General features: G+C 35.2%; 14 protein-coding genes, 3 long non-coding RNA genes and 2 pseudogenes across 24 annotated transcripts in view; 8 read left to right on the top strand and 11 right to left on the bottom strand.

Moving 5' to 3' along the window:
- Nucleotides 1-12,331: 12,331 nt before the first annotated feature.
- Nucleotides 12,332-14,126, top strand: LOC111209511. The gene is made up of 2 exons (XM_022709450.2): nucleotides 12,332-13,252; nucleotides 13,323-14,126. The coding sequence occupies exons 1-2, from the start codon at nucleotides 12,332-12,334 to the stop codon at nucleotides 14,124-14,126; spliced, it is 1,725 nt and encodes a 574-aa protein (XP_022565171.1).
- A 3,349-nt stretch (nucleotides 14,127-17,475) lies between these two features.
- LOC106355408 lies at nucleotides 17,476-20,693 on the bottom strand. The gene is made up of 6 exons (XM_048768018.1): nucleotides 19,944-20,693; nucleotides 19,066-19,770; nucleotides 18,703-18,796; nucleotides 18,411-18,624; nucleotides 18,236-18,332; nucleotides 17,476-18,168 (listed from the first exon to the last, which is right to left on the bottom strand). The coding sequence occupies exons 1-6, from the start codon at nucleotides 20,691-20,693 to the stop codon at nucleotides 17,476-17,478; spliced, it is 2,553 nt and encodes an 850-aa protein (XP_048623975.1).
- A 1,365-nt stretch (nucleotides 20,694-22,058) lies between these two features.
- LOC111209758 lies at nucleotides 22,059-23,577 on the top strand (annotated as a pseudogene).
- Nucleotides 23,578-24,924: 1,347 nt separating this feature from the next.
- On the bottom strand, nucleotides 24,925-25,716 carry LOC111209510. Its single transcript, XM_022709448.1, has one exon. The coding sequence runs from the start codon at nucleotides 25,714-25,716 to the stop codon at nucleotides 24,925-24,927; it is 792 nt and encodes a 263-aa protein (XP_022565169.1).
- Nucleotides 25,717-33,465: 7,749 nt separating this feature from the next.
- LOC106353615 lies at nucleotides 33,466-35,280 on the bottom strand. 3 transcript variants are annotated; one of them, XR_001271855.3, is made up of 4 exons: nucleotides 34,610-35,280; nucleotides 34,453-34,533; nucleotides 34,146-34,313; nucleotides 33,466-34,074 (listed from the first exon to the last, which is right to left on the bottom strand). It is a non-coding gene; the product is annotated as an uncharacterized LOC106353615 (long non-coding RNA). The 3 variants fall into 3 exon arrangements; XR_001271854.3 differs by having other exon boundaries at nucleotides 34,146-34,201; nucleotides 34,610-35,277; XR_002661032.2 differs by having other exon boundaries at nucleotides 34,146-34,201; nucleotides 34,453-34,530; nucleotides 34,610-35,277.
- Nucleotides 35,281-41,339: 6,059 nt separating this feature from the next.
- On the bottom strand, nucleotides 41,340-43,480 carry LOC111197802 (vesicle-associated protein 4-1-like). Of its 2 annotated transcripts, none has more exons than XM_048768747.1 (8): nucleotides 43,112-43,480; nucleotides 42,954-43,024; nucleotides 42,765-42,846; nucleotides 42,561-42,682; nucleotides 42,349-42,426; nucleotides 42,156-42,281; nucleotides 41,991-42,081; nucleotides 41,340-41,644 (listed from the first exon to the last, which is right to left on the bottom strand). In XM_048768747.1, exons 1-7 carry the CDS (start codon nucleotides 43,293-43,295, stop codon nucleotides 42,019-42,021), a joined length of 726 nt encoding a protein of 241 aa, XP_048624704.1. In that variant the 5' UTR covers nucleotides 43,296-43,480; the 3' UTR covers nucleotides 41,340-41,644; nucleotides 41,991-42,018. The 2 variants fall into 2 exon arrangements, with proteins under 2 accessions (XP_048624704.1, XP_022565508.1); XM_022709787.2 differs by having other exon boundaries at nucleotides 41,340-41,659; nucleotides 43,112-43,479.
- A 15,765-nt stretch (nucleotides 43,481-59,245) lies between these two features.
- LOC106353612 (stomatin-like protein 2, mitochondrial) lies at nucleotides 59,246-61,817 on the top strand. Its single transcript, XM_013793366.3, has 9 exons — nucleotides 59,246-59,560; nucleotides 59,663-59,906; nucleotides 59,979-60,128; nucleotides 60,361-60,418; nucleotides 60,495-60,587; nucleotides 60,694-60,792; nucleotides 60,902-60,993; nucleotides 61,274-61,333; nucleotides 61,451-61,817. Exons 1-9 carry the CDS (start codon nucleotides 59,406-59,408, stop codon nucleotides 61,589-61,591), a joined length of 1,092 nt encoding a protein of 363 aa, XP_013648820.1. The 5' UTR covers nucleotides 59,246-59,405; the 3' UTR covers nucleotides 61,592-61,817.
- Nucleotides 61,818-62,069: 252 nt separating this feature from the next.
- On the top strand, nucleotides 62,070-62,855 carry LOC106356995 (thioredoxin domain-containing protein 3 homolog). Its single transcript, XM_013796690.3, has 2 exons — nucleotides 62,070-62,325; nucleotides 62,447-62,855. Exons 1-2 carry the CDS (start codon nucleotides 62,215-62,217, stop codon nucleotides 62,723-62,725), a joined length of 390 nt encoding a protein of 129 aa, XP_013652144.1. The 5' UTR covers nucleotides 62,070-62,214; the 3' UTR covers nucleotides 62,726-62,855.
- Nucleotides 62,856-63,036: 181 nt separating this feature from the next.
- LOC106355767 (homogentisate 1,2-dioxygenase-like) lies at nucleotides 63,037-64,929 on the bottom strand. Of its 3 annotated transcripts, XR_007328827.1 has the most exons (6): nucleotides 64,475-64,929; nucleotides 64,108-64,396; nucleotides 63,846-64,025; nucleotides 63,694-63,763; nucleotides 63,452-63,611; nucleotides 63,037-63,367 (listed from the first exon to the last, which is right to left on the bottom strand). XR_007328827.1 is itself a non-coding variant. In XM_048768746.1 (4 exons), exons 1-3 carry the CDS (start codon nucleotides 64,017-64,019, stop codon nucleotides 63,493-63,495), a joined length of 363 nt encoding a protein of 120 aa, XP_048624703.1. In that variant the 5' UTR covers nucleotides 64,020-64,467; the 3' UTR covers nucleotides 63,037-63,367; nucleotides 63,452-63,492. The 3 variants fall into 3 exon arrangements, 1 of the variants encoding a protein (XP_048624703.1); XR_007328826.1 differs by having other exon boundaries at nucleotides 63,846-64,396; XM_048768746.1 differs by lacking the exon at nucleotides 64,475-64,929 and having other exon boundaries at nucleotides 63,846-64,467.
- Nucleotides 64,930-66,335: 1,406 nt separating this feature from the next.
- On the top strand, nucleotides 66,336-66,465 carry LOC125593732 (annotated as a pseudogene).
- A 6,808-nt stretch (nucleotides 66,466-73,273) lies between these two features.
- On the bottom strand, nucleotides 73,274-75,394 carry LOC111209509. The gene is made up of 3 exons (XM_022709447.1): nucleotides 74,745-75,394; nucleotides 74,004-74,533; nucleotides 73,274-73,845 (listed from the first exon to the last, which is right to left on the bottom strand). Exons 1-3 carry the CDS (start codon nucleotides 75,392-75,394, stop codon nucleotides 73,274-73,276), a joined length of 1,752 nt encoding a protein of 583 aa, XP_022565168.1.
- A 3,673-nt stretch (nucleotides 75,395-79,067) lies between these two features.
- LOC106355766 lies at nucleotides 79,068-81,328 on the bottom strand. The gene is made up of 9 exons (XM_013795656.1): nucleotides 81,179-81,328; nucleotides 80,831-81,092; nucleotides 80,696-80,749; nucleotides 80,266-80,350; nucleotides 80,050-80,182; nucleotides 79,792-79,976; nucleotides 79,596-79,719; nucleotides 79,302-79,517; nucleotides 79,068-79,208 (listed from the first exon to the last, which is right to left on the bottom strand). Exons 1-9 carry the CDS (start codon nucleotides 81,326-81,328, stop codon nucleotides 79,068-79,070), a joined length of 1,350 nt encoding a protein of 449 aa, XP_013651110.1.
- A 3,409-nt stretch (nucleotides 81,329-84,737) lies between these two features.
- Nucleotides 84,738-86,910, top strand: LOC106353610 (cytochrome P450 71B14). Its single transcript, XM_013793364.3, has 3 exons — nucleotides 84,738-84,867; nucleotides 85,232-86,115; nucleotides 86,207-86,910. Exons 2-3 carry the CDS (start codon nucleotides 85,240-85,242, stop codon nucleotides 86,819-86,821), a joined length of 1,491 nt encoding a protein of 496 aa, XP_013648818.2. The 5' UTR covers nucleotides 84,738-84,867; nucleotides 85,232-85,239; the 3' UTR covers nucleotides 86,822-86,910.
- Nucleotides 86,911-91,091: 4,181 nt separating this feature from the next.
- On the bottom strand, nucleotides 91,092-98,718 carry LOC125592977. Its single transcript, XR_007328829.1, has 2 exons — nucleotides 95,131-98,718; nucleotides 91,092-94,894 (listed from the first exon to the last, which is right to left on the bottom strand). It is a non-coding gene; the product is annotated as an uncharacterized LOC125592977 (long non-coding RNA).
- A 3,020-nt stretch (nucleotides 98,719-101,738) lies between these two features.
- LOC106355765 lies at nucleotides 101,739-103,193 on the bottom strand. Its single transcript, XM_013795655.1, has one exon. The coding sequence runs from the start codon at nucleotides 103,191-103,193 to the stop codon at nucleotides 101,739-101,741; it is 1,455 nt and encodes a 484-aa protein (XP_013651109.1).
- A 5,781-nt stretch (nucleotides 103,194-108,974) lies between these two features.
- On the bottom strand, nucleotides 108,975-111,812 carry LOC106356994. Its single transcript, XR_001272208.3, has 2 exons — nucleotides 109,307-111,812; nucleotides 108,975-109,234 (listed from the first exon to the last, which is right to left on the bottom strand). It is a non-coding gene; the product is annotated as an uncharacterized LOC106356994 (long non-coding RNA).
- A 14,367-nt stretch (nucleotides 111,813-126,179) lies between these two features.
- Nucleotides 126,180-127,880, top strand: LOC106353609 (anthocyanidin 3-O-glucoside 2'''-O-xylosyltransferase-like). Its single transcript, XM_013793363.3, has one exon. It carries the CDS (start codon nucleotides 126,267-126,269, stop codon nucleotides 127,671-127,673), a length of 1,407 nt encoding a protein of 468 aa, XP_013648817.2. The 5' UTR covers nucleotides 126,180-126,266; the 3' UTR covers nucleotides 127,674-127,880.
- A 3,595-nt stretch (nucleotides 127,881-131,475) lies between these two features.
- Nucleotides 131,476-134,624, bottom strand: LOC106355764 (retrovirus-related Pol polyprotein from transposon RE1). 2 transcript variants are annotated; one of them, XM_013795653.3, is made up of 2 exons: nucleotides 133,281-134,624; nucleotides 131,476-132,990 (listed from the first exon to the last, which is right to left on the bottom strand). In XM_013795653.3, exons 1-2 carry the CDS (start codon nucleotides 134,382-134,384, stop codon nucleotides 132,583-132,585), a joined length of 1,512 nt encoding a protein of 503 aa, XP_013651107.1. In that variant the 5' UTR covers nucleotides 134,385-134,624; the 3' UTR covers nucleotides 131,476-132,582. The 2 variants fall into 2 exon arrangements, with proteins under 2 accessions (XP_013651107.1, XP_022566142.1); XM_022710421.2 differs by having other exon boundaries at nucleotides 132,707-132,990; nucleotides 133,304-134,624.
- A 90-nt stretch (nucleotides 134,625-134,714) lies between these two features.
- LOC106356993 overlaps nucleotides 134,715-136,664 on the top strand; it is a 16,080-nt gene continuing 14,130 nt past the window's right edge. For both annotated transcript variants that reach the window (XR_007328824.1, XM_048768745.1), the window contains exon 1: nucleotides 134,715-134,851. The gene's annotated coding sequence lies outside the window, so the exon portion shown is untranslated. The remainder of the gene's footprint in view (nucleotides 134,852-136,664) is intronic.

The following is a 136,664-nucleotide window of genomic DNA, read 5'->3' as shown; positions in this document are numbered from 1 at the left end:
ATCAAACACCTTTTGGGTGGGAAATGCCTATTGATCAACTTTTGAGTGGCCAACTCAGAAGATGCATTATGAATACTCTACTAGCAAGGAACAAGAGTGATCTACACTAAAACATCCTAGAACTAACCTAATCACCCTTGATCTCCCTAACCCATGAATTCAAAAAGGTGATTACTCACTAATCTCTATGATTCCTCTTAAACCCATATTGGATTTCAGATTAATCATGTAGAGAAATAGATAAGAAATCAACAATAACACAAGAACATAACAATCAAAATCCAAGAGATGAATTTCTCAAGAGAGTTTTTGTGTATTTCTCAATAGATCAAAAGATAATCTCCTCCTCGTGGCTTACAGAGTATTAAAACATAGCTTTAGAAAATAAAAACGTGCATCATGAAATGACCAAAAGGCCCTTAAGTAAAATAGAAAATCGACCCAATAATAGACGCGGAGCGACCTCGGCATGTCGCTCCGAGAGGTCGCTCTGGCCTTTGGGAGCGACCTCAGTGGGTCGCTCTGAGAGGTCGCTCCGGGCTTTGCTTCGTGTCGTCTCGCCATAGAGACGCGAGCGACCTTGGGGTGTCGCTTTGGGAGGTCGCTCCGAGAGGGGTGTGAGATGCGAGTGACCTCGGCGCGTCGCTCTGGACTGGTCGCTGTGGTGAGGTCGCTCTAGGAGCTGGAGCGACTTCGCCTTATCGCTCTGAACTGGTCGCTCTAGGAGCTGTAGCGACTTCGCCTTGTCGCTCTAGGAGGTCGCTCTGAAGCGTATAGGGCGAGCGAGTTCATGGCGTCGCTCCGGTAGGTCGCTCTGGCTGGAGTGACTTGAGATAGTCGCTCTGGGCTGGTCGCTTCAGGCAGTGCTCGTCCAAAGATCACTCTAATCACCTCCTTTGAGCTCCAAATGCACCCAAGTGTCTCCAGGAACTCCATGTGGTACTCCAATACCTGATAGAGACATATGTATGCAAAATGCAACCTAGATATGGCTTAATCCTAATCTATATGATGAAAATGCACATGAATAAATGGATAAAACAATGTGAATATGCAAGATATCAATGCTCCATAACATCAAAAAATGAGGGAGGAAATATCTTCTCAAGGTTACACTAAATCACGGCTATGTTAGTCTTCAAATTTTCAATACCTTCAAGAGTCACTGATCTCGTGCATAAATCGCGAAAGAAACCACTTATCCCTGCAATTGCATCATGAACATTTCGTGCTAATAGTTCCTTGAAGGCGAACGGAAGGAGGCGCTGCATCATTACATGGCAATCGTGGCTTTTCAAGCCAGTAAACTTTCCTTCCTTTCTGTCGATACAGTTACGCAAATTTGATGCGTAACCGTCTGGAAATTCCACATCGTTTGAAATCCAATCAAAGAACGCATCTTTTCCCTCTGCATCAAGTCGGTATATGGGAAAAGGAGCCCTACCATTCTCATCAACATGAAGTTCTGAACGAGCACATATATCGACTAAATCCAGTCTTGACTTCAAATTATCCTTTGTTTTACCTTGAACATTAAGGATCGTGTTCATGAGATTGTCAAAAAAGTTCTTCTCAATATGCATGACATCTAAATTATGCCTTAGCAGATGATCCTCCCAGTATGGCAGATCCCAGAAAATACTTTTTTTTGTGCCAGTTATGTAGTTCTCCAACAGCATCTACCGGAAAACGCTCATGTCCACCGACGTCTGGCGTCTTTTCTGCACCAAAATCTCTTAGTTGTATCTTCAAATCTTTCCCACAAATTTCCGGAGGTGGACTGTCAAACACCCTCTTGTTCTTCGTAAACAAATTCCTACTCCTACGATATGGATGATCAGGTGGTAGGAATCTCCTGTGACAGTCAAACCAACACGTTTTCCTTCCGTTTTTTTAGTTGGAAAGCATCAGTGTTATCTTGACAATATGGACATGATAGCCTTCCATACGTTTTCCATCCAGACAACATACCATATGCTGAAAAATCACTTATTGTCCACATTAGTACTGCCCGCATTTGAAAGTTTTCTTTGCACGAAACATCGTATGTTTCAGCACCTTGAGCCATATTTGTTGCAACTCATATATTAGTGGCTGAAGAAACACATCAAGTGATCTCTTAGGATGCTCTGGTCCGGGAACGAGAATCGAGAGAAACAAAACCTCTCGTCGCAAGCACAAGTTTGGGGGTAGGTTGTATGGTGTAAGAATGATGGGCCATAGAGAATAATGTCTTCCACTCTTGCCAAACGGACTGAAACCATCAGTACATAATCCAAGGTAGACATTTCTTCTCTCATACGCAAAGTCGGGATACTTTGATTGGAAATGCTTCCACGCTTTTGCATCTGAAGGATGTCTGATCTCACCATCTGTTGAGTGCTCCGCATGCCATCTCATTGGTTGCGCTGTGCGTTCAGACAGATACAACCTCTGCAACCTTTTCGTCAAAGGTAAATACCACATCCTTTTATATGGCACTGGAACTCTTCCACTCGTATCTTTATAACGAGGCTTTCCACAAAATTTGCATGTAACCCGCTGTTCATCCGCCCTCCAATAAATCATGCAGTTGTCGCTGCATACATCTATTACCTGATACGATAAACCAAGACCAGCTACGAGTTTCTGAACCTCGTAGTATGAACCAGGAGCTACATTATCCTCGGGTAGAATACCTTTTACAAAATCAGCAATCGCATCCACACAGTCTTCAGCCAAATTATAATCTGTTTTAATGCCCATCAATCTTATAGCAGATGATAAAGCTGAATGACCATCTCTGCAACCTTCGTACAATGGTTGCTTTCCAGCATCCAACATATCATAAAATCTACTAGCTTGTGCATTGGGTAAATCTTCCCCTATAAAATGATCATTTACCATCTCCTCAGTACCTACACCATAATCTACATCCGTTCTAATTGGTTCTTCTAATCTAACCGCTGGCTGAGGTTCGCTAGTACTACCATGTTCATAATCAGTTTCCCCATGATGATACCAAATTTTGTAACTTCGTGTAAACCCATTCAAATATAGATGAGTCCAAACATCCCACTCTTTAATAACCTTTCTATTTTTACAATTAGAGCAAGGACATCTTAACATACATGTTTTTTCTTCCGGTTGTCGGTGAACTAACCCCATGAATTCGGTTATACCTCGTTGGTATTCTTCCGTAAGCAATCTCGTGTTCGGATCCAAATGAGGTCGATCGATCCAAGAACGAAAATAATTTGAAGAACACATATTTTTTATGAATCAAATTCGTGTGTAAATAGAGTAAGAGGGAGGATGAAGATATGGAGTGAATGAAGAGGAAGAGGACTGCTTGTATTTATAGTTTAAATCCTGCCGACAGACCGAGGAAATTCCAACGGAATTCCGACGCCAACGGCTAGTTCGTCGGAATTTCCTCGAAATTTTTTAAAATCCCCCAACGGCTCTCTAACGGTTATAATATTTCCTCGGAATTCATCGGTTTTTTCCGAGGAACACATTTTTCCTCGGAATATTCCGACGGATTGATATTTCCTCGGAATTCCGTCGGTATATTCCGAGACCTCGGGATATTCTGAGAATTTCATTTTCCGTCGAAATGTCCGTTAGAATACCGCTGTTTTCTTGTAGTGTATTGCTAAGGAGATTGATAACTCTACACATTTATACCTTGTTCAATCTAAATGGGGAAAGATGTATTTAAAATTTATTATACTAAAGATTTACTTACAATTTTGTTTCTATTATTTTTACATTTTTTTGTTGTTTCTAAAATACACTAGATTTTCTATAAAGATCCTAAACATACTCTATATATAGTTTTTGCTATAAATACAGACATCTTCACCACCTATGCCAATAAAAAAAAGACCATATCTCATTCATCTCTTATTTATCGAAATTTATAGTGCCTATCAAGTAAAAAAAAATTCCATCTTAAAATCAGTTTAATGTTCAATATAGTGAAACTCTATTATTTTCCGTAGATAAGAATGTTTTAGTAAATCTAATAACAGGGCTTTATGGAAAGTTGCAAATCTGGCCCAGCTATTTGGAAAAATCTTAAACCCATCTCTATTTATAACTAGGAGGGTGTCCGCGTTATTGTCGTTAAATATGATTTTTGGAAGATGTGATTATGTGGTCAGTATTTATTGTGAACATCATTATTTGATTTTTTTATGTTATGTAGTAGTAGCTAATAAGTTAATATATTATGTGTTCGTCTTTTTAATAAAGTGTTGTTGTATGTATAATACTACTTGTTAGTGGTGAAATGAGTTTCTTATGTAAAATATATTGAATTTCAATAACTTTGTCTTTAAGAATTTGTTGATTCTAAGATTAACAGCGTCAAAATTGTATTTTAGTTTTTCACATTTTTGAACATTACTCTTTTAGATGTTTTTTGCACTTTCCCCCATATTTTGACCTTGAGCCGTCACCATCTATGTATTTCGTTTACCTCTCCGTTGTGCAGTGCTTCTCACCATCACTGGGAAAATACTCACCTTTGTGCTCTTGTTTTGCTCACCTTCTTTTTCTTTGAGATTATATGTTATTTGTTATAGATCAGACATATTAGTTCCATGTTGTGTGGTTGTTTCTTACGGCGTTGTATGTTATTTCGGTCAATATTTGTCGTTTTTTTCTTTCGATTTTAGCTAAGGTTAGAAACTACTTCTCATTGGGTTTGGTCAGAGTTTAGTTGTCATTGATGTTGTTTTCCTTGTTGCTGGTTTGCCATCGATAGTCTCTGCTCGTCTTGGTTCTCAAGATCTGGTTTTTGGTGATCTGACTTTTATGTTCTTTTTTCATAACTCGAGGATGGATCCACGGTTCGTTGATTTCATTTTGTCTCATTTTGTCTCTTTTTATCTCTTTGTTCTCTCATCTCGTTGCACCTTTCATTGCTGATCACGTCTATGGTGGCTCTCCCTTTCGCCATATTTGCTACTCTAGGTTTGGATAGTGTTTTTATCTGTGTATGCTTTGTGCACTTGAAAGGTTTTTTATGGTCTCAAACTTAAGTTTTGGTTTCTCGGTGGTTGGCTTTCATTCTCCCACACTCAAGTTGTTTATATTCTTCTCATGCATCCCTTGGTGTAGGTATGCGGAGCTACTCTTTTGGAGCTTTGGTTTCTTCTATTCAGAATTTTGTGGTTCTTCGCTGTCATGGGCGTCTTCTATGTACTTATTTAGTTTGTGAGGTGCTTCTTATCTATTAACTGGTGGTTGTGCTTCTGGTGCTTTAGACATGCGTCTTTTTGTTTTGTGGTGATTTTGTTCTTCCGATGATTATTCTTTCTCTGGCCCGCTTTTTTGGTTTTTTGCTCTGGTGCTTGATCACGATCCTTTGTGTTCTGGGGATTGATTTATCTCATATTTTATCTTTTTACTTTTTTTCTGACATCTGCTTGTTCTAACCAAGACATTCTATGGTAAGATGAGAGAGATTAGTCTTCTTTGCTGGTCTTTTTTCAGCTCCAAACTTTTATTGAGTTAGTATTACTATGGTATTTTGCTTTTTCTTCGTGATTGCGGAAGTTTTATGTTTAGATTATGTATTACACTCTAATTTCTTTTTATTAGTTTGGTCATTTTATATTTTTAATAGTTAAATAAATATATAATTTGTAAATTAAATAATAGAAAATGGTAAAAAATAGTAAAATAACAAAAATTATGTTATTTTTAGTTATGAATAAATTAAATATGCAAAATTATTTCTATTATTTTATTTATTTATTTATTCATATTGAATTTTAGTAAACAATAAAATAGATTGTCAAACTTCAGACGATAGTTAGTGCGAAAATGATTAGATATTGCATAATTAGAAAAGATTTGGCCAAATTACACTAATCTAAAAGAATAAGGACCTAAAACGTATGAAAAAATACATGGATGACATGTGTCGCAAAAGCCCCGTGCCACTTGTCAGAATAAGGGAAAAAGCCAACTTTATATATATAGATTTGATCCAAGTCCAAGTATCTTCTATATATTAATTGAGGATTTTTTAAAAAGTTGTAAATTCAAATTTGTACTAATTAAATTTTAGACTTGCTTAGGTGTCAATTTTTTAAATCTTCTTATTACTGATGTAGCAACCTTACATTGAGTTTACACAACTTTACAGGGGTGGGCAAAAAACTCAAACCGAACCGAACCGAACCGAACCAAACCAACCGAAGTTAAACCGACCCAAACCAAACCGTCCTCTTTACATAACTCAATTGGTTCATGTTTTACTCAATCCGAATGGTTTGGTTTGGTTTGGATTTAAACCGAACCAAACCGAACCAAACCGATAATCCAATATATTTTTATCTATAAATATATATATATATATATATATATATATATATATATATATATATATTTATATGTATATTAACATATTGTAAATTTTAGTTAAAGTTTCGTTTTCCATTTTTTCTTAACTTCCATATATTTTCTAAAAATTCCAAATATGATTCAAATAAAACTATTATATATATATATCTAATCCTAATACCTAAAGAATAGATTGTACTGAAAACAAAACCTAAAAACTATAAGTATCTACGTAGCCGTCTCGTCTCGTTCATCTTCTCCGGCTTCCATTGCCTAAAGGTAAAATTACGTAACAAAGTGATTATAGGATCAATAAAAAAAAAGGTAGATGCAAATAGTCTTTTAGTTAATAGGTTTTGGAATGCTTACAAGTCTTTGTTACGCTAATTAGATTACAAATAGTCTACTCTTTGTCTATTATGTATTTCTTCCTTTGACGTGGTTAAGACCTGAGAGTTTTATCACCGAGGTTTAAATTTTTTTTCATTGACTTTTAAGTTTTAATAGTAAATACACGTTACAACTCACTGTTTCTAATGAAAAGAGAGAAGTAACTGAACGTTCTTTCTATTTAAATAATTTAATTAACAACTTCTATGTTTTCTGTGTAGATGAATAACAAAAACAAGGCCAGCGGTAAAAGAAAGGAATCTGATTCTCCACCAGTACCGCCAAAGCCAAAAAGAAAACTACCAACACGATCACCGGCGTGGGAAGTTTTTACGAAACTTGAAGATGATGAATCAAAGTGCTCATGCAATTACTGTGGTAAGACCTATTCATGTCCTTCCACAAGTGGAACTAGCACTATGATGTCACACATGAAGAAGTGCAAAGATTATTTAGATTGGCTCGAATCTGATTCTCAGCAACACTTGTCTAGTGGTGGAAATAATGTTCATGGTGGTAAAAGTGTTGGTATGACTAAACCTTTTGATCATGTGGTGTGCAAGCGAGCAACAGTGAAAATGATTATCATGGATGAGTTGCCATTTTCTTTTGTTGAGAATGAAGGGTTTAGACAGTTTTGTGAGACTGTTATTCCTTGGTTTAGTATTCCATCACGAAGGACTATTACAAGGGAGGTTGTTGGTATGTATAATGCTGAGAAAACTGCATTGAGGACTACTTTTAGCCTAAATAAGCAAGCGATTTCTTTTACCACCGATAGATGGACTGCTATTACAACTTTGAGTTATATGGTTATAACTGCTCAAGTGCTCATTTCATTGATATGGATTGGCAACTGCATAGAAGGATTATTAGTTTTAGTCCTATTCCTGATCATAAAGGAGAGACCATTGCAAATCAATTTATAAGATCTTTGGATGATTGGGGTATTGAGAAAGTGTTTTCTGAGACACTTGATAATGCAAGTAGCAATGATAAAGCAATCAGCATTTTGAAAGATCGGCTGCTCCAAAAGAACAATGATGCTTTGATGATGAATGGTGAATTTATGCACATACGCTGTTGTGCACACATACTGAATCTGATTGCCAATGAAGGGTTGGATGATATAAGTAAGAGCATAATAAGTGTTCGTAATGCTGTCAAATATGTGAGGTCTTCTACTTCAAGACTAGAATCTTTTAAGCGTTGGGTGGAGGTTGAGAAGATAACAAGTGGAAGTGTGGTATTGGATTGTCTTACTATGTGGAACTCAACTTACTTGATGCTGAGAAGTGCACTTAAATATCAAACTGCATTTGAAAGGATGGCTGATATGGATAAGCCGTATGATGCATGGTTCAAAGAACTTGATTCTAACGGGAAGGTGAGGAAAGGACCTCCAACAGCTGTTGATTGGGACAAAGCGCGGCATATGGTAAAGTTCTTGAAGTCTTTCTATGACTCAACTTTAGCCTTCTCTTCTTCTATAAAAATAACATCCAATGGTTGTTATAATGAGATATGCAAAATTCAGTCAAGTGTCGAGAATATGGCTTATAGTCAAGACGTTGATTTAAGGGATATGGCTTCTGCAATGACAACTAAGTTTGCTAAATATTGGGAAGGTACTGAGAAGATCAATAAGATATTAATAGTGGCTGGTATACTTGATCCTCCTCGCAAAATGGTTTTCAGAGTACAGCTTTGAAATTATCTATGGAAAAGGTAATTCAAAGTGCAAAGAAATGTCTAAGTTGGTGATGGATGTTTTGGGGAGCATATTCAAGGTATACAGTGACCGGTACAACACTTTGAATCTACAAGATTCTGCTGCTCGTGATGGTGAGAATGTAACCGAGTCAAGCCAAGATTGCAAGGATATGGAAGATGACAACATTGATGATCCCTTTTTAAAGTTTATGGTTGCTAAAAGAACAACTTCAGAAGTTGTAAACGAGCTGGACAAGTATCTCAAAGACGAGCTGTACGTACAAGTTGAAAATGACTTGGGGCTTCCATTTAATCTTTTAGACTGGTGGAAGACAAACAGCTCAAAATACCCAATTATGTCTCTAATGGCCAGAGAAATTCTTGCTATACCAGTATCTTCTGCTGCATCTGAGTGTGCTTTTAGCACTGGAAGTCGTATTTTAGATCAGTATCGAAGTTGTTTGACTCCTGATATGGTTGAAGCGTTGGTTTTGACCCAAGACTGGTTACGTGCATCACTTCGTTCAGAAGCAATAAAGACTCTTGAAAATCTAGAAGAAGAAAACCAATTCATGGATTCAGGTATTTTAGTTTTTTTTTTTTAAGAATCCTAAGTGAGTAATGTCTCACTGTCTCCCGTATATGAACTAATATCTAATTTTTTTTTTAATTTGAATTTGTTAGAGTTTCATCCTCAGTCTCAGAATGAAAGTGAGCTTCACCCGTCTCTGTTAGCGTAAAACGGTAAGCTTTGCTAAGGTTATATTAGTTTTATATAATGCTATATAATGGCTCTATATAAGATATGAATATTGGTTTGAACGATTATTATTATTGTCTTGTTGCAGATTATTGTTGGTGGCATGAGAGAGACGCTTGGATTTTTCTTCTTTCTCTTTATAGTTAAATTGGGTTTTTGATTTTTGTTCGGCTTTATAATTTAGTGAAGATCTGTTTTCAGTTGGACCATATTTGGTATTTAGTTTTTGGATACATTGTTTTTGACTTTTAGTAATGGATTTTTTAGCTAACAAAGTTTATATTCCCTCTTTATCTTTTATAAGTTGATGATTTTTAAGTAAAACTAATGCCATCATATTTTATAACCGACCCAAACTACACCGAACCAAACTACACCATAATAAAGCAAACCGAACTAAATCAAAACCCAACCAAACTTAATATAAACCAAACCGAAATAAACCGAACCAAACTAAACCCAAACCGAATCCAAACCAAAACTACTATGGTTTTAATTGGGTTGAGTTTTACAAAACCCAAATTACCCAAACCAAACCGAACCCAAACCGAACCAGAAACTAAACCGATATGCCCACTCCTACAACTTTAGACTAATATTTTATGCCACTGACAATATTTTTTATACACGTTATCAGTTACAACGTCTTTGTATTTGAATTGATTACAGCTTAGCTTCTTCCATTTAAAAACTTTTTTTTTGTGAACTTTATGAACAAAATAAAATTCTGGTTATTTGTGAGAAATATGCGTTGTAAAGGTGTGCCTAACTCGGTCTTTATATGTTTGCAATTGTATTATTTAATCGTTGTTAAACCGGACCAGGTCATTAAAAACTTTGGCCGGTTTATTGGTACCAACTCAATTAGTAGTTAGCTTCGTATGGAAGTTTATGTGAAGTAACAAAATAATATATGTGATATACAAGTTCTTACAAATATATATTTGACAATATTCAATTCATTTATATTCAATAACAAATATCTTACTTTGATACTTCATCCCCAAGTATATATGATTTGTTTTATATATGATTTGTTCTATATATGGTCATAAATCCATCCTAAAATTTAGGGGATGTCGATATCCTTTTACCAAATATGCAAAAGATTTGTTAGTGGATATTATTGTTTGAAGAAACAATATTTTGTATTTAATGTGGCATGCTAATATGTGTAATTTACCCAAAAAGTAATCACATTAAGTCACATACAAATTTCTTTTATGGTTTATACAATTTATATTACTAATTTTTTTTTGTGTATAAATACTTTATATAAGGCTACTACATGCACCCTATGCATGAAAACAAAGAATACAAAGCAGATCCCGGAGACTTTTTTTTTTTTTTTTGATAACTCTGGTATCTGGACAGCCACATTCCCAACTATCCCCCCGTAGGGGGTCCAGCGCTCCAACGGAAGGGATGTTAAATCCGCTGTGGCCGGGGCTCGAAGTCGTGATGGCGGGCACCTCAGCCGAGGTTCCTTTACCACCAGACCACGAGGCCCGGTTATAACTGTATAGGTTGAACTTTTTATAGTGACTGGGCTCACCCCGAAGGGCCACCTCGCCAGAAATCCCCGTAGGGATTTTTTAGCTAACCCAGTACCACCCCGCTTTCTCCGAGTATCGAACTGGCGACCTCGGGTAGTCGTGTGTGAGAAACGTTCAGTACTGCCGCTAGGCCACCTGACGTTCTCAAAGATCCCGGAGACTTTATTTCTCTTTCGTAGATATTAGCTCAAATATGGCGAAATATCAATGGATCTTCGGTTTCACAAACATATTTTCGGTAGAGACAAAAGTAGAGATAAATTTATAAGGGAAAACTGTTTTTTAGAGCAAAAAAATAGTAACTATGTCCCTTTACACTAATCTATATTTTGTGTCATATTTTCCTATAATACCCTTTAATATTTATGAAAATAATTTTAATAAATAGTTTTAGAAACAAAAAAAATTTGGAAAAATAGTAACATTTGTTAAAATACCTATATGAACTTAATGGTATATTTTCCAGTTATAAAAAAGTTAAAATTATAGATTTCAGATTATGTTCTAAAAAAAGTAGAAATGACATTCTACGAAGTAGAAAACGAAATCTACTTTTTTCATTGAATCTACAATGTTTAGAATACGTGATCTACGAAAATAGGAGTATTCTACAAATATGTAGAATACACATTCCGCGCTTAACCTACCATTCTAAAATTCTTAGAAATCAAAATCTACACATTAATCTAATTCTAAAACATGTAGAAACCGACTTCTACAGATTTACTAAAAAATCTAAAACATGTAGAAATCAAATTCTAAACATTACTATAATTCTAAAAAACTGTAGAAACTGATTTCTACATATTAGTTGTATTCTACGGATAAGAAATCAGTTCCTAAAAATATGGAAACAAAATATTTGAGAATATTCACTTTTCTATTTTTTTTTTAAAATCGATTTTTTTTAAAAAAAAACGAAAAAGGAAAAAAAAAATCGACAAAAAAACCTTGGCAACCTTCTTCGCCGTCTTCTATATTCCATTGATTGTTCACAAAATTTTCACAAAATTTTCACATTATTTCTACCATGATTCATGTCTATGCTTCATGTGGTGTTTGGGAATTGGTTGTATCTTCAGGTTGGAGTTTTAATGTTGATAAAAAGAAAGGGGGAAGGTTACTTGCTTTGGAATTGAAGTCTTCTCTGGAAGAGTTACAGAAAAACGTTATAGAGGATTTTGGTTTTGAAGAAACAGATGCTGATTTGGAGTTGAGTTACCTTCCTATTGGATTGATCAATTCATCAAAATGTCCACCAGTGATCATTGGAAACTCAAGGCAAGTTCAAAATTTTCTAGGGTTTTGTAAGAAGCATCAGTCAACTCAATTGTGTGTCAGCTATAAAGCAAAGCAAGAAAATCCAAATAAGATCGATATTGATCTTAATAAGATGCCAACTGATGCAAGTACTAGTGAAGAGAACGAGCAAAATCCTTGTGACATTGGGACCGCTTCAAATATTGTTAAGGGGGCTAAGCATAACGAGAAGAGGAAAGGGAAGATGAAGCAAAGTGAAGTTGATGGAGATGATTATGATGCTGACAAGCATAACGAGAAGAAGAAAGGAGAGATGAAGCAAGACGAGGTTGAAGGAGATGATTATGATGCTGACAAAATCAATTCTGAAAAAGAAAACAGAGAAAAATTGGCAAAGAGTCAGGTGGTGGAATTGGTTAAGACGGGAGATCTTTTCCTCAACAAAACAGTTTTGAAAGCGAGGTTTGAGTTATGTGCAATGAAGCATAACTTTCACTACACAGTTACCAACTCCAATAAATCAGTTTGGTGTATTAGATGCGCTGATAAGGTGTGCTTTTGGGGTGCTCGAGCTGAGTGTTTGAAGGGCTCCACATATTTTATTATTAAGAAGTATATCGGTGTACATTCCTGCGCACCTTCAAACAAAACCAGTGCCGGAAAGACAGCTTCAGCGAAAACGATAGGCAGTCTGCTAATGCATAAATATGAAGGTATCAAGGAAGGGCCTAAAGCGAAAGATATTGTTCAGATTATGCGTAATGATTATGGATGTGAGATCTCTGATTCTTTAGCATGGGATTCCCGTGAATATGCAGTCAACGCTGTTAGAGGTATTCCAGAGGAAAGTTATGGGAAAATACCAAAATACTTGCACATGCTGCGAGAGGCCAATCCGGGTACACATTCCTCTTACAAGACTGACGTCGATGGTAGATTTCGATATCTGTTTATAGCGTTTGGTCAATCGATCAGAGGCTTTAACACAGTCATGAGGCGTGTCATTGTTGTCGATGGAACATTCTTGAAGAGTAAATTCAAAGGGGTGCTACTGGTTGCAACTGCTATAGATGGAAATTCAAATTTATATCCTATTGCATTTGGGATAGTAGACTCTGAGAATGAACAGTCTTGGGAATGGTTTATGAGACAATTCAAAGTTGTTGTTGCTGATGATAATGGTTTGGCTTTTATTTCGGATAGACAAGTGTCAATAGGGAAGGCACTGGAGAAAGTGTATCCGCTAGCGAGACATGGTATTTGTATTCATCATTTGTTGAATAATGTGATATCGTATTTCTAAGGCTTCAAAGGCTTATAGAGTGGTTGATTTCAAGAAGACGTTTGCTCATGTTTGCAATATCAGTCCAGCAATTGGAAATTATCTAATGGAAGCAGATGTCAAAAAGTGGGCTAGATGTCAATTTCATGGATACAGGTATGACATTAGGACAAACAATCCTGCAGAGTCGATAAATTCTGCGTTGCGTTCGCCGAGAGAGTTTCCCGTAATTCCTTTGTTGGACAGTATTAGAGAAATGCTGACACGCTGGTTTTTTAAGCGTAAGCAATCGATTTCAAAGCACACCCACCGTTTGACCATAAATGTGGAGGAAAAGATTGATAGGAGAATTGGAAAGGGGGAAACTTTCAGAGTTTACCCTGTAACCGATAGCCAGCTGCTTGTTAAAGGCGATACAATTGACTGCTTTGTTGATTTGGACAAACGGACTTGTTCTTGTGGGAAGTACGACCTCTTGAAAATCCCTTGTAGACACGCAATAAAAGCTGGTTTCTTTGTTGGTAGAGAACCATATACATTGACTGATTTTTTGTATACCACGGGAGCTTGGAGAGAAGCTTATCAAGAAAGCATAAATCCCATTTCAGTTCCTGAAGATGGTTGGTCTGTTCCACAAGTAGTGGAAAATTCTGAAGTGCTACCGCCTGAGACAAGAAGATCTCTTGGAAGAAATAGAAAACGCAGATATGAAACTGTTGAAGACAAAATCCGATCATCACAAGGATCACAGGGGGATCAGCTTCGTAAGTGCAGTAGATGTGGTCTTGGTGGTCATAATAGAGCAACTTGCAAGATTCCAATATAGTGGATTTGTTTGTTGTGTTCTTCACAATTTAGTGAAAGTTTTCCAGACTTCATTTGCTTGATTTCTAGTAACTTTGTTTCTGTTTGTGATAATTTTGTTTCAGTTTTTCATATTATATTTGCTTGAATTTTAGTAACTTTGATTCAGTTTGTGAGAACTTTGTTTAATTTTCATAACTTATTCTTAAACAAACTGTGATGTCCGCTACGTTTGGATCGATCGATCTATATATTGAATGGTCGATCCGTCGGTCGATCCTGATCAATATGCAAAACAGAAAAAAACACGGACAATCTTTTGATCGACCTGGTACAGTTCTCTCGATCGGCAAAGCTCGATCTCATACCGACCGATCGATCGACTATTTGGATCGATCGATCTATAATTTAGATCGATCGATCGGCCGGATGAAACGATCGATCCCGTACTCTGATAAATCTTATTTGAACCGAATTTAACTCAGCAAAATAGAGAGAATAGGATAAAAACCTCCATTTATCTTCTCCTTCATGACTATACTTAATAGAATGGTAACTTACTATAGGTTATATAATTAATAAAAGTTATAATCTAAACTGGATATATAAAACATGCAAACAACCCAGATCCGAATTCGAAATGCGCAGAAAATTTTAAAAAACCGGTGGAACACAATGGAAAGATATAACTGATACTAATCATTGGTGGTCGTCAGGACTGCAGCTCCTACTCTGTCCTGGTGCTCGTCTGCTCCTATGGAGGCGTGAACCTCGCTCTGCATCGGTTGCTTCATCAGATGGTTCATTTTCTGCGTCGTCTCTAGTCATACCAGCTGCCTCTGTAGTCTGTGGAGCGCGGCAGCAGGAAGGAGTAGGTGGATATCTAATCTTTGCGAGTGCACCCCACACAGTCTGCATCATCGTCGAGAGCTTGACTAATGTATCGGCAGTCCATGCAAACTGCTGCTGCTGTGTACCATCTAATGGTGGTGCTCCAGAATCAAACTGACCAGTATATGGTGGTAACAAATACTCCATGGAAGGGTTTGGAGTATGATCGACTGAGATATCCGGGATGGTGTCATCCTCACATTGTGTCTGCGCAGGACCAGAAGAAGAAGAAACACGACGACGTTTTGAAGCTGGTGGAGGAGGCGTGTAAAGAACTTCAGCATGAGGCATGAACTCCATGTTCTCCACAGACGTCAGAGATGTGATAGCGGTTTGTGGAAGCTTGCAATGAAGGATTTTCCCATCAGGCATGGTAAAACGGTAAATTTTACCAGAGTGAAGGATCTTGGTGTTTAGGAAGAATTGGGCATCAAATCTGTCAATCGTATCCACACAAGGAGTATCCGAAAGATCAATACCATGGTGCATGAAGATCCGAGTAAGTAGACTGCCAATAGACTCCTCCAAAGGCTTCCTGTCAAGAGGACGAAGACCCCTAAACTTCCTTTCAAACAACATCTGAGCAAACAATGCTCCCATGTTTACCGAAAGCTCTTCTGGAGGTTCATCTGCAACGTCATACGTCGGCCTGAGAGCTAATGGCAGCCCGTAGTGAATAAGCTGCGCTTCATCCTCGGTAAGTGATCCTGCTTCTGACTTTCCAAGTAGAAGATGACCCAGATATTTTGCTACCACTCGCAAGACCGGGTTTCTGAGCATTGCAAGTTTAGCTTCCCGAGATACATAAGAACTGTCTGCAATCTTTCTCCACAACAAGTAAGCACAAGGAAACTTGGGCAAAGAGCATGCCTGATGTCGGGTCTCAAATCCGAATAGTATACACAGCTCGTGTATAGACATCTCATAAAGCAGTCCTCTACATAGGAATGTAAGTTTACCTTCGCTAGCAACTTTGTTTACCTCGGACTTGTAGTGCAATTCAACAGAAGAGAGAAATTGTATAACCAAGTCTGGATATAAGGGTTGTGGATTGTAGCCAAGAGTTCCAAGTCCCATGTTTTTCCACATCTTTTTGACATCCCGCAGAATTCCCAACTCCTTTGTAGTGTAATCGCATATGAACTTTGTTGGTTTCAATCTCATCCGCTGCAAACCATTGTAGAGAATGCAGTGGTAATCACTCCAACCAGCATAGTAATCGCGGTTTGTGTAGGATGCAAGTTCTCTCAGCTCCTTCTTACTTGAGATATGTCGGTTATGAATTGTAGGGAGTTTAGAGAATGGAGTCAATGGGTCACGAGGCCAAGGGGCTGCTTCCCAAGGCTCACCACTTTCGGGCTGCGCTGAGGTCGAAGCAGCTGTTGTGTCACGTGTCTGTGTTGCCGCCGGTGCTGCTTCCTTGGTTTTTTTCGGCACTCCTTTTTTCACCATTTTCTGCACACAACCCTTAACAAATGAGTTCTCAAAGATAAAACTGAGTTAATTGGCATGGACAATGATTCAACACCTATGCAACTCAACAACTAACATTACAGCATCAGCAATCTCAGTCTATTAATTCTAAATTTTCAAAAAAAATTTTTTAAGAAGTAACCCTAATTTCTTAAATCAAACTTAAAACTACGAATTAAGGCAAGAGCTATAAGGAAAATCGTCACTTATCATCACCCTAACACACGATTTAAGCCAAAACGACTTAAAAACACTAAAATTTCACTTTTTCTATTTCAATTTCGAACTATAAAAGTGGAGATAGAATTTCATACCTTTACAGATCGACCGAAAGAGTGGTAGATTCAGAATTAGCTCACAAAATCGTATGGGTTAGGCTCAAGAATCGTCCAAATCGAAGTTAAATCGAGAGAGATAGGGTTTATGAAGTTGGGTTTGATCCCATTCTCTCAAAAAAAATTGGGGAAGGAGATAAAAGTGAGGTTTGATCTGAGTCTCACGATTTTATGAATAAAATCGTGTTAGTCCGGTTCAAATTAAGTGGGTATTAAACCGGATTTAACCGATGAAAACCATAAAATCGATTTGAGAGACTTACCTGGGTGCGGGATCGATCGATCCGAAATATAGATCGATCGATCTGTAGGCGATCGAGCTTTGCCGAACGAGCGTACTGGAACAGGTCGATCAAAATATGTTGCGCGTTTTTTTGTTTGTTCTGCATAATGTTCAGGATCAACTGTCTGGATCGATCTGGTCCTACACAGAACGATCTATCTATCTAGATCGATCTTTCTGGATCGACCATCTTGTTTCGATCGATCGATCTATTTAGGCTGACCGGATTTGTAATTCTTTTTTGAGTTTAGTGAACTTTATGGTTTCTCAATTGATAATGTTGTCTTTCATTTTGTAAACTCAAGTACTGTATATAGAAAAAATACCATTATAACATAAATTCCTAAAATCATTACAAAATAAGTTTAAAAAGCATAACCAACAATAAATCATAAATCATCAATCTCAACATACTCGGCAGGCTTACTACACTTAATAGGCTCATACTTTGACATTCTCTCAATCAGTTCTAGATCATTAGCTGCTTCCCATAGATCCCACATAATCTTTATCCGAGCTCCCCAAATGTTCTCATCACTCACCATAGATATGTCCAACCCAAGCACGTGGCATTCGATGTGTTTTATAGTGTACACACCACAATGACATTGAAGTCGGTTAAGACCACTCATAGGTACATAGGAAACATTGTACGGAGTGATGTGGAGATGCTTCTGTATTGTCAATGACTGCACAGCCTTGACAATCCGAGGAATAAGCTGCGCGAAAGCTTCCACTTCCTTGATTTTTTTTTTACCCCCGCAATCAAACACCTGGATATTCCTAGTCACAAAACTGATGCATAAAGCAATCCAATGGTTGCAATTGACCCAGACAGGAACGTACATCCGATCCACATCGACATTCCACAACATCCGTGTTCTTCCATGGGAAGGCAGTTCACCTTTACCGTATTGAAGTAATAATGGATCCATGGTGTATTTCTTAATACCCTTACAGAAATTCTGGTAATCCTTAGCAATGAGGTCGCTGAAGACGCATGTCATGAAAGCAACACGGTCTACGTTCCATCGTTTCAATGTTGTTCTTTCCCGAAAAACATACATTATAGCATCAATTTCCTACAAAAACAAAGACAAATCTGTAATGTATACATTTATATAATAGGTAACATTTTATAGAAATAACCGGTTGAATGCTTATGTAGTTTTTAAGCCAACTGCTGGCAGACATAATACGTCCGGCTAGATCACCGTCTAACATAGAAGGACCAATCTGTATAGCTCTGTAAATAAAATACAATGGTAGAGATGTCAATTATTAAGAAAATCAGCGGAATGATATATACAAAGGAATAACATACGTTCGTGTATTTTGCCAGTCCTGCATCTTCTTAAAATCTGCAGGATGCACAAACACCAAGCAGCGATCAGGGAAATCTTCGCCGTCTAGCTCTATATCTCGGTCATCTAATCGGACCGCTGGCTTCTTCAATGATTTTAGAAGTTCCAATGAATCTGTTGGCTTCTTCAATGATTTTGGAAGTTCCAACCAATCCAATGAATCTTCGACTTTAGCTTAAGAAGGATTCAAACCTTTCACAAATGTTTCTAATGGAAGGTTCTTCATGCAACTTTCCAAAAACTCTTGTGTACCCATACGAAGATCACTAGCTGATGATTGAGTAACTTTTGCACGAGGTAAATTGACACACGAATCAGCAGTCTTTAACTCTTGGTTTTTTACAGCCTGTTGACAAACACGTACAATTACAAATTACACATACAAATTTCAAGTTCAAAATAGAGAATAGACATAAACGACAAGTTAGAAATCCATAATAAACATACAAACTTCCAAATACATATTACATTAAATATAGTCATTACATAAACGACAAGTTTCAAATACATATTACCGCCTCATTCCAAGTTCCAACAACCTAGCTTCAAAGACCTACATTCCATCGCCTAGTTCCAAGCTTTCAACAACTTTTAACTCTTTCTCTTATTAGTTACCTTTTTCTTTGATGGAGCAGTGCCTTTTTTGCTGGTGCTAGGACCACTGTTGATTTTGGTCATGCTAGGACCGCTTGCTTGATCACTCTTTCCCACCAATTCAGTCACCACTAAAGTTGTCCTGAGCTGTGTAACCTCAGCCTCAATTTTCCCCAATCTGTCGGTTACAACTGTCTTAAATTGCTCAGTTCTCTCCGAAGCTGTCCTGAGTTGTGTAACCTCAGTCTCAATCTTTCCCAACCTGTCCGAGAACTGCTGACAGAATTTCTCCCCAAAAGTAGTAAAAAAAGCTTGTACCAGATCCTCCAAGAAGTTTTTCATATATGTGTCAATATTCCCTTTTGATGAAGCAGCTAGGTGGCACAAAACATTCTTCTTCCTTGACTCTGCTCCTCGGTCTGCATTCTTTCTCTTGTTTCTTCCCGAAACATCAGCTGTGCCATCAACATTCCCTGCAACATGACTATTTTCACCTCTCTCAGTATCAGCTGTTTGATCCTCTCCTTTCTCTTCGCCAGATTCCTTAAATTCAGAGTTCGTAACTTCTTTTACTCCCCAAACATGATTGTTCCAATCATGTTTGCTATTGATCATATCCAAAATGTGATCTACTCTTTCATCCTTCTTCTCATCCTTCTGTACAAAATCAGTTGCCAAAAGGACTACTCCATCTATGTTGGATTCCATGAATGAATGCAAAATCCCCTACAAACAATCAAATCATTAGTAAAGTGAACAAGACAATAAATATTTTAATTAGAAAAATATATGCATACATTTTCTGGGAATAAGTTCTCAACGCCAATGATATCTTCATAAGAACATTTTACACATCCTCTCCAATTACCACACAGTGGACCTGTAAAATTTTTACTGACTTTTGTGCCACAAATCTCTCCTAAAGCAGGAACAGCTTCCATTATCCAAATTTGGAAACCAAACAAGAATCCTTCCATCAGATACCCCTCTTTCTGCTCCAATTTATGCCTTGTTTTATCAATTTGCTTCAGAAGGAAATCAAACGAATACAGACCCCATGGGTAATTCCGAAGCTTCTCCAAATCCATCGCCAACTTCATGTACTGATGAGGGATATTCACCTTCTCATCCTTCCCCATCACCACACCCATAATAACGCAAAGATATATCAGTCTCACCCTATCAACCCAAGTCCAGGTATTGCTCTCTTCCAAATGCTTCTTTTTTATGATCTGCAAATTTATTTTTCCATTTGTCTTTATCTGCTTGCTCCAAAAACCATCATCATCTTTCCATGTCACTAACCCACTGTTATTCTCTCGCTTCACTTTCAGACCAGTGACAGCATGATACTGTTGCAATCCAAAACGCAGAGGTCTCCTAGCGAAAGTGAACCACTTCTCATGTCTCTTGCTTGTCATCAACTCCTTACACAAGAAAGAGTGTACCAACATCGCCGAAAACTTTAGATCATTCTTCTGGATAACCATAATCTGTGAAAAAATGGGATCTTTCATAACTTCATCGAATTCGGGCTCCATTTTTTCCTTCAGCAACTCGAGAAGTTTTAGTCGGCAGCTGTTATTAATCTTCTTAACCTGAGGTTCCAATCCCTCACCGTATAAACGATCAGGCAACTCCAACTCCATACCTTAAAATTGAATACAATACAACATATATCTATATCTATTAATAACAAATATCACAGCTCAGTTAAATAATATCTCTTAATACTTTATCAATAACCAATGTCAAAGAATTAGCATTCTCACTGTATTAATTTCAATTTTCTGGTGCTTTGATTTTTTTTTTAAAAACAATACCTAAAATTCCTAAATCTATCCCAAAAATATGATTTAAGCCATGATTGTGTACAAAATCTTCTCTAATCATCATCTTAACACATGATTGAAGCCTAAACATCCTAACTAACTTAAAAAATTTACCTTTTACCTTTCTATTTTCAAACTCTAAAAAGAAGTGGAGATAGAGTTTCATACCTTTGCAGAACAAACTAAAGAGTGATAGATTCGTAAAAAGCTCACGAAATCGTATGGGTTAGGTCAAATAATCGTCCAAATCAGAATGAAATTGAGTGAGTTAGGGTTAATGAACTTGGGTGAGAATTTGATTTTCTCCCCCTTTGTTCGTGAATGGGAAATTATGGGTTTCATCCCAGAGAAATCGAGTTTAAAGAGTTGAAATCATGCTTGGTCGGTTCAAATCAAGTGGGAATCAATCGGGATATAATCATACAAAACCAAAAAATTCGATTTGGGATTCTTTCCTGGGCACGGGATCGATCGATCTATCCTTACAGATCGGTCGATCCGTGTAAATCGACCTTAGCCGATCGAGTTAAATGGACCAGGTCGATCAGTATATATTTCGCGTTTTTTTTTTCTGAATAATGATCGGGATCGATCGATCCACTATACCTTGTAAAGTGGGATCGATCGATCCCCCTTGTCGAACTCAATATATATCTTTTAAAAAAATTACAATTTTAAAGACATTACTGCCATTTTGGAAAAAATTAGTCTAATAGGACATAAAGTAGTATAGATTAGTCTAAAGGGACATAGTTACCATTTTTTTGCTCTAAAAAAACAGATTTCCCAATTTATAATTCAAAGGTCGAAATGAGTAAAGAAGTGTTGGATTGAAAGAATCCGGTAAATGGAGTTCTGATAATCGATTGTTTTGAGTGAGAAAACCTAATTTCATTTTCATTGCCTTAATGTTTGAGTGATAAAAAAAAGGAAAATTTGGAAATAAGGAACAAAAAAACTTAGCTATTGTCCCCTTAGAATAATTTTACTAATCTTTGTCCTCTTAGTACAAACTATAAGGAAAACTCACTTTAGTCCTTGGTGTTTACTATTTAGATTTATAAATATAATAAAAACATAAGTACTAATTAAATATAGTTATAATATGATATTAGTAAGTTTTAGAGTATAGTAAAAAGTAAATAAAGTTAAAAAGGTCCAAAATCCAATCGTCTCCAACCCAGGCTCTCTGCGAACATCACCAGGTAAACCCCCTTTTTTTTTTTGAACGACCATCACCAGGTAAACCTAAACTCACTTATGTTGCTGATAGATTTGTCTTTGTCTTAGATTTAGTTCATCAATTGTTAACTAAAGGCTGAAGCTTTTAATCTTATAAAGCTCAACTCTTCCTCAATTACCTGATTTGAGTGCTTGATTCATGTGTTAAGGTTCAAGACAGAAGAGAAGAGTTAGAAGGAGAAGATGTTGTACATCATAGGTTTAGGTTTAGGAGACGAAAGCGACATAACCATGAGAGGACTCGAGGCCGTCAAGAAATCTCAGAAAATATACATGGACAGGAAAAGTTTTATGGGAAACCAATCACACTTGCTGATAGAGAGATGGTTGAAGAAAGGTAGGGATTATGATTGAAGAAGCCATTGATAATGATATCGCTTTTCTCGTTGTTGGTGAATCGGTGATCCCTTTGGGTAATGTTGAATCTAGTTAGACGGTGTCGTTTAGTTAGTTAGATACTGTCTGAATTGTTTTGTTTTTGTGTGTTTTTTTGTTTGTTGCAGAGCTACAACGCATAGCGATCTTGTTGTTAGAGCTAAGAAACTCGGTGTAAACGTAGAGGTGGTGCACAACGCATCTGTGATGAACGATGTTGGGATTTGTCGTCTGCAGCTTTACCATTACGGAGAGACGGTTTCGACCCCTTTCTTTACCGAGACTTGGAGACCTGATAGCTTTTACGAGAAGATCAAGAAGAACCGTGCTCTTGGACTGCACACGCTCTGCTTGCTTGATATCCGAGTGAAGGAGCCTACTTTCGAGTCTCTTTGCAGAGGAGGGAAGAAACAGTATGAGCCGCCGAGGTATATGACTGTTAATACGGCCATCGAGCAGCTGCTGGAAGTTGAGCAGAAGCGTGGAGATTCTGTGTACTCTGAAGAGACAGAGTGTGTGGGTTTTGCGAGGCTTGGCGCTGAGGACCAGAAGATACTTTCGGGGACGATGAAGCAATTGGAGAGTGTTGATTGTGGAGCACCGTTGCATTGTCTTGTGATAGTAGGCAAGACACATCCCGTGGAAGAAGAGATGTTGGAGTTTTACAAATACGGAACTGCAAATTAAAAGACCACATGACTGAAGAAGGCTCAAGGGGGAGGCAGGAACGATCAAGATGTCTCTCCGAGTAAGAGATTGAAACCAGGAACATTTTTACGAGCTATTTATATCTACTTTCAATAAAGCTCTAGTGAGCCCAATCTAGCTTGTTAAGGATTTGCTTTCAGACTGTATGTTTGTTTTCCCTTAAAACTGAGGAAAAAAATTTATTATCCAACTTTGGTCTTGCTGAACACTACCACAAATTTTAAAACCTGACTTTTCAACAAGAGTATTCCTTTCCAAGTCATTTTCAAAATTTGAAAAAGAGAAAGAAACAAAGAAGACTAGGATAAGGCGTATGCGTACGTGATGCACATATAATGACGTATGGTTACTTGCGTAACGGAGGCTGATGGATAGTGAAATGCATCACAACCCGTCCACTATTCAGAAAAGACATGGAAGATTGTGTCTGGCTAAAAGTCCCTTGACTTTAAGCAGCTAAATATTAGCCATACTTATACTAGTTTACATATGACCTTACAAAACAGCCAAAAACTAATGATAAACATTTAAAAAAGGAAATAAAAAAAGATTTAGGGAATATTTGGTAACCGTTTTTTTCCTGAATTTTCGGATTTTGTTTACAAATCTAGTAGAACTTACTTTCTACCAAAGTTCGAAAAAAGATGAAGTGGTAGATGCAAAAAACTGAGATCGTAGATAAAGGAAAAGTGGGAAGAAAATATGTTCTGTCAGGACAGATATGAGAACTTTTATTATGTCGTATAATCTACCAAATATACAAAACATAGAAGAAAATGTAGATTTGTTATTCTGCTTTAGTAGGTCAAAATGTTTTAGGTGTATTGTGCCTTCTATGTATTGTAGATCATTTTGTCTTAGGTAGAATGCATATTCTAAGTTGTCGATGGTAGATTTGATATTCTAACACATTTAGTCCATTTTTAAAGTTACTATTCTAAATATTTTTTTAATCCAAAAATATTTTTCAAATATGCACATGTTTGATAACCTCATGTTTTATATTTTTATTTATTTTTTTGTATTGTAAATATATTGATATTAATTTTTATTTACAAGAAGAGTACTGAAAGTCCAAAAGTGACAAATTTTAATTTTGTAGTAAAGAGACGATAGCTAAGTTTTTTTGTTCCTTATTTCCAAATTTCCCATAAAAAAATGAATGGAATGTCATAGTCAGACAGAACAATCGTCTTTTAAAAGTTTGGTACAATACTTTTCAAAAAAAAATTTGGTCTGGCTAATCACTAATCAAATTTTATGCTCTTTAAAAAACAGTTGCAATGCTTTCAATTTACTGAGTAATTATGTACGTACTAACCGATCAAATATAACATATGTTTTATATAATGAACAATGTACTCCTTTTGTTTCATAATACATATTTTATTTAATGAAAAAAATTAACAAATTTATTTTTCTTTATAAAACAACTTTAAAAATAGAATTTAAAAATCATTCAACCAATTAGGGAAATGACTGAAAAATCTATTTGATTATCGATTTTTAATAAAATTAAAGATAATATAAAAATATTAAAAAGTGTTTTATTTTGTAACAACAAAAATCTTCTAAAACATATATATATATATATATTTGATAAAATTTTAAATTTATTGATCAATCATGAGAAAGAATTACATTTACAAAAAAAATCAGGCTATGAAGAATATACTGAAGTAAAAGAAAGAATAAGAAAAACTATAGAAAGACCACATTCTGCCTAACCCGTGAGCTCAAACCATCGTTGTAAAAGTCCATCAATTCTATGCTGCAGACCATACTTCAGCGACACTATTCTGTTTCTCATCGATCTATCAATAACCTTTTGCATATGGTTTGTAGACGTCCATTTGCACTGATGCCGCATGGAATTTCTTTCTCTCCAAATATGATAAATGACTGTTTGGAAGATCAGATTTCTTAGAATGGAGTCAAGTCTATTTACCCTCTCGCGTTTGATTGCATTAAGCGTAATAGACCAGTCAGGGTTAGTCCTTCGGCCAAAGAATCCTCTCACCAGACCTTCCCAAACAGTGAAAGAGTAGGGACATGCAAAGAAGAGATGATCTCTTGTCTCATCCCTTTCTCCACACAGTCCACACTCCTGCGTAATATCCCAACTCCTCATCCTGTCTCCAGTAGAAAGCCGGTTTTGTACTGCTAGCCAAGTGATAAAGGCGTACCGAGGTGTGCTCTGTGCGAACCAGACGACCTTATACCAAGCTACCTTCGGCTTCTTTGGCCTAATATGCTCCCAAGTGTTTGCAGTAGAGAACCTGTCTTGGAAATCATCCTCTCCTTGCTTCCATAAAACCAGATCATCTCCCCTATCTGCATCAGGGACCGGCTTCGCGAGTATCTGATTGTATAAAGACTGGAACTTCCTGCTGCGTTTATTTCTCAGAATCCAGCCATCACTTGAGACCGCTTCACACACCAGTGCTCTGCGAGGAAGACCCAGATACGTTGTGCCGATGGCGCCTGTGACATCAATCAGTTTCCATGCACCCATCCAGTTATCGAACCAGAAATACGTAGTTGATCCATCTCGAACCTCTATTTTCATAAACTCATAAGCCAAATCCCTCAGCTTAAGTAACTTCCTCCAAATCTAGGATCCCTTATTATCATCTCTCACATCCCAAAAGAGCTTTGTCGAAGCAGATAGTGTTTGATCCAGCAAACCCATAAGAAATTTTGTTGAGTAAAGAGCCGCCATATAAGCCTCAAAGCATAAACTTTAGAAGTATCCCTCAGCCTCCTCACTCCAAGCCCTCCCTCTTCCTTGGGATAACACACATCTTCCCAACTCACCTTAGCCTTGTGGGGTTTGCGTTGGCGATCCTGACCAAAGGAAGGCGCTGCACATGCTTTCTTTTGTATCCAGACACTTAGCTGGAAGGATAAACGCAGAGCTCCAAAAGTTCACCATGCTTACTATAACCGATTGAATTAACTGGAGCCGACCGGCAAAGAACAAGCCCTTGTTAGATCAGCAAAGCATCTTCCTTCTGATCTTGTCTATCAATAGCTCATAGTCGTTAGCTGTTAAAGATTTGGTGGTTAAAGGCATACCTAAGTATCGGATAGGTAGGTTTCCTACTCCAATTCCCAAAGCTTCCGCTTCAGTAATCATGGGCATCTAATCACTTCCTGCTACAAAAATTTGAGACTTAGCTGCGTTTAAGTGGAGGCCCGACATATCTGCAAATTCCTTCAGAACCTCTATAACCCCATTTACTGAATCTATGGTACCATTAGTAAAGACCAGGATGTCGTCAGCAAAACTAAAATGAGTGACCCTGACTCCCTGACACTGAGGATGATAGGCGAACTTTCCATCTTCGGCTGCTTGATTTAGCAGTTTTTAAAGCACATTACTAAGAATGATATACATATAAGGCGACAACGAGCATCCCTGCCTTATCCCTCGTGCGCTGGTGAAGAAGCCTTCAAGACTTCCGTTTACTGAGACCGAAAAGGATGTTGTAGAGATGCACAGTCTTATCCAGTTGACGAACTGTGATGGTAGTCCCATCGCTTGGAGTACCGAGTTAATAAAGGACCACTTGTCTATGTCGAACGCCTTAGAGATGTGAAATTTAATAGCACATCTTGCTGAGCAGGAAGCCTTGTGATATTCATTTACCAACTCAGAAGCCAAGAGCACATTTTCCAGCAGCAGCCTCTCTTTTATAAAAGCGCTCTGATTTGCCTCAATAGCTCCGGGAAATATGAGCTTGAGCCTGTTAGCTAACACCTTCGAGATGACCTTGTACAGTAGATTACAGCACGCTATGGGCCTGAAAGTCCTTCATCTTCTCAGAATTTTCAGTCTTCGGGATCAGCGTTAGACTTGTTGCATTGATTCCGGTTGGAAGAAAACCAAAGAGGAAAAATGATTGAATCGCCGTAATAAAATCCCTGCCAATCACATGCCAAGCCGCAACATAGAATTCTTTTGTGTAACTGTCGGGTTCAGACACTTTGCCGTTAGGTAGTGAGAACAGGGCATCATTTATCTCACGTCCTGAGACAGGAGCAACCAGCTGTGCACAGACTCCTCCTGGGCATCTATACATCAAAATACCACGAAGCTCATCGCCTGTAACCTCAACTCGAGTTACATCTTGGGATTGCAGGAATCGTTGAAAGTGAGAAACCGCTTCTCTCTTAATGTCGACAGCCGCCGTGAGAACTTCTCCAGTCTCTGTAGTGAGGCTTCTAATGGCGTATCTAGCAGTCCGAGTTTGAACGTAACGATGATAGAAGACTGTATTTTGATCTCCAGCTTGCAACCATCTTATACACGACTTCTGTAGCCAGAATTTCTCCTCTATTTTTGTGAGCTTGTGCCAACGATCAGAAGCCGCGGACTCTTGGGCACAGTTTTCAGGACTAGGATTCCCAAGCACTCTATTCTGGCATTCGTAGAGCTCCTCGTAAGCTTGTTTGGTTCTGTTTGGCAAATCGCCAAGCCTGGAACGGTTCAGAGCTCTCAAATTGAACTTAAGCAGCTTTATATTATGGAACAAATAGAGTATATTGTTTACAATGTTTCACCCCGGGAAAAGCATGGGTTTTTGTTGGTATAAACAGGGTGATAAAAATTTTAAGCCCAAATCGATCATGCTCATCATAAATTCAAAATAGGTTTCGGTCCACAGCTACAATTACAAATGTTCGGCCTAATGTATAGACGATTATCTAAAGAAAACATAATTGTATACATATAAATAAATTAGAACACATATATATATATATATATATATATATATATATATATATATATATATATATATATAATTTGTCAATACTATATACTTTTAATTTTAATTATATAAACTCATCATGCGCAAGACGCATGTCTATTCTACTATAATATTATTACACCATTTAATTTATATACTAATATTTTTATTTTTTATTTTTTTACATTGCACTTAATTATATGATTAAAAATATTTAAAACATATTCTTTTAAAAATTAAGTCCATAACTGTTAAAAAGTAAACAATATTTTGTATAATATTGCAATATAAGTATTTTTATTTATTTGTAAAAAATACCAATACTAATATCTGACAATATTAGTTCTAATCGAAAAATTCTTATCCTAAATCAATAAATTAGTTTATTACCACAAAAATTATTTAACAATAATGATCACTAAAAAAAATAAAACCAACTATTACTTATATATACATACTAATCACAACATCATATAATTCTTCATATAAATTTAAGCTAAATAAAATAATACAATAAAAATAAAAATGAAATATTTATATGTTATAAAATAAACTTTTTATAAAATATATAATCTCGTGTTTTCAAAGCGCGGATCAAAATCTAGTTTATACTTATTTTGAGTCATTGTATATTGCTAAGGGGATTGATAACTCTACACATTTGTACCTTGTTGAATCTAAACAGGGAAAGATGTACAAAAGAACCTGTAGTGGTCTTTTTCATTTTGGTTGCTTCCAGTTGAGTTTGGAGACAAAAAGGTACATAAACACCAAAACTTAAAACTGAACTAACTTTGGTTTTGGTTTGATTCTATAACGGAATTCGATTAAACCAAAATAAAATTTAATGGAAGAGTAAAAATCGACTCGAATCACACACAACAAATAGGCATACAAGAACCACAAACTAATTGTCTAGTTATTGAGAACTCTACTAAGGTTGTCGAAGGTTTAAGAACAAGATACTGGTATTTTCCTTATTAATATAAGGCATTGATTGGTAAAGCATTAGCATTAGCAGTTGCATTATGCTATAGAAGCGGTATGCTGCAGGAGCTGTATGCTTTTGATAAAATGTTTAATAAGATGATTGGTATAACAGTATGAGTATGCTATTTAAAATTATTATAAAAATTAGTAGATAACATATAATATATTTATTTTTAATGAATATATTTCTAATATATATATATAATATATATATATATATATATATATATAAATATATTAACATATAAAATTAAAAAGATAAATAATTAATTTATTTTATTAATAATTTAAAAATTATGTTTATATCGAAAACTATTATTTTAAAATAAATTTTATAATTAAAATATCTATTTTTAAAAATAATTTTCACATTTAAAATAAATTAAATTCTATAAATTAAATTATATAAACTAAATTATATTTTAAATGTGAAATACTATTTAAAATATATATATTTTTATTGTAAATTAATTATAGACATCAAATTTTATTTTCTGGATATAAAAATAATTTTATGATATTATTAAATAAAATAAATGAATTAATTATATTTTTTCTTTAATTTTATAAATTATAAATGCAAATGATCTTCTAAATACTTCATATGAGAGCATTGACAGGAGAGAATTTGGAGAGCATTAGCATTTAGTAAATGCTTCTCTAAATATTTTTCTAACAATTGTTGATTGGATAATGTAGAGCATAATGCTAATGGTAATGCTCTACTAATCAAGGCCTATGTCATAGAATTATCAAACCTTCAGTATCCAATTGATAATGCAAGAGTTTGTTTTTCTTTTTTGCTTTTTTATTTAGTTTCGGTAAGAAGTAATGTTATATTATGAAGGACCAAATAAGCCACAACCAACAGGTTTGAACGTAGAAAATGCAACAGCATTTTGCAATTGTATCTTTACAAAAACTATCAAACTAGTCCATTAATTTTTGGGAGAATTGGAAAAAAGAGACACTTTCAACTTTTGTTTGTCTAGATAGGACTTTAGATATTTTTGGTCATTTTATACAGGTTTTACCCTTCTGTAATGGAAAAAATAGTAAACTAAGTTTTAAAAATATAAAAAAATATGTAAACTATTGAAAATATTAGTATGACTATTTATATGTTTAAATTTCATTTTTAAAATTAGTGGAATCATGTTTTATTTTATGTTCTACCACGAATATAATATTCATTCTAGTCATCTATTTAGCTTAGAAATCGGATAGTAAGTATTACATACTGATTTATCCTGGGTAGAGAATACCAACAAAACTTTCTTCAATATTCTATCCTACCTAGATTTCGTCAGGTAATATTCTAACAAGATATCTTTAGTCTTCTTATAGTTTTATTACAACTTATAACATCGACTATGTGAAATACCTTTTTTTTATGTGTCATAATCTTTTCTGCCTTTTACCTTATCATATGCGTAAGGAATAATAAACCTTCCATCCTCTCTTCAGCGTTCTGATATACTTAGATCAATAGTATTAAAAGGGAAAGACTCTTAAAAAATCTACCTATGAAAATTGTTTGGACTCTTTCATTTATCTTATTATTTTTTGGTCTTACCTTAAATTTAGACTAACAATATGTTACCATATATTTCTCTAACAATAATTTATTCAATTTCTTTATTTATTCAAATATCACTCCTAAATCCCAATCACTACTATTACTATATTTACCATTTTGATTTTTAATCGTAAAAGCATTGAAACTAATGTTTTATATTATCACTTTTATCATATAATATATGATTTAAAGCAAGAGAAGTTATACGACATATATGTGTAAATTCTAACTTCCTCTTTCCTTTATAATAAAGTAATCATATCATATATAAACTTTTCCACTAAAATCTCATATCATATACTAAACTTTCAACTGTCTATAGTTTGATAGATATTTTCATATTTAAAAAAGAGTTTTCTGAATATTCATGTTACCTTCACAAAAATGTAGAAATTCATTGGATTGTTAAAGTTAACCCGACTTCACGATATCAGTATTGATTATTCACGATTTTGAAAATTATTGATTTAGATATTATACTTTTATATATATTTCACTTAAAAACGAATGAATACTATTAAAAGAGAAATAGTCTTAAAAATCTAATATAAAAAAGTTGTTGGAGTCATGTATAACTATTTTTTTTTTGGTAATACCATTAATCACTCTAACCATACAATATTTTAGATATTTTTAACAGATCCTAATATTATTCTTTATGATACCTTTACTAAGAAAAATATTTCATCAACCATGTTTTTGTACAATAACGTTAAAAAACTATATCAAAAGGTTGTTGGACCTGATATGGACGTAATGGGTCCACATATGTTCGGGTATTTAGGATCCTAAAAAAAATCAAAATATCTAAAAAATCTGAAAAATATTCAAAACTCCAAACAAATACCCAAAAAATTCAAATACCTAAAAATTCAAAATCTGACACGATGAACTGAAAAATACCCAATTTTTTTTTTAATTTGAAAATTTACCTGAAATCAAAAACTATAATCGTGAACCAAAAAATTAAAAAAAATATCCATAATACCGGAAACATATTCGAAATATCCAAATATACCTAATAAACACAACATATTTATGATCAGGTCTAGGGTAGGACCCGGGCTCAAACAAAGACCTGCGGGTCCAAAAAAAAACCCAATAGGTTATCTTCTCTCGACTTGAACTAAACCTATATTTTCGGGTTGGTTCGGTTTATTTTTTTGATCTGCATATAATTTTCATGCCTAAAAGAAACTTACGTAAAAGTATACACATAAAATCTCAAATAAACTAATTCGTAGATTATATAACTGTTAAAAATTATATTTTTCGAGATAATAAGACTTTGTATTATAATATAATCCAAAAAACCCACGTTTTCCAAGCGCGGGTCAAAATCTAGTTACATATTATAGGCATATCACGAAAAATATGGAAACATCCATATTTCGATAAATATTTTTCCTAAATCTAAACTAAATCTACCCTTAATATTAGGCATTTTCTTTTGTTTGATTTGGTTAAATGTTTTGACGAGTAGCTGATGGATATACCCTCTAACTTCTTTTATTTTTTACCACTAGGTGTTTTGCTCGCACATGCGGGCTTAATCATTTTACTAATAGTTATTAATATATGTATTATGATTTAAACATGAGGATAACTTATTCTTAATCATTTAGTTTTCTTCGATTTTTATTTCGGTCTACGTCTCCCTAACACAAAAAAAAACTATAAAAGTATGAGACTATAAGAGCATAATTACATATCAAATATTCTACACAATAAAGTAAATTAAGAATGTGAATTTTTGGTCTCTCTTAATCTACTTTGTATTTTTGAATCAGAAACATGTATTAAATTACCAAAAAAAACACTAAAACACACAAAATCCAAGCAAGAACAAAATAAATAAAAAGTAAATAAAAATTAAAGTTTGATGATAATTTAGAAGAAAACTTTTTTTTTTTAAAACGAATTGAGAAAATGACAATATTTCATTGGTTTACTTGATCAATATATACATTGACTTATCTTAATATTTCATAAGTTTACTTTTAATTAAAAAAATAGATAATGATAGTTTTATTATTAAAGTTAAATTATGGTTAATTATATAATGATAAATCTAATTATTAATTAAAAATATATCCGTTTTAGCCGTTTCATAACATGATTACATATTCAACTCTCTAAACTTAATATCAAAGCATATTTCTCTTATAGATTAAACAATAATTAAACATACACAGGAAATAAGTACAAAAGTGATTCAGAATACTTAATTCATAATTTCAAACTCCATGTAACAAAACCGACTTGCTCCTAGTCTTTCAAACTCAAAAAAAGAAAAAAAAATATAGAATTCCAACTAAAAAACAAATATCAAAAGTACATAAATATATATGTCAAAAACTATAATCGAGAAAATTTAGAATGAATGAGAAAAATGAAACTATAGAATTTTAAAACATCTTACATCATATGAAAATAAGAATTGATCCTAACTTGTGTAAAATAATTATAATTGTAATTCCAGTTTGAAAATTTGAAATAGTTTTATATTATTTAAATTAATAAATTAATGATTTATGCTAAAAACTAATAAGAATCTCGTGAAAGTTAAAATAATTATAATCATATTCCAATTAGAAATTTCAAAATATATATATTATTCAAATTAATGAATTAATTAGAATGTTTGAAATATTTATATTATCTAAATTAAGAAACTGATTATTTAATCTAAAAACTAATAAGAATATGACAAATAAGCAAAATTAGCTAAAATCATGGAGAATGTGACAAATCATCAAAATCACTTCATAAATAATATTTTGAAATATATATATTATTCAAATTAATGAATTAATTAGAAAGTTTGAAATATTTATATTATCTAAATTAAGAAACTGATTATTTAATCTAAAAACTAATAAGAATATGACAAATAAGCAAAATTAGCTAAAATCATGGAAAATGTGACAAATCAGCAAAATCACTTCATAAATAATAGTATAGATTAATAAATTAACATCAGTCTGGAACAAAAGCCCTTGGAGGGAGTTAGCGTTGTGACAACAAAATTAAACACCACTAAGCCGGTGAAACTAAATAACAAAGAAAACAAACTTCAAAAGTTAATAACTAGTGCTCTGATCCAAGTTCAGTTGCATATATCAAAATGACTGATAGAACGAACGAACGAGTTTGCTTCTGCTCTTTCTTTGTGTCATGTAGAATCCCAAGCCTCTTTAATTTCAGAGTCCATAAATCGTCCGTTGGTTTGTCAAAGAGATATTTCCAATCGTTCGCAACTATGACGTAAAAACTGTTGGTCAGCTCTGAAAGTTGATGCTGGTTCCAGTGCAACTCCATGGCTTTTACGCTTGTGTTGTTAAATGCCATGGAGATGGACTCTATGTTACGTTTAATATATGGATTGTTAAGTACAACTATGAATCCAAGAAGACAAGGAACAGTCCACAAACAATTGACTACTTGGGGGTTTTCATCTGAGACCACCACTTCTGATGCTTCGGTGGCAGCAGCAATAACTAAACCGGCTAAACCATACCCGGATCCAAGCTCAATGACTCTTTTACCTCTGCATCATCCCAATAAAAATGTCATAAGAAGAAGTTATGGGAACACCATCTTAAAGCTGAAGTAAGAAACCTGAAGCAATCTGGCTGAGACAAGCAGAGGTAAGCTAGAACTTCTTCCGAAGGCCACTGACCAAGAAGAGTGACAGTAACTTAAGTCAATGATGTCATATAGCATTTGAGACCTCAAAGCAACTGAATGTGTGTTGATTTGATGATGATGCCAAATCGTTATTAAAATCTAACATATTAAACAGAACAGAGCAGAGACATTATTCACATAAAGTTTCTACCTAATCAAACTAAGATTAAAATGCAAAACTCACAATTAATAATGTTTTTGTGAACATAATAACACAAGTGGGGATCAAAAAGCTTACAGAAAAGTCCAGTATTATCGATGTTGTGTCGATTAGATATCTCAGTCATTGAGATCACTGCAATTATCCACTCTTTGTCTGCTATAAATTCATTGAAAAATCTATAAGAATGGCAAATCTAAAGAAGATTGTTTCATTGGATCGAAACTTTACTAACGTTAGATAGAGTTTGGGAAAAGGAGGAATGGGAATTGTGTAGCAAACTCATGCTTCCCGAGAATCTTCCGAAGAAGAAACAACCACCTGACAAGGAATCAAGTTGAATCCTTGAGTTGCTTTCCTTGAAACCCGCTTGATCTCAGCTTCAGATTGAGAATCTGAGTGAAAATTTTTGAGAGATAATTGATTCGTTAGCTATGAGAAATCATTCACCAGATCTAATGATAAGAGCTTGGCGAAGGATTCTCCATCTAAGAGGTGAAGAAGAAGAAGAAGAAGTTGGATCCATAGGAAGGGTCGTTATCGCTTCCCCTCCTCCGCCGGCAATGGACCGACGTGCCGCCGTCACGAAACACTCCTCCATTCTTCGGTTTGATATGCTTCGAATAGACATGATGCATCACGCGAATCAGCCTGTCTGACACGGGGTCGTCTGATTTTCTACATATCATAAAGCAGAATAACAACATAATCTTCCTGTCGTCACACAGGAGAAACATGGATTCAGCTACAAAGAGAGGAAAGGATTGACAAGACACGAATGAAGAACTTGGAACCCTAATTCGCCATGGATGGAGCGAAGAGCAACGGCTGAGAAGACGAGAAAAAAAATGTTATTAGATTAACAAGATACCCTTTAACCGTGTTTCTTTTTTTTTTCCTTTTGTTTATACCTTTTTTTTTACTTTTTTAATTAATATTAAATCAATTACTAAAGTTATAATTTATATTTAAAATTCATATTATTTGGTTAATTATAAGGGTTATGGTATTAACAGAAAATAAAATCCTAGTTTCCAAAAAAATCTTCAAAAAATCTTACTGAGACAAATCAAACTTGAAAATGTCTCTTTTTTCCAATGTTTCCTTAATTTTTTTACCTGGAATATCATAGTTTGTGAATGCAAAAAGCAAAAGTAACAACAAATCAAACTAACTTTTGCAGATAGTGGGAAGGAATAGAATATCAACTTGAGTATTAGGTTATGGAATTTCTTGTCTTGTATTATCTCACGTAATAGGTAAATATATATCTGAGTACAAAGAGGAATAAGAAAAGCTAATATATATACATCGCTACAGAGAGAGCCGTTATAGTGCATAATCTTAGGATGTCTAATATATACTTTCTATATCTTTACATTGGGTTGCATCATTGTTTGTGCAGGAACAGTTAAAATATAGAGATCCACTCGACCCAATGGTTCCTCAAGTGCAAACAAAGTTGATGGTTGTTGCCAGTCTCAAAGGTACTTTTTGTCATAAAATTTAACTAATTTAGGGTAGGTATCAAGGACGTGAAAGGCATTGATTGGCATCTCTAGCTAGCTAAAGTTATGTATCTGTTTTGTCTTTCATTACATGATTTACATCTGCTTCAGCGTCCTTCAAAAATGCTTCCACCATTAAAGAAGACAATGTAGATTCTCGAAGAGCAGAGCCTGAAGATCTAAACAAAACTGACAGCAGTTCAGTATGGACTATTCCTTACACCATTATCTTTGATGCTGGACAAGGAAATATATTTTACTTCCATGTGGCAACACGTGACTAGTTTCGACCACTTCTGTGGGGCTAGAATACTCCTGTATAATTCAAAATATATATATATATTTTATACTTTTGCAGATCTTGGTTAATCAATGCAAGTAATATTTTAAAATGCGTCTCTAAATACTAAATATAAACAAAAAAAAACACAGCGGGGATAACTCAGTTGGGAGAGCGTCAGACTGAAGATCTGAAGGTCGCGTGTTCGATCTACGCTCACCGCATTGTTTTTATTATTATTTTTTAAATTTTTTTCTACTGAACTCTCAAGTTGTGAGCTGTACATCAATTCTCTTGCTCTTTGATTTATTCATAATCAGGATCTTAATCTCCATGTAACTAAGGATAATCGCAAAGCTCATCTCAAAAGAAATCCTTCAAAACTTGAAGGACAACAACTGCACTAGGGAAATTTAAGATTGATATGTTAGATCAATTAGTAGGAACTGATTCTTCTCATAACTTTAAAACTGTGGTGCAGACAGAGACTTAGATCTAAACTACTAGTTTAGATTTTGAGGTTCACTATTGTAAGAATGGAAGCCAGTATCAATATAACTAATGAAGGTTTGACCAGACAAATCAACATATGCGGTTTGGTTGATATCTTTCAAGAACTCTGATATGATCATCACATAAGCTGGTGACAGGTCACATGAGAAGGACTGAGCTGGCACAGGCATAATATGAAAAGGAGAAAGCAGTTATACCTGAGGGAAAGAATAATAGTATCTTGAGAAAATGATTGTAACTGAGATAGGCATGCTAATTTGTGCATCCTGTTGCTTGGCTTCTTTCTCTGTTGAGATGCAAAATTGGGTTGGACTTGCAAGTCCCAGAGATTTGGATTGGACATTGTATATTGTTGGTTTCATTGCTAAAGTGATTGTGTCCTTACCAAACTCAAGGTAGTTAGAATGCATGTCCGGAAAGGAAGTAGCAAGTTAAACCTGATTGCCACTTGGGCTACATGAAGAAGGATGTAATAAGGAGGCATGATTCATTCAAGGCTTTTAAGAAATTTGTTCTATAGCAGGGGAGAAACATGTTTTGATATTGAGTTTTCCCGATTCAAATATAGAAATGTGGAGTTTAGTATTACAATCTCATAGAAAAGCTCTTTTAGCCAGAGGATTATAGAGATGTCAAAGCAGGCAAAAACTGGCGGGTGATGTCCAAATAGTCCAGTAGTGGACGGATCTAAACATATATACAAACCGTGATCTGCTGCGGACCAAAAAGCTGAGTCCGTTGAGGATTGAGCTACTTGGACGTGGTTGCCCGCTTCACATTTCTAAAACCAAAAATTTTAACAGAAAATATTAAACAATATAAGAGACTTTCCAAAAATTATTTTTTATAACAAAAAAAAACTGCGAACCAAATGAAAAAAAGAAAAGAAATATAGAAAAACAAGAACAAACAAGCCACCTAAAGAAAATCGTTTTTTATCTCCACGACACAAATTTTTTTTTCTTCATATTTTAGCAAATTTGGAATCTTATTCTAAGAGCTAAAAAAAAGAAAATCTTCTAAGCAATTTTTTAAGCGCTTTAACTTTCAATTGCTTTGTATCATCTGATTTAGTAAATTTTATAAATGATCTTAGGGGGTGTATTCAACTAAAAGTTTCAGATGATTTGTATTAAAATGACAAATTCAGTGTTATTCAAATGAGGATTTTAAAAAATACTTTCAAATCCAGTGTTATTGAACTTGTCATTTTAACAAACACTCTGAAATCCACTGTTATTGAACAAAATTTAAGTTGAAGATTTTAGAATGCTTTGATGTTTTTAGGGTGTTTGGGAGAGATTTCTTAGTTATAAAAATAAAAATCCAAATCTCATGGTTTTAGATGAGATTCTAGATTTATTTAACAAAAATCATACCAAATTCTAATATTCTCTTAAAATCATCTAAAAACTCACTAAAATCAAATCACTTCAAATTTCATATTCAATACACCCCCTTAGTCTTTTGTTTCTCAATTCTTTGTATATCAGTTATTTTCAGTTTTGTTAATTCTTGAACAAAAGTGTTGGATAATAATTAAAAACAAACAAAGTATAGGCAAATAATTTAAATGCAAAGAGTATTGTAAAATGATATTCGCTCAACTTTCTATAATTGTTATTATTTATTTTTAATGAATGAATGTTTTGAATCTAATCTATTTAATTTACACAAGGAAACCGCAAAGATTAAATATTTCATAAGTCTCTTTCAGATCGTGAAAACGATATAATATATTTTGAGCGTCATAATTAAGTTGCAACCCGCGGTTGGCCCAGAAAACCTCTTAGCCATGTGGGTGGACTTGGACATATATACAGGAATCAAAACCCTCGACGGGCTGGCCTACACGGTTCTTAAAAAATCAAAACCCGCTAAGCATTTGAGCTACATGGACGCTGGTTGACCCATCTGACATTTTTAGGGTTACCCTTTAAACAAACTTGAAGAGAGTATGTAATCTTGCTATGTATGTGCTGAAAACGTGATTTTATGATTCTTTCGGAATAAAAAGTAGGAGGAACAACGCGGTTGATTTGGGATTAGTGTTAGAAGCAAAATGGGACGAGCCAATATCTGATTGTGATGAGGTCAAAGATGTAGCACATGGATGAACTTTGTATTTTCCTCTAAAAAAAGGTAAAAACGAGGTTTCAAAAATGAGACTCGCAATTGCCCGACTTCCCTACTACTGGTCTTCCAGCTAAATGGGTGTATATGGTCACGGTTGTTCGAGCTAAAGGTGGTAGTCTCTGGTTCTTCTTCTTAATGACGTCATCATCTGTGCTCAGCTTTTCCTCATATCGCCGATGTCTCCCTTTACCAATATTTTTTGTAGGTTCGTGTTTGGATTCTTGGTTTGGTCTGCAGCAGTTAGGCTTCTCGGAAGTTGTAGGCGCCGTATTTTTAGGTTTTGAGGCACCCATATATCTCTTGGTTTCTCGTGGCAGCCGTTTTGTCTGATCTTCTTTTTTTATGTGTTGTTTGGTCCACCCATTGTCTCGTTAACTTCCTGAGTTTCTCTCACAGGGTGATTCGCTTCTTGTTTTGTTGTTATTGCTGTCGTGCATTGTAATTTTTGGTGTTTTGTTTTGATTTCTCCACTTCTAGTAATTTTTAAAATTCGGTCAAAAACAAAAGTTTGGTAGAAATTTTAACATTTCACCCAAAAAAAGAAAGAATATGAGTCTCACAGCTTCAATAAGAAGGTAGTGGGAGAGATACTAGAAAAGGTAATACCAGAACCCTCCACTGATACTTGAGAAATGTAAATTCATGGTTGATATGTAGTGAAGTCATCATAATTCTATTTCCTCCACCTACAACCCTCCACTAATACTGAGGAATGTCCTTGCCTTCCATGTTTTTAAGACAATATTTTCGATATATACTAAGTTACTAGAGTATAATCCGCGGGCATGCGCATGCGCGAAGTGAATTTTTTATACTAATGTTTGTTCATTAAATAATTTTAACATTTTGTAACACTACAACCTTTATCGATTGTAAAATGATGAATACAAATGTTGGTCTCTTAAATGTATCATCGTTGTTGAAGAATTAACGTATTACAGCTCTTTTTAATTATTTTTAAAACTTTATATGCACAAAAGAAAATTAAGTTTTGCGGCTGACATAAATTACAAAACCAGATATGTAATATCGATTGTAAAACGACAAAAGGAGATTAGGTTTTATGCTCTCGATTTTTTTGCTATTGACTCTCCATAGATTATTGTATTTCTATTTCTATAAAAATTGTGCTTTCATTCTCGTTTCTGTTTCACTGATATGAGTTTTGTTTCTTTTTAACTTCTTCTGTGAATTCAGTGAATTACATAAGTGTCAATTAAAAAAGATGGACATCTGTAAATGCTAGTTCCACTTCAGATACATATCTAAGAATCAAAATTTTGAAGAAAATCACCGGCAAAATTTATTCACAAGTTAGTGTTCAACTCTAATATATCAAACTGTTATAAAAATATAAGTGCAGACTCGAAATATAAATGTCTATCTAGTATATATTCATCAGTTCGGTCTACAAATCATATAATTCTAAAACAAAAATGTAAATTGCTTATTTTATTAGCCTACGCTTTTGAGATTTAGTTACTTAAAAATATACCGATAAAAAAAATATAATACTTTACCATTCTAGTATATGTAAACTATGTATAATTTGCAGACTTGAAATCAAGAGCAGAAAACCTAATCCACTGCTCTAGTATACATATTTTTATACAGTATATAATTTAATTTAAATGATATTAATATATATATATATAATATGAATATCTATCAATGAGACTTTATATTCATAAGTCTTATGATCATTTGTATCTTGCTTGAACAAAAAAAAGTTAAATCATTGATCACAAAATTTTCACTATGAAACTTTTACCATTTATAGTAATTTATAGTCGTTCTAAAAAATTCAAAATATAACATATAAAAAAAAATCTATTTTTTTATTATATCCTTAATGTGATTGTTTAATTTATTTTAATAACATAAAATTAAATAAAAAAAGAGGATACAAAAATTGTTATCAAATATGTATTATTCATAATCATTAATTATCATATATATGTTAACCATATTAGGTAATTCCGTAACTTTCATTTACAAGAAAATTTGAGAATATTACTTTGTACACTACTAATCTATTTGATAGTTAGTTAAATAAAAAGTATAACATAGAGAAAAAGACAAAAATAGCACTAAATCAAGTTTTTGTTCCCAAACTAGCACTCAAGGTCAAAAGTCACAAAAATAGCACTTAATGTTTTATCAAAAGTCACAAACTTAGGGTTTAGAGTTAAAGGGTGAGGTTTAGGATTTAGGGTTTAGGGTTTAGGGTTTAGAGTTTAGGGTTTAGAGTTTAGGGTTTAGGGTTTAGGGTTTAGAGTTTAGGGTTTAGAGTTTAGGGTTTAGGGTTTAGGGTTTAGAGTTTAGGGTTTAGGGTTTAGAGTTGAGAAATGAGGTTTTGGGGATAAGATTTCAAATTTTGAAAAATAAAAAAATTAAAATTTTCAAAGGATAAACTTAGAAAGGTGCTATTTTGGTCATTTTAGTTTTTGAGTGCTATTTTTGTGATATAAACTTAGAAATGTGTTATTTTAGATATTTTCTCTATAACATATGTTTGACAAAAAAAAAAGTATAACAAATATTTATGTATGGACCAACATATTTTTCTAATGATTCTAAGAATCTTAGTGATGACAAGTGGTTACGAAAACACGTTGTAATGCTACGGGAGATTTGATTAGTAAAAGATAGAATAGCTAAAAAAAAAGTAGCATCGTTATATATTTTGTCATGCCGGTTCACTTGTGTGTTTATCGGTTAAGATTTCGTTCAATAAGTGGAAGTAGTGCCACCAAGTCTGCTTTGTGTTGTTGTGTTTTAAGTCGTCATCATCATGCTAGTTGAAGTTGTTAGAGCTGGCAGATTTGGTGATCTGGAGTCAGATCATCTATCAACGGGGGATAACAACTCTACATTAGTAAAACGAATCAAGTATGCAAGAGAATCACTAGTGGTACTACATAAGTCAGAAAGCACAACACGAAAACTGATAAACTTGACTACTATGGTTCGGCTCTAGCTGGATTAATAAAATCGCTTAAACGGAAACAAAACTTTATGATGAGTAACTGGCGTGAATCACACAACAAACAGAGGCATACAAGAAAAAGAAAAAGAAAAAGATTGTCATCTAGAAATAATAAAAACACATAAATAGACAGATGCAAATTTATGTACAGAAGCAGAAGATGTATGGAGAAGAGGCGTGTCTTTTTTACCTCCGCTAATAACAAATCCATGTGCAATTTAGGAAGAAGAATCTATGGAATCGACTTGTTGTCGAGCAAGGTACTTCTCTCTTCGCTCCTTCTGATAGATAACACAAACTTTGGTTACTAAAAAAAATCTCATGGGGAGAAAGAAAGAGAAAGCCAAATATTTACCCATTCGTCAATGACAAGACCCTCCCCGACAACACGAGGTCCTGTCTCTGGCGGAGGCTTCTTTCTTACTTCAACAGCAGCTTCAGCTTCAGCTTCATCCAATTGACGTTTCAGTTTCTCCAGTGCCTGATAATATTCAAAACTTTACAATATATATATGTGGTGGATGAAAAAAACTAGTTAGAAAGCTTACAGCACTTGGGCGGTCCGCATCAAGAAAAATGACCCGAAGAACCCGCTCCACTATTACTTGATCCTTTTGCTCATCAAACTGCACCATAAACAAACACCGGAGGAGAGATGCATCATCTAAAAAAAATGATAGATATGACGGGCCACAACACATCTTATGCCTACAACTACCGAACATAACCTGATAAAGAGAGTAAGAAAGGAGGGACATACCAACTCGGGCACAAACTCGACACCCGGTTTCACTTTGAGGCTCATAATCTTAAACTTAGCCTTGCTCTTCTTGTTTAACTTGTGTTTCTCATTGTTCTCTGGGTGTTCCACGAACTTGAACACTGTCATTGGCAAGAATCAGAGGCGGCTTTTGTAAATAAACTAAACAAAGAGGACATTTTTGGTTTCCAGAAATCTGAATACCGGTTGCAAAGACGCTCTCCCCTGGAGCCAACACACCACCAGGAGGACGCATGTAACAACTCTTAGGTGCAGTTGTTTGGAACTAAAACAAAGAGAGAGAGAGAGAGAGAGAGAGAGAAAGAGAGAGAGAGAGAGAGACTTCATTACAATGACAGACTAAAACAAGTCAACTTGAATGATACATGGTACCTTGAATGCAGTGTGAGATTTGCTAGTGTTCTTAAGCTTGATTGCGCTTCTCACTTGTTTACCAGCTTCATCTGCAACACACACACACACAATCCTCTCAGAGAAACGAAACTATTTTTGAATACAAATCCAACTTAGATAAAAGAGGACGGACGTACAAGGGAAATAGAGATAGCTGGAAGGATCTAGTCGGAGACGACGGCGAGCCGGCAGAATTGATCTCGCGAAGGACGGCTTAGAAGAAGAGGCGGTGGTGGTTCTCCTCTGCCAGAAGAACGGGCATAGCTTGAATAACTTCTTCTTCTCCTCAGCATTCAGATTCTGACGGTCAGTGATCGCCATCGAGAGTTAAAATCAGTTTCCCGGTGACCGGAGAAAACAGATAGCACGAATATCTTCTTTCTATCAAGAGAGACAAAAGTGTGTGATGTGAATTTTACACTTCTGAAAATACTTAAGAAGAATCGTACAAGAATGGGCGTTTTGTCTTGGAATTTTACGACTGCTCCAGTGTCGCGAGTTTGTTTTATAAACCGGATTTCAGATGATTTTATTTTATTTATTTATTTCTTTCTTTCTCTAAAGTTTCAGTGAAGTCCGTGCAAAATTTCAAGGAAAATGCGCCAAGGTGCAAAATGTTTGTTGTGTGAAAACGAGTTTTGACAAATCAAGTCCACCAAAGGTTTTTTTTTTTGTTGGTTTGGCATTAATACGAAGGGAATGAAAATCGGTGAGTGGTTGCTGTTACGAGAGCATCTTCGACCCTAATTCATAATTTACTGCAAAATAAAGTGGGAAATGGAGTGATGAACAAACAAAAAACCCATTAGGGGCTGTTTGTTTCACCATTTGCCATCTCCATCCAAATGATTCATTTGTATGATCTATTCAAATGACCCATTCAGATTTTTGTGATTGTTTGTTTGTCCATCCATATAGCTCATCTAGATGAATCATCTAAATGGATCTTATGTTTGTTTCTTTATTTTCATTTCCATTCAAATGAGTTTAGTAAAGAAATTACCAAAATATCCTTGTGTTGATTTAATTATATGTTTAATATTAATTTTAACTATATTAAATTTAATTATTTAGTTTAGTATATTTACATTAGAATTATTTCAAAATTAACGAGTTTTCTTTTTGCGGTTTGGGCGGGAAAACAAGTTTTTTCGGTTTTAGCGAGAAAACACATTTTTTATGTTTTGGTGGAAAACAAGATTTTTCGGTTCTGGCGGAAAAACAATATTTTTCGATTTTGGCGGGAAAATACAAATTTTTGGTTTTGGCGAGAAAACAAGTTTTTGCGTTTTTGGCGGGAAAACACGTTTTTGGCGAGAAAACACATTTTTGCGGTTTTGGAGGGAACCACGTTTTTGCGATTTTGGCGGGAAAACGCGTTTTTGCGATTTTGGCACGAAAACACGTTTTTGCAGTTTTGTCGGGAAAACACGTTTTTGGCGGGAAAACACGTTTTTGCGCTTTTGGAGGAAAACACGTTTTTGCGATTTTGGCGGGAAAACATGCTTTTACGGTTTTGGCGGGAAACCACGATTTTGCGGTTTTGGCGGGAAACCGCGTTTTTGCGGTTTTGTCGGGAAAACGCGTTTTGCGGTTTTGGCGGGAAAACGCGTTTTTGCGGTTTTGGCGGGAAAACGCGTTTTTGCGGTTTTGGCGGGAAAAAGCGTTTTTGCGGTTTTGGCGAGAAAACGCGTTTTTGCGGTTTTGGCGGGAACACATTTTTACTGTTTTCGCGAGAAAACGAGATTTTTTCGGTTTTGGCGGGAAAATACAAATTTTCGGTTTTGGCAAGAAAACACGTTTTTTGGTTTTGGCGGAAAAACACATTTTTTAGTTTTGGCGGGAAAACACGTTTTTGTAATTTTGGCGGGAAAACACGGTTTGCGACTTTGGCGGGAAAACGTGTTTTTTTGTGTTTTGACGGAAAAATGTATTTTGGAGTGTTTGCGTGAAAACATTTTTTTTTGTGATTTTGGCATGAAAACTTGTTTTCGGTTTTTGCGGAAAAACACGTTTTTGCAATTTTGACGGGAAAACATTTTTTTGCAATTTTAGCGGGAAAATGCGTTTTGGGGTTTTGACGTGAAAAAGTAGTTTTTAGCACGAGAAAAAGTGTTTTTATAGTTTTGTTAGTTTTCGTTTGTGACAAAAATGATATTATGTTTAGGTTTGTAATTTATGAATTACATTAGGGGTATAATAGACATTATACCATTTTGAATGAACCATCTCCATTCAAATGATCCAAATTGGTTCAGCTGAATGGACTTTAAAATTAAGCCTAAATTTCCAAAAGTCATCCGGATGATCCATCTGAATGAGTTGCACTTTTAGTGCCTAAACAAACAAAACTCTCATCTTCATCCAGATGGTCCATCTAGATGGAGAAACAAACAGGCCCTTACTCAATTTCTCACTCCATTTTGCAGTAAATTATGCAGTAGGATTGGAGATGCTCTAAGGCTAAGTATTTAGTTAATCCATTGTTTTATTTGCTTTTAAAAATAATCCAGAACATTTTTCAATTTATGAAATTAGCCTGCATTTACAAAAATTGACGGTATAAGTTAAGTATAGCTCTCTCTCTCTTTTCAATGGAGAGAAGAACGAAAGTTATATTTGTATTTTGGATTTCTATTTGGGATTCTTTTATCTGTTTTGTAATTTTTGTTACTCGGGTTTGTTTTTCCATTTCATCGGATTTTATTTGTTTTCTCTTCAGCTTTATGTTTGTTTTTTGTAAATTAGTTTAAGTTGATGACTGGAATCAAGGAATTTTCTTCGAATTTTCTTACAAAAAGAGTAATATTCTTTGCTAATCTTTACTGGGGCAAATGTTCTCTTGCCGTTAAAAGAATTATATTAGGTGGGTTTAGTGTCGGTTGATTTAAGAATCATAATCTTTCATGTAGAAGGGAAGCGCTCAGTGAAACGTTCTATCTCCACATCTATCGTAGTTTTATGGACTTTATGCTCTGGTGAGTGGTGATCACTGCCAGCCCTGACCTAAAGCCGGTAAAGTGCCTTCAGGCGTCAAAATATAGTAACGATTTAAGGGCATCAAAATCGTAGAAATCACTTAAAGTCCAGTGGTTGAGTACCACAATCTAAAATCAAAGGTTCTCAGTTTGATTCAGTAGGAGTCCCACTTTTTTAATTCACTTTAGGCAACAATTTTTACTGGGCCGGGCCTGGTAGTGATTAGAAAGTTGATTCGGCCCATTCATCCGGCGACACAGCAAAGGAAAAATACATGAACTGTTATAAACGTAAACAACGTCAATGTTTACGGCACCAAACTTTGACATTATAAATCATGTGGAGCCCACCGTCACTATGCATGCAGAGTAATTTCCACTTTTTAATTTCTATATAAACGATCGTTTCGATCGTTTGTAACACACCATCTCTTCTCCTTCTAATAACAAATTCTCTATTGTTATCAGTGTTATCTCCTTTCTACGGGTATAAAATTTTCCCTTATTTAAATTCCTACGATACCATAAAATTCTGGTTCTTTTCATAACACGTTATCAGCACGATCGTTCTGCAATTCGAAATACAAATGGCAAACATCGAGAAACTCCAGTTCCCGGCTCTGAAAGTAACCGGCGAAAACTATGTCAGATGGGTCACAAATGTGAAACCTTATCTTTTAATAAAAAAGATAACCGAAGCGATAAAAGTCGGTAACAAATTGCCACCCGAGCATATAGCCGCGGCGATAATCTTCCTGAAGAAGCACTTAGATGAGAATCTAACTCACGACTATGGAGACGTTGAGGACCCAGCCGTACTATGTCAAGCCTTGAAAGACATATTCGATAATCAAAAGGAAATCAATCTCCCTCACGCTCTTGAAGAGTGGAAAACCCTGAGGTTTCAGGATTTCCAAAGGGTTAAAGATTACAATTCCACTATCTTGAGGATAGTTGCACAATTAAAATATTGTGGTAACCCTGTCACCGAAGCAGAAATGCTTGACAAGACATACAATACTTTCCACAAAGAACACAACGTCTTATCCCGAATTTACAGAAAATGTGGGTACACTAAATTTTCTGAATTGATGGTAACACTCATGTTGGCTGAAAAGAAAGATGAGTTACTAATCAAAAACCATAATTCCCGACCTACGGGAGCCAAGGCATTTCCCAAAGTGAATGCTACGGCGGTAGAATATTCGGGAAGGAGAAACCAGACCAACCGAGGTCGTGGTCGGCGTTTCAACAACAAACGTGGAAAGCCTTACTATCCTAAAAGTATTAGATCTAACAAATGGGTTAGATCTGAACAACCTCCTAAAGGCAAAGAAACCGAAGAGGATACCACAAAGAAAAGTGAGACTGTATGTTACAGATGTGGATGTAAAGGACATTGGTCCCGTACCTGTCGTACTCCCCCACATTTGTGCAAGTTATATCAAGAGTCCATAAAAGGAAAGGCTAAAGAGGTGAACCTCACGGAAAACGTTGAAGGGACCTCATACCTTGAATCCTCTGATTTCGCAAATGAGCTGGACTAGAATACTCTTGAAGAGTACGGAAATGTTTCTAATAAGACTACTGAATAGTCCTCATTTGTAATGTATAATAATTATGTTTTTCAAAGAATAATGTTGTTTTAACAACAATATATGTATAATTATTGTGTGTTTTATTTATATAATCAATAAATAAATTTCACGTTTCACTGTTGTTCAATGTTTTATGATAATTTCAGAAATGGATCAAAACGCAAATGGAACAAAATCTAAGAAAGAGATTCAAGAGATATGTATACTAGATAGTGGAACAACGCACACTATCTTGAGAAAAATATATATTTCTCAGATATAAAACCAAAAAGAATTATTTTCAATACAATATCAGGTCCTGCAGACGTGATTGAAGGAAATGGTAAAGCAAACTTTACATTGCCAAATGGAACAAAAATTTTCATAAATAATGCACTATATGCTCCAAATTCTAGAAGAAATTTGTTGAGTTTTAAAGACATATATCGTCAAGGATATGATACTCAGTCTGTAACTGAAAATGGAAAGAAGTGTACATATATAACTTCTGATAAATTTGGCAAAAAACACATATTGGAAAAGTTTCCAGAACTTCCTTCGGGATTACACCATACTTATATCAATGCAATCGAATCAAATTTTATGGTAAAACAAAATCCAGAAGATTTTAATTTATGGCATGATCGCCTCGGTCACCCGGGCACCACAATGATGCGTAGAATCATAGAGAGCTCACATGGTCATTCACTGAAAATCCAGGAGATTTCTCAAGGGAATAAAATGACATGTGTTGCATGTTCTCTAGGAAAATTGATCGTAAGGCCATCGCCAACCAAAATCGATAAAGAATCACCAAAGTTCCTTGAAAGAATTCAAGGTGATATATGTGGACCGATACATCCACCATGTGGACCATTCCACTATTTTATGGTATTAATTGACGCATCCAGTAGATGGTCACACGTTTGTCTATTATGATCTCGAAACATGGCATTTGCGAGATTTCTAACTCAGATAATCAAACTACGGACACAGTCCCTGATTATAATATTAAAAAAGTTAGATTAAACAACGCTGGTGAATTCACATCCCAAGCATTCAATGATTATTGTATGGTAACGGGAATTGAAGTTGAACATTCTGTGGCTCATGTTCATACGCAAAATGGTTTGGCTGAATCTTTAATTAAGCGTCTGCAACTGATTGCAAGACCATTGATCATGAGATCAAAACTTCCAACCTCTGTATGGGGACATGCTATTTTGCACGCAGAAACACTCATTCGAATCAGACCGAGTGCATACCACAAGTATTCCCCACTACAATTAGCGTTTGGTCGAGAACCAAATATTTCCCATTTAAGAATCTTTGGTTGTGCAGTATATGTGCCTGTAGCACCACCACAACGAACAAAGATGGGACCACAAAGAAGGTTGGGAATATATGTTGGTTGTGACTCTCCATCAATTATAAGATACCTAGAACCACAGACTGGTGACGTCTTTACAGCACGTTTTGCTGATTGTCATTTTGACGAAAATGTATTCCCAGTTCTAGGGGAGAAAATAAAAATGTTGGAAGTGATATAAAATGGAGTGTACCATCATTGTTATATCTTGATCCTCCTACTAAAGAGTCAGAACTAGAAGTTCGACGAATTATGCATTTACAGAGTATAGCTAACCAGCTACCTGATGCATTTGCGGATACCAAGACGGTAACTAAATCTCATATACCAGCTGCAAATGCTCCTACTCGTATCAAAATGCCAAATGAACAAGAAAAGGAGGATGGCACACGTGAGCCAAAAACACGCCTGAAGCGTGGTAGACCTGTTGGTTCTAAGGATAAGAATCCTAGGAAACAGAAGAAAGCTGAAATATATGATGCACCAAAAATAGCAGAAAATATTTTGGAAGAAATAAATGATAAGGACTCTGATGAATCAGAGCATCATGAATCGAAAGATAATCATGAGATTTCTATTAATTACATCCATAATAAAAAGATATGGAAAAGGAATAAAATGATGACATTGGTGATGTTTTCTCATATCTTATGTCAAATGAGGTAAATGAAGATACCGATGATCCAGAACCGAAATCCATATATGAATGTCAAAAGAGACATGATTGGAATAAATGGAAAGAAGCAATACAAATCGAACTTGATTCGCTTAACAAACGAAAAGTGTTTGGATCTATTGTACTCACACCTGAAGATGTGAGACCAGTTGGGTATAGATGGATTTTCGTTCGAAAACGAAATGAGAAAAATGAGATTACAAGGTATGAAGCTCGCCTTGTAGCCCAAGGATTTTCTCAAAGACCTGGTATTGATTATGAGGAAACATATTCTCCTGTAATGGATGCGATCACATTTAGATTCCTGATGAGTCTAGCCGCTGATAAAAATCTTGAGATGCGTCTCATGGATGTTGTTACAGCTTATCTATATGGATCATTAGATACTGATATCTACATGAAAGTTCTTGGTGGATTTAAAATGTCAGAAGCATTAAGTTCCAAACCTAAAGAGTTATGTGCAATAAAATTGCAAAGATCATTATATGGGTTAAAGCAATCTGGACGTATGTGGTATAATCGTCTCAGTGATCATTTAATAAAAGAAGGATATGTGAATGACCCTATATGCCCATGTGTTTTCATCAAGAAAACAATATCCGGATTTGTAATAATCGCGGTATATGTTGATGATCTTAACATTATCGGAACTCAAAAGGAAATACAAAAGGCATCAGACTATCTCAAAGGAGAATTTGAGATGAAAGATCTTGGACAGACACAGTATTGTCTTGACTTACAAATAAAACATTCACAAAATGGTATATTTGTGCATCAATCCACATACACTAAAAGAGTGTTGAAACGATTTAACATGGATAAATCAACTCCTCTTAGCACCCCGATGGTGGTTAGGTCACTTAATATTGAAAGTGATCCATTTCGACCACCTGAGGAGAAAGAAGAGATACTTGGTCCGGAAGTACCATATCTAAGTGCAATTGGAGCGCTGATGTACCTTGCAAATTGTACACGGCCTGATATATCATTTGCTGTGAATCTCTTGGCAAGATTCAGCTCATCTCCAACTCGAAGACGTTGGAATGGGATTAAACATGTTTTTCGTTACCTCCAAGGGACCATTGATTTAGGCTTGTTTTATCGTAAAAGTTCAAAAGGTCAAATGGTTGGTTTTGCAGATGCAGGATATCTTTCAGATCCACACAAAGCCCGATCGCAAACAGGATACGTTTTTACGATCGGAGGCACTGCTATATCTTGGCGTTCTCAGAAACAAACGCTCGTGGCTACTTCTTCAAATCATGCTGAGATCATTGCACTCCATGAAGCAAGTAGAGAATGTGTATGGCTGAGATCAATGGGCCGACACATCTGTTCAAGCAGCGGGATTGGCGAAAATACGGAGCCAACTATTCTATATGAAGATAATGCAGCATGTGTTGCTCAAACAAAGGACGGATATATTAAAAGCAATAGAACGAAGCATATTCATCTGAAGTTCTTCTCATACACTCAAGAGCTCGTAAAAAAGAAAGAGATTGAAGTAAGATATGTCCAATCATGCGACAATGCAGCTGACCTCTTCACAAAATCACTTCCGACTTCGATATTCAGAAAACATGTTCGTAACATTGGAATGCGTCATCAGAAGGATCTATGACTGCTCATTCGAGGGGGAGCTTACGTAGTTGTACTCTTTTTACCTTACTATGGTTTTTCCCATTGGGTTTTCCTAGAAAGGTTTTTAACGAGGCAACATAGACGTTAAGCAAGAAGCGATAGTGACACTGGTCTCCAAGGGGGAGTGTTATAAACGTAAACAACGTCAATGTTTACGGCACCAAACTTTGACACTATAAATCATGTGGAGCCCACCGTCACTATGCATGCACAATAACTTCCACTTTTTAATTTCTATACAAACGATCGTTTCGATCGTTTGTAACACACCATCTCTTCTCCTTCTAATAACAAATTCTCTATTGTTATCAGTGTTATCTCCTTTCTACGGGTATAAAATTTTCCCTGATTTAAATTCCTACGATACCATAAAATTCTGGTTCTTTTCATAACATGAACAACATTTGTATGAACTATGATTTAATGGTATAACTAGATTTTGACCCGCGCTTTCAAAGCGCGGGTTTATTTTTGTTTTTTTTTTCAATTGACAAATATTTAGTAAATGTCACATTTTCATATATTTGTGTTTTATTTTATAAAAGACTTAAAAATTTTATCTTTATTTATCGTATTTCATTTTAAATGACTATTTATGTTAAAAAATTAAACTTTATTTTTTTAATGAATTAAGTTGGTATAATTCTGATAAATTAATTTTATTATGGGGTTAATATTTTAATTAAAAAATTATATACTTTTAATAAAGATTTATACTTTTCAATAAAAAAATTCAATTATTTTTATGAATGCTTAAATTATATTAAGAAAAGAAAAAAATAATAATTAAGAATAGTATTAAAAAAATTATTTGAACTTGGACTCAATGATCCAAAGAAAAAAAAAAGGTGAGAATTGAATCTGATTTTTTAATAGGCCCAAATGGCCCAAGAGAGATTTGATTTGGGCTGGATCCAAAAATAATGATCCAATATAGATTTGTTATTAATATTACTTAATTGCCCTTAATGAAACATGCAATGTTAGTGAAGAAAACATGCCCCTAAGGTAATTATGACAATAGGATCCTGCTTTAATAGTATAGATAATTTGGGAACCAAGTCGAATAACAGGGCATGCCACATACATGTTAATTAAAATTATGGTTTTGAAAACCGGACCGACCGGCCAACCGGGCGGACCGTGAATCGTCTATGTGACCTAAACCGCTAAAATCGGTTGAAACCCGGCAAAACCAGTGACCCGGTTTAGAATATGAATCCGATTTTCTAAATTACATCAATTATTTCCATTTTTGTGTTACAGTTTAATGCAATATTCATTGGTTTAGGACTATTTCTATTTTTACTTTCTTTTTAATTTCAGAGTAAGGAAATAAAAATTTGCTAAACCAATTCTCATTTACGTGCATGAAGAAATATAAGGAGACTTATGATTTATAGAAATAAATCAACAATCTATATATTATTTACTTAAATTCTTCTTTAGTTAGTTATTTCGTATATATAATTAAATGTAAATGTACTTCCAAATCATATGCTTTTCAAAGTATGTTTTATTCTAGTTCTTTTTATAACGTTTTAATATTATATATATATATATGAGTATGTATATATAAAGAAAAATCAAAACCCAGGTTCGACCGGTCCGACCAGCTATACAGTGACAATGCCGAGTCAATGTCTGGTCAGGTTTTTAAAACATTGGCTAAAATTCAGCAGAATGTAATCATGATGGCTTATGTAATATGGGCATTATCCATGTGTCTAGAATGACCATGTTTTTCTTTTGTTGCTAAAATGTAAATTTCATTACAAAGTATCATTATGTTTAATATAAGATAATTTGGAAAATGTTTATTGAATAGAATTTTTGAAATTTTTGTTTTCTAAAATATAGATCATTTTGAAACGAATTTTGAACGCTAAAAAACATTTTTTCACTTGATTAGCTAAACATTATAGTAAGTCAAAGTCTAAGATAGGTTTGACTGGTAACCATCATAAGAATAATAGGAACGGATAGGAAAATAATGAGTAGGAATAAAATTTCAGGAATGATGAGGAATGATGGTTCCTTATCAAAATTAATAAAGAATAGATTTGTTCTATAATTCTCTACAAACAAAGGAATGAAGAAAAATAAAAAGTAAAACATATTCCTCATGAATGTTAAAAAATTTAAGGAATGCTAAGGAACATAGTGTTCCTCCTCGTTCCACCATTCAAGCCTAAATCTAAGCTTTCCAACATTTTTTTTTAGAACGGCATGGTACTTAAAAACTAATGTATATATCACTTTAACTTTATAAGTTCAACAATCAATTTTATTAATTATCTTTTACATTTAATCACTATTCTATCAATAACAATTTAAATGAATTAAACCAAATATTAAAAACCAAATAAAATGTTTAAACATTAAATAAAATAATTTTGAAGAGAACACGAGTTTAAATTGAATGATAAAAATCAAATAAACCAAAAGAAAACAAAAAAAAAACGACGATTCTAAGACATTAAATCAAGGCATGAGACTTATTATTCGGGATTCAGATCTGATCCCAGATCCGCTCTGAAAATAAAATATCTGGGGTGTCCAGATCCGATCCGAGATCCGCTCTGAAAATAGGATATTCGGGGTGTCCGGATCCGAATCTGGTTAGTAAAATTCTGGATCCGTCAAAACCAAATTCGGATCAGGATATCTTAACTTTTGGTCCAAATATTCGGATCCGAAACCATATTTTTAAAATATATTTTTTGAAATTTTTTAGTATTTATATTTGATATATTAATATTTATACATAAATTAGTCTTACAATATTATATTTTAATTTTTATAATATATATATATATATTTATTTATTTTTATAAATATTTAATTGATGTATTATTTAGTATTTTAAAAATTATTTTTTTAGTATTTTTTAATTATTTTTATGGATCCAGATCCTTATCCGAATACCCGCGGATAATATAATATCTAGACGGATATCCAAAAGCCACAAATTTGGATCCAGATATTAACTCCACTAATCCGACAAATCCGGATACCATAAATTTCCCGGATATCCGGATCCATCTCATGCCTAATTAAATCGTCCAGATATACAGTTACCCATCACACTCACTTAAAATGGAAGAAAAAGGGTGAGTAATAGATGAATCATTCGATGAGGTACGAAATGCAAAACCTGCGGATACAAAGACCCAAACATAGCATTCTGACCTAATAATCAAGTTCTAATATGAGTAAAAGTAGCGCCTAATGCGTAACGGGTAGAAAACAATGCACTGATATTACAAAACTAATCTATGCATCCCACATTTTCTCCATACGAATATATAAATATATAATTTGTAAGTACGCATAGCACATATGTCTTTCATTCACCTTTTTACTATCCTCATATTCATCTCTACATAATACATAAGTTATATTGTAAAAATAACTTTTTCAGCATAATACTTTACACCTATAATAAGGGAAGGGAAGAGAGTATATTTATAACTAAACATTAAATCAACACAATAATAACACAAGTGCTTTTCGCCATCGAAAGATCATTAGGCCGACGTCAACGTCTTCATGTTCAGTTGGATACATCTCTCTCTCATCAAAACCTTCTTCTTCTTTTTCATTTGATTTCCTCTGTCACTGTCCCCGACTACTTCCATAGACCCGAAGTAGTTTAGTTTTTATGGTCTATTTCTATAGTGTGTTTAAATGGTGGGCTTGCATGTTGTTTTTCAAAGTAAAAGGCTGAAATCTAGATTTGTTCAAGGTTAGAGGTTCCAGATCTGCAAGATGTCGACAGAGTGGTGGTGTGTCTCCTATTAGGCATGCTCCTTCTCTGCTGTGACGGATCTTTGGCTTCGCGCCGTCTCAATCCTTTGACCATCTTATCTACAAATCTTATTAGGGATGGTGTGTTGTGATTTTGTCTCTGTCTTTTCTCTAAAGGTATGACCGTGTCTTAGTCTTTCACTTTCTTTTTAGTGTTTTCTTGACGCATTTTTTTTTATTTCGCCGGAGAATAAGATTATGAAACTTATTTTAATTTGCAGATTTGAAGCAAAGGTTATCTGCTTATATATCATGTTAAAAAAAGACTCACATGGAGCTTTGGTGTCTTGGTGCTTCAGAGCGTTCCTCTTCTCCCCGTTTTTATTGCCAGCTTTTAATCTTGTTTTGGTTCCAACCTCCTAATTATCATGTACTCCCTCCGTTTTTAAATAAGTGTCACTTTGACATTTTTCACACAGATTAAGAAAATAGATGAAATATATGGAAGTTGTTATTAATTACACCTCTCTGATCAATAGTATTTGAGATAGATAAAATTATTTATAAAATCAATACAGTTTGCAATTAATTTTCAGATGAAAATAAATATAATTTGCATTAGAATTGCAAAATGACATTTTTTGTGTAACAAGAAAAAAATGTTAGAATGACACTTATTATGAAACAAATGGAATATTTTGTTCAATTTTATGTCATATTGTTTTACTTTGTTAGGATCTTGTGTTTGGAAAATCTAATTATGCATTCTATGTTTTCAGAAAAAATCTGGTTTTGTTTTTTTCTATGTAACTATAGAAATTAGGGTGCATACCCATTGTAGGATTAAATGTAGTGTATACACATTAGCAAGGCAAGGGCTATGATATTCTTCGTATGATATGTATAAAAACAAAAAAAATACCCTTCATACATGTTCTATTCTCATTCCCACTTCCATTTTTGATCTCATTCTTCTAAAACTATTTTTATTTTTCAAAAATCAATAATAATCTTTGTTATCTTTCTTTTAACTTATGATCATTTATAAGTTTTATGAAATTTTTGGGAAAGGAGTACTTCGTACACCGTATAATCATTATATCCAACAATTGTCCATAGTCTAATCACTTTTTCACATATTTGTTTGAGTTTAAAGTTTTGCTATTTTTCGATATATAAGGATTAAGAAGCAGAGAATGCCTAGAACTGTTAGAGAAGAAGAACAGTGTACACTTCGTTGTACTATTCTATTTGAGAAAAATAGAATAGAAATGGTTTTCTTAATGTTTCAAGAGCATATAAATTTGATAATGTGTTTGTTTAGCAGATGGTGCTTTGGTGTGAAGCTTTTTGTGTCTTTCTTTCTTTTTTTCCTTTCTCTTTTTTTTTGTTCTATCCTCCTCATTTTCATTTTTCATTTTACTTTCTTCATTCTCTTCCTCCTCCTCTCCTCTTCCTCCTCCTCCGTCACAGTTAGTTATTACAAAAGATCCCACATGTAGCATCGCCACGTTCAGTTGCTTCATCACCGCCATTGTCTTCTCCTCCTCCACCATTGCCACTGTAGTCTCCTCACCTTTTTCCACCATATCTTATTTTCCTCTTCCACCTTTCGTGGTGGTTTCTTTTTTAATCTATATTAGATCTTTTCTCTGCGCTACGCGCGGATAATATATTTAAATTTGTTACATTTATCATTTTTATTTGTATATGAATTTTTGTATATTAAATTATATATAACTAATTTTTAAATTTGATTTTTTTTTTAGTTTGAAGTAAGTATTTCTATTATATGTAACACAATTAACTAATAAAATATGAAAAATCAAGTCCGAGATTTTAAAGTTATGTAAAAAAATATAATTATGTATAGAACATAAATTATCTTAGTTTAAAAGATCAGAATCTCATCTCGAATAAATTAACGAAAAGAAAAAGTACTCCAATAACCTACATAAAATATAAAATCCCCTTTTAAAAAAAAAGCGTACTTAATAATATTTTTTACGCGTAATAGTTGAAAACTGACAATTGAATATCGATCTAGAATATAATTTTAATATATGTAATGGTAAAATATTAATTGTAATAAACAAATTTTGAATTTTGTAATATTACATGAATTAGAAGTCTTTAAAATCTAAAATCTATTTTATTAACATAATATATTTTTTATTCATTTATTATTTTGACGTTACAAAATATTGCTTTAGTTTTATTTGTATATTAATTTTTTAATAATTTAGTTTCTTTTTAAGTAATTTTAAAATTATTTAGAATATAATATATTTAAAATTATTTATTTAAATATATCCAAATATGATGTCTCATTTTTATGTGTGTTTGCGTTGAGCATATTTAATTTGTAGTTTGTATATTTAATAACACCTTGTTGCGTGCCGTTCTATGGTTTTAATAAATGTGTTGTCATTTCATTTTTATTACTACTAACATGATTTTTTAGTGATCAGTGATAATGTATTTTTAACGTTATGTATTATATTTTATCGTATATTTTCTAACTCTTCATGCTGGCACTTTTTTAGAATCATTTTAATTAGATAATAGGTTTAAAAATGTAAATAAAACTGTGTATGTTGTAAATTTAGACTTTTTAGTGTAACTGAGCACTATCAATTATGGAAATTATATTATGATTTTATTTTACTAAATCTTTCTTTATGTGTATATTTTTTGTTTTCTTTTGTATTTTTACAATTTTATTGTCTTATTCTTTAATTGCAGAGAATTGTTATTTCCAATTTTTATTTATTTTCTTTCTCCAATTACAATGTATAGTTCGGCCGTTTCTTTTTTTTTGGGATCAAACTACTAATATCATCAGATAGAAAAGCTTAAACTCCAAGAATGGAGTGAGTATTTGTGCTAGAGAAAACTGATTTAGCCACTAATATAGTGAGATGTTATAATATTAGAAGGTATGGAAACTCTTCTCTTTTGTCCTACGCTGGACATAATTAAGTTGTTGTCAATTGATTCTATATTTGTGATAGCTGGAAATACATCTTTATGTCTTCTTTACATCATCCTTAATTGGTTTACGGTTCAACCATTTCTAATATACTGAGAGTAACATAATATTAGATGTTGATTATCTCCTTCCAATTAGGAATGCACAGAATGAGAGAAATTCAATGTAAGACAACTTTACAATTTTGTCCTCATATCTATATAGAGTTAGTTTATAGATTATTCTATCTGTTTTAAAATGTAATCAGTTTTAATTAAAATCTGTAATATTTAAAAGTTATTACTTTAGATAATTATCATTTAATATATAAATTTAATCAATTACATAGTAATTTACATAATTTAATTAGCCACACAATATCAATAAATATAAAGTTACATTGAAATATAAAAATAATTTATATAGGAAAACAAAAAATACTTTTAAACCATTATATTATAAAACAAATGGAATATTCAAATTATATTGAAACATTAGAATAGTAAGAATCAGAAAAGCTGAAATCTCAACGTCGATCATTTACGTCGGCCATGACAATCCAGTGTTATTGAACTTGACATTTTATAAAGTACTCTGAAATCCACTGTTATTGAAAATATTTTAAGTTGTGGAATTTTAAAGTTTTCAGGTGATTTTAGAGTGTTTGGATGGAGTATCTTAGTTAAAAAAATTAAAACTCAAATCTCATAGTTTTAGGTGATATTTTAGAGTGGTTTAACAAAAATCATTTTATTCTCTGCAATTCCTTAAAATCAAATCACCTCAAATTTTTGATTGAATACACCCCTTATTCTTTCTCCTTGTGATGTACTATTGGTGTATATGGATCGTTTAGTATTATCTATTTAATAGATATAATATAGTTTCATATAATATTTTCAAGCTGTCACTCAAACTTTAAACCTCCATTAGTTACGCCTTGTTGGCATAAAATAAAAAGTTTATTTGTTTGCGTCGAGTATTCAATACTATGTTATAATTATGTACAATATAGTTATATAACGGATGAAACTCAACTTCGTAACTAATTAAATTCTTTGTATGACTATACTATAAAGTATGTAGCATAGTATAACAGTTTCAGTGTTAGAGTATCAACATCAAAGAAATTTTGGTCATGTTTATGTGTTTTTTTTTTTTTTTTGACAACGATCATGTTTATGTGTAAAAAGTATGCATGGATAAAAAATAATATTAAGGTGAAGATTAATAATAAATCATGTAAGACATTCTATTAGCTTTTATTTAAATTTGGCTTCAAGCCAACATAAGCACTCCTACGAGTTATGTAAACTAGTTAAAATAAAAATGACAAACCCATATTTCTTTTTGCCTCTTCTCCAAGTTTTTCATCCATGTGTATATATATATATATATATATGTATGTATATATAAAAATATAAATATTTCAAATAACAAAGATTTTAAGAGGGTTTTAGTTTGTTACTATGATGAACCAAATTATCCATTCTAGATCAGTGGCTACCACCGCCCTAAGATCCATCAGCTACCTCCGGCAATCTTCCGCACTTTTTCACTCGCTCCCCGGCGCCACGACTACCCCGGTCCGCCACTTCAGCTCCCCCGGTCATGCTTTCAACAGGTAATTTAAAGCTCAGTTTTGTCTAGATACTTGGATCTGAGAAGGACGAGTCTTAGGGTTTCGATTGATACGTTTTTGTGTAAATCTCCTTCCTTCTTGAAGCTACCAAATCAAGCCGCCGACGAACTGGGGGATCCGTATCGTGCCGGAGAAAAAGGCGTGCGTGATTGAGCGTTTCGGCAAATACGTCAAGACTCTGGACTCAGGGATTCACTTCCTTGTCCCCGGCGTGGATCGTATCGCGTATGTTCATTCCCTCAAGGAGGAAGCGATTCCGATCGGGAACCAGACTGCGATTACGAAGGATAACGTCAGCATCCACATCGACGGTGTTCTATACGTCAAGGTTGTTATTATCTTGATTTGATTACTTTGATGAGTTCTTTTCGTTTGATATTTTGGCTTTGTGTGTTTGCAGATTGTGAATCCACATTTGGCGTCTTATGGCGTTGAGAATCCCATCTACGCTGTTATGCAGTTGGCTCAAACCACTATGCGTAGTGAGCTTGGAAAGATTACTCTTGACAAGACTTTTGAGGAACGAGATACGCTGAACGAGAAGATTGTGGTTCGTCTTCTTTTGCCCTTACTTGAGCTTAACTTTTAGTGGGTGTTGTTATATTAGTGCTACCTTGCTGTTTTTTTAGCGATTGCTGGGTCTGAGTGTGAGTTTAGTTTGTGTTAGATTAGAGTTTCGTCATTATGCATTTATAGTACCTAAGATTGCAGTTGATATTGTTTAAGCTGTTTTGTTCTTTTTCCGTCATTACTGGCTGTGAGTTTTTCAGTTTACGTTGCAGGAAGCCATTAACGTTGCTGCAAAAGATTGGGGTCTTGAGTGCCTTCGTTATGAGATACGTGAGTAATTTTTCTGTTTGACTCTTTTGATGGTCTTTTACCTGGATGCCCTTCTTATAAATAAATGTGTATCCAGGGGATATCATGCCTCCTAATGGAGTGAGGGTTGCTATGGAAATGCAAGCTGAAGCTGAACGTAGAAAGAGAGCTCAGATTCTTGAGTCTGAAGGTAACACTTCCATGGCTTATCTTTGCAAACCTATGTTCTGTGGTTTAACTGTGTGCTTGCTACAGCTCAATCTGTTTCTCATAATTTGGTTTACTTATTTGAATAGGAGAACGCCAAGCTCATATCAACATCGCTGATGGTAAGAAAAGTTCTGTAATCTTGGAATCAGAAGCTGCAAAGATAAACCAAGTCAACAGAGCATCAGGTTAGTATTAACTATTTAGTAAGCCATGAACACATCATAATAAGATTGTCAAGCCATTTTTCGATTTGTTTCATCACAACATGTTTTTTTTTTTTGTAATGCGTTCCAGGTGAGGCAGAAGCAATAATAGCTAGAGCACAAGCAACAGCCAGGGGGCTGACCATGTTGTCTCAATCCCTCAATGAAACTGGTGGAGTGGAGGTTAGTACATGAGATTAAACAGCAGTTTCTTTACATGATTTACACAATTTTGAGATTAATGAATTAACCTGATTACTTAGGTCTTAACACGATTTGCACAGATTGTTACTTATAGTTTGGTTTCACACCTCCAGCCAATGCATTGAGGCATCTAACCTGTTTTTCTCATAAATGGTTCTCTCTGTCTAGATAGTAAATTGAGATTACCGTGGCTTATCAGAATTGCAAATGTTGAGTTTCAAAATTGGGAACTCAAGCTTAATCGTGGTTCAAAATGCAGGCTGCGAGTATGAGAATTGCAGAGCAATACATTCAAGCTTTTGGCAACATCGCTAAGGAGGTAAACAATTATTATGAAACTCGTCATACTGTGCCAGATTCTATCTACTCGCTAATTTCGTCCTCACTTGGGTATGAATCTAATTGCGTAATAAACTTTTTTTTGTCTTCTTTTTAGGGTACAACAATGCTGCTTCCGAGTTCTGCAGCAAATCCTGCTAACATGATCGCTCAAGCTTTGACAATGTACAAAAGCCTCGTCCCCAATGGTGGTATCCAGGAAACATCAGCAGTAGTATCCTCTTCTAAAGCGAAATAGAAAGACGTGTGGTAGAAGGAAGAACTAGGAAACAACTTTTGATTATGATATGAGAAACAGTTATCTTACCTTTATTTCTAGTCTGCAACCAGAAAACAGATCTAAACTCTAATTTCTGAAACGAGGTTTTTGCACCCGATTTGATCCTATAATGTTGGTTGTTTTGTTCTTTTACAACTTCACTGCATTGCTTACCATTAATAATCAAGACAACTCTTATTTTCCTGTTCTTGTTAGTTTGGTTGGTACAATGACACAAGGAGAGCTTGTGACAAGTTTTTAGAGCTGGAGAAGAGAGTGGCTAAAAAAGAACGGTGTAGAATAAAGCTATAGGTTTTTTTTCTGTTGAATAGGTCGTAGACAGAGAAGAGCCTCAAAGAATCTATTGGTGACATGAAAAATTTAGTCATTTTCTTGAAATAGCATTGGTCTCGGGTGTCCGTACAACCACTATATATATCTCTTTGATGTCTTGTCCTACATTTGCTCAGCCCTCTAATAAGAAAATAAATAGTTTTGGCTTTTTAAGAAAAGGAACAGAAAAGGAGTTCATTTGTTGGCTCCACAGTTCTTCCCACTTTAATTTGTATTCGTTTCAAACCGATTCTTTCTTTTTAAACACCATGGGAGGCTGTGCGAGCAAACCTAAGGAGTCTGATATCCTTGAAACCTCTGCCACCACTGAGAATGTTGTTGTCGAGTCCAAGAACGTCGAATCCGAAGCAGTGTCTCAGGTTTTGTGGATCAATAGAATTATTTTTGTTTTCTATCATTTTGTTTCTGAGCTAAATAAATAGCTAATGTTTTGGGGTGAAAGATGTGTAATTCTTTTTGTTATTTTATTGGGGCTTACAGGAGAAGGCAGATGAAGTTGTTGCAGAGAAGACGGAAGAGTCTACTGTAGATGGAGCAGAGACACACAAGGAAGCTGAACCAGCCAAACCAGCTGAAGCTGAGGTAGCCAAGCCTGTTGAGGCTGAGGCAGCCAAGCCAGCTGCAGAGGCTGTGAAAACCGAAGAAACTAAAGAAGCTGTTGAGGAGAAAGCTTCTGGTGAGACTGAGGCACCAAAGCAAGAGGAGGCTGCACCAGCCAATGACACCAAAACCACCGAACAGCCTCTTGTAACCCTTTAATTTTCATATTCATCTCTCTCAAATCTCAATCCGTTGTAATCCACTCCGTAATTTGTATTTCTCACAAATGTTGCATTGCTAATGTTCCCACTTGTTTGTCATTTGTGATATCCTAAAAATATTTGTCACATTTGTGATTCTTCTTTTTCGATAGCATTTTGCAACTGTGCCATAGTGGTTAGAAGAAACTCTATCGGAAACAGAGAGAGAAAGAGTCAGAAGAGAGAGTTTTTAGTTCAAATAGACATCAAGAATCTCTTAATGGCAAGGTCAATCATCAGTGATTTCAAGTACAAAGGATGTAACAGATGTGATATGAAACATCACCTACTTATTGCATATATACTTGTTGTATGCTTAACATATAGTAGCGGTCTGTACAGAGTGGGTATTGGCAAGACACGTGAGTTTATGTTTTTATTTACTCTGACGCTCCTGTCCTTTTCTCTGTTTGTTCAACATTAGTCTCGTTCAAGGATATGCGGGAGAAGTGGGACTTGAGTCGAATCCAACACTGATAGTAGTCGTGATCGAGGAAAGGAGACTCCAGAGGGGATCAATGCTGATTCGAACATGAAAGCCATTGTACCTGTGAGTTTAGTAGGAGCCATTGCATTTACTACACGAGCAATCAATCGTCGCCTACAAATATCATTATGAGAATGCTTCAGATTTGAGTTGTATTGTAAAAACTCAAAAGGTCTGCTTCACAAGATGGGTTGATACCTCGTAGTGCCTCGTATGCACCATAGATTAAGCCCATAAATTCACTCATGCAGATAGTAAGGAGGTCGGAAAGTGTGCTCAGCAACCAACCATCGAGGAGGGAATATGACAAAATCAAGTAAAGCTACACCGGGTTTATCCGTTGGCGGCGCTGTAAGAACTGAGAGTACAAAAGAGTATTATCAACCAATAACAAAACTGAAGGAAGATCAACAGCTATTCAATAGATTTGGTGCCTTCACCTGTATTTATTGATGGATCCCCATGATCTATAAGGACAGTGTTGTATGAGCAGAACTTCTGCAGGTCATACTGCAGATGGAAATTGATTATCGTCAGAAGTAAGTGCTTTAAATTTTCCAAGAGCTTAGGCCAGAAAGAACACCGTATCCACCTTATAAGGCACGTAATTGCCGTGCCAGGCGACCACATTGAAGGGAGAGAAATCTTGTTTAGCAGTAAAGAGTTCGCCGCCAAACTTGTGAACAATTGTGAAGTCAGGCCGTAGTCCTTCCTCAAACCATGCCGTTGGTGCAAGAAAATCTCTTGGTGCAGCAAGAAAGACCATTAGCACCTTCACACATCCAAAGATAAATATTCTCTCACTTGTTTACCAAGGTTGAATGAATCCCAAAGGACTCGAGTAGCTAAGCTACCTATAGGTCCAAGATCAGGAAGCTGAAAATGAGCACCATAGATTTCAGAAACATAACCCGTCAGGTAGATCAATGGAGAATCTGAAACCTTGTGGTATAACAACAATTTCACCATGAGATACCAAAAGCCTCCCTCCCACACTCGGTTTCAATCCATAGCCCTACACAAAAGATGAGCTTTACAACAAATTCAAAGTAAGGCATGGAGACTTAACTTACTTCCAGCCTGAGGAACAAACAAGAAGTCACCATAAAGGCAGAGTCTTTCATTCCTTTGTTAGCAGTGTACCTTTCAAAAAGAACAAGACTAATCAAACCATTGATCTAAATTAAAGACACCATACTATAACAAAAACCAAATCTATACTTGTGAATGGCAAATCCATGGCGAAGAAAGGAGCTTCCAGCTCCACAAATAGCGTACAAACCCATCAATGAAATCAGTAGGGATGTTAATATGGGCTCAACGTGACAGGGTTAGCCCTAACCCTGCAAATCCATTTGTAACCCTAACCCTCATTTTTTAAACAGGGTTTAAATAGGGTTGACCCTAATAGGACCAGGGTTTAAATTCTAACCCTTTTATTTTGATTCACACAACTATTATACAATATTTAATAATGTTTTTCATCAAAAAAAACTTAAAGTAGAGTTTTCTCGCCAAAAACTGAACAACGAAATTTTCCGTCGAAACCGCAAAATCGAGTTTTCAACTAAAACAACAAAATCGAGTTTTTCGTCAAAACTTCGAAATCGAGTTTTCCCGCCAAAAAATCAAAATCGAGTTTTTCGCCAAAACCTCAAAATCGAATTTTCCCGTGAAAACGTAAAATTAAATTAAGTTTTTTTGGAAAACCCGTAAAACTCAATTTCACGGTTTTGGCGGGAAAACTCGATTTGCCGGTTTTGTAGGGAAAACTCGATATTGCGGTTTTAGTTTTGGCGGAAAAACTCGATTTTGCGGTTTCAGCGGAAAAACTCGATTTTGCAGTTTTGGCGGGAAAACCTGATTTGTCGGTTTCGGCGGAAAACTCGTTTTTGCTGTTTCGGCGGGAAAACACGATTTTGTAGTTTTCGGCGGGAAAACTCGATTTGCCGGTTTCGGCGGAAAAACTCGATTTGCCGGTTTCGGCGGAAAAACTCGATTTGCCAGTTTCGGCGGAAAAACTCGTTTTTGTGGTTTTGGCGGGAAAACTCGATTTTGCGGTTTTGGCGGGAAAACTCGATTTTGCGGTTTTGGCGGAAAAACTAGATTTTACGGTTTCTGCGGGAAAACCCGATTTGCCGGTTTCGGCGGAAAACTTGATTTTGCTGTTTTGGCGGGAAAACGCGATTTTACAGTTTTGGCGGGAAAACTTGATTTGCCGGTTTTGACAGGAAAACTCGATTTTGCGGTTTTTGCGGTTTTTGCGGGAAAACTCGATTTTGCGGTTTTGGTGGGAAAACTTGATTTTGTGGTTTTGGTGGAAAAACTCAAATTAGGTTTTGGCGGAAAAAAGCACAATTTTTTTTTGACGGAAAAATTTTATTCTTAGTTGTGGAGCAAAAACTCGATTTTGCGATTTTGGGAGGAAAACTTTTGATTTTGATGCTCAACAAATTGGAGGAAAGAATCATATGATATCTTAATTTTTCTAGTTTTATCTTTAAAATTTAAGAACAAAAATAAATAAAATATTTTTTTCAATTAAATGAGTTAACCCTGGTACCAGCCCTAACCCTTGATTATAATAGGTTCAAAATAGGGTTGGGTTAAAATAGGGCTGGGCTTATAATAAACAAAAGAGGGCTGAGCCCTAACCCTGTAGTTAACATCCCTAGAAATCAGTAGGAGAATCAGGAACATCCTCAGCCCTCCATCGAATCTGAGTCGGATTCTTACGGCTGTCGGCTGTTCGACGCATCGAACTCACTCACGAGCTTCTCATGAAGACGATACATATGCTTATTAGCTATAGCCGTGGGGAAGAGAGTGTGTGTTGCTGACGTGGCGTTTGGATCGACGAGGAAAGAGACGACGTCTGGTTTTCAAACTCCTTTTCCAGCGTGGCAACTCATTTACCTAACTTATCTATTAGTCGGGCTTATCAGGCATATATGGGCTTTTAACAATCAGGCCTAGTTATGGTTAAATCAATTAAGTTAGTACCTCCCACATCGGAAGCAGTATGCAAGGTGATAGGTTCTGTATGACTATAAATAGGAGAGGCTTGCTCTTGCTGAAACTCATGTTTGCGCTTGGGGCAATGACGCAGCTAATGAGGTACTAACCGAGGCGCGTCTATTGCAAGGGCTCCCTTCGGGGTAAAGCCCTACAATTCTAAGTTCAATATTTATTTCTGGCATCTTAATTTTAGACAATTTAGAAGAAGACCTGAAATGGAATATATTAATCGTGGCTTCTGCTCGCTTACGACTAACGGCTACGATCATCCAATAGAGCCAAACGTCTAGACTTATTCATTGTTTCAGTGCAAGTTAGCTATAGAGCCCTGGGACAGATCGGATATCCGGGGTATTTTGAGATATCCTGATCCGGATATTCGGGGTTAGGATATCCGGCCTAAAATTCGAATACCCGCGGATATCCGGATCCGTATCCTCTTTAAAAAAAAATTAAAAAGAAAATTAAATTAAATTAAAAATAAGCTAATTAAAATGATTTATTTAATTTATTTAGTCTATTAATTTTTTTAAATGAAAAATTATTGAAATTAAAAAAATTCATTATTTTATATAAAAATTATATATAGTATACATATATAAATATAAATAAATTTTAAATATTTTAAATAAATAGTAAGTTCGGATCTGGATCCGGATATCCGGGCCTAAAATTTTATTATATGGATCCGGACTCTCCGGATATCTGTTTTTCGGATCGGATCGGAGCAAATCTCGGATCGGATAACTGATCTCGGATATAAGTCTCATGCCTAAGCTATATGTTAAATTTGATATTATCATTAGCTTTCAATTTAAAATTATTTTGCTTGTGAGGCATTATTTATTTATTAACACTTTTCCTCATGCTACATTCCAGAGTTTAAAGTGTGGGCAATCGTGGGAACAACAAACTACATAGTGGTCCGACATCATTTTACTCTAATCTCATGTTACATTCGGGACTATCATGAGTTTACAACTAATAGGCAGTAAATGGACTAATCCAAATGTTTTATATGCCAATTTGGTCTATTTAAATTTTTGATATGGGATTTCAACATGTTCTTTTAAAATGGTTCCTCTTATCGGCCAATATGTAATCGGATCCCATTTTGGTGCCAATCCCCTGTATATTATTTAAGAAGCATTGCAACATTTTTTTTGTAACCACGTGTCATCACTAGAATGATTCTTAGAATCTTTAGATAAATAGGTTGGTCCATTTAAATATATAATAAACTTTTTATTAAACCACAATAAATACATTATTAATGTGATTCATTATTTCCTTAAATAAGATTACAGAATTATCTAATATGGCTAAAGTATATATGACAATTAATGATTTTGAATAATAAAGATTTGATAAAAATAAGTGTGTATTATAATTATATTTGTTTAATTTTAAGCTATTAAAATAAATTAAACAATCATAGTAACTATATAATAAATAAAAAAAATTATTTATATATTATATTTTGAATTTTTAAAAACGAGTATAAATTACTAAAACTGTTAAAAGTTTTACATTCAAATTTTGTAATCTATGATTTAAAACTTTTGTTATGACATGATACAAATAATTGAAAAATAATATAAGTTGAAAGTCTCATTTAATAAGTATCAAAAATAAAAGATATATAAATATATGTATCATTTTAAATTAAACTATATGCCATATAAAAATACATAAATATCGTAATTTTGAAATTTACTTTGAACATTTTTTTGATAAAAAATTTGAAAAAATGTTGACAACTTAATTTTTTAAAATATTATAAATTACTTAAACCACTATTCCCACAGTGAAAATTTTGTTGTCACTAATTTAGACTTTTTGCTATAACATATACAAATGATAAAAAAAAATATGAGCAAAAAGTATCATCTAATAAATATTAATATTAACATATACCATATATATGTTACTATCATTTAATATCATATCAAATAGAAAAAATATTTTTTCGATTTATTAAATTTATTTATATGTTCGCACCAATTTAATTATATAAGTAGTAGATAATGACTTTTTAATTATTCAATATATATTTATTATTTCACAATATGCTATAAACATATAATATATAAAATAATTTATATATATAATGTTCATCCCGCGCAAGGCGCGGGTCTTAACCTAGTAATAAACTATTTTTGGATATTCTATTTAGATCAATAAACGAGATTTTTATACACGTTAAATTTATGTTGTTACCATGTTGTACCAAAAAAAAATCAACTAGATACGGATCCGCACTGTGCGCATATATTATTTGTATAAATTTCTCTAATCATTATTGAGTTTAGATTATATGATTTAAGTTATATGTTTATAATATGATGCCTTCCTTATAATTTACTTTTGTTATGTTTTTTGAGGTGTATATAACGTCTTTTTGTTTTGTTTTTTTAAACACACGTTTGTTTGTTAAAACCCAATGTTTAAACACATTTGGCCCATATATTAATAAGAGAAATTACCTAGACTAACTCACATTCATCTTAAAATTACCACAATAACTCATATTAAATTTAAATTACTAGACTAAAATGAAAGATAAGCAAAAGTACTAAAAGCCCATTACTAATTTGATTAACTACAAAATTGCCACATAAATAAATAAAAAAATTAGAAAATATATGTTAAACTTCCCACAAAAAAAAATCGACAGAAAAAAAGAAATAGAAACAAACCTTTTGTCGGGTCTCTCTCACGACGACATCGACTTCTCCGTCGTCTAAGTACTCTGTCACGGCCAATATAGTCTTTGTACAAGAGGCCAAGAATTTCAGGAGTAGCTTGTCGAGAACGAGACGAACGCTCTGTTACTGAGCAGGAATGCTCATCTACATATACTCGGATTGTGAACCTTGAAGATTCACCTACTGGTCTAGCTCTAAGCTTCCACGTACATCCTTTTACCCAACATTTTACAAACCACAGCGTACGGGTAGATTTATCCACATCAAAATCGAATTTGTGGACGACTGAACAGATCTTCAGACGTGTAGCCAATGCATCTTTTGAATCAAAACTCTGCCCCACTTCCAGTTTGAAAGAGCTCAAGTCGAACCTATTATGCGTACAATCTCCTTTTGGTGTCTTTAGGACTGTCGCTGAACTTATCTTTGTAGGAGATCCCTGACTCTCTTGTACTTGGTCTGGCGGAAACCCATATGAGGTAAAGTTTTCGTCATCAGACGTTGCTCCATCAGAATCGTCGCAGTAATCAAATCGATCATTGTCTTCATCTGAATCTTCATCCTCTGCCGACAATGGGTCATCTTTTTGCAGGAATTCTTCTAGTTCTTTGCTAGCTTCTTCAACCTCTTTTTTCTTCAGTTTAAACTCTACACAGAGTCTAACGTTTTCTACTTTGTTAAGACACAAAAATCCATGAAATTGCCTATCGTTTCTTACTTTCACAGGAGGGGTATCGAGGTTTTCCTTGACTAGTTTAGGTTTTGGCAAAACGTACGTCAGCTCCAACTCGTGTTCTGCGAAATCAACTTCGTAATCCTCATATATGGTTTTCACAAAATCTTCATATCTAGTTTCCTCGTTAGCTGCAAGTAATTTACTACCTTGATCATTATCCACTTCAAATAACCATTTTTTTCTTTCAAATTTCCACTTTCCGCAGACCAGAATGATGTGATCCATGTTTCTCCAAGCAATAAGGATTGCAACAAGTGTTTAAAATAGCATGAAAAGAAACAACTTGAAGAGGAAGAAAACAGGGATGAAAGAGATGACGACAACTACAAAATTTTCCCTAATTCTGAGTTTAATTAACCTAAAAACTAAACCAGATTCGGAATTATTAGTAAACCGGGTCGAAATTGAAATTGCTGTAGATAAACCCAGATTTTCGTTAATGAATCTGCCGCAACATAAACAAAAAGTCTGCTACCACGTAAACAAAAAGTCTGCCACTTCATAAACAAAAAGTCTGTCAACAATTTTAAATCGGCTATATAAATTTGCCTTAAGAAAATAAGTCGATCACAAAAAGTAAATCTACCCAGAAGAAAATAAGTTGACCACTTAAATCTACCATTTAGAAATAATCTGCTATCATATTCGATAGACATATTCTTAAAAATCTGTTTTTAATCAAATCTGACAATTAAATCTGCCATGTGAACAAATCTGACGCTTTCTAAAAAGTCTGCCACCACTTTAATAGTAGTTTTGTTTTCTACACAGATTTTATAAACAGACTTATTGGTCGATAGATTTATTTTTTTGAAAATAAATCGGCCGTCGATTAAATAATAAGGGCATTTGGGTAATGTTTTTTTTGTTATAACTATGTATAAGGGCAATTTAGACTAAAAAAATATTTTAATAAATTTCAAAAAATATGAGTCATTCTAGTAATAACATAACTAATTTGTGTCATTTTAGTAAACTTCCCTATTAATAATTGATAAACATTTGTGATCCAATAATTTGCACCGTAAGTAGACTTCTAGTATATGGATTTGGCCCTTTATTAAAACAATATAGTTTGATTAAAAACTTAAGTAAGCCTAGGGTTTTTTTTCCGGGAAGATCAACTACTTCAACGTGTCAAATAAAAAATTTAACCACTTTATTTCTTTCATCTTCTTTGACGGTGGTTCTGTAATAGACCGAAATCGAAATCACTTGAAACGTTTCCAAAGATCCACAATCAAATCGTTCACTCTATCACGAAAGTCAATCGATCTTGTGTTTTTCAGGTTAGTCTCTTTTGATTTCTTTTGTAAACCTTCATATTAAACAATCAGGTTTTGATCTTTGGTTAATCAGTTGGAATTTTTTTTAATGTTCATAGATCTCTCACCTCGAGTTCTAGATCTCCCATCACAAGTTCGATTTCAAGATATGCTTTAGTTCCGGGTCGGCCATCACCAAGCTTTAGACAAAAGATAAGTTTTTTTTTAATAAAAAAATTGATTTTTCTTGTATTAACTTGTATAAACAGGATTTAGAAATCCTATGATGTTAATGAATAATTGAGTATTGATAAGTTTTTGTACAGGTGACGAAAGTTTGTTCTTAAAAAGACATAAGAAGAGTAGAAGACAAACCTGATATAATAAAAAAAGTAAAGTGTAAGTTTCAAACATTTATACACATTACGTTTATATAAATTGTCTTCTTATTTATTCTCCTGGTCTTCTTCCTACTCTGTGTTTTTGTTCAATTTATTTGTTCTGGTCAATTTACGTTAACAGATCAAACTCATAGTTTATATATTCGATAGGTCATTGGTGAGACTGGATAAAAGAGAAACTGCAAATTACTCATTGGAACAGTCCACAAAACCAATTTCAGAGACAAAGGTTAGCACTATCTACAATGTATATAAATTGAGGAACCGTGAACTAAACCAGTAGAATCATTGTAAGGATAGACTGTTTAGGATGCACAAATACTTTTGATAAATCATTAGATTGACTGCTTTGAAATTAAAAGAATAGTGATCGTTGCATACTTGGTGTTAGTTTGGATATTTATTGTTCTGTGTATTGTTGAAATTTATTTGATTTCGGATTGGTTTGACTGGATGACAAAGTGTATTTCTTTTGGATCAAAACATGATGATCAACACAAGTTTGGTTTGAATTCAAACCTCTATCACGCTTGATAGTGTAGAGCAAAGTACATTGTGTCTTGTAAATGAAAAAAAAAACTGAATTTATTTAGTTCAAAGTCAGAAATGACTTAAAAAACTTCAACTCAAATGTAGACCAAAGATAAAATAAACACAAAACACCAGTTTCACGATGCAATCTAACTAAAAAACAATCTCGCTTTTAGACACTTTATCACTCCTCTCTGTTCTCAAGATTATTGAAAACCTCTTTGAAAACAACATTTGTAGTTTTACTTTGCGGCTTCCCCTATTTATCCACAATCAAAACTTTCAAACCTTTCTTCGATGTAACCCTTGAAATGGCAACATATAGCTGTCCGTGAGAAAAAAACTGGTCTAGGAAAAAATAATCCAACTTTAGATAGTGATTGTCCTTGACTTTTGTTGATGGTTATTGCAAAAGCCACTGCTAAAGGCAATTGTCTTCTATGCATCTTGAAAGGAAGTCTTTTATCTGTTGGAGTGATCAACAATCTTGGAATATAAGCGATTTCACCAACCTTAGCACCAGTTAAGATTCTAGCTTCCACCATAAAATGCATAAGTTGAGTGATTTGCAATCTTGTTCCATTCATTAAACCTTCATTAGGATTAATATTCCTAAGCAACATAACAGGACAACCAATCTTCAATCTTAGACTATGGTTTGGTAGACCAGAAACTTTAATGCTGTTTAGGAAGTCGGTGCTGAGAGCATCATTGCTGACTGAACCAGTAGCAGAAGGATCAATACTATCAGATGAAATAAAAATCATTTCTTCACCTGAAAGAAAGAACCAAATTTCAAAACGAAGTTAGTGTCTATACAATATAATGACAATACATGTAATAAAATAAAACTCTTACCATCAAGTTTAGACAACATATGATCGTTAATCATATTAACATCCTCATTAGTTGGACATAAGATTGCTCTCTGTTGGAAAAACTTAGGATCTTTAATTCCTCTTAATGAATCAGTATCTCCATAGATGGCATGACTTATAGTTTCTATAGGATCCTCTGGGTCCATAATTAGAAACTGTTCTGGAATATCAATTAGTGCCTCTCCATCATTAGGCTCTGCTATTCTCCCATCCGCAACGGCCAAAATCCAATCAGAAAATTCTTTCAGATCTTTTGTCTCGTCCTCAGAAAGATTGTTTGAAGATAATCTCATATTCTTAGTAAGTTTCAGAACCTTGCAATGTTCCCAGCGATAAGAAGAATTCATTGCAGCCAACACTATCTCAGCCCTGCTACCTTCAGTAATCACATGAAGTACTTGCCGAAAATCACCTCCAAAAACAATAACCTTCCCACCAAAAGGCCTATTATCGTGATTCCCCATCAGATCCTTTAACTTCTGTCTAAAGATTCAAAACAATTTTGCTCATCATTGGTGCTTCATCCCAAATAATTAGAGACGCTTCCTTTATCAAATTAGCTTTATATGATCCATGAGTCAATGAACATGTAGTAAACTCATCTGGATTGATTGGTATGCTAAAACGGGAATGAGCAGTCCTACCACCTTGTAACAACAAAGAAGCAATTCCGCTAGATGCAGTATTAGGAACTATATCTCCCCTACACCTAACAGCAGCTGATAGAATTTGCCAAAGAAAGGTTTTTCCAGTCCCAACGAACCCATAAACAAAGAACATTCCACCTCTACCTTCAACAACAGCACCAATGATCTCATCATATATTTTTCTTTGTTCATCAGTCATCTTCAGAATATCTCTATCATGAGTGGCTTGCAACTCATCTAGGTCGTAATTTAACTCATCCAAGATCAAAACATTTTCGATCGGTTTGAATTCGGCAGGCAGTTTAGGCATAGATTCATATACTGAAAGTGAACTCCCATTCTTTTTCATAAGCTTCTCAATCTCTATAAGAGCATATAGTTTCTTGTCACTGTCGCTTAGTATAAGCCCTGCCAAAATATGGACATTTCCACTTAGTACCATCTATATAAATACCATTCTAAAATTACAGATATATGAACTAATGGTAAAAATATAACTAACGTTAAAGTTAAAACAAAATAATCTTATGACTGTCGTACTTTATTAGAAGATATTGGTAGTGTACATGGCCTATTGAAATGCATTCTGTGATTATACTCGATATCTTCTGACAACAGTTCCCAAGTTTTATCCCAAGGTTGACACATACTATCGGATAGAAGCATTAGAACAAAAAGATCACGAACAACAGCTGCAGAGCTATCATAACTGCGCCTCACTAAGTCGTCTATATACTCTTGGTCATCATCCAATATTTCTCGAGCATAACATGCCTCTTTATACCCCTCATAAACTACACCATTGTAGGTTTTAATATCGTCAAAGCTGGTAGGACCTTTGACGTAGTTCAATAGCACTCTAAAAAAATAAGCACTTTTTTGCTTACGCAGGGCATAATTAATTCTTCCAACACTGAACCCTTGCTTCCTTCTAGTCCACTTCTTCTGACTCTTTGAATATGTGTAGTAGTTGGGAATCTGAATATAAGTAAGAGTCCGAGCGAAAGCATCAACTTCATTAAACTTAAACCAAGCCAGAAACATTGTGTTCTCGATAAGCTTACGACCAACAACATCCTTCAGTTTGTCCTTCCCTCTGAAGATAATGTTTTGTTTTCCTGGTAGATGAAATGAGAGGATCTCAACGGATGTTGATCTATAATGTATGGGAAATTTAAAAATCCTCCACGCTCCTTCACAAGTAGAAACATATCTACAAAAATATATAAATTTCCTATTAGAATATCGGATTAAAAGCATAATAATCTGTAAAAATATAAAGAAACCGACATCAAATAATAATATACCTGCAATCAAAGAAATCCTTTATTTCATTCTTCTTAATCTCCACATTTTGTTTCAAAACATCACCACCAGTGTCTGTCGCTGAGTTAGCTGTAGCTGAGGTCGCACAATCTGAGGTTACTGTAGCAAAGTGGGCTGCAGATGAGCTTGGTGGTGCTGAGTTCGCTGGAGCTGAGGTAGCTACTGTTTCGCTCCTAACTTCTGGCCCTGGTGGTTCGACAACTACAATTACACGATCCGCTCCTTTATTAATGTATTTAAATAGATACTTAATAGAACCAACTTGGTTGCACCACTCTACATTAATGTGAGCTTGATAACGAAGAGAGAGTTTCCTGTTGTAAGGGATGACCCATCTGTTATCACATTTTAAACCATTCTTCTCAATATAACAGTCCGACTGGCGTCTTCTATAGAGCGGAAATCCATCTTTTTTCACCCTAGTATTCTCTGCGAATTGCTTAGGAAACATTTTCGAACACTGTCCATTCTCCATACATGGTGAATTCATATTAGCAGCTCCACAGGGACCATGAATCGTACAATCTTTAACAACATTGTAAAGATCTGGATCAGATGATTTATCTGGGATCTCAGCTGATATGATTTTATCAATGTCTTCTGTTTTTGGAAACTTGGAGGAAGGCTGCATAAAAAGCAGAATGTGAGCATGTGGTAGGCCTCTCTTTTGAAACTAAACAGTATACATAGCTGCAATAGGAAAAAACTTAACGGGTCAAAAATTATTATAAGCACAAGATCCAATCAATATAAAACAGAAACGGAAATTCTAACATGTATAAAATAGTAAAATGATAAAATAAAAATGATGTTTCGAGTAAAACTTACATGAAGATGTCTTTCCCATAATATTCTTCTTTGTCAAATCATTCATCAAAGAATTGAGTTTCAGCTTAAAGATCCGAAAAATAATCTCAGGCCTGTCATCTGATTTCAAGCCTCTTTTCTGAAGAAATCTTGTAAGTTCAGGTCATTTTGGATTGCATGTGAATGTGATGAAAAGGTCTGGAAAACCAAAATGTCTACAAATGGCCATAGCGTCTAAGTACATATTCTTCATGTGTCTTGGACTCCCTGTGAAAGTAGCTGGTAGAAGAAATAGTTGACCTTGTTCATTCATATCTGAGTTGCCAGCATTTTCTGATTCCCTGATTGAGTCGTAACTGTCTGAACGCAAGCATGTCTGGTTAAGCTTCAAATACCTCAGTCTATTAGATTCTATTGTAGTATAGGCGTCCACTATGAACTGCTGAAATAACCTTCTTGAATATAGCAGAACATGCGACTCATTTTCTCGCTCTTGAAGCCGGAAAGCAAAAAACTGCCTCATAGTGATTGAAGGATTTTTGAGTTTCTTTGAAGCTTCTATGACGCCTTTCTTAATACCAACCCTGAAACCATCCTCACCATAGACAAATATTAGAGGATATTGTAGTGATAGATAAGAGATATAAATATCATCGATCCTGGTTAGTTTTCCAAACTTATGCTGAAGCACAATATCCCGCTTATCCATTCCTAAATTAAAATCACCAGGAATCAATGCAGCAACCTCAGCTGCTGTTGGCATATTATATGTCCTACCATCTTTGTCACTTCTACTGACAATTCGTATATGGAAGGTCTTTTCAGGATCCAATTGAAATCTCTCTCTAGCTGATCAAAACTGCACAACATATGGATTAACAGCATTCAACATCTTGATAATAGGTTGAATAACTTCCTTCTTCAACCCGTCTTGCTTACTACTAGATGAGGAATTTTTGAATTTGCTGCTAACACAAACAAAAACACAATTATTTAGCCATTAAATATAAAACTCTTACAAAACGAAACCTTAGCTATGGGCATATAGATATTAGTTACCTCAGAGCATTAAATCTGTTTCAACTTTATTCTATGTATCAACAATGTATAGTTGTCCAAATTTGGCATAGATTTATCTATCTTCCCACCAAGTGAAGTTAAAGAGAAGACCATATTATATGATCTCGTATTCCTTTGAAAATGTTTGCTAAGCTTATCATTTCCTGTTAGAAGGTTCATTAGAAGATCAGGGGGCTTCTTTAAATATGACAACTGAACATGTCCTTGCATGCAACACAATGTAAATATAGGTTTTCGTCTATATTTGTTCTTGTTTATGTGTTCCCCATACCTCATAATAGCTCCACAATGTAGACAATTGTGTTATGGGTCACCCTCATCAACATAATCTGGTAAATTATAAGACGGTAGGTTAGGATAACATTTTCCACGAGTAAATATTTAATTGAGTAATTAAACTAACCATCCTCTTTGGGAGATATTGTTGGTTTGACTTTTTTCTTCACTTCAGAGAAGGTTTTTTTAAACATTGCTGCCAGTTTCATCACTCGTTCTGATTGGTTGTCTATCTCTGGTTCTAGCAAAATAGATTGTTCGTGATCTGAAGTATCAGAGTCATAACTTTCTTGACTACTACATTCGAATGCTAGGTCATCATAACCATCCATGTTGCTTAGTAAATCTGCAAAATAGTTATACATTTAAAACATTGACAAAATCAGACACCAATCTAACTTGATAGCAACAGTTTATAGAAGTTACCTTCATTCAGTGGATCAGATTTCGAACAATTCTGTCCTAATATAGCATTTTTTGACATTCCTGAATCTCTTGTCGTTTCTCTGGTCTGTGTGTTTGGTATTCTAGGAATTGGTGTGTGTTGTCTTAAAAATGAGAGCTGACTTTGACATGATCCAGTAAAGCTAGTTGAGATGCCTGCATAACAAAACGAATTAGGTAATGAAAGTTAAAATGTTTAGTTTTCAAGCACAAACTCTTTTGTTTGAGCTTTCATCACTCTGTTCATCGGCTAAGAAATACCTTTATGTTGTCTTTCAAATGTGGATATTTCTGACGCTCTTGCAGTTTCTCTGGTCTTTGTGTTAGGTATTTTAGGAATTGGTGAATGTTTTCTTTCAAATGTGAGCTGACTTGGATATGATCCAGTGTAGGTAGCTGAGATGCATACATAGTAAAAGAAATTAGTTAATGAGTGTAAAAATGTCTTAAGAATAATTGCAGACTCTAAAGTTACAACTACTACCACTCTGGCAGTATATAAAATATACCTTTGAGTTGACTTGTTTTCTTGTGATTAGAACAATCATTGTTTTATTTGTCAGAATAAGCTACACCAAATTACAAATATGTGTGAGTTGAATGGTACAAAACACTTTGTATATCAAAATAGGCATAGTATAGAATAAAAACCACCTCGTTTGTTATTAGGTTTCGACACTGTAACTGAAACTTTTGGGTGACACCTTGAAGCAATATTCTTATTTGTAGCATCATTCAATAGTCTTGCAAAAACTGTAGTCAAGGGGACATCTTTTGTTTGGGAAGATTCAGTTATTTGTTTAGATGCAGATTGCGCACGTTTCCGATGAGCATCTGCTCCAAAGGGAGCAGGATGCTTTCGTTTCATCCTGTGAATATAAACGGTTACATGTGAAGAAAACTCTTTGTATATATATTCTTTGTATTATATATATAAATGTTAGAATAACCTTAACAACAATGGTGATAGGAATATAATTGTTCAGAGACCGCTGATTAATCTGTTTCTATAATGAAAAGTTAATCTCAGTGCTTAAAACTACACAAAATTTTGAAGACGAAGTAAGCGCGGAATGATGGTAAATTAAAATGAAAATTGCTTTAGTTAAGATTCTTTGCATAATAGGTAGTATAATATGTAAATAGGTCACAACAATTTTTATTTTTAGATATAATATAACAGTTTTACCATATATCTCAACCGATTTCTTTAGTATCTGTGTTTTATTCTTAATTTTTTTTAGATTGTCATCACATTTGAAAATTTCATTAATAAAATATTCGAGATGACTAACATTCTTCTACGTTATTTGATGTTTTTCAGGACAGTTTATGTGTTTAACTTGAAGCAACATATGGTCATAGAGTAAACAAAAGGTATTCCAACTACAACATATGCCAAGTAAGCGATAACTTAACATTCAACAATGCTGTAGGTTAAACATCTATAAAAACAAATAGGATATTTTCCATAACTTGAATATATGTTAAATGAAAGCATAGCAATGAAACTTATTAGTTTATTAAACTCATTTTATTAAAACTCATTCTTATTGATAGGAAAAAAACAACATAATACGTAGAAACTGAAAAGAACCACTATCCTAGAAAAATAAAATCAAAAAGCATTTATTTGATTTGCTAAAATGCAACAAAGTCCATAACAGCAACGCCTTTCACTTCTCCACAGCGTTCTTTTACACCTTGATTATCTTAGAGCATTGTTTCTTTAAAGTAGAAGAAAGGTCATCAATTTCATTAATGCCTCCTTTTCGTTTTGACAGTGAAGTTGAAAATAAACATGTGTTGTCTTCAGTTTCAATTCTGACAAAAGATACCTAGTACAAAAAAAAAACAGATAAAGAATATTTAAGGTAACCATTACAAATATGCTTATTATACAATATAAAAACATCACAAATTTTACAAACATGTCCGGATGAACGATCAGAGGAAACTATGGTCGATGTATCTTCGGTGTCCTCATCGTCCGCGCGAGTTATTATTGCATCAGCAGACCAAGTCTTCCTAATGTTAAATATATGGGATCCATAATCAACATTGTCTTTGTTCACATAGACTCCAAATTTGAAAGTCTTCCCAATCAGAGCAGTAACTTGGTCAGACAAGTCTTCAGGATCCTCAACCTAAATAGAAATAAACACAACATTTAAAACGACAAATGCAACCCATAATATAAAAGTGAAATAACAACTTGTACATACCTCTTCTAGAAAACCATTTAAGAGTACTTCAGCACTTACTCCCAAAATAGGTTCAGCAATAGTATCAAGCAACATCACCTTAGTTTCACCAGTGTCATCCTTTAGTAGTAGATGTAGTTTGAACCTATACGAAATTTATAAATTAGTTACAACATATAGATTGTAAACATTTTAGATTAAAGTTAAAGAAACATACCTAGGTGCAACATTGGTGACTGACTGATGGTATGTATCACAATACCACATATGTTTCACAGGCACCACATCCTTATTAGTAATGTCGGTAACCTTCTTATAGTGGCACTTAGCACAACCAAAATAATACCATGCCCAGTCTGTGTCTATTGCATAAACTGTTGCCTTAACAATGCATTTTTCAATCTACACAAATAACATTAGCTTTATTAACTGTGTAGATTTTTAAAAAAAGTTTAGATAAATATATAAAATGAACCTCAGTCGCCATTATGATATCCAAAATTGTTCTCTCTGGGTAAATTGACCACTGATCTGGCTGGCGTTTGTTTCCTTTGGGTTTCACAACCTCATGACCATCAGTAATGAGAGCAAGCTCATTATTTGGCATCCTATATAGTAATACAACCTTTACACAAGATGTAATCTATGTAGATATTTTTTTAAAGTATTATAATATGATAGTATAACGTACAGTCTGATATAATCTTGCACATCAAATCCAGGTGGATTTATCTCCAAGGTTGAAGTATCAAATGCATTTGTTATCTGGAATTGTCCTACAACAAACAAAGTAAAATATTGAAATGAATTAAAATCATAATCAAAATATATACTTATTAATAGTTTAGTAGATATCTTACCCTTGTAAACATTGATTTTAGCAAATCTCAGTAAACAGAGGAAATTTTTATTCACTCGACCAACTTTGTATGTATATAAAAGTTGTTCAGCATAACGACCCCAAAGACAACATGCTATTTGGTGATCCCTGATAATAGAGGAAAAAATATAAATTATTAAAACACGATTTGGGTACATTTAAAATATCTATTTGTCTAATATAATGTTCATAACTTACTCTGTATCAGTCAAAGTAAGTTCCAGCTTCTTTGTTTCTTTACCTTGCACTGGCACAATCTGCATATCTCCAATATCTATTGCTTGACCAATAACATCTACAAACATACATAGAAATTTGGATTATTAGTTTAGATAAGCAGAAGCATAGATATATAAGGAAATATATTATGAGTTACCAATTAGAAAATTTGAATCAAGACTTCCGTTCATGATTTCTGGGAAAGTGGTTAATGACAAAAATTCATCATCATTTTTCAGGGAGGAATTGGTGACATTAGAGTTAATTATGATGGTCAGCTTGTACGCATGACTGGTCGGTCGGTACTTTCCACCAGCAGGAGTTACGGACACATTCTCAATGAACCTCCATTGTCCCACCTGAAGTTTTTTAACACGAGCAAAGAAGAGTCTCTTGCAGGTACAATGGATCTTGACACCCTACAATAACATTTGATATAATATAGTTTAGCAGATTGCAATACAACCTTTGAGAAACATAAAAATTATGAAATGGAAACACTTACTGTCTTATCTGCGAGTATGAACTGCAAAGAGTCTCCACCGGCGTAATTAGAACGTTGTGTCCATGAATGTAGAACCTTTACTTCAACCTTCCAAGTATGAACTGCAAAGAGTCTCAACAAAGTTATTCGGTCTGATGTAACCATTGCCATTTGTTTCTCTGTTTTTTTAATCGTGAGTTGTAGAAAGTGTTAGGCGATGGGAAGATGTTTTATAGTGATCTGTTTCTAAAGATTAGGTTGAATGAGTATCGTTAGGATATTCTGATTTGTATATTTTATGAGATCGAAAGCATATTCTGGTTGCCATATTTTGTAGTAGTTGTTATATTCCGTTAAGATATGGAACACATAAGAATGTAATTGTTAAGCTGATAAGTACGGCGTTCGAAATATAAGGTTTGAAATATAAGGACGAATATCTTGGGAAAATAATATTAAGTCTTTAGAGGTTAGATTTGAGTAAATTTATTCTTAATGTGGTTAGAATATTCTTTTGCACTTGATTTTATCTGTTTTGATAATCAAAAGATATTTAACTAATAAAAATTACAAAATTTAAATGAACGTAAGTCCTGAGTTATATCGTTGGCTTCAATAGATAAAAAAACAAATCATATGTAATGTAATTTGTTAACAATGATCAAAATTTGCAATTTCTATGATGTAAACTTATATTCAGATAATATTGTGTTCATAATAGAATTCTGTATAACTGGAAATGTTTGGTATGATGAATAATGATCAAAGTATAAAACAATTTGATTTCTTCCTGTGGCAGGTAGTGATCGGAAGAGAAGCAAATATCATAGCCAGTTAGAGTTATCAGATCAGTTTCCTATACTAACATGGTCCAATTAGAGTTATTGTAATTTTATTTTAGGGAAATCTGTTTTTTAGAGCAAAAAAATGGTAACTATGTCCTTTTAGACTAATTTATACTACTTTATGTCCTATTAGACTAATTTTTTCCAAAATGGCAGTAATTCCCTTAAAATTGTAATTTTTTTTAAAAAAGATATATATTGAGTTCGACAAAGGGGATCGATCGATCCCACTTTACAAGTTATAGTGGATCGATCGATCCCGATCATTATTAAGAACAAAAAAAAATGCGAAATATATACTGATCGACCTGGTCCATTTCACTCGATCGGCGAAGGTCGATTTACACAGATCGACCGATCTGTAAGAATAGATCGATCGATCCCGTGCCGAGGAAAGAATCCCAAATCGATTTTTTTTGTTTTGTATGATTATATCCGGATTGATTCCCACTTGATTTGAACCGACCAAGCATGATTTCAACTCTTTAAACTCGATTTCTCTTGGATGAAAGTGAATATTCTCAAATATTCTCAAATATTTGAATTTCTAAAAATAGGAATTTGAATTTCTAAAAATAGGACACGCCTCTTCAAGAATGTTCCATCGACAACAACCAGTAGCACCCCTTTGAATTTGAATTTCTAAAAATAGGTTATTTTTCTCTGGGATGAAAGTGAATATTCTCAAATCGATTTGTCGCTTTTTTTTGTTCCTTTTTCGTTTTTTTTAATAAAAAAAATCGATTTTTTTTTAAAAATATAAAAGTGAATATTCTCAAATATTTTGTTTCCATATTTTTAGGAACTGATTTCTTATCCGTAGAATACAACTAATATGTAGAAATCAGTTTCTACAGTTTTTTAGAATTATAGTAATGTTTAGAATTTGATTTCTACATGTTTTGGATTTATAGTAAATCTGTAGAAGTCGGTTTCTACATGTTTTAGAATTAGATTAATGTGTAGATTTTGATTTCTAAGAATTTTAGAATGGTAGGTTAAGCGCGGAATGTGTATTCTACATATTTGTAGAATACTCCTATTTACGTAAATCACGTATTCTAAACATTGTAGATTCAATGAAAAAAGTAGATTTCGTTTTCTACTTCGTAGAATGTCATTTCTACTTTTTTTAGAACATAATCTGAAATTTATAATTTTAACTTTTTTATAACTGGAAAATATACCATTAAGTTCATATAGGTATTTTAACAAATGTTACTATTTTTCCAAATTTTTTTTGTTTGTAAAACTATTTATTAAAATTATTTTCATAAATATTAAAGGGTATTATAGGAAAATATGACACAAAATATAGATTAGTCTAAAGGGACATAGTTACTATTTTTTTGCTCTAAAAAAACAGTTTTCCCATTCTAATAGTAAAGAACATATCGGTTTAGTTAGTAAAATTTTGGATGCCATTAGTAGATTAGTTTTGGTTTAGTTTAAGTACTCTGGTTATATTATTTATATTAAGCGTCAAAAATATTATGTAACAAACATATGTAACGTACTATAAAAACTGAAAGAGTCCAAAATTTAAAATGAACTTTTTAAGTAGATTTAAAATATGATTCTGTTTTAATAGATTAGATTACTGATAAATGGACTGGTCATACCTATTTATATATTAGTTAATTATTTCTCTAAATATTGAGGTTGGACTTCATTTATTTATTAACAGTTTGCCACTCGAGTGTCCAAAAGTGATCATGTACAAGAAAACTGTCTTGATGAAATTTTAGCGAGAGGTTCTCCTTTTTTCCAATATCATTTCGTGTTGTTCTAATTTTTTTCTAAAACACAACATTTGTAATTTTCTAAGTTTTCTTAACTTTTTCGTTTAAACTTAAGATTCATAAATGACCGAAGGTGACAAAACCGTTCATGTGAAGATATTTTCCACGAGTACAAAATGGTGTTGAATACAAAACTGTGGAAACATTTAAACGAGTTCACTTGTAAGACTATTTACCACAGTTTTGTATTCAGCACCATTTTTTTACTTCTTAAAATTTCACATCATCTTTTCTTTTTCTATTTATAATTCAAAACTTATTCATTTTTATATTAGACAATGGCTTTTTTTATAATTCATAACCTTATTCTATATTTTGTTCAAAAAAAAAAAACCTTATTCTATTATTTTTATTTCAGCTTTATGTTTTTTTTTTGTAAATCTATAAAAAAATATTTAGTTGCATAACCAAGAATTACTGAAAATAAGGTGAATATTATAATTAAAAGATGATATTAAAATAAATCAAATTAAGTGAACCAAGTCCATATTTGTAGAGTAAAAATATGATGAACCCTGGTTAAATATTTTTATTTTAAAAGTTGTTTTCTTATAAAATAAATGATTCAAAATAGTTAGATTTAATAAAAAAATCTAAAAGTTTCATCAATCAATTATAACTTAACACTTGTATCAATTTATATTTGTTTTTAAAGAAAATTGGTTGATATTCACTCTCTACTTTATTGATTTAAAATAACGACATCATTAATATTGACCCATTTTCTTTTCATTCAATTTGTTGAATCTATTCAACACAAATTAAGCAACGTATTTGTTTTCTCTTTTTCTTGTTCTCTTTTTCAACACCAGCATCATAGTGATTCAATTGTCGCGCAACTTATTCAACAATTTTATTGTACATAGTCTAGTAAATTTTGGTGGATGCTAATGTAATTTACACGTCATCTCAATGCCAAAGTTGTATAAATATGTTGCTACTGCCTGCTGCGTGTAAACACAATTATTCCACAACCAAAGTAAAATACAACTTCCCCTCTCAGTCTCTCTGTCTCTTCTTTCTATCTCGCTCTAAAATCGTCAGCACAGTATAAGACTTGAAGGTAATCTTACCAAACTCAGTATTTCTATCTATACTGAGTAGATGTTCCAATATATAGCAGAAGAAATTCTTACTTTCGCTATTATTTTAAATATACGTATTCTTCACTTCTTTCTTTGAGTGTTGCCAACTTGCCAATAAAATTCAAATTTAATCTGATGATGACATAGGGTAGGAGTGATGCTTTGATTTTTTACTTCTGTATTTTCATTTCACCTAACATGCTTACTTTGTTGGGGATTTAATCACTTAACATGCTTATTTTGTGTATCTATTCACTTATTTTGTGTATTTATTTCACTTGACATATGCTATTTATATTTCTGTAAAGCTTAGCAAATGAATAACTATGCTTTTTTGTGTAGGAAGCAAAATGAGTTTGTGGTATATCATCGTTGCAATCGTCTTCTCTGCATTTGTACTCGTTGCAAAGAAGACCAGAAAGACAAAGAAAAAACTACCTCCCGGACCACCAAGACTTCCTATAATTGGCAACTTGCACCAATTAGGATCCAAACCTCATCGTACCATGCTCAAGTTATCTGCAAAATATGGATCTCTAATGTCCCTCAAGTTCGGAGACGTGTCTACCGTCGTGGCATCAAGTCCGGAGACAGTGAAGGATGTCTTAAAGACGTTCGACGCAGATTGTTGTTCGCGACCTTATTTGACTTATCCTGCAAGAGTTTCATACAATTTAAATGATCTCGCCTTTTCTCCATATAGCAAATATTGGAGGCAAGTACGGAAGATGACGGTTATTGAACTCTACACCGCAAAAAGGGTCAAATCTTTTCGACATATAAGAGAAGAAGAAGTTGCTTCCTTCGTCGATTTCATAAAGCAGTCTGCTTCACTGGCCAACCCGGTTAACTTGAACAAGAAGTTAATGAAATTGTCTGGAAGTGTGATTTGTAGAGTCGGATTTGGGATGAATCTTAAAGGGAGCAAACTCGAGAATACTTATGAGGAAGTCATTCAAGGAACCATGGAGGTGTTGGGGAGTTTTGCTGCAGCTGATTACTTCCCGGTCATTGGTAAATTAATCGATAGGATCACAGGGTTACATAGCAAATGTGAGAAGGTTTTTAAAGCAATGGATGCATTTTTTGATCAATCTATAAAGCATCACCTAGAAGATGAGAGCCTTAAGGATGATATCATTGCCTTGCTTCTCAAAATGGAAAGGGGAGAGACTGGACTTGGGGAGTTTCAACTTACACGAAACCACACCAAAGGAATTCTTCTTGTACGTAATGGAAACTTCTCAATCTTGATTAACTTCATCGTTTACATGTTGCATGCATGAAATTTTAATCTTGTTTTATTGATTGTTACAGAATGTGCTTATTGCTGGAATAGACACTTCTGGCCACACGATAACATGGGTGATGACTCATTTGATTGCAAACCCAAGAGTTCTGAAGAAAGTCCAAGCAGAGGTGAGAGAAGTTATAAAAAATAAAAATGATATTACAGAAGAAGATATAGAGAAAATGGAGTATCTCAAAATGGTGATTAAAGAAACATTTAGGATAAACCCACTTGTGCCAATTCTAGTTCCAAGAGAGGCCTCGAAAGATATAAAGATGGGAGGTTACGACATTCCAAAGAAGACATGGATCCATGTCAACATATGGGCTGTTCACAGGAATCCAAACGTTTGGAAAGATCCAGAATCCTTCATCCCCGAGAGGTTCATGAACAATGAGATCGACTATAAAGGTCTAGACTTTGAGTTGTTGCCGTTTGGTAGTGGAAGGAGGATGTGCCCTGGTATGGGTATGGGTATGGCTTTGGTACACTTAACTCTTATCAATCTTCTTTACCGTTTCGATTGGAAGCTTCCAGAAGGAATGGAGGCAAAAGATGTTGATCTTGAAGAATCATATGGACTTGTCTGTCCTAAGAAAGTTCCACTTCGCCTTATCCCGGTTCCAACAACATGGACTTGACTTCAATTTATATTTTCATAGTAAAAAAAAATGTAACCTTTGGAGTTTTTTAAAGGTCTTACTAATATCAATAATCATTAAAGAGATGATCCACTGTTTAGCACATTTTCTCCGTAACCATAACTTTTTATGACCGTTAACACTGGTTCGACTAGTCTAACAAATAAATGAATCTGCAGGAGCAGATTAGGGCTGGACAAATAAACCGAACCCGAAAACCCGAACCGAATTCGATCCGATAAAAATGAATTCGAACCGATCCGAACCCGACGTAAAAACCGAATGGATCTTGTTTTTATGGTATTTCGGGTTATGGGTATTATCCGAACCGAACCCGAACATAAATGGATACCCGACCAAAAGATTTCAAAATTCCAAAAAGAACTTGTACGAAACATGATTTCAATTCCTAATATGTATCTACTACATTAAGATATTATTGAACATCTAAAATAATTATCTATTACATGAAGATTGATGGTTGAATGTGGCGGTTGAAGCTTGAAGTTTTTAGATTTTGGTTTTGTTTTCATTGAATAATGTTTCTTATTTCATGAGAACTTGGTTTTCTATGCTCTTATTTATTTGGTTTTCTTTTTATCAATAACTATGTTTACCTTTCATTTGATTTTGAATGATCACGTTTGATGTTTTTTTTTCTTATTTTTGAATTGATTTTACTTATGTTTTGATTACAAAACATGTATAAATCAAGTACTTTTAAACCGAAGAACCGATTGGGACCCAAATCCGAAAGTATAATGGGTTGTACTGGTCCTTTAAAGATTTACTAACCCCGACCCGAACCAGATAGAATCCGAACCGGTCCCGAACCGAATTTTCATATAACCCGAATGAGGCTGATTTTGATAAACCCAAAAAATCGAAATCCGATTGGACAAAACCGAAACCCGTTTGGAACCCCGAATACTCATGCCTAGAGAAGATTAATTTAGAAATATTATTAAGTTTCTCATTTCTACTCCCTATGTCTAACACTAAGTGTGGTTTACGATTTTTAAAAATAATTTTTTTTTTTTGAAAATTTGTTTAAAATATACATTAAAAATGTAAAACAGCGTTTATATTGAATCAAATTTAAAAATTTAAAATACTTAATATAAAACGGAGAAAATATTAGTTATCATTAATGGTACTCATTACTACTAGAGCTAAAAGACTAGCTTTCACTGCAAATTTTCTTTTATCAAAGTGCACTCATTACTCTTTCCCCTTTTGTATGAGAGTTCTATTTAGGATTAACTATGAGCATGAACATCCCAAGGTTCTTAGAGCAAGATTATCGCCATATCTTAGGCAAAGTCCTTAGCATTTAATTGCCGAAAATAAATCAAAATTGAGTGTAATAACGTAGGACGTTCCTTAATTAAGGAATTTTGAGGCGCGTCCTATGTTGCCACGTGTCGGTACGATAGTAGCCGACAGATTTTGGAAGGGAAACCGAGAGGCGTCTCCGATTCACTCTCATTTTCGTTCGAGAGCGAAACACTCGAAGGCGATTGGGACTCTTGAGGTGATTCACCGGAGAATTACGAAACGTGACGATTCTCGATTCTTCATCGTCATCTTTTCCTTTCGATCTCGGTACCGATCTGGTGTCTCATACAAGGCGAATCACCGTTGTCTTCCTTCCACCGCCGATTCAACTTCGTCTTTTTTCCACCGCCTATTCCAAGGTAAAGCAGGCTTGTTTCCTCCATGGTCTTGCATGTATTTTGTCGTTCTCGATCTAGGTTAAGGACAATGTTAAAGACTTACCAATATTCTACACATTTCCTTTTATCCCTTTAATTTGTCCTTAATCTTCATATATTATTAAAAAATGCTAAGGACTCTTAAACTTGTCCTAGCAATAATCATGCTCTTAGGGAGGTTTTTTGACAAAATGTGGATCCTACTGACGCGTGGATCCCACAAAAATTTAAAAACTACTCTCCAAAATCGCCAAATAAAGATCAGTAATTGGGGGTTTTTGGCAGCGGGCTCCACCGACACATGGCGGTCCGCGATTGATTTATTTTTTATTTTTATTAAAAAAAAAAAAAACCTTAAGGACCCCTTGCATGGTCTAAGGAACCTCAAAGTTAAAGGGTTTCTATTTTCTGATGGTGACGAATCTTTAACCTAGGATCGCTCTTTCATTATCTGTAAAAAAAAACCATTATCCACCTTTGAAAAGGTTATTCTGGTCAAAAGGTCCCGCTTCCCTATTTCTTTCCATCTTTTTTTTTTTTTTTTTTTTAACTTAAAGGGTTTAAACCCGGATCTATTAAAGACACAGACCTAACCCTCGGGTGGGAAGTGCAACCCACGGATGGATCCTCTCCCGGGTATTCCAATGGGCCGTAAGCATGTGCCCATATCCGCGTGGCCACATGTGGAGCTAATAATTTCGCATTAAAGGGGAGTCGATCTCTGGCCTGGACCAACAGGGCAACTCTTCCTCTAGTGGAAACCACTATACCATCTTTTGTTTCTCTTTCTATTTGGGTTCATTATCCATTTTCTGTCTTTCTCTCTATTTGAGTTGATTTTTTTTAGGGCTAAATTGTATTATTAAGCTTTAGGGCAGAATCAAAGGTAGTACCATAGTTTCTAACACTAAAATAATACTCTCTCCCTTCCTGAAAGTAAAATATTTTAGATTTTTTATTTGTTCCACAAAGATAGATTTTGTATATGTTTAAGGTATTTTTTATACTTTTAAGAAACATGAATGAAAATATTTGAATTTATTAAATTTCATTGGTGAAAAGTTACTGGAAAGTGTATAATAAAGTAAAAGAAAAATTAAATTATAAAAATTAAATTATAAAAATTTATTGAATTCTTAATAAGCGTGAACACTTTAGAAAATCTTACTTTCGGAAACGGAGGGAGTAATAAATAAACAAAAAGCAGGAAAAAAGTAGAAAAAGGTAGAGTCGGTCATTGCTTAAGAAACTTAAAAAAAAACATGAGAAACTATGTGTCACGTGTTCTTTTGTAAATGGTTATGCTGTTTTTCAAGATAATTATATTTATTATATAATTAGGGGAAATCCGCGCTACGCGCAGCGAGGAGATTCAGTAAATATTTTCGAATTAATATTTTTTAGTGTCAAAAGTTTAATTATGTATTTTGTATAGAACATTATTTACGTGAAATCACATTATATATTATTTTAGGAGTTTATACTTCAAAATATTTGCAATTAGGTGAATTACGTGAAAAATAATTTGTCTTTTTGTTTATTTATAAAATATGTACTGTTTGTTCGCTTGAAATGAAATCTATTAAAAAATACTTATAAATGTATCGACATTTGTTTTTCCCACAATAAGAAAAAGAGGTTATTTTGTTTTTGTTGTAGTGTTCATAACTAAAATCATATTTTGGCTGAAGACGTCTGATTTATTAATCGCAAATCACAGCCAATGTGAAATTTTTTAAAATTGTATAAGAGAGATAAATATTTTATTATATTGATGTTCCTGGCTGTCATCAAAGATAAGAACCCGAAAGTTTCTTTCAAACATTGCTTCTATTGCTTCAAACATATTTCTTGATTTTTCTTTTGGTGTTACCAAAATTCTGAAATTTCCATGGAATTTTCATTTTGGTCACACCGAAAATTTTCTTCCAATAAAACATAACTCACAGAGGAATGGAATTACTTGGATCATTTATGAATTATATACCTGCGATAGAAAAATAAGCAATATTTTTCCATTTCATCTGTAGGCTTATTTACTTCTCTTTCCTATAACAGTCCAATGTTGCGATTATATAAAACTCACAAAGGAACAGAGAAGAATAATTACATATTAGTTACCAGAGTACCGGTAGACGCAAAGATGGATCAGGAGATGAAGGCGAGAAACTATTTTTTCTGTAGCCAACTTCTCGGACTGCTCTTCTCTCTAACCTTTTTGTATTAATTTATATTACTTCTTAAAAGACTTTTTAATACTAATTGAAGTTAGGTCTGTAACGTCTTGACCATCTTATCACTACCCCAAGCATTTGCAAGCCACAGCAGACCCTTCCATGAAGGTCATTGCATTTTGAAACTTATCCAATAACAAGGCATGAAATATTTTGTTTCAAATTTGAAAGATTTTGTTTTTGATAAATATTTGAAAGATTCGATTATACATTATACGTTATTCATTATTTCATTGGTTGCTATTTTATATATTTTTCATCATCCATTTCCTTAGAATTTTTTATTTGCTTTAAGAGATTTAGTTTCAGATTCAGTTACGATAACATGCGAGAAGACTGATTCAAACATCATCACTCATTTCCCATCTTTCACAAAGCTCTAAGAAAAATATGAAGTTCAGATATGCTTACTCTTTACTAATCAATCATGTAAATACCTTTTGACTTCACTAACGAAATTGACTTTGCTAATTATGTCGACAATGTGAGTATCCTAACATTAATCAGCTCACCCGATTGCAGAACTCGGTTCAACCCATTCACCTACCGACTCTAATCAGCCAACTCAATCTCTCTCCGCCGCAGAATCAGAATCATCCTCTCCATCCTAAGTCTCCGTCAGCTGGTACTCTAGCTTAACTTTCTCCATTTCTCTCGCTTTCTTGCTATGATATCTCATCCACTTCATTGTCTGCTTCTCCAGCTCCCCCGCCTCCTACTCGTACCCAACCTTCCTCTCGACCAGCTCCAACGCCTTCTACCACACGCCCTGGACCGGATCATCCAACATACACGCCGTTTCCTCTCTCATCAGCTTTAACTCCACCCATACTCCTTCCCCTCTCCTCTGCTTCTTGCTCGTCTGCTCCATACGACTCCAATCCTCCACCATATCCGAGTATTCCTCCTCCTCACTCTCCGCAATTCTCACCGTTCCGCGTAACAGCTCTGCTGCTCCCGACGATGCTGACTAGGTTGGTCTAGATGTCCACAAATGTTGTGATAAGCACACATCTCCTTGAAGAAGAGATGTTTAGAGTTAGGAAGCTTATGAATGAGAAAATTGAACTGATGATTTTCACAGGACAACAAATACATTTTCATAATTGAAGATTCTGAGAAAGGAAGTAATGGGGATGCATTCATTGACAGATCGTGAGAGTGGTGGAGAGATTTTGTTAATGATTGCGTTCATGAGACGCTTCGATTCAGCCTGAATCTGTAACGGATCCAGTCTTTTTTTATGACGGTATGAAGAACGGCGAGGGTGAGAAGTGTTGTTAATGGAGGCGGCTGATTCTCCAAGAGGGCCTGATTAAGAGCTCAACACATGCCCGTAAAAATGTAAAATGAAAAGAAAAACGGAGGCCATTAAGAGATCCAACAAAACCAAGTTCATAACTGATTTAGTTAATACACGTGACGCGTTCTTCTTACCTTATTTTCTACGTGGCAGAAGGAAAAAAAAGGTAATGTTTTCCTTATAGTAATATATACTAGGGTCGGCCCGCCCGTAGGGCGGGGTGTCAATTATAAGATGATCTTGAAACTAAAGTATTAGTATATTAATCTTAGTTGTTCGTATGTCGCGTGGTTTTTTTTTGTTATTGGAGGGAGAAATGCATGAGAGTTTGATGGTTTGTCTGATTTTTGTTATACATTCCTAATTAGTTGGTAGATATATTAAATTTAGGATTATGGATGCCTGGACAATAATAGCAAGCAACTATTGCGTCAGTTGTACAAATTAAATAGTGTTTCAATGGTAATGACAAAGGAATGAGTTATATGTTATTATATTTAAATATATATATATATTATATTATACTCATGTATTTTTCCATCGACATTATAAAAACATATGTCCGCGAATGGGAAACACAAAAGCTTACTATATAGATACGTAACTAACGATAGAAAATCCTATATATATTTTTTAACACATACAATGTAACATAAAAATTTAATATAAATAATTATAGACTAACCGTAAAAATAACATAAATAATAATATACTAACCGGAAGGTTAACACCTCATAATTAAAACCGAACCGAAATGCAGGCCGTAAGGGCCCATATAATGGGGAATATCCAAAACAGAAATATTCAAATTTGCGAAATCAAATAAACATGCATAAACATTATGTAAACGATAGTCTGAACATTATTAATTGTTGATATATCTCAACCAGCACGTGCCTTCTTCGCCACCTTTGACGCCCCTGCGCCAGTCTTCTTACGCGCCTTACTGGTTCCACCTTGATCACCTGCAGCAGACGATGGCTCGATGGTCGGACTGGCATCATCATCATCGTCGTCGTCATCATCTCCCTGTACAATATGCAAAAACGTATATGCAACCAGCAAGGAGCTAATTGAACATCACGATACACACATAACTTACATTGTTCACGACGTCATCTACTGGTAGACAACCATGATCCTCAGCAATACGTGTTATGGTGAATGTCTTGTGATGCTCGGTAAAGTTAAACGCAGTGACCCTCACTTGGAAAGTGTACGTTTTTCCTTCCATATCTGCAATGAACGGGGGTAACCTAGTGTCCTCAGGGTTCACACCGTCTTCAGCCTTGTAAGAAAAAAAAAAGATGAGAAGTAAGATTTCGTTGACATCACGAATGTAAACAGTTATGAGTCATACCAGCATTTGTGCAGCTTCGCTTGCTCGGATACTATGCAGCTTCGTTAATACACCATCGAACCATACGAATACTCCTTCCGCAGTATCATCAGATATTGCCATCTCCACACGATAGCTATATGAAGATGGTAAAGGTGAGGTCAGGTCACCAGCAGACGTGTAAATCCTTATATATAAGACGCGATACTTACCGTAGGGCCCCAACAGCATGTGGATTGTTGCATACTCCACACGTGAATGCAGACTCAGTCCGCTGTAATTTTTTACTGCATTTTGAGCAGGCAACATAACACCACCCCTTATTTGTGTCAACCCGGACAACTTTCCCAGTGCACAGAAAATCAATCTCCTGCAACATATAATCAAGACTCACATGAAAAGCGAACACTGACACTACAGATAAAATAATACAAAACAAAACCAACAGCTATTATACCTGAGATGCAGCAGAAACGACGAAACTGCTGAGGTCAGCGATGGTCATAGTCTCCACCTTCGCATATGACTTTAGCAGTGGAGCGGCCGACGGCAGACCAGATCTCTGGCGACCAGCCTACGCAGAGCATAATGATTAGGCAAAGAACAACCGAACACACAAACACACGGCTGATTAACGACATTCATACCTGTAGAATCGAGCAGCTCCTGCTATAGTCTTCTTATCAAAATACACGTGCGTTCCAGACGTAGCGTTAAGAAACAGACGACCTACATAGATGGCAATTTTTCAGGAGAAAAGTGTTATGATATCACAGTATACCACACAATTCGATACCTCCGACTATCTTGGGATTGATGCTAGTTACGACCATGACCTTCGGATCTCATAGCCTCAAGCTGGTTATGGAAAGTAACCGCCTGAGAGTCAAAGAAGCTTAAAGTGACGGTCTCATCACTGCACATATCAGAGAATCAATTGACATCAAATATATTCATCACTGCACATTATGGAAAAAATAAAACAGCATGAGAGTCAAAAATTTACCTTTCCAGCTTCAGAGTCACCATAACACGATTCTTCTCCTCTGGAGGATCACAAACCGTGCTCTTCACACTCAATATCTCACATATGATGTCTACATCAAGTTCGAAGCCGGTATCATTTTCTTTATAATACCAGTCCGATCCTAACTCTATACTCAAAATATCAACAACATATAAGTACGTGCTACCTGTGATCAACATACCTGGTAGCTGAGTGTTTGTATTGGCAAGACCAATTAGCTCCTGTTGGTTACGGAACCGGAATGCTTCCTCTGGCAAGGGGGAGTCAGGTTCAGTCAACAGTTGGAATAAGGTAGTCTCGCTGAACCGGATCATAAAAGACGAATCAGTGAGCCGGAAATTCTGTGCGCATCTGGAGACATCAAAACCGGACAATGAAAACATTGTTCCGGCAAGGAGCCTATCCCGAAACTGTGGAAGACGGCCAGCACTGATCGTGACTTGCATCATGGTTGACTGAAACGCAGATAAGAATCCATCAGTTACATAAGAACTCAAAAGTAATTAACTATCTTTATAACAGGAAGACAAAACCTATACTAAACAAAAGGATCAACGACAAACCAAATCAACACTGACAATCACAGGAAGACAAAACCTATACTAAACCAAAGGATCAACGACAAACCAAATCAACACTAATAATCATAATTTTAAAGTACGAAATGACTGCGATAGGATGAACAACTCACGTTGACATCGACCATGAGCAGATCCATCCACATCAGCTCACCACCACGCTTAACGTTCTTAGCCTCCCAGAATCGAAGCAGTCTTGCCTCCACAACAGATGAGCACCGCCCAGTCTTGAGATCGGAAAAGAAAACCTTTGTCAAAGCCATTTAAGAAGATGATGAGTAAGGTCTGAGTATGAGCAAGGTGTGAGATTAGGAAAGCGTGGAAAGCGCATCTGTGAAATCGAAGCATATTTATACACAATATAGCCGATGAACGGCTCAAGAGGTTGATTTGAGTGGGGTAGGAATTAAAGACGATTAAAGACGATTAAAAGCATAACCGTTACAGGTTCTGGACGATCGATGCGCCGATAGAAGACGAACGAAGATCAGGAAGGGAGCAACTGATTAGGGTTTTCCGTATAAGATCTGTGGATATGGGCCTCGTGAAGAAGAAACCTCTGGTTAGCGCGTGAAGCTCGTTCAGACAGAAACTTTAGTGAAACGGTGCGGATCCGACGTGTCAGCGCGAGGGAGCTCCTATTTCCGACGTGGAATCCGAGCTGGCAGCCTCAGGATGGATACAATGCTTCTTTTATATATAAAGATAGATAGATAAAAATATTTTAATAAATATTAATAAAATATTGTCTAGAAGCTCATATTAAGATATCCATGACTAATGATGCTTTACACAATAAGAAATTACTTATAATAACTCTAACCATATATATAATTACTAGATTAACTCTTATATTTTTGTAATTACAAGAATAACACAGCTATGAAGCAAAAATACATAAAAATCCTTTAACCATCGAAAATCATTAATAGAATACATGTTTTCATAGAAATAAAATAAAAATCCTTAAAACATTCATTACGAATTAGTTTATCTCTCCTCGAAAACTTTTTGTCCCCATTGTTTCTCCTTCCTTCTACCGCCGCCTAGGGTTTCAGGCCTCCTCCTTTGTTTTCCGGCGGTCGCCACCGCCGGGCTCCGACTCTGTGTTCTTGTGTCTCTGGTCTCCTCCCCTGTCTCTCTTTCTTCGGTGGTGGCGTGGTTTCATCGTAGGTCTTGAGCCAGTCTCAGATCCGGTGACTCCGTTGGATCTCGGTTCGCGTTCTGGATGGTGGCGTCGCTAGAGGACGGTGACTGCTCCACCTTCGGCTCGCTTCTTGTTTCAATGGTGTCTCTGACTGGCTCTGATTTTCCTTGCCTCCTATGGTTCCTCAAGAGTGATGGAGCGAGTGGTGTCGTGAAGCCTCGTCGCAGCTTGTCAGCTCCTCTGGATGGTGGCGCTCCGGTGGTGCTAAGGTTCGACAGTGGTTTGGTCAGATGATTTCGCGGATCTGAAGACCTTTCCTTTCTTCTGCTATGGATCTCTGGTGGAGGCATGAGAGTTTCAATTGTGGTGAGCTTCGGCTTGTTTTTCAATGTTCTCTGGTGACACACGCTTAGGAGGTGGTGGCGCGTGTGCGGTGACAGCGCAAGTGACAGTGTGTCGTGACGGTGCGTGCGAGGCAAATTCTGCATCTCGTCGGCTACGGTTCCGTCCCTGCCCCTCCATTTCGTATTCTCGTCAGTGAGGCCCTGTTTGATCGGGAAACGATATTAAAAGATGAAACGTTTGATTTCAGATGTGGGTTAAGCAAAGACGTCTTATAGATGGTCGGAAAAGCGTTTGGTCGGTTACAAAGAGAGGAAAAGTGCGACAGAAAGGAAACCAGAGCTCGGAAAGCTTGCCGGGAAAGTACAATACGGCGAGAGAATAAAGGTAAAACCCTAATCTAGCCGCCGAGTATGTGTGAGTGATTTCGGATCCTCTTTACGTCGCACCCTTCTCTCCTTATATAGCCGACTTGGTGCTCTTTCGCGACCTAGCTCGCGTCGCCTTCGTGGGCTTTTAACTCGTTGGGCCGAAAAGTCCACTTTGCTTCGAGGAGCCATCGAGCCAGATGCGTTTAGTCGATGTGCGATCGACCAAAAGCACTCTCGCGTCGCGCCGAGGGATCGGCGCTCCGAGCCGTCAGGCCGAGCTGTCGCTATGTCTTATACGGGCCGAGCCGTCTATTCTTCGGGCCTTGAGGGATTGTCGAATCCATCCCCTACAGTAAGTCCCCCTAGTTCATCTGTGAGTGACGTTCTGTCGAGCTCGATGAATTTGGAAGGGCAATGGTTTGGAAGGATAGACGGTTCGTCGTGAAGACGCGATGCTCGGTCGACATATCGCGAGATGTCGTCCCGTACTCTTGAATTTAGGCGATTTGATCGAATTCCGGTTAAACCGGTTTCCGTTTGGTTAAACCCGATTCTCACCTCGACCGTCGGTTTGATCTGGGTCAGACCCGGTTATCTCGGGGAGTCGAAGCGATGCGCCGGTTTCTTGGGCGGCTAGGTACTCTTTCGAGGCCCAAGTAGGCCCACGTAGACCCAATGATGACGCCTCAGGGAAATGCTCCACTTGTCCCCTATAAATACTTGCCCACTTCTCATTTCTTCCATTCTTCTCCGCGTTATTCAGGTATTTTCTCTCTCTTCCTCTCTTCTTTTCTCTCTAGATTGTTGTTGTAGAATAGACAGCGTTATGTCTTCTGGTGGGAGGTTATCTTGTAAACAGATAGGGAAGGAGGTTGCGACTGCATACAGTCCCGCGAGAGACACGAGCGGGACTCCGCTCGACGAGTTCGAACAGGTCCATTGCGAGGCGATGATAGACACTAGGAGTTTGGAGTTGTCCCAAAGAATTTTGGTTTCCGAGTCAGCGCGCCTATATCGAGAAGAAGTAGGAAAAGCTCCAATGGAACCGTAGATCTGCGAAAGAGACGGTTCGGGAGGTGCGAGAGACGGAGTTCCTCTCGTTAACTATGTACCGACGTGCTATTACCCCGGGGTAATCTTCAAGGAGCTCCCGGCTCTAGCTCCCGAGTTCCTGCGCTCTCCAGATGTGAGCGGCCAGGCTTGGGAGAACGTTATCAAGACGCGGTCGACTCCCGATAGCGTGAAGAGGATTCTGAGGGAACGTCGAGGATTCGGGGTGACTTTCCTAATCCCTTCGGGGAGCCAGAGGCATTGGTCACCACCGGTCGGGTTCCAGTGCGTCTATGAATCTTATTTTCAAGACGAGACGAAGCTCTAGTTCCCGATTCCTCAACTAGTTACGTCGTATGTGAGGCGTCAAGGTGCAGCAATAAGACAATTTCTTAATGGCTCGTGGCGTATCGCGGTTGCCTTGATTGTAATGGCCGCTGAGATTGACATTTCTCTGAGTGTTCGCGCTTTCGAGGAGTTAACGCCTATCAACCCGTTAGATGAAGGCATTCTGTCGATTGAAATGCGACCAAACTACAACGTAGTAGGGGGACATCCTAACAAGACGTTCGACTGGCAGAGGTCCTATTTTTATATCAAGTCCGATGATTCTACCTTCGAGGATCCTCCGGATAACGACTACGGGGTGTTATGGAATACTCTGCTCGGCAGAATACCTCTGTTAACTCGCGTCGTTTCTTCGCATACTAACCGTCTTTATTCTCATTGTTTTTTCTTTTGGCAGCTGATCATCCAACTTCATGCGAGTATCCGGAGGAGTTCCTATCGAGCGCTCGTGCGGTTGCGAGACTTGATCAAGAGCATTGGGGGAACATTTCTTGGGAGAGGATTCGCCGTTGCATCGATCGGATTTCTAGGAGTAAGTCCGTTCTTTTCCTCGCCTTGCTGCGACCTTTCGTCTCTCTCTTCGAACATAAGTCTTTTTTTGTGAGTTTTGCAGGGGACTGGAATTCGCGTTACCTCCCTGCGGTGAACATTGTCAAGAGACGGATCTCGCTATTTACAAGAGAAGAGCAGAAGAGGATCAACGAATCAAGGAAAATGAAGGGCCTTCCTGATCTAAGCGCTATGATGGCGACTCAGCTGGGTTTGCCGGGTGTTGAACCATCGGAACCTCCTAACGAGGTGATGATCACCGACACAACTGATGCGACTCTCCAGCGTCAGGCTCCTTCGCCCGATGCCACCGCTGCTGTCTCCGAGAAGAAGAAGAGCAAAAAGAGATCTCGCGATGATCCCTCCACTGGCGAGGATCACGAGACGCTTCCCGAGGGGACCGGCGCTACCGAGCAGATGGAGACTGTCGAGCCGTCCAAGAAGAAGAGAAAGAAGAAGAAGTAGTCGGGCAATCGACAATCTCTTCTGGAGGAGAATGTTGTGGTCCGAGGGACCGAGGTTGCTGGTTCCGCTGTTCGGGCGGGATCGACTGATGAGCCGTCTCTCAATTTGGCTTTGACGGATGAGCCCAGGGATGCTTCGCCCGAAGTTCCGCTTCAGATAAAGAAGAAGTCGAAGCAAACGGGCGAGCAGGGAACGACTAGTCGTCAAGCTCCTTCCGCTGCTGTTCCAAGTGTTGCTAGGGCTCCTGCTTCATCAGTTCCCGGGGCATTGGCTAGTAGGGATCCGGCTCGAAAAAAGACTTCAAGGGTTGAGTTTCCGGACCGCGTCTCATTTGAATATGACGGGCCAACTCCACTTATCTATGTCCCGCACAAGTGTGCGGAACTGGTTAGCCAATTCAAGTGCGGACTGAAGCCTCTCCCGCCCGTGACGGACCTGATCTTCAAGGATGATTATATCGACGCTGCTCGTACTAAGTTGCTGGTAAGTTTCTTCCTGTGACTTCTTCGCGTTTCTCTCGTTTGTTTACCTAAGCTTAAATGTCTTGCTTCCATGTCTCGTAGGGTGATGGAAGCATGAACTTTGTCATCGAAAAGTACGATATGGCGCTGAAGGAAGCGCGCGCGAAATTGGAGAGGTCGGAGAAGGCAGTGGCGGCCAAGAACAGGCTTTATCGTCGAAAGAAAGCAGAGTGGCAGGACGAGTTCAGGGAGATGGCTGAAAAGAGAGAGCGAGCGATTGCTCGGTGAAAGATCCAGCGAGAGCGAGCTGACGCGGCTGAGGCTGAGCTTTCCATCGCTCGTTCTACTATTGCGGCTCTGGAAATGCGAAAGGCCAATCTCAAGGAAGAGATGGGAATTAAGGCCGCAGAGTACAAGAGAGAGTTAGATCGGCTCAGGGACTCGCACATTTACGAAGTCACAAAGGAAAGGGTGAGGGTCGAAACTGAGGTGGTCGCACAGTGCAATAAGCATTTTGGGAATCTGTGTGATTGGTGGGCCTGTCGCGAGCCATTCGACACGATGCGGCTGTTGCAGAGTCAGGCCTTCGGAACTAAGAAACGTCTCGAAGCTTTGAAAGCCGGTGGTCGCGACATTCCTCAAGAGACCATCGATATGTTTTCTGCTCAAGAGAAGCAGTTTGAGCAGGAAGCTTCGAAGCTCAACCCCAGCGATATTCCCAAAAATGACTTGGCCTTATCTCCGCTTAGGCTCGATTCACAGTTCGTCGACATGCGGGCCTTCGTAGGCCTTGACCCTCACGGAAGCAATGCGCATCTGATCGACCCGAGGACCGCTGCCGCTCTCCAAAGCCCAACTAATCATCTCGAAAATCCGGTCGTCCCTTCTCGTTCTACGGGAGATGGTACCCCAAAAGCAATGCGCCGATTTCTGACGTTCGAGCTGTCGACGAGGGAGCGATCTCGACGCAAGACGAGGCTCAGACCACCGTTCTGGAGATCTCTGATTCCTCTACTGCCGATCGGGAGGATGGGCAGGACGGGGAATCAGGTAAGGATGTTGATGACGGAGAGGTCAACAAGGATCAGAATGAAGAGATGGACGAGGAAAAGGGTGGTGACTTGCTTAACTCTCCCTTGGTCGACTCCCAGGTCAACCCTCCTGAGAATCCATCTGAGGCTCGCGAGAGCGAGGCGACTCCCCGTATTGAGAATGAAGGTGTGGATCAATGGGCGAATGTGGATCCTCCAGGATCATCTGCTGATAAGGAAGACGTCGCGCAGGAGCAGGCCGAAGACGCTGAGGAGTAGCTCTGTTGTTGTTGTTTCTTTTAAACTTGAACTCTCTTGTTGTGTATTGACTTGTCCCGAAGAGGTCTTCGTTGTTTGCTTTTTCTCACGCTTTTGAACTCTCTTTTTCTTAAAGCCTTTCCTTTGAAGTTTCAGTTAGTCGTTTGATTTCCTTAGATCTCGAATACTCAGTAAGTCGTAGAATCGCTATCTGACTTAGAGTTCTCGGAGGATCATAAGAAATTCTTTCGCTCGTTGATGCCGCTATCTGTGCATTGACTAGACGTGGGCCAAAGGCGGGCAACTTAAGACCAAGAAAGTTTTAAATGGTGACGGTTCTAGATCTGATTTCAAAGTAATTTCTAAGCATTCGGTCGGCCAAACTCACTTAGTAAATTATGAAATGGATATGAGTCATCATTTCAGACATATCAGCTAATGCTGTGATACGACCAAGCCCCCGCGAGCACGTGTCTGATCAGGACATACTTGATGGTGGGGGCGAGTGCCGGTACGTTTGGTCGAGAGGCCGGGGCGAGCTCGTGTGGGCATCGCAAGAACGGTTTAACTTCTCGAGGGAAGAGTTTGTTTTTTTTTGTTACAGCAGGACCCGTTAAGGCTGCCTACGTACCTCTTTGTGGAGGATCAAACCATTCGTAGTTCTTTGTTTTTCGAGTAAAAGTGGCTGGGGAAGCGCATTTACTCTGTTTTTTCTTCTTTTTTTAGACGAGTGAATGTGACTGGGGAGTCATTCGCTCTCTTTGGTGTTTGTTTAGTTGTGGAAACGTCGAAGGTGCTTCGAGTTCCAAGCTCGTGGCACTGCTTCGCCGGGTTGAACTTCATCCCATACTTATTTAGCGTTTTGAAACAGTCTTGCAGATGGTCGAGGTGATTCTCGGAATGAAGTGATTTGACCAGCATGTCGTCGATGTAAACTTCCATAGTGTCGCCAAGCTTATCAGCGATCATTCGGTTGACTAGACGCTGGTAAGTTTTCCCTGTGTTCTTCAAGCTGAAAGGAATGACTTTGTAGCAGTATGTCCCCCTATCTGTTATGAAGCCCGTCTTCTCGCGATCGTCCGGGTGCATCAGGATTTGGTTGTACCCCGAGAAGGCGTCCATAAATGTTAAGAGTTCGCTACTGGCCGTTGATTCTACCAAGCGATCGATGTGAGGGAGTGGGTAGCTGTCCTTGGGACATGCTTTGCTTAGATCGGTGAAGTCGACGCAAATGCGCCACTTCCCGTTCTTTTTCTTTACCACGACGGGATTGGCCAGCCATTCCGGATACTGTACCTCTGTGATGAAGCCTGCGTCGAGAAGCCTGTCGACCTCCTCGTTCACAGCTTTAGACCACTCTGGTCCGAGCTTCCGTCTTTTTTGTCGGATAGGCTTGAACGTCAGGTCAACGTTCGACTCGTGAAAGGTCACCGCCGGGTCTATTCCCTTCATATCAGAAGTTGTCCATGCGAAAGTCGAAGCGTTCGTTTTGAGGAAGGAGATGATTTGTGATTGCATTTCGTCGGAGAGAAAGGCTCCGACGCGCACAACCTTTGACGGGTCAGTTTCATCAATGGGGACTTCCCGAATTTCCTCCTTCTGGGGAAAGACCTTATGAATTGGCTTGGCGACTGAGTTGACGAGAGAAGTTGACTGTTGTAGCTTGACTGCGGCGATAAGCAGCTTCCTCGCGGCTCGCTGGTCTCCACGGATCGTCTGTGTTGTTCCGTCCTTCCCAGGGAATTTAATACACTGGTGATAAGTCGAGGGAATGGCTTTCATGGAGTGCAACCATGGGGTGCCGAGGATAGCGTTGTAAGGCGCTTTTGCCCGAATGACGGAGAACTTAACGGTTCGGGTTACGTCCCCTGCGTAAATTGGGTGACGTATTGTCCCGATCATCTGTTCCGAGGAACCATTGAACCCGGTGAGAGTGCGTGAAGAAGGCTTCATGTCGCGTAAGTCGATTCCCATCTTGTCGAGCGTATCCCGAAAGATAAGGTCTACCGAACTGCCGGTGTCGACGAGAACCTTCGTGACCTGGCATTCGCCAATCCCAATATCAATGAGTGGATCATTGTGCGGCATGCTGATGCCGCGAGTATCAGCTGCTGAGAAAGAGATCTGATGGTCAGCCTCAACTTGTGAGGTCATTTCTGTGAGGTGATGGCTTCTCGTCGATAATCTTTTACGGCTCGTACCGAGTCTCCGCAGGGAGGTGAACCGCCCATTATAACGTTGAGGTGCGGGGTATGCGTAGCCTTCATCGATTCTAATTGTGCCCCCAGGTCGCTGGTAATATTTTCTGCTTGAGGAACTGTGCTGGGGCGTCGTTTTGTCTCGAGACGTCGACATAAGTCACATCTTTTGGACTGAGTGAGCTTGATTCGTAGGTCCTCGGATCTAGAATTGATCTGCTCGCGAAGGTCCGTGATTTGAGGTTGGAGGCTCGGAGCAACTACGGTCTGGCCAACCTTTCTCGCTTTGGACTTATTGATGGTTGTCCTGAGATCCGTCTTGCTCGCTGGTACTATTGCGGCCTTTCGCTTTAGCAAGATGCGTAGATCCTCGGAGTTTGTCGCGGGAAGGAAAGGTTGCTCCGTTCTTCTTCCCAATTTATCACGTAAATCAGGAGCTATTGGTGGGATTTCGTCATCCGATGAGTCGTCTGGGCGAGAGAGAATTACTTCCACTCGTCGCCGGTTCTTCGGTCGTTCCTCATCGGTGGACTCAGCCTCAAGGTTAAGGTTGTTCACGGGAGCTTTCTCGGGGCTGGCTCGTTCTTCGTTTTGAGGAGCCCTGGCTTGAGACTTCTGAGTTTTTTTCTCTTTGTTCTTGCTCCAGCTTTTATTGTTCTTCGGCTTCTTCGGGGGAGACTCTATCTCGATTTTGCCACTTTCGACCGACTCGAGGAAATGTCCATAAAGAACCTTGCAATCCTTCGTGTCATGTGACTTGACCTTGTGATTCGAGCACCACTTGTTAGGCTCGGCAGCGTTTGAACTCGTTGGTTCGGAGGAGCTGGATGACTTCTGCGCGGAGCCTCGGTCCCAGTGATTCCATCCCTTCTCTCGCACGACAACTGCAGAGCCCGGGGGTTCTTCTTCATCCACGACATTCATGTAACCCCTTTTCTCGTTGGGTTTTCCGCCCGAAGAATGCTGGCGAGGTTCCTGACGGGCCTCGTTCGTTCGGGCGGGTGTTTGTTTTCCCGCCGCTTCTTTTGCCACCTTCGCCCTGGTATCTTCTTCCATACCGATAAAGTTGTTGGACCGGGCGATAGCGTCTGGCACGAATCTCGTCGGGTACATCGACCTTTGAGACGACGGATTTAAACTTCTCCATGAAATCCCGGAGGCTCTGCCCATTAGCAGGATTGAGATTCCAGAGGTCTGTGGCGGTAGCTTCCTGACGAGTAAACATGATACAATTCTTGAGGAAGGCCGTCGAGAGATCGTGAAAGCTGTTGACTGAGTTCTCTTGGAGGCCGGTGAACTAGTTGAGGGCCGGTCCTTCCAGGGTTTCGTAGAAAAGCTGGCAAAAGCCAGCGTCTTTCTCTTCGTCGGAGAGGTTTACGTGTCGCATCGCGATGTTGAAGGATGTGACGTGGGTGGAGGGGTCAGAAACGCCATCGAAGGTTGGAAGACGGAGCTTTTCCATCTTTCGGAGTCGAACCCCCGTTATTTTTTCTGTGAATGGCGTCCGGAGAGATTCTGCGAGGACACGCTCGATTTGCGGAGTAGACGTCGTTACATTGTGAATCTTAGAGTTGATATCGAGCACTGATTGCTTTAACGCGGCGAGTTCGCCGTCGTTGATATCTTGGTCTTCAGCATGCGCTGGTGTCGCGCCGGTCGCTCGATTTGTATTAAACAGATGTCTTCGGTACTGCGCCGTTGAGGCTTCCAAGTTCGCAGCTAGAGGGGCTTGGATTTTTGCGAGAGCCGCGATTTGGTCAGTCGCCGCCTTCTGGGCTGCGTCTTTCTGTACAAGGCGGGCCATGATAGTTTCTATGGATGCCGGTGGTAACGGCGCTGGAGTCGCAGGAAAGGGTGTAGGCGTCGTTTCGGGAGCTTCACGCTCTTCTCCAGAGGAAGAGCCGTCGTTGCTCGTCGTCATCTTGTTGACGTTACTTTGCTAGTGGCCCCACGGTGGGCGCCAACTGTTTGATCGGGAAACAATATTAAAAGATGAAACGTTTGATTTCAGATGTGGGTTAAGCAAAGACGTCTTATAGATTGTCGGAAAAGCGTTTGGTCGGTTACAAAGAGAGGAAACGTGCGACAGAAAGGAAACCGGAGCTCGGAAAGCTTGCCGGGAAAGTACAATACGGCGAGAGAATAAAGGTAAAACCCTAATCTAACCGCCGAGTATGTGTGAGTGATTTCGGAACCTCTTTACGTCGCACCCTTCTCTCCTTATATAGCCGACTTGGTGCTCTTTCACGACCATGTTGCTTCGAGGAGCCGTTGAGCCGGATGCGTTTAGTCGACGTGCGATCGACCAAAAGCACTCTCGCGTCGCGCCGAGGGATCGACGCTCCGAACCGTCATGCCGAGCTGTCGCTATGTCTTATATGGGCCGGGCCCGTATATTCTTCTGGCCTTGAGGGATGGTCGAATCCATCCCCTACAGGACCCGCGCCTAGCTCTTTTTCCTTAATAAAGTTAGTGGCTTTGGTATTGCCTTCCTACGGTGGTGTTGGTTGTGTTCTTGATTCTGGGCGGCAGTTGGGTTCTCAGTCCACCTTTTCTCTTGCAGGTCTGTCTCCGGAGGGTTGGTAGCTATGCGGTCCGCTCTCTCTATATGAGATTTTGATTCAATGGGTGTAAACGGTCATAGTATTCTCCGCTGTTTAGCTGGTTGCTAGACTAGCTTCTCTGCGTGGGTTCTTTTCATTGCTACTTTCCAGTTGTTTAGTTTCGTTTCTGTTTTCCGCTACTAGTTTCTCTGTAACCGCTGTCGAAAACTTGAAAATTTGGTATAATAATTTAACATTTTACCAAAAAAATAAAAATAAAAATCCTTTTGTTTGTGAAGAACAGTTTTCGCCTCCGTCGAAGACCATGAACCCTAAGTCACCTTCATGCGACTTCTCCGTCATCTCTACCCCCAAGGTGATAAACTTCTTCTCCGTCAAAGTGAATATCAAACCTCACAATCATCATCAGAGTTCTCTTGATTCCTTTCCAATATAACACTAACCATAAGTTCTGAATCTCTACTAATCGAAGTTTTTATCCTTCATTGACTACATCTATCGTTTGATTTCATGTTTGATTTCGAAAACCCTAATTACAGAATCCATTATTCTGTCAAGAGGCTCGATTGCAACCTTCTCAGGTGTTCTTAGGTTTTCAACATGATTGCACAGAGGCGGTATCTGCTATAACTAGATTTGAATTGATCCTGCAAAGCCGGAAGACAAGGAAACAAATGTGATCATTTTATTTTTGAGACACTCTCTGGATCTTCTAGTTCACAACGTCAGCAGCATCTTGCTTTGGGATCTTTCTTTTTGGTTGAAGTCTCTTGGGTGTTCTTCTTTATGAAAATTTTATAATTCAGCTACTTTGGTTTCAGATTCAATTTTCTGGTGTTGAAGATGATAGAATCAGTTTGCTTCCACCCAAGAAATTCAAGACACAACAGGAAGGATAGAAAATCATATTTTGATTATGAAGCCAAGGTTAAGACATAGGGGATCAAATTCTCAATTTCTCTCGTGTGGGTGAAACAGACTCAAGACAGGACAAGAGCAAGAGACTGAAACAAGCTCAAGACGGGACATGAGCAGGAGTGTGTTGAGATGGGGATTGAGTTTCTTCTCTATTGTAGCTGCACGGCTTGTTAAACTCAAATATTTAGCATCTTGAAATGAACAAAGGAAATCAGATACCTTATTGTTCCAAAAAGTTTATTGGCATTGCAAAAAGTTTAAATTGTTGATCTCATCCACGTCCTTTTTTGAGCACCCAATTGGTATAATAGATCACATCTTCATCTTCTTCTTTTTTGTTGACACCAACGAAAAAACAAATGCAATGTTTTTGGCTGAGCTATGATGCATTGTGATTTCCATCATTGTGAGTGGAAGAGATAGTAGGAGGAAAAACTGGTTCATTATTTGTAGTTTTTAACTTGGGATAAAGAAGACTGATGTTAATCTCTCCCACTTCTAATAATAATTTCGTATTGTAAGGATGGATGGGGATCCAGTAAAAATGTTTCTACATTGTTGATGAATGCAAAGTGATATGTAATCCATGTTTTTCCAAGCAAAGTCAGCTAACCTAAAATAGCAGGTGGCTTTTTTAACCAACCCAAACAGATCACACCTACTGTATCGGAACAAGATGTTTTTATATAAGTGGTACATGCAAATTTCAGTGTTGACCAATGGATAGACCAGTGCAATAGCCTTCCTTACTTATTTGTGCCTGTCAGAAATCAACACTAATCCTTCATCATCGGATATTACACGGTTGAATTGGCGGAAAAATCATGTCCATGATTCATCCACTTTTTTCTCTCAAATTTTCACTTTCTGCATGAGAATGATGTGGTCTATGTATTTTAAAGCAATAAGAAATGCAACAAATGATTAAACCACCGTGAAAAAGAACAACTTGATAAGGAAGAAAAGAGAGATGAAAGTGATGACAACAACTACAAAAAATTATTTAATTGTGATCTTAATTTACCTAGAAATAAACAAGATTCGAAATTAATGTAAACCGGGTCGAAATTGAAATTGGTTTACATAAATCCAGATTTCCGTTAATAAATCTGCCACAACATAAATTAAAAAATTTAAAGTCTGCCACCACATAAACAAAAAGTCTACCAACAATTTTAAGTCGGATATATAACTCTGTCGTGAGGTACTTTAGTAATGTTTTTTTTGTTATAACTATGGACAATGACAATTTCGACCAGAAAAACATCCTAATATTTTTTAAAAAATATAAGACATTCTAGTAATAACACAATAAATTTGTGTCATTTTAGTAAACTTCCCACAATGAGAAATTAAGGAATCAAACTTTTGTGAGGCATTAAGTTTCTTTTCCTTCATTAACCCTAATTCATGAATCTCAAAATTTCCGCTCAAGTGAAAGAGGTGCCAGAGATCTGCTCAGCGTAAAGACCATAAGGACAACCGAGATGACTGTTCTGATCTGGCGGCAAAGCTCTGGTGATGGCCTCCTAGGATTTGAATTAATTTATATGTTAAAAATTCAAAAATTTAAATTCGAGGGGAAACTTTAAAATTTATTAATATTTATTTGAATCAGCGTGTTAGATTTGAATATTAATAAAATTTTATGGATTCATAAATCCAATATGAATTTTAAAATTATATATTGGATAACACTAGATTTGCTTGGATATTGAAATCCACTAAAATACATAAACAATATCCCCAATAAATTTAGAACAAACAATATATACTCTATAAATTAATAAACACGATAAATATGGGCTTACCGCACACATGATGTCCTAACTATGTTTGAGTTACATTTTTTTTTGTACAAATGCTACGTATACACGTGAGACGATTTCTGTAAACCGAATAGTTCTTCTCATTAACCGTTGGTTTTCACTACAAGAATTTGCTAATATAGCTACCGATTAATTTGTAGCGATTAGACATAACATGTAGCTAGAATTAAGAAGGTGACGGATAGCGACGGCTTGACTCATTGGCCTCAGCACCAACGCTAAACTCAATCTGTAGCCAATCCGTAGCCAACTAGCAACAAATTAGCTAAAGCAATTTCCGTAGCCAATAGCAATGATGTAGCTACGACTTGTTCCTTTGCTAATTAGTGACAATTCTAGCTAATGAATTTCTGTAGCTATATTAAAAAAATCACAAATTAAATCAATTCTAAATAAAATAAATAAAAATAAAAATTAATCTGAGAATTGAATTATAAAATTAAAATTTATTTATATACTGAAATTGGTTTACAGAACTAAACCGAAGCAAAAAAATCACTAAACCGAGAAAAAATTAAACCTAAACCTAAATCTAAATCTAAACGTCTTTGTCATCATCCGCCGCACCACCATGAAGCTTTGTCTTCACTTTCCGGTAAGCAGAGGCGGCTAGCACCACCACCACCACGCCGTACCTCCTCTGTGTTCAAGCTCACGACCACCAACTCTGCTCACGAAAACCCTTCCTGAACCAAAAACAAAACAAAATCAGAGAGAGAGAGAGAGAGAGATAGTGAGTGAGAGAGGGAGAGCTTTACCGGCGAGGTTAATGGCAGAGAGAGGATAAGAAGTTCCCCCTTTATTCATCTCCAGCGAGCTGAACCATCGAAGCCTCGTCCTACGGAACAACTGTGATGCTAAATAATAAATCCATAAATGAAGAAGAAAGACAGATTATTAATTATCAGAAGAAGGTACAGAGAATTACATCTGAGCGAGAGAAAGAGTAAGAAGAAAGAGATGAAACATGTGAGCGAGAGAAAGGAAGGAACAAACTAACCAGAACCGTCTGATTATTTTTTATCAACGGTTAGTATTTGTAATCCATCAACTAATGGATTGACCAATAGAAAGAGAGAAAGGAACAAATTGACCAATAGAAAGAGAGAAAGAGAATCTATCGAAGGAAGAGAAATGAGATAAAAAAAAGAATTAATTTCATCTCTTGGATCAAATCTCATCCAAGCGTCTTAAATTGTTTAAGTGAATGTAGATTAGCTGATAAGATATTCATTGGTTATCAACTAGTTTATATGTTATTGTTTTGGAGTTTGGGGTTTGAAATTAAAAGTTGGAGATTAAGAATTGAGATTAAACTTAAATTTTTTTGCCATTAAGATTTAGAGTTTATAATTAGTGTTTAGGGTTTAAGATTTAAATACAAGTTATGAATTTGAATTTCAAAAGGAATTTTTAAAACTATAAGTCTTTAGTTGTATATTAGAGTAATAATGTTTACTAGACAGACCTATAGCATATTTTAATAAATTATATATAAAGCTACATTCTAATAAATTATATACATATGACTTTGGTGTATGTTTGTAGGTTTTAGGTCGAGTGTATAGAATTTGGGTTTTGTGTTTTAAGGTTTAGGGATTGGTGCTCATATACATACACTTGTAGGTTAAGTTTAAAGTGTATGGAGTTTGGGTTTGAAGTTTACGTTTTAGGGGTTGATGATGATACACACAAAATTTGTAAATTTAGGTTAACGTATATAAAATTAGGGATTTGGAGTTTAAGTTTTAAGTTTTGGGGATTGGTTATGGTACGTATGTTATCCATTGATAAGTATAATAATTATGGAGACAATTTATCTCTAGCCAAGACGTCGCTATCTAGTTACAGAGACCGACAGAATTTATCTCTAGCTATATAGCTACGGATTGCTAAAGTTAGTTACAAATTTAGCAACAAAAATGAAATTATATATTCTGTCACTATTTTTGTAGCTAATACATTTAGCTACGGAAACGTCTTTGCCAATCCGTAGCTAATTTGATGAATTCTTGTAGTGTTTATTGATTACTGTTTTTGTGTTTGAACTGAATCAAATGTTCAAGATCCATATTTTGAGTGAAAATTGGTATATCTATTTGCTCGGTGTCCAGATATCAGTTTTAGGTGGTGTCTCTGCTTTGGTGTTCTGCTTCGAAAACTTTGCAACTTGTCTCACCCATTGACGAGAAATCTCGGTGAGGATTTTCATAGTCAACAAGCTAAATGTTTGCTGCTATAGTTGGGTTATGGTGTGGCCGTCCTGATAGAAACTCAAGGCCGTCTATAAGAGAAGCCATTCATGTCCGGAACTTAGAGTCAATATTGTCTAACCTTCCTCGATGCAGATGTATTATATTTCACTTCTTCTCTTTCAGTTAGGTACATTAAGAGTTCAGTAACCTTCCTAAGTTGTCAAGTTTGTAGCTAAATCTGAATATGTTTATACAATTGCAAGCAAAATCTTAGAAATCTTTTTGTACCTTGTTTGTAATCTTTCTTTTTGCCAAAGATGTGAATATTATATAAATATGAAAAGAGTTTGTATGTAATATAAAAGTTGTTAGTCTATCTATAGTGTATATAGTATAGCTTGGCAAAAAGAAAAGAAAAAGCCTAGAGGAATGAACTTTAAGAGTATTAATCACTCATACTTTAGCCAAGATTGCATTAGGGGTTGAAAACTATCCCTAATGAATCAGTCAATGATTTTAAGATCGGGGCTGGCGTTGTTGCATCGCCGTTGTGGAGACGTTGATTCCACTCAAAGCAAATATTGAAGATTATGCCTTATGCGGCTATTCTCTTGAGGAGCCTTGGGGGTCACATGACATTATTTGAGAGTCAGTTTTAATTACAAAAGTATCTTTAGTAAGTTTAAAATATTATATTTAATGTCATTATTATAAAAATATTTGACAACATGTCACTTCGATTATATTTTTCCAAAGTTTTCGGGAGACATTTGGAGTTTGATATCAAAATTTTTATAAACATATTATACTTATTTCAAATCATCTTCATAATTTTTAAAAATTATTATATATTGAGTAATATTTTCCTGAATACGCATATAAATCAAATTCATGAAGTTGTTATAAACATTTACGAATAACTTCCTAAATCTACATACAAGTTACATTCAAAAACTCTATTTAAACATTTATGAAGTCATTCCTAAATTTGGAAAAAATACCAATTCACAAGATATCATACGTTCAAGAACGTTTTCCTAAATTTTTTGTAAAGAAAAATCACTTTTCAAAAAAAAAATATATTTCTTTATGCGAGGATTTTTTTTTGGAAACGATTATTATGGAATTTTTTTTTTGGAAAACAAATATGAAAATACAATCCTTTTTGTCAAAATAAAATTTGAATATAATTATTTTTAACTTTATTTATTTATATATTTAATAATTGATTAATTAAAATTATAAATAACAATTTAACTGTCATTTATTTCTTTAATGAAACATATTTTGATCACTTTGATTTTAGAAACTATTTAGAGGACAAAACTAAAAATGACTATTTAGGAGATTTAAAAATATACATTTCTATATTAAAAAATATCTTACATATTATAATATATATATATATATATATTTAGATAATTTTTTCAGTTAGATTTTGATTTTAAACTCTTTTCCTCGAGTTTTCCGCTAATGCCACTTAGCGTAGAGAACACATGTAATTCTTTAGTAAAAAGTGATGGAATAGTTAGCTTGTTTTCACTATTCAATCAGAAAAATGTCTAATGATCATGGGTTGATAAGGTCATGTTCGTTTTCGTATCCACACTCTACATTTGGATGCAATGTCAGATTTATTCGTTTGTATTTTATTGCATCAGTATTTAGATGTAAAATCTAAAATATCTAAAAATATTTAAAATCCTAAACAACATAAAGTTTGGATGCAAAAATTTTCATCTCAAAATTCAAAAGACTTAAATACCCTTAATAAAAATATAATATCAATTAGATTAGTTATTTTAATTATTAAATAATATTATTAAATGTAAACTTGATCTAGCTTCGTCAAAACCAAAAACGAGTTTTTCTGTCAAACCCGCAAACTGATTTTTTTCGTCAAAATCGTAAAATTAAATTTTTAATTATTTTTTATTAAATGATTAAAAATTTTAATAACAGAAATCGATCAAATAATATTGTATTTAAAAAATATTTTTATGTAATGAATAACTTAAAACCAAATAAACATAAAAATAACGTGAGACTGAAAGTTAAACTTATAAATGCTGCTTGATCCGATTTGAATATGACCAAATTGATGGGGAAAAACTTATGATTTTTTGGTGTATATATCTTATGAATCCCTCACCATTTCAATCTTCTAAATTTTATCGAAAGCAACATGTATAAAAGTATAAGTGTCTTACAATATGTATTTATCGACCAAAAAAATCTAAAAAAAAATCGACTAACAAAATTATTCTTATTTAGTGTAATTATAACAAAAAAAAAACTGTGATTCGTTTCGAAAAAATATAACCCAATGTACCAAAATATGAATAGCCAAACCAACCGATCTATGAACATCAAATACACCAATTATTATGGTTAATTATTATATTTATTTATTAACATATTGCATGAATTTTTTAAATATTACAAGTTTTGTTTATTAATGAAACTTTAATTTATTATTTTGTTTCCTATTTTAAAAAATAACATATATAAAAATATACAAAAGTTTAAAAAATATATTTACAAAGATAAGAGGATGAACTGTACTACCTGAAGTTAAGAAAATAATAATCCAATTTTATCATTGTCAATTTAAAAGAATAGATGCAATTCAACATACCAAAAATGAATACTAGAACTAATACAACATATTATACTTGAAATCACATATATAATTAAGATTAGAACATAATGATACTTAATACATTTATTTATTTGTTTATTTGTTTTTTTATATTTATCATACATATAAATTACAAAATAACTTAAAATTGATAAACAAACTAAAACAAATATTTGATAATTACAATAATTTGATTATTTTATAAATGTTTATACTTAAATTGTAGAGAAGAGAGAAACAAACATAAAGAGAGAAACGAGAAGATTCAGCGAGAAGACTGAAGAACCAGAGCTGAATGGATTTAGTTGTTGATCCTGGTGGTGGTGAAACATATGACGAAGAAGCCGAAGAGAGAGATGACTTTGAAATTGAGCAATTGGTTCAGGAGTTTGTCGAAGAGTCTTTCGTTCTCCATGATTAGTGTCTTGAGAGTGATGACAAGGAACAGAAAGGCTGCAAGAAGAAACCAACAGAGGTAACTCAAATCAGACACGTTGATGGAAAGTTGTAAAAGAATCATACATTCTTAACGGAGTTTCTCTCAAATGTTGTGTTCTTGATTATGCACTCAGGACATGCCGAAATATCCAGCAGTACATGCACGCCAAGGAAAAATATTGGTTTTAGGTGTCTGGGTTTTAATGAAGGAGACGGTTGTGAATGAAAAATATCAGTTCTTCTGAGCGATATGTGTGGAAAGCGAGAGTGTTTGTAGAGAATTAGGGGTGGGCACTTTACCCGATATCCGAAGTTGCACCCGAACCCGAACCGAAATCCAAATCGAAGTAGTAGAATATCCGAACGGGTATTGAATTAGGAGAGATTGGATATCCGAACCCGAACGGGTAATTTCCGAACCCGAATGGATATCCGAAAATAACCGAACATATGTATAATTAACCTTATATTTCTAGTTTACATCTCTCATTTTATATAAAATATTTATATTGATACTACACATATTTTAACCGCATATGATATACATACAATCACGAAGAAAATTATTTGTTACTCACTTAAAAAGCATGTCAAATTTTTTATTTCAAAAATTAACAAAAAGTTACATCCAAAATTTAAAAACAATAACCAAATTAATGTCTTTTTAGTTTCAAAATATTATGTCCAAATCTATTAACCATTCAATCTATTAAAAATAAAAAATTAGTTAAGTGAAAGTTATATTTTTAAATACAAGAAATTTGAGAAATGAAAATTTAATTTTGTTTTTTCAAAATCTAAATATTCGAACCCGATCCGAAATAACCGAACTCGAACTAAAAATATCCGAATCTGACCCGAAGTACAGAAATACCCGAACGGGTTCTACACCTCTATACCGAAATACCTGAAAATCCAAAATACCCGACCCGAACCCGAACGGATACCCGAACGCCCACCCCTATAGAGAATCATTCTTTGTGTGTGGGTAACGGAGAGTGTTCAATGATAAAAGTCCCAAATTTCTTGATTGTTTTTAGATAAAATCAGAAAGAACCGGAGTATTACATGCCAATGAAGATTGAAGAACTAGTTCAAGAGAAATGGGGGGTTACGGTTTCGAGGCCACGTTGCCAAGCTGCTAGAAATAAGGCGAGGAAGTGGATTGAGTATGAGTATGATCATCAGTTTTCTCGTCTTCAGGATTAGGCGGCTGAGTTGATTGAATCAAACAAAGACTCTACTTTGGAGATTGATACTTTGGGAAATGAGAATGGACAAGATGAGTTCAACAGGTTCTACGTTTGCTTTGACAACATAAAAAAAAAACATTGAAGGAGATATGTAGACCTTTGATTGGAGTTGATGAATGCTTCATTAAACATAAGATCAAAGGACAAGTATTGGTTGCCTTAGGAAGAGACACAAATAATGCCATATATCCAGTGGCATGGGGTGTAGTTCAAGTTGAAAATACAGAGAATTGGTTATGGTTTGTAACAATGATAAAGGAGACTTAGCACTTAATGATGGCTCTGGATTTATTTTGGTGTCTCATCGTCAAAAGTAAGTATATGCTTATTGTTGATAAATGAAACTAAATGCATGAGTTTTTATATGTTTAACATGTTTGTTTTCGGTTTTTAGTACATGGTCAGATTTTCACCTTCTCAAACACCAAAATCTATCTTGCAATCTCTTTCAACTCTTTCTCAATTCTCATATTTTTGCATTCTAGTGCTTCTGTTTTGTCTAATATTGCCTCATCAATCAACTTGAATGTATGCTTATCATTCTCTAGCTAAAAAGCATTACACATACTCAACCATCAAAATCGACCTTAACATATTTCTGGAACTAATCATGAAAAAAAACAAGAAAACTACCTTCTTCTTTGCAGCATAAACACATCAAAAGTATCTTCTGTAAAGATTGAAATTGGATTTTGACATCAAGGGGACAACAGATTTGTCCCACCAACACTTCTTCGTGACACAACTCCACTACCCCCTTCGACTCCCACTAAATGATCCACTCGAAGCTCCATACGCGGTTTTTGAAGACACAAACATCACTCCACACTCTCCCTTTAGAAAAATAGAGCAGATGAGATAATATAATTTTCTAAATCGATTTAGGCTTCTTAGGTCGATTTGGGATTTTAAATAGAGTGGATCAACAGGTCGGGTCAATCCTGGTCAAAATTTTAGTTCTGAACCAGTTTATCGGTTCTATTTATGGGTTTGATGATTTGGTCTTGCGATTAGACCGAGTATTCTCTTAATCGATAGATTTAAGATTCATGGGGGGTAGGTTTCAAAATTTTTATTCTGCGATATTTAGAGTGAGGACCATAGTTTGAGAGACATTTGGTGTTATAAAATATTTCTCGGAGGAAGTAGTTCATCTACCCTACTAATTGTCTCCAAATTATCAGGTCATCTCAGTAAAACTTATATAAATGAATAATTTTGGGATTACGACATTTTATTTATATATGGAGTTACTAATTTATGAAACTATTATCCTTTAAAATTTTTATATTTAAAATTATGTATATTCGTAAAATAAATAAAAATAAGTTATTTCATGATTTGTATATTAATTAAATTTTATAAATTATGTTTTCATATTTTATTATTATATTATTTAGTCTATGTCAGATATATACCATAAATCGTAAACATATTTTTATTTATAGTCTGATTAAATATTATCAAAATACTGTATTTAAAAAAAAACATATAAAGAAACACAACTGACTGTAAATATAAAACAAACAATAATGAGACCATACCTTTACATAAGTTTTTTAAAATATATTATTTTATTGTTTTGTGTCATAGTTTGAACTGGCACAACTTGGAAGTAGTAAAATTTATTATCGCTTTATAATTAATCCATAGATCAGTAGACGCTTTTCTTACCGAATTTACATCCCACATTGGTTACATTACTCTATAACAGTGAAGAAATTGATCTATAGGTACGATGCAGAGAGTTAAGTCTAAACTCACAAAGCTGATTGTTAATTTTATGTAAAGATTATTGATCAGTTTAAGCTATTAGCAAGATTATCTTAGTTATACTATATAATTAGTTTTAAGCAATGGACAATTCTCTCAAATAGCCATTATAAAAAATTTGTCACCAAAAGAAAATGTTTCATTTGAGAGGCTAAAGATTTTTCTATCCATTGTTTTATAGATATATAAATATAAATAATTATTTAAATAAATAATAAAAATAACAAAAAATAAAAAATATTTTTTATAGTTTTCGAATTATATGTTTTTAATTTGAACTTTTTTATAAAAAAATCTTTAAAAAATAAAAAATCTTTTTGAAATTCAAAAATGCTTTTTGAAACTATTTTTTAAATTTTTATTTTGAAAATTTTGATATTTATTTATTAAAAATTTTGAAATTTATTTATTTTTTAAAATTCTAAACCTCATCCCTTAACTCTAAACATTAATTCTAGATTAATCAACCCTAACAATATAAATTTATATTTATTCTTTAATGAAAGTTCTTTGGTCATTTCTCTCCTTGAGGATCCTTTTGGTGAAAAAGACAAAAAAAAAAAAAGACTATCCTAGAAATTTTTCTTAAGCAATCTTCCTCCACAAAAAAAAAAATACTTCTAACATTTGTTATTGGTATGAAGTATCCCACATCGTTTATATGGCTATTGTCACGATTTTACTTGAACATGATAGGTTCTATAAGCATACAGCTCGAGTTAGTCTTAGTCTTGGTGGAAGGAAGATCTAAGACTGCTAGATGAGAATGTGATGATCTATGGTTTGAGCTTATGACAATATAGTTTTTGAATTAATTCTTTTAAAATAGATAATTTCATTGGAATACATAATCTCAGTGTAATTAAAAACCGCATCCTCTTTTGTGGCATCGAAATACACTTTGTAATTTTTTCAATGAGAATTTCCGTCACTCGACCTTTGTGCCACCCATGTGTAACAAACACTTCAACAAAGTCGTTCAGACTGTACTGTGCACAAAGATCTCGAGGAGGAGATGACCTGATTTTTCAAATATCAACTATTGTATGTTTTCCTTCCGCTTCATCACTCAAATTCTGTGAGCTTGTACATCTTTTGATCAAAAAATTTCTTCTATCACCCCCTTGAATCTCAGTAATTACTAATGCTCGGACCCAAATATCTTCACTTTCACTAATTTTACGGGTCATTTCAACCAACTTCATTGTTCTAAACATGTGTTGATTCAATACCTTCAATTCTAAAAGAATCATATAAAAGCTAAAGACATCAACAATTCAAAATTTTAGAACTTAAAACATACAAATAAAACAATACCTTGTTTTTGCTTTTGACCCATTCAGAGCCGGTCCAATCAGCATGAGGTCTCAGTTGGCTTTTGTTGAATCTCATTATGTCTGGTGGATCATCAAAGTAAACAAAAAAACTACCATCTGGCCTTTCAACTACGATAACACCAATCCACCAACCATTATTAAAATAAGCATCCACCACCGACCCTTCCTTGAATACGACACCCTCATTCAGACACTCTGCAGGGACCGGCCAAATAAAACATCTTTCAATAGTTTCCTTGCAAGGATTTACACCGTCTTCGTTGAGCAAAGTTTTGTAACAAACCCAAAGCTTTTCTCCTTTCAGTCTTATCGGATTTTGCTCGAGGATAGCTCTAAACCAAGAACCTTTGAACCCATCTTCTTGAAGAGAGACTTCTACTTCACAACCTTTGGCAATAGACAAAAGTTTTCCTTTTTTCTTCAAATTGTTCATCTTTGGTTACTCCTGAAAAGGAAATCGGAAATGCAGAGCACAAAAAAAAAATCAAGAAAAGAAAGAAAGAAGGTGAATAAAGATCAAATGAACGACATGCATCCAACAAACTGAAACAAATTGAGATTTTAGATAAATCAATTAGGTTCCATACAAAAATTCAATTCGATTTTGGAGTGTATATACAAAAGCAAAGAGAAAATTCAATTTCATCTAAATTGAATATAAAAAGACAAAAGAGAATACAGAGAATGTAATTGAATTACCTTTTGACAAAATCGATTCAAGTTGAATTGAAACTAAAACTGAAACAGATTGAGATTTTAGGTCAATCAATTTGGTTCCAAACGAAAATTCAATTCGATTTAGAGTGTTGATTCAAAATTAAAGATGAAACTCAATTATCTTTGCCACGATAATGGTTCAAAATGGGAAAGATCGTTGTGTAGATTCTTCTTCTTGGAATTTACGGACATAGAAAACGATGAAGAAAGGATAGAAAACGATGAAGCTAAACAAACGTGTCGGGGAAGAGGATGAAAACGTGGCCTAGGAAGAGTTAAATTTACTGTTTTGCGATCGCTTTGTTAAATGTTAAAAAACAGATCAATTGTTGAGATCCGGGTTCGAACCTGGGATTCAGACTAAACTGAAGTCTAAGGGAACCTCAACTTACCACTAGACCATATCACATTCTCGTTACGCTTAACACGGTTTCTGGTATTGGTGTTTATATATCATTAGTTTAGTATATAAATATTGTAAACCGATTTATAAGCCTTTCTATATTAGTTATAGACCTTTATAAATTATTTTTCATAGATTTATAAGTCTTTATAACTTTTAAATACGCCTTTATATATCCTAAGCTCAATTGATTTTACAAGAGGTAAAAACCCAGTTTTAATAAGGTGTTATAAATCTACTGAAATACAAAGTTTGAAATAAACCATTTTGTTTCCCTTGATTTTATAAGAGTCTATAAACCATTTTAATAAGGTGTTATAAAGATACTGAAATACAAATTTGGAAACTTAAACCAATATGACACATAGTCTTTCATTTTAAACATTTATTTTTTATCTTACATAAATTTATATGCCCTTATATATATTATTTATAGACCCTTATAAATTATTTTATACAGATTTATAAATCATTTTGGTTTTTTATACGACTTTATAAACCTTAATTCTTCTTGTTTATGAACTGATGAGCTCTTGAAAATAATTATTAATAGTTTAAACCGATGTATAAGCCTTTCTATATTAGTTATAGACCTTTATAAATTAATTTACATAGATTTATAAGTCTTTATATCTTTTAAATAGGCATTTATATATCCTAAACTCGATTGATTTTACAAGAGTTTTAAAACCATTTTTAATAAGGTGTTATAAAGCTACTAAGATATAAATTTTGTAATAAACCATTTTGTTTTGATTTTATAAGAGTTTATAAAGTATTTTTAATAATGTGTTATAAAGCTACTGAAATACAAATTTACCATTTAACTTTCTAAATTAAATCAAAGCCATAAATCCAAATCATAAACTCATAATACTCAGAATTCTACAAAAAAAGTTTACCAAATACGCATAAAACAGATAGTTGTTCACACATAACTATAAGCAAGTGATAAAGTTTTTGTTCATTCCCACATTAGTACTCATTGTAATTCCGAGAAGATATCAACCGCCAACTTTTCTCAGATGATTGCAATTTTTTCTTCACTCAGCTTTGTCAAGTCCACTATACGCATTGCATGACACTCTATCAGCTTCAATGCATAAACTCCAATGTCTTCTACTTTAAGAACCTGAAACAAAAATGTGTTAGTAATATATTAGTCTTAAGAACATAGCAGATAAATTATAATATAAGTTATTTAATCTATGATACAAATCTAACATGAAGATTTATAAGCAGTTATAAAAATGTTACATGTGGGACACCTTCAGACACAATATTTATCGAGAACTTGCTTGTATCCATGCTGACATCTTTGAAGATGTTGCGAATCATTAATGGGAGAGCCATCGCATATGCATTTACATAAGGGACCAAACTCGCATCTGTGAACTTCATTGTTGCACAATTGAATGTTGTGATACTTCTCTTCTCCAAGTTGACTACAACTCCAGCCCAATACTTTTCTTCTACTGCAATAGCCGAATATAGGAAGTTGATATTCTTCTCTACGTTGTACTTGTCAAAGCCTGTTCCAAATTGAAAACCTTATTTGTCACCTAAAAACTCATCATAAAGCTCATCTATTTTTTCAAGAAACTTCACTCCAACAACTAAGGCAGTTTTGTTCAGAAACAAATCTGGATTGTTTATCTTTCTCAGTTTCAGCAACTCCAAACCTGCTTCAATATGCTGAGACAAAAATAACAAATACTCAAAAAAGCGATCATATAGTTTTATAAAGAAGATTAATATAAATTTATAAGGGACTATAAAGACTTTTTGTTCACATATAGTCTAACCGTTTTTGAAAGATTTTTTCCGGGAGTTTCAATATCTGAAAACCACTTTGCGTTTACTATCTCTTGATTGATTCTCGGTTTCCTACATTGTACACTCATACTTATTATGTAGGTATCTAGTTTCACCTCATGAAATATATAGTTTCTTATCAAATAAAACTTACTTTTTTTTTGTTTGACATTTTCCATTCTCTCATCTTTTCCTTTCTTGTTTTATCAATTGGCTCAAAGGGATGAAGAATCAGATGTTTCTTCCTTGCTCCTGTAAATGGGGGTTGTGTATGAATGGATGGTATTTGACCTCTTTCACTTCTTCTTAGTGGAAAATTATCTGTATCAGCTTTAAACTTCTTTTGTAGTGGAGGCTCAACATCTTCGTTTACCTACAGACAAAAAAAAATAGTTTATACAAAGGGTAATTATGTCTATAAAATAAATCAATACTCATAAAGTTTGGAAAACAAACCTGGCTGTCTTATTATACCAATCTCTTTTTAATTTTCATTAGAGGTTGGAAAACATGAATCTCACAAACATCTCTCATAACAACCTGATTCATGCAAATCGTTTTATATAACTGTTTAAGAGGCCTTATCGATCCTGAAATAGTTTATAAAGCTTTATAAAATACCTCATTTGTATCCTTTCCACTATGACGACTTTCTTGGGAAAGAAGATCAAACTTAGGAGACGTAAATGTTGGAGTTGACGATGTAACCTGCAAACAAAATATTTGAAAATTAGATGTTTATGATATATACATTAAACTTTACAAGGCCTTATAAAATATATTAATTTCGTACCCTTGTATCAAAGTTTGGAGTATTGAATGTTGGAGTAGGCAACGTGACCTACAAAAGAAATAAGAAATTCAATTTGCCAAGCACTAAATCAAAAATTTATAAACCTTTATATCCTATTTTAGATTCATACTTGCGACGTTTGTTTCAAGCAACTTTCTGCTTCAAATTTTTATGTGTCTTCGTCTTGAGTGATTTTCTGTGTAGTCTCATTTTCCTCAAGAATATTCTCTTCTTCCTTTAGATGCTCTGTACCAGATTTTGCTTCTTCATCACATATCTCTTCTTCACTTTCATCATCTAGTGCACTTTCATCATCTAGTGCACTTCTTCCATCACCAGAGTTTGCTTCTTCAGCAATTGGATCTTCTTCATTTCCATCATCTGGTGCACTTTTTTAATCACTAGAGTTTGCTTCTTCATCAATTGTATCTTCTTCATTTTCATAATCTTGTGCAGTTCTTCTATCACCAGAACTAGCTTCATTCTCACAATCTTCTTTGTTTGGTGAACCGTCATTAAACTTCAAAAAAACAAGTGAAATCGTTAAGAGAGAAATAACAAGTGAAATTTTATAAGTACTTGGTAAAATTCAATTTCTTACCTTAACTCCTAAAACATTTTGGATCACCACTACTCGCTTATCCAAATTACGAACCATTTGGATTAGCTTATCAAGTTTCTCGCTGTTAGACATGGAATGATCTTTATCTTTTCTTTGCTCCTTATCTTTTTGATACTCTTCATCTTTCTTTCCCTCTTCATCTTCACTATGGTTCAGATCTTCACCATGCTCTGCATCTTCGTCTTTTGTCTTGCGTTGTTGACCTATATCTTCTGTTGCAACAAACATATCCACAAAACCTTGCTCCAATCGCTTATCTTCATTTTGTATCCTTGTTGAACTAGTTTCACAACACTGTGAAAGTCAGCATCGTCACTATGTGTTGCCCCCACCAAATGTTTGTATTCCTCAGCCAATCCAGTCACTGTGATAACTCAACCTGTAGAATAAATAAAACAAATCTCTGTAAACCTCATATATATAAATTTATAAGTCCCAATAAAACTACATTTACAATCTTTTATAAACACACGTCACATTTATAATCCCTACAAGACACCGATTTGTGGACCTTTTCAAGGAGTCTCTAGAAATCCACTTTTCAAACAATACAATACGAATATATTTATAGACGTTTATAAAAACTCACATTGTTTATCTTCTCCAGCTCTAACACTTCAGTTATTGTCGGAGTTCTTGTTGAGTCCCAATGTAGACATAACGGATCTGAAGAAGAGGATGTCTCACATGGTTTTCCCAAAGATTTACCAAGCACATGCACTGATGACATTGCCCACAAATTTATGGCTAGCGCAAAACCACTCACTTCATAACATCTCCTGTCCAGGAAATTGCACTCAAACTTTTTACACTTTTCATTAAGATGTTATAAGCAATTTTACCCCAAGCCACCTTGGGTAAGGGATAGTTTATATAACGCATCAACCTGTCTCTCGGGATTTTAGTACTCGGGTTTTCTGCCATAATTACCGCTTCTGTGATTATTGTTGTTCCAAGGGATATTTTTTCTAGTGTTGGCAAGCTTCGTGCTTTCTCTTTAAACATTTCATACAACGTTCTCACCGTAAACTTATCACCCTTGCCCAGCATCCAAAGGTATGGCTTCTTTATTATTTTGAACTGCAGCTCTGTTATTGTTCGATCTTCCTCACAACGTAAGCCTGTTGTCAGATGAAATCCCTTAGTGAAAACCTCATAGGCTGGTCCGAGAAAGTAAACCAGAGATCCTCTCCTTGCGTCAATACTCTTCGCTGCATTAGAAAATGGAACAACTCTTCTGAAAATTGAACCCTACTCCTTTTAACCAGCTTCAAAATGCTCCCAATGTGAGAGTTCTCTATCAAAGAGAACTCTTTTTTTCCTAATATAGCTTCTACCTTCTCGACATAATCAATCTTTGAGTGATGGATTATCGCTTCCGGATTATCTGGTGGTTCTCCAGCTTCATAAACCCTCCTAGGCAATCTCATGGTTGTGGAAAACTCGTTGTTATCCAACTGCAATACAAGACAACACTTCTTGAGTTCATGCATCTTATAATTACTTGAAACCCACATTTATAAAGGCTTATAATTTTTCAAAAAAACTCAATGTTCACTATCGATAGTCTTTCTCTTATATCTAACTAAGGACATGACAATCCTCAACCAATCTTCTTCTATTTTCTTATAACATAAATAACAAATTCAACAAATGACTTGAAACAAACAAAAAGATACCCAAATTTAGAAACTTATTTGTAGAGAATCGTGAAGATGAGAATCGTGAGGAGGAGGATCGCGAAGAGGAGGATCGTGAAGAGGAAAATCGTGAAGAGAAGACGACATTTTTGAGATGAGATTTTGAATCATGTAGTGTGTAGTGTGATTGTTATTCGTCGTCACTGGATACTCTTTCCAGAGAGACGTCGTGACTCGTGAGAGAGAAGACATTTTCTCGTCGTCGTCGTGAGAGTGGCCGCCGTGAATGTCGACGTCGTTAGAGTCTCCGTCGTGAGAGTCGCCGTTAATCTCTTCGCCGAGAAAGTAGAATGATTTGTCGTGACAACCCCAAACCTTATCTCTTTCCCTTTTTCCGTTAGATCTTGTTTACTTAGGGGCACCTAGGTCATTTACTCATTAATGAAGGTGGTATTTTTGAAAATGCTCCTTTAGTGGTGGTAAAATTGAATAATGGTACTAAGGAAAGTGCAAAAGTAAAATTTCCCCTTTAAAAAAGAGATAATATATATATATATACATATACATATATATATATATGTATATGTATATATATATATTATATTGTATTGTTATATGAAAAAAGTCTTTTAGTGAAACTTTAAAAACATAAATTATATAACTAAATATTAATCAAATAAAATTATTAATTATATAATTAAAAATAGAATATTGAGTTATCCAAATACTAAAAATATAATTAAAAAAAAAGATAATTTCTATATATATATTGTATTGTTATCTGAAAAAGTGTTTTAGTAAAAAGTTAAAAAAACATAAATTATATAATTAAATATTAATCAAATATATATTTTTTAATTATATAATTAAAACTAGAATATTGAGTTATTTTAAGATTTATTTTAGTATAATGAATATAGTGTACAAAGAACTTTTCAAAAATTTATGAAAATGTTTAAGCCCGCATCGCGGGCAAAACACCTACAGTAGAATCTCTATAAACTAATACTCGATAAATTAATAATCTCTATAAATTAATAAAGTTACCGGTCCCAACTTGGGCCGTTTCAAAATTTGACACAAATCGATAAAATAATAAGATAATATTTTAAAAAAAAATCTATGTAAATATATGGTCCCATTAAAATTATAAATTAATAATATATATATACATATTTTATATATGTAAGAACCTATTACTATATTGTTTGTTTTATATTCTCAATGGAATTATCTTTATATTATCTTAACACTTAATATATTTTTGAAAAAATTTAGTAATATTATATCTAAAACCAAATTTAAGTTCTATGCAATATTTATTATATACACCAAATAATATAATAAAATTAATATAAATGCCAAATTTCATAAAATAATAATTAATGTCTATACAATAGAATCAAATACTTTTCTTACCTTAGAATAAATATATCTTAAAATAGAAAATCTAAATAAGAAAAATTTTATAAATTAATATCTCTATAAATTAATAAAATTTCAAAGTCCCAACTTTATTAATTTAAAGAGATTCTAGTGTAGTTATAAAATATTTAAAATCTGTTAGTTGACAAAAAAGAAGAAGATAAACTCTGTAGAAATTTAAAACTATCTTCAGTTAAAAACTCTAATAATTTACGAAACTCTTTAACCTTACGTTTTAATATAATTAAATCAGCAGGACTCTTTTTAAATTGAAAATACTGTTTAGTTTTTCTTTAAAAAAAAATCATCAAAATTATTTTTAAATCACAAACCAATAAGAGCCCCTAAAATATTTACGTAGTCGACTTAAGAAAAAATAGGGCCATTAACTAAAATGGGCTGAATCCAAAACCCAAGGCACAACACATAAAGTCCGGTCTTGTCTTTTTGTTTGCTGACCCATACACCTCGTGTTTGCACTTACCACTTACCCGGCAGCTATACTTGCCAAGACACTTCATTGGCTATCAGCCACCGCCAGGAGGGACCCACCAATCCTGGTTCGTGTATTTATTTACGTCGAAAACACGCAAACACATACGAAAAAAAGGTTATTATTTATATAGTAAAAGAAAGTACCAAAAAGCTAGAAGAAAAAACAAAGCAATGGGCGATTTTGGATCCGATGGATCGTCAAGCATGAGCGTTGTAATGTATCCGTGGTTAGCATTTGGTCACATGACTGCTTTTCTTCACCTCTCCAACAAGCTTGCAGAAAAAGGGCACGAGATCGTTTTCTTGCTCCCCAAGAAAGCTCTAGACCAGGTCAAACCTCTTAATCTCTACCCAAATCTCATCACTTTCCACACCATCTCAATTCCTCATGTCAAAGGGCTCCCTCCCGGTGCTGAGACCAACTCCGACGTACCATTTTTCTTGACCCATTTGCTTGCGGTTGCAATGAACCAAACCCGGCCCGAGGTAGAGACAATTCTGCGTACAAACAAACCGGATTTGGTTTTCTACGATTCCGCTGATTGGATACCTGAAATCGCTAGACCGGTCGGTGCTAAAACTGTTTGCTACAATACCGTCAGCGCTGCTTCAATAGCCCTAACTCTTGTCCCTGCTGCGGAGCGAGAGATCATTGACGGGAAGGAAATGTCAGCGGAGGAGTTAGCTAAACCGCCTCTAGGTTACCCGTCTTCAAAAGTCGTCTTGCTTGCGCGCGAAGCAAAAACCCTAAGCTTCGTCTGGAGGAGACACGAGGGCATTGGTTCTTTCTTCAATGGGAAAGTTACTGCGATGAGAAACTGCGATGCGATCGCTATAAGAACTTGCCGTGAGACGGAAGGCAAATTCTGCGATTACATCGAGAGCCAATACAATAGACCGGTTTATCTAACCGGACCGGTACTCCCCGTAGACGAACCTAATAAGACTTCCTTGGAGCCTCGATGGGCTGATTGGTTAGCCAAATTCAAGCCTGGTTCTGTTGTGTTCTGCGCTTTCGGTAGCCAACCCGTTGTAGACAAGATAGATCAATTTCAAGAACTCTGTTTAGGGCTTGAAACAACCGGTTTACCGTTTCTGGTCGCGATAAAGCCGCCTTCAGGTGTGTCAACGGTGGAGGAAGCGTTACCTGAAGGGTTCCAAGAGAGGGTTCGTGGACGTGGCGTTGTGTACGGAGGTTGGGTTCAGCAACCGATGATATTGGACCATCCTTCAGTGGGGTGTTTCGTTAGCCATTGTGGGTTTGGTTCGATGTGGGAGTCTTTGATGAGTGATTGTCAGATGGTTTTGGTTCCGCAGCACGGTGAACAGATATTGAACGCGAGGCTGATGGCAGAGGAGATGGAGGTGGCGGTGGAGGTTGAGAGGGAAGAGAATGGGTGGTTTTCACGGCGGAGCTTGGAGGATGCCGTGAAGAGTGTGATGGGTGAAGGTAGTGAGGTTGGTGAGAAAGTGAGGAAGAATCATGACAAATGGAGATGTGTTTTGAGTGACTCTGGGTTTGCTGATGGTTATATCAGCAAGTTTGAACAGAACTTAACTGATCTTGTGAAGTCATGAATAATCATTTTTATTCTTTCCACTTAGTTCGGTTTAATTTGGTTATGTTTGAGTTTTAGCCATGGTTTAAGATATTTTTGTAAAACATGTTTTATTTCTTTTGAAATTCTCATAAAATTAGCTGATTAGGGAATTTCTTCCGCAAGCTGATAAATCTATATTGTATTGGGAAATTGCCAAAACTATCATTTTCAAAGTACCACTTTTCATGTTTACAGTAACCACTTTTATTCTCATCTTTAATGAAGGGTAAAAAACATTTATAACCTTTTGATTTACTTAAAAAAAAAAAAACATATGGTTAACTAATCTAAACTTAAAACATCAACTCTAAACCCTAAATCATCAACTCTAAACCCTAAATCACGAAACATCAACTCTAAACCCTAAACCCCGAAACATCAAATTCTAAACCCTAAACCCTAAACCTTCAAATCTAAGCCCTAAAACATCAACTTTAAACCCCAAACGTAAATCCTAAACCATAAATCTAAACTTAAAACATCAACTTTAAACTCTAAATCATGAACTCTAAACCCTAAAATCTGAAACATCAACTCTAAACCCTAAACTCTAAACCTTCAAATTGAAACCCTAAAACATCAACTCTAAACCCTAAACGTAAACCTTAAACCCTAAACCCTATATTTTTCTGAAATTCTAACCCTAAACCCTAAAACCCTAAACCTTCAAATCTAAACCCTAAAACATCAACTCTAAACCCTAAACGTAAACCCTAAACCCTAAAACCCTAAACCTTCAAATCTAAACCCTAAAACATCAACTCTAGGGTTTTAGGGTTTAGGGTTTAGGATTTAGGGTTTAGAGTTTAGGGTTTAGAGTTTAGGGTTTAGAGTTTAGGGTTTAGAGTTGAAGGTTTAGGGTTTAGGGATTAGAATTGATGTTTTAGGGTTTAGGGTTTAGGGTTTAGAGTTTACTTTTTAGGGTTTAGGGTTTACTATTGATAGTTTAGGGTTTAGTGTTGATGGTTTAGGGTTTGGAGTTAAGTTTAGGGTTTAGGGTTTAGAGTTGATGCTTTAGGGTTTAGAGTTGAAAGTTTAGGGCTTAGGGTTTAGAGTTGAGGTTTCGAGGTTTAGGGTTTAGTGTTGATGTTTCAGGGTTTAGGGTTCGTATTTAAAAAAAATAAGGTTTATGATTGATGGTTTAGGGTTTAGGGTTTGTATTTCAAAAAAAAATAGGGTTTAGGATTGATGGTTTAGGGTTTAGTGTTGATTTTTAGGGTTTAGGGTTTTAATTTCGAAATAGTATAATTCGAAAAAAAATTAAAAAAATTATTTTTTATTTTTTTAGGTTTTTATTTATTTAAATATTTATTTATTATATATATAAAGAACAAGGGCATAAAAGTCTTTTGCCTCTTATTAAAGAATATATTTTTGAAAATATATTTTCTGTGGTGGTAAAAATGAAAAGTGGTAGCATAAAAGTGGTAAACATGTAATTTTCCCTATTGTATTCTCTGTATGGAATTGTCAACAAATTTTAATGTCTCTGTAGATATTAAGTGACTACAAATTCTTAGCAAAAAAAAAAAAAAACTGACTGCAAACTTAATTTCTATGATATTTATTTTAGTTTTTAAATAAAAACAGAAGCTTGTAAGAAAAACAAATCACAGAATTTAATCAATAGACAATTGTATAATTGTTATTGTCGTTACATTTCCACTTTCAGTTTTCCATTAGTAATGCATAATGATTTTTCTTGTGGTTTGGAGCTCCATTTCCACTTTACCTTGCTTGTAAGAATAAATGATTTCAAATTCTTGTATCGTTTTTCTATCTAACGAGAAGAGATCCAAGAATAAAGGCATGCTTTAGCCTGCTAATGGCAATCTTGTGTTCTAAATTACAAAACTTTGATTGGACCTTTATATTGATATTAAACCTTTGGGTTTGATTTTGATCTGAATCATAATATGTGGTGTTGAAACCTCACCGATGTCCATTTTGCTTTGTACCAAACCACTTTTTAGTATGAAAAGCACAAAGACTATTTTAGCAACAAAAAAATAGAAGCACAAAGTCTAACAGCGAGAAGGCAGGGTGCGACGTTTGGGAAGAATGCCTAGACCTTTTGTTCAAAAGCACCATATCCACTTCTTCTTTTTTTTTCTTGTTGAAAGGAATCCATGGTTCCTACCTCTTGTATCTTTTTCCTATTTATAGAAGGGTATTTAGCAATGAAACTCCTCAACTAAAGATGAATCGTAAATAAATCCGTCAACTAAAAATTTGATGAAATAATCTTCAATTTTAATTCCGTTAACGTATGTCACCCTCTGTCACGGTACTTTAGACGGAGGGTGACAAACATTAACGGAACTAAAGTTGAGGGTTTTTTTCGTCGAATTTTAGTTGAGGGATTATTTTGCGATCCATTTTTAATTGAAGAGTTTTATTACTAAATGACATTAAATGTTTTAAAATCTTTATTATCATTTATGCATTATTTAAAACTCTTACAATAGATTTGTAAGCCTTTAAAGATAATTTATAAATTCTTATACATTACTTTATCAATTTTATAATCGATTTACAAATCTTTATAAATATTTTAATACTTTTACAAATGATTAATAAGGTTAACATTGATTTTATAAGATTAAAGATATAGTTGTTCGCCATACTATAAAAACATGAAGTAAATAAATAAAACAAGAAAAGTAAATTAAAGATATTGCTTTATTGATTAATATGGTAGGAGTATAATATATTAGTTCAAAAATCAAAGAGAAGAGAAATAATTGTGCATTATTTTTCCGGAAGCAGAAAGAAAGCATGCCTAAAGTCCAGAAATCGTGTAAAAGGAGAAGAAGGCCGGCGCCATACTTTAAGAAGGAATGTTGAATTATGGTGCCAGCCATCTTTCCTTTTTACACGATTTTCGGACTTCAAATTGTTCTTTTTCCTGTTTTTGGAAAATAATGAAGGATTATTTTTCTTCTCTTTGATTTCTGAACCAATACATTATTTTCCTACCATATTAATAAATAAAACAATGTCTTTGATTTAATTTTCTTGTTTTATTTATTTACTTTATGTTTTTGTATTATGGCGAACAACCATATCTTTAATCTTATAAAATCATTATTAAATATTATTAATAATTTATAAAAGTATTAAAATATTTATAGAATTTTATAAATCAGTTATAAAATTGATAAAGTAATGTATAAGAATTTATAAATTATTTTTAAAGACTTATAAATCGATTGTAAGAGTTTTAAATAATACATTAGTGATAATAAAGATTTTAAAATATTTATTAACATTTAGTAATAAAACTCCTCAACTAAAGATGAATTGCAAAATAACCCCTCAACTAAAAGTTTAACGAAAGAAACCATAAACTTGAATTCCGTTAATGTATGTCACCCTCCGTCTAAAATACCGTGACGGAAGGTGACAAACGTTAACAAAATTAATGTTGAGGATTTTTTTTGTCAAATTTTTAGTTGAAGGGTTTATTTACAATTTATCTTTACTTGAGAGGTTTAATTAATAAAAATCCATTATACAACAGCCAAAGAATAAAGGCAGGCCAACATACTTGCAATCTTGTGTTTAAAACTGCAAGGACTTGATTGGGACCTCTATCACATTCAGTCTCCTTTTGATATCAAAACTGAATATGTTCTTTCGTTACTCGATCCTAATATCATTGCTTTCTTTGTTGAGATGTCATATTTTTATTTATGTTGCGTTGAAACTCTGAGAATATCATATGAGGATTTGAAGTACATCTACATCAATAAGTTAAATCCTAAAGAGCTTCTGATTTAAAATTCTTAGTATGTTTGAAGTGTTGTTAGATAATGCTTCTAGTTAATGATGTGGAATCTACTAGTGAAGCATGCGTGGCCCCCCAACAGGAAATTTGATCCTAAAAGGCTTAAGAAATATTAAAAATAAAAGAATTTTTACAACCTAATCTAGAGCATAAGACCACTTCCATCAAGGGACTCTTAAATGGGTCTTTACCCAAAAATGAAAAAGCCCAAATTAATGAAGAACCAATGCTTATTTTGGGCTTTTTAGAGATGGTAAGAACCCCTTAAGTGGCAGTCACACATTGGACCGAACGGGTATTGTCTCTCTCTCCTTTGACTGAAACACACGAATTCTCTCACCTTTCGTTCTCCAGCAATGGTAGATCTTTGAAGACGGGTAGTGCGCTGAAGGATATCGCTTCAAAGTCGTAGCTTGATAACTTGCGCCAGAGCGGCGCACCGGTGTTGATAACGCTATATAGAGACGCAAACCCTAATTTTCCTACACCAGGTCTCAGCTCAAGCCGTAAAAAATGTCGAAGCAAGGTTCATACTCTTTTTTTTCGTCGTTGAATTTTTCATTGTGCTTATACAACATCTCGTGAAACCAAGAACTCATCTTTTTAATTTTTCATAGACGCGCCATCCTTTCTTTCCAAAAGAATACCCCACGAAAACACAATTACGACTCCGTGCTCCAAACTTATCTTTGTCGCGGGATCGTAAATGAGTAAAACAAGCAGATCCAAAGATTCTGAGATGGTCATAACTTGGCTTGGTTCCAAACAAAACTTCATGTGGGGTGCAATTATTTAAAAATTTTGTTGGTGTGATGTTGATAAGGTGTGCTGCTGTGAGAATAGCCTCACCCCAAAAATGGATAGGCATTTTCGCTTGGAAGGGCAGAGAGCGAGCGACATTAAGAATGTGTCGGTGTATGCGCTCGACCCGACCATTCTGTTGCAGTGTTCCAACACAGGAAATTTGATGAAGTATACCTTTTTCACGAAAGAATGAACCCAAACACATGAATTATGTGCCGTTGTCACTGCGAACTACTTTGACACTTTTTCCAAATTGGTTTTCCGCATAGGCACAAAAGTTTTGAAAAACTTGTCAGACTTCTGATTTTTCTAGCAAAAGATGAAGCCAGACTGATCGAGAGTAGTCATCCACAATTGTTAAGAAATAAACGGCACCGCAACTTGACGGAACACGATACGGCCCCCAAACATCAACATGAACCAAAGCAAAACATGCATGTGATTTATTGAAACTATCATGAAACACTTCTCTTGTTTGTTTAGCCCGGAAACAAACGTCGCAGGGACTTGGGTTAGACTGGCTTACAACAAAAGGTAAAGCAGAAAATACTGAAAAAGCTGGATGACCCAACCGTCGATGCCACAACGCTTGATCCGAAACAACATCAACTTTATTAACTCGTACTGATGCCACATCCGTAAGATAATACACTCCATCCCGTTCTTCACCGGCTCCAATCAGGGTCCTCGTGAAACGGTCCTGGACAACACACAAAGTATCAGTAAACATGGCACAACCGTTCTTTAGTTGCTTCAGAAGCTTTGAAACAGAGATCAAGGAACAATTGAGATCCGAGACATAAAGAACATTGTGAAGAGAAATCGATTCTGTGAGGGGAAAAACGCCCATACTAGAAGAAAGAGTTTTGCTTTCATCGGCAAATCCAACTGAGCAAGGTGATGCATTGACAAGATTCACAAGTAAAGAGAGATTCCCAGTCATATGGTGTGAAGCGCCAGTATCGATTATAATGTCACTGCAAATCTTACCGGAAAAAGTTTGTTGGAATTACCACAACCTGTCTTCTCTTGAGCGATCATACCTATTGCTTTCCATTGCTCCGGTGTCAACTCAGGGAAAACAGAGGCGTTGGGGGAGGTCGCATTAGCTATATTAACCATAGCACGACCACGATCATCTACAACGCCACCACGACCACCACGGCCAGCTCCTCTACCACCTGAACGAGCATTTCTCTCTTTCCACCAATCAGGATATCCCGTTATTTGCCAGCAAAATTTTTTGTCATGACCTGAGCGGCCGCAATGAGAGCAGAGAAGGCGATCTCTTTGGCGAAGAACTTGGGTAGAAGAATTACCAGCAAACTCTCGTGGTTCATTCATCGTGAGTTGTGGAGAGTCACGCTGAGTAATAAAACCAACTGCATCTTGTTGATGATGATCATGAGTTTGAGAGAGACGTTGTTCTTCGCGAATAGCACGAGCATAGACTTGCTCCAAAGAAGGACAAGGATCAGTGTCAATGACAGAGTTGATGAGATTCGAGTATCGAGATTCATCCAATCCCATGATGAATTGGTGTACTTTTTCTTCCTCTCGATCTTTTGACATTGTCTCTGCAGCACCACACGAGCACGGCGGAATGGGCTTGTAGATATACAGCGCATCCCACATCTTAGCGAGTCGTCCGTAATAATCAATTACAGACTGTCCATCCTGTCGAGAAGCAGCAATCTGAGTACGAAGGTGATGAACTCGCACCTTGTTCCCCACCGAAGACCTCTTCTTCAAGTTTTCCCACAAATCATGAGCATTGTCGATGAAAGAAACGGTCGAACGAACACGAGGAGTAATCGATGTACACAACCAACCAACAACCATGGACTTAACAGAGATCCATGACTCCAAATCAGCACCGGCTGTAGAGGGTTTGGCAATCGAGCCATCAATAAAGCCCTTTTTCTTCTTGGCGCTTAGAGCGTTCAACATCTCTAAGGACCATTCATTGTAGTTCTCTCCGGTCAACATCACTGAGGTAATCATAGCTCCGGGATTGTCAGAAGAGAACAGAGAGTAAGGCGTCACTGTGGTGGAATCACCAGCACGTTCTGTAATAGAAGCCTCGATAGACATGATCAATGAATTAATCAAGACCGTATGATAAACGAACCAGCAAACAGACCAAGCGATGATCAATCTTGAACTCAAAAGAAAACAAGAAAATTTAGGGTTTCAGGATTTGCTCTGATACCATATCAAAAGAGAAAATGTGTTTTGTTATATATTTCTGTGTGTCTTGATCGTGATACAACAAGAACATTTATACAGAGGAAGAAGAAGACATAAAACTTCGTGACCAAGTTTTGTATGAGACAAAACAATACGAGGCCCGACAATGCAAATTAATACGAGGCCCAATAGTTACAGTTACTTTAATGCTTTATCGATAGCTTGTTTGGTTTGCAGTGCCCCAAGTCATATTGCTTATGAATAGTTTTTGATGATGTTTATGGCTTCTTTTGTCAGGTAGAAACTGAGGAACATCCTGAGATATCTGAAGCTTACTCTGTTTCTGCTGTTCCTTTTTCGTCTTCTTCAAGGTATGTTTTTGCTAAAGTTTGTCCCTTTCGCTTTAGGGTTTATGTTTTGATTAGTTTGTGTCTCTGTTTGATTGGTTGGTAAGAACAAGAAGATGGGTCACTAGAAAATCTAGATTCTGAGCATATAGGAGAAGAATCAGATGGTTCATGCTTCCCTTTTGCTTTGTTTGGTTGTAGTTTCTCTGTCTGAATTTGTTCAATCATTCAACATTTAAAAAGGAAAAAAATATTTAAGAACCCCAATGAAATTCTTCCATTGGAAAGAGAAAAATTTAATTACACTAACAAAGATTCTTAACCTTTTAAATCACAAAATTAACTACTTAATTATTTTTAAGAACTTTTAATAGTCTCTTATGGATGGACATGCTCTAAGGGTCGAAAGAGACAACAAAGTACTGTCTGTTTCTTATAATAGTTCTTGATTCATGTGCCTTATCCGTAGCAATGCCGTATTGATTCAAATCCGAATGGTATTGAGACTAATTTGATTTCAAAACTCATGTTTTCATCCCATGTTCTGAATTGTATTCATTATGCTGGTTTTTTTTCCAGCATGTAATTTTTCATATTATTCTTCTCCTTGAAAATAATATAGTGCTTGCACCCCCAAAAATAGTTTTTTTTTTTGCTAACTCCCCCCTTCCCCCTCCCCAAAAAAAAAAGTTTGTAAGAAATTTAACATCTATCTTATTAAAGTAAAAGTACTTTAAGTTTTTGCTTGGCAACATGAATAAAAAATAAAAAAAGATTAATCATGTTGTTTAGAAACTTTAATAGTAGTATATTAAGAAAAAAAAGTAATGGGCTTATCTTATTAAGAAAAATATGAAGTCCATTATGTTATATTAAACAGTAATTGGTTTATGTTACTTGATATACATAGTTCAAATCAAAATAATAATTTAAAATTGATTTCTATCAAAAATTTACTCCAAAATATTCATATATTCAAAATTTGATTTTTACTAAAATATTTTCAAATAACCATTATAATTTTTTTTTCAATATATATACAAAAATACAATACAAAGCTTAATTTCAAATACCGACTTAAATTATGATTTTTATATTTCACATAAAAATTTAAAAATATAATATATGTGATTACTTATATGATGGTACATATAAAATACTATTAATTATATGGTTACTTGTATGATGGTATTATAAAATACAATTAATCATATGATGACACATATATGATATATAATAGTGACTAGGGGTGGGCGTTCGGGTACCCATTCCGGTTTGGGATGGGTCTGTTTCGGTTTTGGGTTTTTGGGATCAAATATTTCAGCCCCATTCAGATATTTCTAAATTTTTGTCCGGGTTTGGTTCAGATCTTTGCGGGTCCGATTTGGATTGGAATAACCCATTTAAACTATTTTTAATTTTTTTAATTCATTATATACTCTAAATTTCTCAAAATCCAAAAACAAAATAATATATTACATATAAATTTGAATAACATATGTTAGAGTACATAAACTTAACATATAAATTGGTTTGGTTTAAATATTTGGACATAGAATCAATAATTATTTTAAGTATTTTTGGTGTTTTGAATATATTTTAACTATTTTAGATATTTATTTTTGACTATTTATATATATTTTAAAGTATTTAAACCAACTTAAAAGTGTCATATATATTATGGATGTTTTTATGTACATTAAATCTAAAAATAATTAATATATATAAGTATATAAATCTATTTCGGATACATTTAGATACCTGCAATACTTTGGTTCGGATCAGATTAGGTTTCAGTTCTCTAAATACCAAAATTTTGAGTAATTCAGATATTTAA

The sequence above is a fragment of the Brassica napus genome, chromosome C9 (assembly GCF_020379485.1).
Source record: "Brassica napus cultivar Da-Ae chromosome C9, Da-Ae, whole genome shotgun sequence".
NCBI lineage: Eukaryota > Viridiplantae > Streptophyta > Magnoliopsida > Brassicales > Brassicaceae > Brassica > Brassica napus.
Note: the sequence above shows the minus strand (reverse complement) of the source record. Positions and strands in the feature narration are given on the sequence as shown.

What these genes read in the sequence shown, in the direction of transcription:
- LOC106355765 (XM_013795655.1), bottom strand. Translation starts at nt 103,193, where the DNA reads ATGACCTCACAAGTTGAGGCTGACCATCAGATCTCTTTCTCAGCAGCT.
- LOC111209510 (XM_022709448.1), bottom strand. Translation starts at nt 25,716, where the DNA reads ATGGGTGCATGGAAACTGATTGATGTCACAGGCGCCATCGGCACAACG.
- LOC106353609 (XM_013793363.3), top strand. Translation starts at nt 126,267, where the DNA reads ATGGGCGATTTTGGATCCGATGGATCGTCAAGCATGAGCGTTGTAATG.
- LOC111209511 (XM_022709450.2), top strand. Translation starts at nt 12,332, where the DNA reads ATGAAGCAAGACGAGGTTGAAGGAGATGATTATGATGCTGACAAAATC. An exon ending in TAGGGAAGGCACTGGAGAAA is followed by an intron (nt 13,253 to 13,322) that starts GTGTATCCGCTA and finishes CGTATTTCTAAG; the next exon opens with GCTTCAAAGGCTTATAGAGT.
- LOC111209509 (XM_022709447.1), bottom strand. Translation starts at nt 75,394, where the DNA reads ATGCAGCCTTCCTCCAAGTTTCCAAAAACAGAAGACATTGATAAAATC. An exon ending in AAGGATTTCTTTGATTGCAG is followed by an intron (nt 74,534 to 74,744) that starts GTATATTATTAT and finishes CATTATCTTCAG; the next exon opens with AGGGAAGGACAAACTGAAGG. An exon ending in AATGCATTTCAATAGGCCAT is followed by an intron (nt 73,846 to 74,003) that starts GTACACTACCAA and finishes ATATTTTGGCAG; the next exon opens with GGCTTATACTAAGCGACAGT.
- LOC106353610 (XM_013793364.3), top strand. Translation starts at nt 85,240, where the DNA reads ATGAGTTTGTGGTATATCATCGTTGCAATCGTCTTCTCTGCATTTGTA. An exon ending in ACACCAAAGGAATTCTTCTT is followed by an intron (nt 86,116 to 86,206) that starts GTACGTAATGGA and finishes TGATTGTTACAG; the next exon opens with AATGTGCTTATTGCTGGAAT.
- LOC111197802 (XM_048768747.1), bottom strand. Translation starts at nt 43,295, where the DNA reads ATGGCGATCACTGACCGTCAGAATCTGAATGCTGAGGAGAAGAAGAAG. An exon ending in ATGCGGACCGCCCAAGTGCT is followed by an intron (nt 42,282 to 42,348) that starts GTAAGCTTTCTA and finishes GAATATTATCAG; the next exon opens with GCACTGGAGAAACTGAAACG. An exon ending in GTCTTGTCATTGACGAATGG is followed by an intron (nt 42,082 to 42,155) that starts GTAAATATTTGG and finishes GTTATCTATCAG; the next exon opens with AAGGAGCGAAGAGAGAAGTA.
- LOC106356995 (XM_013796690.3), top strand. Translation starts at nt 62,215, where the DNA reads ATGGGAGGCTGTGCGAGCAAACCTAAGGAGTCTGATATCCTTGAAACC. An exon ending in AATCCGAAGCAGTGTCTCAG is followed by an intron (nt 62,326 to 62,446) that starts GTTTTGTGGATC and finishes TGGGGCTTACAG; the next exon opens with GAGAAGGCAGATGAAGTTGT.
- LOC106355764 (XM_013795653.3), bottom strand. Translation starts at nt 134,384, where the DNA reads ATGTCTATCGAGGCTTCTATTACAGAACGTGCTGGTGATTCCACCACA. An exon ending in ATTCCAACAAACTTTTTCCG is followed by an intron (nt 132,991 to 133,280) that starts GTAAGATTTGCA and finishes TGTGTTGTCCAG; the next exon opens with GACCGTTTCACGAGGACCCT.
- LOC106353612 (XM_013793366.3), top strand. Translation starts at nt 59,406, where the DNA reads ATGATGAACCAAATTATCCATTCTAGATCAGTGGCTACCACCGCCCTA. An exon ending in TCAGATTCTTGAGTCTGAAG is followed by an intron (nt 60,588 to 60,693) that starts GTAACACTTCCA and finishes TTATTTGAATAG; the next exon opens with GAGAACGCCAAGCTCATATC. An exon ending in CCAAGTCAACAGAGCATCAG is followed by an intron (nt 60,793 to 60,901) that starts GTTAGTATTAAC and finishes AATGCGTTCCAG; the next exon opens with GTGAGGCAGAAGCAATAATA.
- LOC106355408 (XM_048768018.1), bottom strand. Translation starts at nt 20,693, where the DNA reads ATGGAGTTGGAGTTGCCTGATCGTTTATACGGTGAGGGATTGGAACCT. An exon ending in CTGCTCCATCAAAGAAAAAG is followed by an intron (nt 18,797 to 19,065) that starts GTAACTAATAAG and finishes GTTTGTCAACAG; the next exon opens with GCTGTAAAAAACCAAGAGTT. An exon ending in GACTGGCAAAATACACGAAC is followed by an intron (nt 18,333 to 18,410) that starts GTATGTTATTCC and finishes TTTTATTTACAG; the next exon opens with AGCTATACAGATTGGTCCTT.
- LOC106355767 (XM_048768746.1), bottom strand. Translation starts at nt 64,019, where the DNA reads ATGGTCTTTCTTGCTGCACCAAGAGATTTTCTTGCACCAACGGCATGG. An exon ending in GCAATTACGTGCCTTATAAG is followed by an intron (nt 63,764 to 63,845) that starts GTGGATACGGTG and finishes TTCCATCTGCAG; the next exon opens with TATGACCTGCAGAAGTTCTG. An exon ending in GGATCCATCAATAAATACAG is followed by an intron (nt 63,612 to 63,693) that starts GTGAAGGCACCA and finishes TTGTACTCTCAG; the next exon opens with TTCTTACAGCGCCGCCAACG.
- LOC106355766 (XM_013795656.1), bottom strand. Translation starts at nt 81,328, where the DNA reads ATGGCAATGGTTACATCAGACCGAATAACTTTGTTGAGACTCTTTGCA. An exon ending in GTCACCAATGTTGCACCTAG is followed by an intron (nt 79,720 to 79,791) that starts GTATGTTTCTTT and finishes AATTTCGTATAG; the next exon opens with GTTCAAACTACATCTACTAC. An exon ending in TAAATGGTTTTCTAGAAGAG is followed by an intron (nt 79,518 to 79,595) that starts GTATGTACAAGT and finishes ATTTCTATTTAG; the next exon opens with GTTGAGGATCCTGAAGACTT.